Source organism: Euleptes europaea, chromosome 5 (assembly GCF_029931775.1).
Source record: "Euleptes europaea isolate rEulEur1 chromosome 5, rEulEur1.hap1, whole genome shotgun sequence".
NCBI classification, from domain to species: Eukaryota; Metazoa; Chordata; class Lepidosauria; order Squamata; family Sphaerodactylidae; genus Euleptes; species Euleptes europaea.
In genome coordinates, this window is record NC_079316.1 from 88,169,954 (window position 1) to 88,314,132 (window position 144,179).

The following is a 144,179-nucleotide window of genomic DNA, read 5'->3' on the forward strand; positions in this document are numbered from 1 at the left end:
CAACCTTTCAGGTGCTAGCCTGTAATCCCAGCCGACTTCTGGGAACACCTGAGAAGCATGATCAGGGCTTGCTGTAGGTGTTTATAGACCACTGGGCACAAGTTATCACTACGACCTGCCATCACCCCACACCCATTGCAGCTACATTAGAGGGGCTGGAGCTTGAATGGCACTAGCTGACCTTAAAGGAGTGTGACAGAAGTGGGCTCTGTTAGAGCTCGTCCTACCAATTAAGGCAACCTTCTTGGCAACCCTATAAGGACCTCCAGAGGTTTATTTGCATATTATACAACTTGGGCATACAGGCCCTAGCTGCAAGAACTCCAGCAGCCATCTTAACGGCAACACAGCTTCTTCTTCCCAGACACTACCAGGAGGCAAAGGGCCTTTCCTCCAAACAGTAACTCATTCTCAACTGGACCATAACTCTTTACTACACCTCACAGAAACCTAAAGCAGGCAGATCTCCATGATCTGGGCCATGGTCAGTTAGAAGGCAATAGGCTTAATCTTTCAAAATATACTGAGGGCATCCCCACTACTAGGGTTGACAACTCCGGGTTGGGAAATACATACCTGGAGATTTTGGGGGCGGAGCCTGAGGAGGGCAGGGTTTGGGGAGGGGAGGGAGTTCAATGTCATAGAGATCAGTTCACCCGGAGAAAATGGCCACTTGGGCCATTGGACTCTAACAGCTAGAAATCAGTTGTAATAGCAGGAGATCTCCAGCTAGTACCTGGAGGTTGGCAACCCTACCCACTACACTGGACATTTCTGAATACAGCTGTGGCATTCCCATTTTACAGACATTGGTAGTACCCTCTGAGAACTGAAGTGATGTGCCAACAAGATGTGAGAATTCCATGTTTTCATTTTATGTTGCTGCTGTACACAAGAATGTCTTATTTTGTACGTTTTGCCATTGTGACCATGTGTGTTGTTTCCTCAACAGTTTTCCTACCACAGCTGGGTTTTCCTGTTCTGTATAGGTGAATGGAGCAAAGGGGGGATCCTGCAACTGGGAAAACCTGGAGTAGAGGAAAACAAAACCTATCTTTGAGAAAATATAGGTTGAGACCATCTTGTTCGTGGTTCTCCCTATGTGGACTTTGCTCAGACTTGCAGCCTCCAGGCCCTGCTGCTTTGTACAAGTAATTTGCTACACTTCCCTGTGTGGAGTGAGGGAAAGGGGTAGGGTTGCCAACCTCCAGGTGGTGGCTGGAGATCTCCCACTATTACAACTGCTCTCCAAGTGATAGAGTCCAATGGCCAAAGTGGCTATTTTCTCCAGGGGAACTGATCTCTATTACATTGAAGTCCCTCCCCTCTCCCAACCCAGAGCTGGCAACCCTAGAAAGGGGGCTGTAACTGGGGAAATTGTCTGGAGTGGGGATGGAGGGAATTGTATCTGCCTTAGAGCCTGGTTTAGATCAGCCCAGATTCCTTGGCGTTCCGCTGCTCTCAGCACCCACCTGTGGGTTGGGCTGGCCCTGGGAGCAAATAAAATAGTCTTCCAGATTGGGCAACAATCTCAGCTCTTTGAGCTCTGCATGGACCAAAGAGTCTGAACTTTGCGCTTCCTAAGAGAGGTGATCTCATCCTGTTGCCCAAGCAGTGTATAAAGTCCATCAGAGGGGGTGTAAACATGCCCTGCATTCAAAACACCCCTGTCCTTACGGTCCTCTCACTCTCTCTCCACAGGTCTTCTTGCCTTGACATTCTCAAGGCCTGGATTTTGTTTGGGCTATCTCAGGATGAAGTCAGTAGCCAAGACACTGATTCTGTGCTTGGCCTTGACTATAGCTAAGTGCTTTCAAGGGACACCGCAAGACAATACCATTCACCCAGCAGCCCCGCCAGAGGAAGGCTCTTCTGATTGGGGAATAGGGACTATCCGCGATGGCTTTGAAGCAGTGAACAGCTATTTCGACTCCTTCTTGGAGCTGCTAGGAGGGAAAAATGGAGTCTGTCAATTCCGGTGTAGATTTGGTAAGCTCTTCTACTTTTCCTTTGGGTCAGGGCCAGCTGGAATGTTTTGATGGTAAACCAAACTGTTATTCCTTCTCCCTCGTGTCTTACTATGTCAGCATTAACTGAGAATTGATAGTAATGTTTTACTGTACTTTTAATAGCTACTGCACTGTTGTGTAATGTGTTGTGCATTAGTGAATCTGGACTAAGTACACAGGAACACATGAAGCTGCCTTCTACTGAATCAGACCCTTGGTCCATCAAAGTCAGTATTGTCTACTCAGGCTGGCAGCAGCTCTCCAGGGTCTCAGGCAGAGGTCTTTCACATCACCTACTTGCCTCGTCCCTTTAACTGGAGATGCCGGGGATTGAACTTGGGACCTTCTGCATGCCATGCATATGCTCTACCACTGAGCCACAGCCCCAAGTACTATCCAAGTACTACTACTAACATGTCTTAAATACTCCTTTTGATACGCACAGTGACTAAATCTACTTTTTCATTGCACTGTGCCAGTTCCAAATTCAGTTTGCCAAATTTAGTTGAGCACCAACATGGAAAAAGTCACCTTGACCCTTTGAATAAATAGATATGGATGGGGAGATACAAGGATGCCAGCAATGCAGGAGCATCATCCAGCCAATGAGCTGCCAAACTGTTCCTCCTCCCAAATTGCAAGCAAAAGCCCTTATCTCACTCTGTCAGTGGTAGAGCATCTGCTTGATATGCAGAAGGTCCCAGGTTCAATCCCCGGCATCTCCAGTTAAAGGAACCAGGCAAGTAGGTGATGTGAAAGACCTCTGCCTGAGACCCTGAAGAGCCGCTGCTGGCTTGAGTAGACAATACTGACTTTGATGGACCGAGGGCCTGATTCAGTATAAGGCAGCTTCATGTGTTCATGTGAATAAGGGAGGTCAGAACCCCTCAAATTTTGGCAGTCCAGGAGGTTGACCGGGTTGTCTCTGCAGTTAGGCCATCTGTGCTTCCAGTACACTCTATTTCAGGAGGCCTAGCCTTAACAAAACAAAAGGCAGCAGTTACTTCAAATATATTCTCATGGGAATCAAGGTTCCTGGTGAGCATCCCCTATTGGACTAGAAATCGTATGTACCAACTAGTTGCTCAGCCCCTGACTCTGGAGATTCACATGTGGTTTTATCAAACAGGAGTCCAATGGAGATTGACAGATTTTATCCTAGCATAAACTTTAATGAGTCAGAACTAGGATTGTCAGCTCTGTGTTGGGAAATACCTGGAGATTTTTTTTGGGGGGGGGTGCCTCTGCATGGTATAATGCCATCGATTCCACCCTCCAGTGCAGCCATTTTCTCCAGAAGAACTGCTCTGGATCACCTGGAGATCAGTTGTAATAGCAGGAGATCTCCAGGTGCCACCTGGAAGTTGGCAACCTTAGTCAGAGCTCACTTCATCCAATGTATGATGTGCGCATCCATTAGATCAATCCATGTCTATACACCACAGAAGGGGTGGGGCAAACGTTACAAAGAAAGGTAGGCCTTGTCTCTGGATAGGAGCCCAACAACGCAGTTTTCAATCAAGAAAGTTGGTGCTGTGCACTCTGCTTATTTATTTAGGGACTGATTCCCGGAATTCCCTTCTGAAACCTTCCACTGGTATAACCTGGCAGAGCTGATCTTCTTAATCAGTGGGCAGAGACATTCAGCAGCTCCCTGGGTGCGTGGCTGGTTTGAAGCCATTATCCCTTTTTTCCATGCTTGCTGTCTGACAGTGACAAGATGGAAATGCCACACATTTAGATCTTAAATCTTCTCTGTGTTTTTTTTTAAACTTATGACTATGCATTTTGCTTTTGTAATGCAACAGATGCTCGATTAACTCCTAAATTGGTACTAATGGAGTCCCAAGGAACTGTTCATCAGCTTTCTGCTCATATTGACAGATGGGTTTCTTGTTATTTGCCCTGACTCTCTTTTGCAAATTCAAACAGCTTTGCAGCTTTCAAAAACACATAGGCCTTTTATGCAGGGACGTTTCCCCCGTGGTCATTCCCAACTGCTTCGGGGTTTCCTTTTGATTATTTATTGCCTTTTCTGCCCTTCAGAGGTCGCCTCGCTCTCCCCATGTGTTTTGCCGGCTTTTTCCAGATTCGGGCTAAAACAACATCTGGAAAATGTGGGCAAAAAACGCAGGGAGAGCGAGGTGACGGGCGGGAAAGGCATAAATAATCAAAGGGAAGCCCCGAAGCAGTTGGCAGGGTGACCGCGGGGAAACGTCCCTGCATAAAAGACCATACAAAAACATGGTATTTTATTACCACAAATACAAAGTATTACATATACCGTAGTTTAGAGCTAATTCACATGTTGACTTTTATAGCACATAACTAAAAAATTAACTAAGCAAATGGAAGTTTGGAAACACCTGTATTATACATCCAGAGAAGCTGCAGAGGTGTCTGTTGCAGCAAAATCAAACAGAAGTCCAGTGGATCCTTAAAGACTAATGAAATGTATTCAAGCATGAGCTTTTGTGAGTCAGAACACTTCATCAGACGCAAGGAGAGAACAGTAATAGGAAACGTATTTATATTTAAAGTTACAAATTACAGAAAGATGGGTGTGGGGAGATGGCACAAAGAGAGCGCTGACTCACAAAAGTTTATGCTGGAATAAATGTTGCTAGCATCTAAAGTACCACTGGATTCCTGTTTGATTTTGTTAAACTACACAGGCACGTTTATCAGACTGCCAGGATTATCTACAGCTGTTTGTGCAATTGCCCACAGACCTGGGGAGGGGATATCCTGTCCCTTTATTAGAGACTTAGGGCGCATTCACACATGCTGAATAATGCATTTCCTATGCACTTTGCAGCTGGATCTTAATGTCTGAAATGGCAAAACCCTCTTGCAAACTATCACCAAAGTACATTGAAAGTGCATTATTCAGCATGTGTGAAAGGGCCCTTAATTTGTGGGAGCAGGCCAATGAAGCTTTTCATGGCATGGAGGTAAATACAATCACCTGGTAACTAACATCCCATAAACGACAGTATATTTTTCTCCAGGCAGTTGGCAACCCTAGCTATTGTCACGTGTACTGGGTTTATTGCCATGTAGTGTGGTGGATAGCCAGTAGCTTCTTAGAATAAAGAGCAAAATGAAGGTGGGAGGACATTTGCCAGCCAATGTTGAACCTGCCATGACATGGTCCTTGGCACTGCAACAAGGACGAGGCCACCTTGTTCTTCCCAATGCTAACAGCGAGCAGGGCAAGCACTGGAGCTTCTGACTCGACTACAAGGGCTGCAGCAGTCTACTAAGTTTAGGGTTGCCAGCTTTCAGGTGGGGTCTGGAGCTCTCCCAGAATTGTAACTGATCTCCAGATTACAGAGATCTCTTCCCGCAGAGAAAGTGGCAGTTTCAGAGGGCGAATTATGGAATTGCATCCCCCCCCCCCCACTGGGCATTCTCCTCTATCCAAAGTCTGCCCTCCCCAGGCTCCACCCCAAATGTCCAGGAATTTCCCAACCCAGGGCTGGCGACCCTAATTAAAGCTACTGCAGGTTGGGACAGCCCCTCCAACCTTCATTCCACCCCTAGATCTTCACACACCATAGAATGGGGCGGGAGAATGTTGAGGTGGGGCAACAGGTAGCAGCTGGCAAGTATTATTTTTAGATGCTACCAATGCTTAAGAAATAGACTTCCTGCATATAGAAAACTAGCACCCTTATCTCTGCTCTGCTTACCTCATACAGCCTCAGGATCCATTTTGGGGTATAAATATTGGTCCTTTGGCTGTTCATAGTGCGTGTGTCTCTTGGATCCATGTACCCACCCCCATTTGCATGGGGGCCTTTCTCCTTTGCTTCTGGAAACACTGGGGGTTTTCCTCCTTAGCGCTGCTCTCCTGGATGTCCCTTCAGGACTGGTAACTATCACCCTTCCCTGAAACCCTAGTCCACCTCCTCCCTTTTTCTCTTCGTCAGCTCTTGTATGCCTTGTGTGTGTGCGTTCATTGCTTTGAATATATTTCTTTTTTTAATTGTTTTTATTTTTTAATAAAACCCATTTCAATTAGAACAACCGCATGCTCATTTGAGAGTTCTAACAGGGGACAATCCTGGTATATATAGGTTATTGATCCCAGTTGCCCTCTCTCACTCTCTGTCTCTAGCTAATTACCCCAACTTATGCTTTTAATCGCGATGTAGAACCTCTTCAAGCCAATTTTTTAAGACAAATTCTGGGTTTCCCTCGCTGTGTGTCCTATTACGCAATCGTCTCTGAACTAGGCCAAAATTTGTGCGAAACCAAGGCCTGGTTATTAACTGTTCGTTACTGGCTTAAATTATATTTTAGAGCGGAGCACGGTTCTCTTTTATCTGTATTATTAAAAGAACTTCATAATGCCTCCTGGGACAACTTGATTTTGACTAAAATAAGATCAATTGGAGTCTCTCTTGACGACTTGGTTCCATTTACAGAGGCGCACATTTTTAAAATAAGCAAACATCGTCTTTTAGATATGGAGTTTCAATGGTTGCATCCTACTCAACCTTCTGTTTGCTCCTCAGCAATGTTGTGCCTTTTGAATAAAACAGACAGTATTCCCCATTATTTTTATAATTTGGATATCCCTACTCTCCGTAGAGCTTTTTCTCTTGCCAGGGTCAATGCCTTCCCATCTAGGATACTGTATGGAAGGTTCCATCAAATCCCAATCCAAGAACGGACTTGCCCCTGTAATTCAAATTCCTTGGATACAATCGAACATATTCTATGTGATTGCTGTCTATACGAAACACCTCGTAGAAAATGGTTATTAGACAGGTAAAACTTGGGATGTAACCAGTTTTTTAAAGTTAAATGTCAATCTCTAATGAATGATTCAGCTCCAGAGGTTACTGTGGATGTCGCCAGTTTTTTAGTAGAAGTGATAAATGTCCAAAAACGTATGGCCTCTCATATCTGATGTTACTGGCTATGATTTTATTTTATCGGTTTTAAGATTTATTACCATTGTTTGTATCAATTGTAACAATTTATATGCCATTACAGGTTTATTATGATTATGATTATTATGATATGCTTCATTGATGCAAGATACATAAGGAAATGAATGGTCTCTTAAGATGAAGTGTTTTTGTTTCTTAATAAACCCTTTGCTAGGGTCATGCAAAAGAAAATTGGTAAATTTTGGGTTTGAGTTCATTGGGCCTGATTTTGTTCGGTAAACCTGGAATAAGCCAAATACCCATACCGGTAAAGGGGTATTTGGCTTTATTTCTGGATTTACAGAAAGAATTCAGGCCCATTATAATCTATGGGGATTTTTTCGACGCTCCTGTGGGGGCATTTTTGAAGGTAGAGTCACCAAATTTGCAGCGTGGCTGCAAGGGACTCTCTTTAGGCTGTCACCGAACTTTGGTGAACTTTGGGACAGGGGATCCAATTTCATGGGCCCGCGAAGGGATTACCCCCATTCTCCAGGCATTTGCAAGCTGAGCTGTCCATCAGTTTTCAGGTTCAGAAGTTCAGCATTTCTGTGGACTGGTGGAAAGAGCCGATTGGCAGGCTGATGCCAAAGAGTCTGGGGGCTCCCTTCATATCTGGGGCGCATAGATGATGTCCATGCAAATTAGTTTCCAAACTGAGGAAAAAAGCTTAAATGCAAGAAAAATAAGGCCCAAAAATATTTCTTTTGGTGGCAAATGACAACCTGTGAACAGTCCTTTATTATAGTAATCAAAAATCTGATTTCAAGAGATGGTCATGGGGAAACAAAGCCAGTACTCGGGGAGACCTTGTTTTTGAAAGCAGGTTTTCATGGAGGGAGGGTTGTAATATCGGAGCCAGCCCAACTCTCGACCACAAGGGCTGTTCTGAAGGAGATTGCCTGGTGGTGTGAGCAGTTGTCGAAGCCGGTTCTTTTTAGTTGGAGGGTATATCCCTCCGGGCGGGACTGGGTGAGCCCCATCATTTAAATAACCCTTATGCTTGATGCAGATCAACCCACTGAATGGTTGTCATACCAAGTTGGCTCCAATTGCACAACCCCTACCTCAAAAGGGCCCCAGTCAAAAAATAGAAAAATGCATCTTAGGCGATTCCTGAAAAAACCGAATAGATATTTGGTATTTGGCTTTGGGCAGACTCCCAGGTTTGGGTATTCGGTCTACCCGAAATCCGAATATTGCTGAAATGGCTAATTTCGTGTTTATTTTTGGTTTGGGTATATTGATATGCACAACCCTACCCTTTGCCCATGCTTGCTAGTCTACCCCTGACAGGCTTTTGATGCTGCCAACTAGAAAAGGCTATCCAGAGCCCATGATCAAGAGATTTCATTTTAAAAATAATGAGCAAAAGCTTAGCATCTAATTTTTGACAGGGTTGTCAGTAGGTTAAGTTCCAGGGTGTATCATGCCAGCTATACAATTCCATTTTAACATGTCTCTGCCAAATAAATATGGATAAAAGCTAGTTTCATTGACATGAGGCAATTAGCAAAAGTTCTGGCTGAAATAAAAAGCAAGGAGAGGGGAAATTCTCATGACAGGTGGAAAGGGACTATTATTTGGGTTAAATGGCTGAGTCCTCAAAAGCTGCAGAGGCCAAACAAAAAATAAAATGTACTTTCGTTCCCACTAGCGAGTGTAGAATATTATTTTCCTTTCTGCAAATGTGTTTTACGGCTTGGATCCTAAGCCATATGAGTGGTATTCTCTCGCCCCCCGCCTTGTAGCCTTCGGTGTCTCATGCCTTTATATATGTGGCAACTGGTGGAAAATGGGGGAGGTGGGGACTTATGGTGTGTGTATGTGGGGGGGGGGCATTATTGGCATCATTGACTTGATGACCAACTTCTAGTGTGACCTGGAAATGACATCATTACAATCTAGCATTCACCCAAAATTCCATAGTTTAACCCTAGAGTTTTGGGCAAATGCGAGAACATTACCTGATGTGATGACGTCACTTCCAGATTGCGTTGGACGTTGCATCCTCATGCTGGGGACCCTGATCATGCCTCACCTTGCACCAGCCATTTTCCTCCCTCCACACAGCTGAGTGGTGGCTGGCAGTGTAGGGTTGTCAGGTCCCTCTTCGCCACAAGGTGGCGCCTAAGGAAGGTGGGGTTTGGGGAGGGGAGGGACTTCAATGCCATAGAGTCCAATTGCCAAAGTGGCCATTTTCTCCAGGTGAACCGATCTTTATCAGCTGGAGATCAGTTGCAATAGCAAGAGATCTCCAGCTAGTACCTGGAAGTTGGCAATCCTAGGGCAGCGGTAGGGGGCTGGGAGATATCCCTCTACTAGTGGGAATGTGGTAACCCTAGTTAAGAAAGGGCAAAAACGAATGGTTGCTTTATCCTCCTTTAACCCGTTTCAGCCAGGATTCAGCCAGGATCGAACGCATGCGTTCCGCCTAATGTGCGTTCGATCCTGGCTAAAACAGGGATTAAAGGAGGATAAAGCAGCCATGCATTTTCTCCCTAAGAGTGAATGTTTGGAGAGTCCATCAATCACCTGGCAGGGTCTGGCAAGAGGAAGCTGTGATGGCCATTGTTAAAATGGCTGCTGGGTTTTTTGCAGCTGGGGCGTCTAGGTCCAAGTTGTTTATATGCAAATCAAACCTGCTGAGTTCCTTCACAAGCAGCTGGGATCAGTTCTTTGGGGAAAGTGGAAGCTCTTCCTCAGTTTCCATTATAACTAGATATTTGATATTTGACAGGTGACCCCCACTGGCCCACTTCATTGTTCTCCGGCAGCTAGAGATATTTACATGATTAAACATTAAGTACCGGCCACCTGAAAGCAAATGACTAGGAGGGTGAACAATTAACTCCTCTCCATTGGTCTGCCATTTGTTGACAGGAAAATATTTTAAAACCAGTCTGCAGCCCAAACTGTCCAAATATAGGGGTGAACCACTGAGTGGAGGGCATTTTTCTACATTTTTTCCGCAGAGACAATATGATGATTCTCACGCATGGGTGCGCCGAACCCCTCTTCTAGTGGAATAGCAATATCGCCCATGCGCAACAAAACAAAAAAAGGGTGGTTGTCGCTGTGCGGCGATTGATGACGATACTACCCTCACTCAAAAATCCTAATTTTTAAGGCACATCCGTAAGGAAATAAACCAACGTGGCAACTGGGGAAATGCTGAAGGAGGGAAGACGTGTGAAACCTCAGTGCTCAAAGTGATTCCGACCCTAGCAGATCAACGGCTAAGAAAAGCAGGAATAAGTTGTGCTTTGGGGAAATCCCTAGAACAGAAAAGAAGGGTGCATTCTTTTGTGCATGGCTTTATATTGCTGACGATGCCCAACCAAACTGATCTCCCTTGCTTTTTCGGAAACCACAGTCCAAGCAAAGCAGTGCCTTTACTTGTTGTTCAGCACCCTCCTGAAGGGCTTTGTATAAAACTATTCATACTAATTTTCTCTCTCTCCTTTGGCTTATGTTCCAGGAAAGGCACCGTTGCCCAGACCAGATTACAAGGCTTCGGAGCCCAATGGTTGCAGTTCCTATTTTCTGGGTCTCAAGGTACCCGAAAGTGTATGTACTGCTAACATCCACTTTTCCATTGAAATAATTTACTAACCCAAACAGCCAGTGAGAGAGATGCCCTTTATTAGTAATTGCCAGGCCCCTTTTTGGAAGGGGATAGTGGAGTAGGCGAATTCTGCCTTGACAGCCGCTCATGCCATGCTATTAAGGGCCAGCTGCCAGAGGTGATGGCTGGCCAGTAATGGCAAGTCAAAGGACATTGTATCATCAGACGGCTGCCCATTTCATGTGCGATTGGATTGGCAAATCACCAGAGCATTCAGCTCCCAACTGTTGGTGGCAACTGCAAGCAAACAAATAAATCCTCAGGATGCGAACTGCATATGAAAAAGGCAGGATACAAATGGCCAGTTAGCTCAGCTGAAAGAGAGAAGTTCTTGTAGGGTTAGCAGTGATGGTTGATTCCATCCCTGCTGTGAAAGTATTGCCACTGTGAATGCAGAGGTTTCCCAAAGAGTGCCTACATCGTTTCCCCTTTTAGGGTTGCCAGGTCTCTCTTTACCACGGCCAGGAGGTTTTTGGGGTGGAGCCTGAGGAGGGCAGGGTTTGGGGAGGGGAGGGACTTCAATGCCGTAGAGTCCAATTGCCAAAGTAGCCATTTTCTCCAGGGGAACCAATCTCTATCGCCTGGAGATCAGCTGTAATAACAGGAGATCTCCAGCTAGTACCTGTAGGTAGGCAGCCCTACTGATTTTCCACCCACCCCTGCACCACTAGAGGAGTAGCTATATCACTATAGTGGTTAGAGTGTTGGACCAGGATCTCGGAGACCCGGGTTCAAATCTCCACCCTGCCCTGGAAGCTTGCTGGGTGACCTTGGGCCAGTCACACACTTTCAACCTAACCTATCTCACAGGGTTGTTGTGAGCATAAATTGGAGGAGAGGTGAACCATGCAAGCCTCTTTAGGTCCCTACTGGGGAGAAAGGCATGGTATAAATGAAGTTAAGTGTGGTGTAGTGGTTAAGAGTGGTGGTTTGGAGCGGTGGACTCTGATCTGGAGAACCAGGTTTGATTCCCCACTCCTCTACATGAGTGGTGGAGGCTAATCTGGTGAACTAAATTTGTTTCCTCGCCCTCTTAGAGCTCTCTCAGACCCACCTACCTCACAGGGTATCTGTTGTGGGGAGGGGAAGGGAAGGAGATTGTAAGCCAGTTTGATTCTGCCTTAAGTGCTACAGAAAATTTGCATATAAAAACCAACTCTTCTTCTTCTTCTACTCTGTGATGATGACTTTTTGTCATTTTCTCAGCTGAGGTCTAGATATGGCTAGTCAACTTCTGTTGAATGGCAATATTTACAATTGCAACATCTGTTGGTATCTAAACATGGCCCCCCACATTAAGTGCCTCAGAGTCCCCTTTGCTCCTGGAAACTCTAATTGAGCTGATGCAGAAAATAAGACCTACAATATTTGTCTGTAAATATATGATGTCAGTTAATAAACATGATATGCAGAGTCTCAGGAATGAATGGAATAAGGAGCTAGGTCGTCCTATTTTGCCAAAGCAATGGGATATAGCCATAAAATCTATACTTCCTCTCTCCGTGGATCTTATATTGCGACTCATTCAGCAAACAATTATGTTTAGCATATACTGGACACCACGATGACTCTTTAGCAAAGGACTGTCAAGTCAAGTGAAATATCTAGCTGTTGGCATTGTAATTCACAGGATGTGTCCCTTAAACATATGCTTTGGCCATGTCCAATCATTCAGGTTTTCTGAGCGGTTATTAGATCAGTTTTGTATTAGAATGTTCACTGATTTCTGAGGACTCTTCTGTACTTTTAAGCTATCTGCCCATCTCTTGGAGGCTAACCAATGGTCAACAAAAATGGACACTGTGTCTTTACTACAGTTAAAAGACTCATGTTGCAACATTGGGGAAGGCCCACTTCTGGTAAATCAATGGACTGAGGACCTTAGAGCTCTTCCAACATTTGAGCATGTATAAATGATATTTTCATATGGACTTGGAAACCTTTCATAGAAATTTACATGTATATCTGCCATCACTGTTATATTTTCATCTCTACTTTATGCATAGCTTTTTCTTGATTTCTTTTTTTAGCTGGATTTAGCTGCAGCTTTTGAGTTTTTCTCCTTGTTTTCTGAGATTTTTTTTGAAAGAAAGAAAGAAAGAAAGAAAGAAAGAAAGAAAGAAAGAAAGAAAGAAAGATTGTACCAAAGCAGGTTTCAGAAAGAATGGAGCAAAACAGGGGAAAGAGTGGAAGTGAATGATTGAAGCATGACATCATGTGGATGCTCTGAAAAACAAAACACTGTAAGCTGAGACGCAAAATGAAGCAGAATACCCAAGTAACAGGAATTCTGGAGGAGCCGTAGGTTGCTATAGAGAGGCAATCCAAAGAAGCTACATCAGCATTTAGATATTATCCAGTTTAGAACTCATTAATAGACACCTGGCCTGATGCCAAAGGGTGTTCTTGCCGAAGAACAGCGGCAGCATCTGGCCGTTCAAAGCTTACAAAGAATATATACATAGCAATGTCCCCAAGTTCCTGCCAACATCTTTCCAAGTGTGAATTGCTGCTTGCCAGCAGAAGCCACTCTCTACACCGTCTTGTTTCCTGGGTGCTGCTTCATCCTTCTTTTATATTGGGCAGTGAATTAAGTATATCATTGTTGTTTGGGCATTGCTCCTTAGTTCTGGACTCTTCAAATGATTTGCTAAAGGAAAGTTGTCCAAGGATGTTTCCTGAAGTAGAGTGTTGGGTTGCCTGCTTCTTTGAAATATTCAGGTCAGCGGTAACTGGGAAGGTGCAGATGGGTAATGGGCAATAGATTCTTCTCGTTTAGTTACTGGAGCAGTTAAAAGCCAGAGGCACTCAAGAGATATTGATCTTGGTTCATTCCCAGGACTGAAATGAGAATAGGCTTACCAAGTGATTCACACTCAGTGCAATATACTGTCATCTCATAGTTTATGTGTTCTAGAGAAATACAAAGTGTTTGCTTATCCTGGCATTGAGCCTGAGTATTGTAACTTCCTATAGAGCTCTGGGTGCTTAATTCTGAAATAAAAAGGGTTTAAGCCTGGCTGGAAGATATAAATGCTTACCTGGATAACTTAGATGAGCAAGTCAAGCATGTGCTTAAATATGAAAACGTGAAGCTGCCAACTGGGTCAGACAACTGATCTGTGAAGGCCAATATTGTTTGTCGGACAGAAGCTCTCCAGGGTCTCAAGCAAGTGTCTTTCACATCAACTAGTGCCTGATCTTTTTAAATGGAGATGCTGGGGATTGAAACTGGAACATTACAATTGCAGAGCAGAGGTGAAAAGAAGATCGTTTACTCTTCTTGTATAATGCACAGTATGTTGCAGCATAGTCTAGTGGTTAGAGTGTAAGGATAGGATCTGGGGGACCCAGATTCACATCCCCACTCAACCATGGAAGCTTGAGTCAGTCACACACTCTCAGCCTAACCTACCTCACAGGATTGTTGTGTTGATGAAATGGAGGTGAGAATGTTGTAAGCCACTTTGGATCCCCGTTGGGGGAAAAAGTAGGCAATACAATAAGTAAATTAATAAAATAAATAAATTTGCCCTGGAAAACTGAGCTTTCTGACCTCTCTTTGTAATGACAATACCTTCCTTATGCTGCTTGCACTTTTTTTTGTGCATGTGTGTACGTATCTGCATCTTAATGTACCTCATTATGCATCTGATGAAGTGGGCTGCGGCTTACAAAAACGTAACACCACCCTACGTTTCCCTACCTTCGAAGTGACTCAAGGCTCTTTAGCTGACATGGCGACCCCTGCAGAATCTATCCAGTTAAAGTATCTTGGAAAGACACTTGCCTGCATCCTTGGAGACCTGCTGCCAGTCCAAGGAACGGCAGTGGGCTAGACAGCCCAACAGTCTGATTCAGTATAAGGCAACGTCATATGCTGCAACTAATACTTTCAGAAGGGAATTTTGTGTGCCGCATTTTGGACCCAGAAATGAAACATGCAAGAATGTTCTGCGTCTGAATTCTCTCTTCCCTTTCCGCCCTCTGTGCAGCTGGACCTGGGCATCCCAGCCATGACCAAGTGCTGCAACCAGCTGGATGTCTGTTATGACACCTGCGGTGCCAATAAATACCGCTGCGACGCCAAGTTCCGCTGGTGCTTGCATGCCATCTGCTCCGACCTCAAGCGTAGCCTTGGCTTCGTCTCCAAAGTGGAAGGTGAGTTTTCCATTCAAGCCGACAATATGTAGGCAAATATGTAGAGCAAGGAGGGCCAACTTTCTAAGCGGTGGCGGCAGGGATATTCACCAGTGCCAACTACTTATGGTTCAGTTCAGATGTCGTGTTAGGATAGGCTATCCATGGCTACTAGTCAAAAATAGATACTAGTCATGATGCATGCCTATTCTCCAGTGTTTCAGAAGAGCATGCCCATTATATTAGGTGCTGTGAAACACAGGCAGGATGCTGCTGCAGTCATCTTGTTTGTGGGCTTCCTAGAGGCACCTGGTTGGCCACTGTGTGAACAGACTGCTGGATTTGATGGGCCTTGGTCTGATCCAGCATGGCCTTTCTTATGTTCTAATGACAAAACGTATAAAATAAGACATGCTTTGTGTGCAGCAGCAACACAAAATGTAAACAGGGAATTCTCATATGTTGTTGGCACATAACTCCAGTTCTGAGAGGGTACTACCAATGTTGGTAAGATGGGAATACCAAAGTTGAATTCAGAAATATCCAGTGCAGTGGGGATACCATGAGTATATTTCGAAAGATTAAGCCTATTGCCCTCTAACTGACCATGGCCCAGGTCATGGAGATCTGCTTGCTTTAGGTTTCTTATGCTCCTATGTTCTTATGTGTTTTGAGAGCGGCCAGATTAATCTTTTCCCCACCCATCGGCTGTTTTTGTGTGTTTGTGTGCAGATGATTCCCACCTCCCATCACAAACCTCTAGACCCTCTTTACTTCGAGGGCTTCCTGCTCTCCATGAAAGGAAAAATCCTGGTGTGGAAATAGACCAACCTGAAACTTTTAAGTACAGAAAAACTACCAGAAACTGTGGCTCATTGGTCTTATGGGGGGTATTCATTTCCCAACAAGATCTGTATGGATTGGTTAAGAGCTGCAGCTAAGTTGGACAAAAAAAGTATCTTGCAGGCTACCAGTTGGCTTTCTCCAGCATTGATCTTCATGAGGACTCTATGGCCATTTATTCATGGTAATTAGCAGCGAGTTCCAGGCTGAATTGCCCCGCATATTTTTTTGAATTTTACATGCTGAACCGTTATTCCGGAAGTGACTGCGAAGCCGGCGCATACCTGCTTCGCATTACTAAAGAGCTCACTTAACATGATCTTTGGCGTTTGCCTCAAAGAATCCTCCTCAAAGAACCATGCAAAACAACAGCGGCGCCTTAGCTATGCACATGCCAATGACTCTGAAATCAGGAACAAAGGAGCAGGCGAGTGGCGGGGGTGGAATTTCTCCTTTGGGGGCCGTGAATAGGCATTTTTTAAGTCACATTTTTAAAAAGAGCTTTGAGTGAGCATCAAAATTGACCATGAATAAATGGCCTATATATCTCAATACCCTTGTTTCCAATAGGAAATGAACCCTAGAAAGACTGCACTGAACTTCCCTCCATTTGGGAAGTGATGCCCACCTACTCCTTTTAAAGAAAGCCAACCTTTCCTTGAATAGTAAGATAAAGGAGCTTTTTAAATGTAATTTTTGAAAGGCTTGTTACTTAAGATGACAACAGACTTTAACAGGGCATCTCATGACCAGTATGTTCCTTGGACAAATGTTGTGAGATTCAGCTTCTTTCTCCTAAGTACCACTTAGGTTCAGCTTAGGGCAATTAGATGGCTAAGAGGTCGCTAATTTACTTTCCAAGGGTAACAATTAAGACAAATGGAGAAGTTCATGCTTGAGTGCTACAGTCGCAGACTCATTGTAGAGTCCTTCAAATGGTGTCTCCCGTCATTGGCTTTCTGTCTCATTAGGATGATTAAACATGTGTAGATTGTAGTCGTTATAGTTGTACTGGAAAGAGAAAAGACAGACAGCAGCAGCAGGCTTGGATGGTTTATGCTGTAAAAGCATCTGAACCAAGTTGCTCATCCATTTCCCCAAAACCCTTTATAATGACTTTGTTTCAGTCTCCGCTGCTCATAACAGGGGACAAAAGGCTAGTTTCCGCCAAGATTTGTGCTAAGACGGTGTCATTAGGGTCCAGTTAATTTGCACCAAGTGCTACCGTCTCGATGCTCCATCTCCCATTTAGCTGCAACAGCTGTTGTGGCTGCAATCCAGAAGGGCAATGAAAAATTTGATACTCTGTAATATCAGGGAAGGGTTGTTTCAGGTGAGTTTGTTCACTATTGTGTCAGCAGCAGAGGCTCAAGGGCATTTCCCCCCTCACCGTCTTACTGCTTCACTTACTGCTTCGCTCTGTAAGAACAACGTGGCTTCCTGAACTCTTGCGAGATTACTTATCCTTGCTAGAGTTTGGCCACCATTTTGGTCGCCCTGGTGGCCGAACGCTGGCGAGGAGAAGGAATATTAGGATCTGGCATGTATGGCTTGCCATGCTGTTCTTGGAGAGCCAGGAAAACCGGGAAGTAAGGAGAAGGGGATGTGGGCAGCAACTGGGCTGGCTGGCAGGTAATGCCGGTGGCAGATGAGATGGGAGATTGATTTGCTGGGGGCAGGTGAGATGGGAGATTGCTACCCCCCAAAATCTGCTCCCAGGTTGATTGCATCAAGTTGCCTATTATACTAGGCTTTTACCTTTAACATTATACATGGCTATCATACATGGCTAACATATGATGGACATGTGTAGGGCTATTGAAAAAAAAATTCGGTAAAGTTCTGATTCGGCAAAATTCGGTTTGTTTTAATTCAGGAAATACCGAAGTCCGAACTCCTCCGATTCGGATCCATGGAATTCGGTGCCAAGTTCCGAGTTCGGGAAAAAATTCGGCCGAATAAAGCCATTTATTCGGCTCCGGGGGGTATTTTGGGGGGTAGAGGTTCCAAACTTTCAGGGTAGCTTCTTCTTGCAAGAACCCTCAAGGTTTGTAACGATTGGGTCGGGGGGGGGGCGAAATATGGGCCCCGAAAGGGTTCCCCCAATGTGCATTTTTATTCCAGTTACAGCACACATTCCAGTTACAGCACACAGTTACAGCTCCTCTGAAGCTACGCTGAAAGTTTGGGGGCTGTACCCCCAAAAATGCACCCCCTGCAGCTACGGAAAGGAGCGAATGTGCACATGCACCCCCCCACACAGGGATTTCTCTCTCACACAAACAGATACTCTCTCTTTCCCCCCCTGGCCCCGCAGCAGCTGGGCTCACATGCTCAATTGTGACTGATTGGCCAGAAGAAGACCCTGCTTGGCCACCGATTGGCCGCTGGAGAATGCTGCTTACTAACTGACAGTTATGCTACTGTGCCGAACCCTGAATTTGCCGAATTTATTCGCCGAACACCCCGAACTTGCCAAATTCAGCTCCCCGTTTTCCCGCCTTTTTTGAGTTTGGTTCCATCCAAACTAAAAACCGCAGAATCAAGGGAATTCGGCTGTTTTTCGGTTCGGGATGAACCGAATTGACAGCCCGAGACATGTGAGAAAGAGGCCCACGGTTAAATGCATATCCCCTCATATCCATCCTATGCAAGCTAAGCTGACCGCAAGGGCCAGCTGTATCATAAGGCAAAGAAACACTCATTTTCTCCTTATGCTCAGTAGGGCTTTGGATTAATATTTCTTTAAATAGCAATGGGGGGGCCTCAACTCTCTCCTCACCAACAGATACACAGTGCACAATGTACTGCACATATACACACTGTTGTATGTCATGCAAGACTGTTGTTCAAAGAAAAAAAGAATCCAGTCTCATTGGACACACATTGTGGTGTAGCGGTTAGAGCGTCGGACCAGAATCTGGGAGACCCAGGTTGAAATCCCCATTCTGCCATGAATCCCACTGAATGATCTTGGGCAAGTCAAGCACTCCTGGCCTCACGGGGAGCTGGTTGTGAGGATAATATAGAAGAGGGGAGAATGATAACAAAGAAAAACTGGGTATAAATGTCCAAATAAACAAAGAACAGCTTTTGGTATGTATAAAGTAACACTCAAGAGCAGGGGCGTCAAACTCATTTGTTAGGAGGGTTGGATATGACATAAATGTCATTTGGCTGGGCATGGCCATGTGTACCAAATAAATAAATACATACATACATACATACATACATAACATACATACATACGTACATACATACATACATACATACATACTATAATATGTAATGCCAGATACTGGAGATACAGACTTTATTAAAGGCACAGGCAAAGTCAATTAATCATATTGTTTTTTACTTAAAACACAAACAAGCTTACAACAACATTCTTACAGTATTGTCTTTTATTTAACAGTCTTATTATTATTGTTTTAAGTATGTTAAGTGTGGTGTAGGGGTTAAGAGCAGTGGTTTGGAGCGGTGGAGTCTGATCTGGAGAACCGGGTTTGATTCCCCACTCCTCCACATGAGCGGTGGAGACTAATCTGGTGAACTGGATTCGTTTCCCCACTCCTACACACAAAGCCAGTTGGGTGACCTTGGGCAAGTCACATTCTCTCAGTTTCACCTACCTCACAGGGTGTCTGTTGTGGGTAGGGGAAGGGAAGGTAATTGTAAGCCAGTTTGAGTCTCCCTTAAGTGGTAGAGAAAGTCGGCATATAAAAACCAACTCTTCTTCTTCTTTTAAGTAAAAAATAAAGTAAAAAATAATATCATTAATTGACTTCACATGTGTCTTCTATAAAGTTTGTATCCCTAGTCCCTGGCATAATTATTTATTTATTTTTTTAATTCTGAACTGGGAGAAAGGCTGGCTGCTTTGGCTGGCAAGCTTGCAGCGGGCTCACCAACCCAGATCTGGACTGGGGTGGGGTGGATGCCTTGGCTGGTGAGCCCGTAGCCCTCCCCCAGTCCAGAAAGGCAAGAAGAAAGAGAGAGAGAGAGAAGAGAAAGAAAGGGGGAGTAAAAGAGGGACAGAAAGAGTGAAACAGATAGGAGAGAAAGAGGGAGAATGAAAAATAGGTAGAAAGAGAGAGGGAGAGGATGAGAGAGAGAAATAGGGAGGAGAGAGAGAGGAAGAAAGAGGAAGAAAGAAAAAGAGAGAGGGAGAGGATGAGAGAGAGAAATAGGGAGGAGAGAGAGAGAAAGAAAGAGGAAGAAAAAGAGAGAGGGAGAGGATGAGAGAGAGAGAGGGATAGAGAGAAAGAAAGAGGGAGTGAGAGAGAGAGGGAGAAAGAGAAAGTGAGGGGAGAGAAAGAAAAAGAGAATGAAGGAGAGGGAGAGAGAGGGAGAGAAAGACAAAGAGGGAGGGAGAAGGCTGCTGGCTGGGCTGGCTGGGCTGGAGAGGCCCCAGGAAGCCCGGAAAGGGGCGGGGGAGCAGGGGCTGGCTGCCTCGGCTCTGTGGACTGGAGAAAAGCCCTCCGTGGGCCGCATCTGGCCTGCGGGCCACATGTTTGACACCCCTGCTCTAGAGCCCATATGTGATGGGGTATAATTTTAAAATAAACGGATTTATAGTGATAAACAGAACTGGCACAAGATTAGCAGGAACATCAAGTGAATACTGATGAGAACGTTGCTATTACTTCTCTCACACCCACACGTGTTTTTAGAATGAGACCAAACAAGACCTTCAGTGGGACGTTTCGAAAGTGTTTGCGAGGTGGTTGACATCATCTCTCACATGCTTTTTATCATGCTGCTCACAAATAAATCTTCTGTCCCCAAAACTGCCAAGGTGGGTGGCGTGACAAGCCCTCCCCTTCACCAGCTGAATTTTCCCTCCAGTCACTATGAACAAAGGTCATGCTAATGTTAACTCACACTGGTTAAATAGCAAATCAGACTCTGAAACGAATGTAATTAACTTCAAAAAGTATGAGATTTGAAAATATCTATTCTGCGATTTTTGAAATGTTGTCATCTAGTTTTTAAATCTCTAAGATACACTGTTTCCATTTCCCCTCAGATCCCCCACCTCAGTGATGTGGGCTATAGACTTATATTTATTTTAAACTGGGAAAAAAATGAAGCCCATTTTTTAGTTAAGAACCATTTACCTCTAGTTGCCCTATAACATTCCATTGTCTAGTAGATCCCGTCTTAAAAAAGAAACCCATAATTGGCATTTCTCAGGATACACATGTACATAACAATAAACCATGTTTTGGTTAAACTGTGGTTTGCACAACAAACTGTGGATACCTATGAGATGCAAGTATCAAATCCCAGTTTGTGTGTAACCCCACTTTGGTCATTTATGCATGGGAGTTTTACCTGAGGTTCATTGTTCCCTGGACCCACCCTTTCCTGTTGGGGATCTATGCACCAGCAGTCTCCAAGCTCAAATAAAGTCCCCGCCCCTTGAAATAATGCTTTGTAATTGGCTTACTTTGAGAGAAGATTCCCCCCAACCCAATTGCTGCATAAAAAAGCATTTTATGAACAAAAAAACGGAGCAATCTGAAAAAAAGGAGAGGTGGGGGGGGAAATCCAAGCCCCAGTTTTAAAAAGCCTTTCTTCTGCTCAGAAAGAGCTCCAAGGAAGCAGGAAGCATTTGAATCCCTGACTCTTTACACGCTGCTTTGTAATTGGCTGTGAGAGAAACCAAGCTTGCGTGTCCTGCGCTTTGCCTTATGCATATGGGGACTTCACCTGGGCTGAGCTTAGGGGAGAGGGAAGAATCAGGTTAACAGAGGAATGTGAAGTCCCCGGATTTGTGAGGCCTGGCAGCAAGGTCATCTCTAATGGACGGAAAACTCATGCATAACTCCAAGGAACAACCGAGACAGACCAGGGGCAAACGTGAGTGAAAGTACGCATGCATAAATGACCTTTGCCTGTTTTTTGCCTCCCTCCTGCCTTCTAGCTGGGAGGACTTTCTCCGTATCCCAGTGATTCTGTGGCTCTAAAGGGCAGTGGTTTAAGAATTCAGACATCACAACAAACTGTAGATAATAAATTAGCTATAAACCCTAGTTTAAAATCCTGGTTTTGTGCAATTGACAGAGTGTATATATTGGTTTTTGTAGGTTATCCGGGCTGTGTAACCGTGGTCTTGGTTTTTTCTTTCCTGACGTTTCGCCAGCAGCCGTGGCAGGCATCTTCAGAGGAGTAACTTCAGAGAGAGACACTGTCCTTCAGTGTTACTCCTCTGAAGCTGCCTGCCACAGCTGTTGGTGAAACGTCAGGAAAGAAAATACCAAGACCACGGTTACACAGCCCAGATAACCTACAAAAACCAATGAACTCTGACCATGAAAGCCTTCTACAATAGAGTGTATATAATTTCCTGCCTCAGGGAGTTCACTTCGCCCTTCACTTCAGACCTTCTGTAAGTAGATGGAATCTAGAAGACAGTCAATATGCTTCCCTTGATTCTGCGCCCTTGGGTCAGAATATTGTTTTATCTGGTGCTCAGAATCTTAATTAGTTGCTGTTATATGCATTTTTTCAGGCGCCTGTTGGACTGTCTGCATTTGGATGTCACAACTAACTCAAGTTTGATCCAATTTGGCTGATTACTGTGTTCCCTGAACACATTCTCCTACTTGCTTCCCTTCTCTTGAATTACTCTCTTCTCGATTGTCTTCCTTTAAGTGTGCTCAGGTAGTGAATGGCCTCGTTCCTCTAAGTGCCATGCAAATTTATGGCACTATTTAGTTTATCATCATCATACCCCTTAATCCCTTTTCCAGACACCTTCTAATACTTAATAAACGTCATGATGGTTATAAATATTGACTAGGAAATCCAGAAGGGAGGAACAGGGACAAAGGGGTAGTGTGTTCTTCATGGATCAATGCAGGCAGGGCTAAAGCAGTGAAGAAAATTCCCCCTCTTCACCGAGGGTTTAAGGAGATTAGTCACAAGCCCATCATCACTCAGTAGGATAGGGGAAATTGGGCCATGCTGTTCCTGGGATAAGGCCAATGAGCTGCCATGAAATATTGTATAAATGTCCCATGACAACTGAGTCGCAGCACATTTTGCTCACGCCCGGCTTCCTCCTGCAATCGAAACAGCAGGTTAACCCCCAATGCAGCGTCCGTCTTGCCTCTTTCCAAATTCTTCAGTCAGACGGTAACCTTTTTATTTGCAAAGTGCCTCAGATATGTTTATTGAATTAAATATGCATATAACCCTTTAAAAAATAACCCATTGTTTCCAAGCAGGGAAGCAGTTACTGGGGGTGAAGAGTCACCGTTTCCAGCCAATAAGTGGCTTCAAAGACACAGAACCAGCTTCTCCAAAGTTTGATCCTAGACAGACGACTGTAGATCTGAACAAGCACCCCTCTGCAGTAGTCAAATTTTCAAATTTCAATACCTTTATTGGCATACCATCAAGCAACAGTAGTCCCAGCACTCATCTACACATATCCTTTCCTTTCTTTTTATTTCCATAGAAGCTCATTGATTTACTGATCTTGAGCAGCAGAAAAATTTCATCTTCTTCATTTCTTTTTGGACAGAAGGGATAAAAGGACTGAGACAAATTTTGCTACTCCAAAGTAATCTTGCGATCACTATCTCTAAGCAAATAAAACAGAGATTCCAAAGTGAGGGTGGTTTCTGATCCATAATAGTAGGCTTAACATGTGTGTGTTAAGTGCCGTCAAGTCGCTTCCGACTCATGGCGACCCTATGAATGAAAGTCCTCCAAAATGTCCTATCTTTGACAGCCTTGCTCAGATCTTGCAAATTGAAGGCTGTGGCTTCCTTTATTGAGTCAATCCATCTCTTGTTGGGTCTTCCTCTTTTCCTGCTGCCCTCTACTTTTCCTAACATGACGGTCTTTTCCAGTGACTCTTGTCGTCTCATGACGTGACCAAAATACGACAGCCTCAGTTTAGTCATTTTAGCTTCTAGGGTCAGTTCAGGCTTGATTTGATCTATAACCCACTGATTTGTTTTTTTGGCAGTCCACGGAATCCGTAACACTCTCCTCCAACACCACATTTCAAAGGAATCTATTTTCTTCCTATCAGCTTTCTTCACTGTCCAGCTTTCACACCCATACATAGTAATAGGGAATATGATGGCATGAATTAATCTAGTCTTGGTGGCCAGAGTCACATCCTTACACTTCAAAATATTTTCTAGCTCCTTCATGGCTGCCCTTCCCCCTTCTGGATGCACACCTTAACGTGGTGAGGGGGTTTGTGAGTGTCAGGGAAGCTGAGAGCAATACCGTAAGGGGTTTAGACTCTATCAAGAGACTAAACTCCTAGCAGAGTCACTCAAGACGGAATGGTCACAGCTGAGACACCAGACGAAGATGCATCCACCCCCTTAAGGGATCAATGGCCACATCCGCAGAAGAGAACAGGCAGTTCCAATGGGGATGGGGGTAGAGGAATCCCTGAAGGTTAGCTACTGGGCAGCAGCAGTAGTGGAAGGTGACACTGGCGGAAGATCTTTCGTAGACAACGGCAGTGCCACTACGGCTAACTCTGGTTAGTACTGCACAGAAGAAGGCACTGGTAAACCACTTCTGACCAACCTTTACCTTGAAAACCCTATGATGAGACAAACCAAAATGAAAAAAGGCTTAACATAGTAATTCCTAATATGCTAAAAGAAAATGTCATTCAAGCAGAACATGGAGTGATGTGTCAATCTTATTAAGGCCACAAGGGCAAATTCTATCAGAATAAGGCCTGTTCAAAAATCTTTCTTGTAAGACCATAGGGGATAAGATATTTAATCTTGCAAACAAAAAAGCTCTACAGTTGGGTGGAGTTGTTAAATAATACATACAGGAGTGGGGAGATCTCAGGAGAGAAAGGACAAGTGTGAACAAACTCAATGATCTCTGAATAGACGACTTCCATAACCAATTCTTAAAACTCGCCTTGTAATCAGAGGGAAAGTTTTGGTTTACCCATGGCAGTAATAAGAGTAGTTGTCATGCCAACTAATGGCAGTTTCTCATCGATGGCTTGCATCCAACCCGATGTGAAAGTGTCCCGTTTCAGGGCAGCTAATAAGCCATTCTCAACAACAACAGCTTAAAGGCATAAAGCCATGCTCTTGATTCCAAAGGTATTTGACCAAATTCCACCCATAGTACAGCATTTGAGACACAACATGGTACATTCAACAGTTTTCTTAACAAGCGAGTGAGGGATGATACTTAACATAAGAGAGCAACCATGATGAATGATACTTAACATAAGAGAGCAGCCCCTTTAACATAAGAGAGCAGCCCCTATAACTTCTTTATAATCAGAGCATTGTGGGGGGTGTTGGCAGAAAGGGAAATCCTCGACCGGTGTTTCAGACCATGTGTGACAATGCCTCAGCTGATGCCTCTCTGTCCAGCTTCCTGGCTCCACACCCTGAGTAGTGATTAAAATAAATGCCTCTACGCTAGTGATTTAAAGGCAGAGCTCCCTTTGCTTCAGAAACGGGTGCATCTTTGCCCTGTAGCAGTCACATTGCTATAGTTGTTATAAGGTACCCAAAACTCTTTTTAAGATATAGACTTTTTATTTTTTACGATTTATCTTTGGCTGTATCCTGGGAAGGCTTCGAAGAGGAGATGCAAGAAATGCTGTCGTTTTTGGGATGTCAGGGTTATGTCTGTTGTGTGCAGAAGGAAAGAATAACCCTACCCAGCTAGCAGACAGCTGAGCTCGCTCTCTGTCATGATCTGTGGATATATGCTTGTCTATTGATATATCTTTACAAATTCTATGCCACCTCTCCAGATATATGCTTGAGGTGGATCACAAAGTAAAAACACTGAAATAATAAAAGCGACAGTATAACGTAACAGTAATAAAAACAAGCCCTCAGCATAAAAACAGCACAATACAACAGCAGGAGACTGAGTGGGGTGGGAACATGGGGGGCATCAGCGATGGCGTGATGTCACTTCCAGGAAAACCCAGAAGTGATGCCAGTCCTCTCTAGGAATTACCAAGAACTCTATGGTTTTACTGGGAAACCCGGAAGTGATGTCACACCATCACTGATGGCTGCACCCCATGTCCCCCATGGGTTGCCAGGCTGGGCTCCGCAACCCTATGTGGCAGCCATTTATTGGTTGGCTGCACCGCCATGGGTCATAATTCCAAAGGTACCTGCAGGGTCAAAAGGTTTAGGGACCCCCTGCTCAGTGAAAAATTGTGCTAATACTCCTTTTCCTTTTGCTGCAGCATGTGAATCGGTAGCTGATACAGTATTCAACACTGTTTGGACTCTGGGCTGCCGCCCCTTCATGAACAGCCAGAGAAGTGCCTGCATTTGTAACGAGGACGAACGAGATGAATTGTGAGATGAGTCCCTGAAGTTGCCTGGCCCAGAGGATGCTGCCTTCACGTGTCTCTTGCTCCAAAGAAGCTTGGCCTTCCAGTCCCTGAACACGGGCATAGCTGATAACAGCATGGTTAGGGAAGCAGATCATTGCAACCAGCAGATGCATTAATTGCAGCTTGTAGGGCAGGACTGACTGAGAGGGGAAGGCAGAGCTGGACGCTGCTGTGGCCCAACAGGCATTTCAGGGCCTCCTGATAACTTCCATCTCTTTCCCAGCATATCTAGACTTCATAACAGCCCTCTATAAAAAGGGGTGCGCATGAACATTTCATGACCGCGGATAAAGAGACTGCAGTGCGACTACAGTCAGATCCTATAGTAAACGAGTACAGCAGATCTCTTGCCATCGCAAGACAAGTGTGCCACCACAACTTTTCAAGTGGTGCCAGGCCACTCACATTTCCCTCACTTTCCTCTGCTAACTTGTGGGAGGGGCTGTGGCTCAGTGGTAGAGCAGCTTCTTGGCATACAGAAGGTCCCAGGTTCAATCCCTGGTGCCTCCAGTTAAAGGTATCAGGTAATAGGTGATGTCAAAAACATCTGCCTGAGACCCTGGAGAGCTGCTGCCAGTCTGAGTCGAGAACACCGGCTTTGATGGGCCAAGGGTCTGATTCTGTATAAGGCAGCCTTGTGTGTCCAAACTCTGAATTACAGAGGGGGAAAGGAGTTATCACTCCTGGATCACAGATGCTCAGCAGGCCATTGGTTGAGGGAGCTGCTGCCCTTGGCACAAAGAGGGAAGGAACAACAGTACAACAATCCATCTTGGTTTTTGGAATTGCCATTAATTTTATTCCCAAGAAGTCCTTACTCCACTGTAAAAGAGACAACAGATATATCACCTAAGAAAGGAGGAGAGAAAGAAACAAATGGAGAATGGAGGGGAAGAAAAGTTTATAATGCAGGTGGTTGTAAACTCCACTTTTATTAAATAACATACGTAATTCAAAACTACAGAGGTTGCCGAAGAAACATTTTCAATTCTCTGTTCTAGCTATGAAGAGTTACTGTTATTTTACAGTTTGAGGAGTTACACAGGTATATAGTTTTTTTTACAATCCTTCTTCCAAGGTATAATAGTCTCCAGATCTTTGTTTCAAAAAGTTGCTCATCCAAAGCTCAAGTTCTGCAGACTTTTTTCCTATAGTCCTCTTATGGAAAAAAAAAAGGGGGAGGTTCCATTACTAAACAGAACCTGCAGCAAATCTCTGTTATCTGACTCTCAGTTATCTGAAAACCTGCTTTTTGCACTGCGGTAACATTTTGTGTTTCCCGACGATTTACATTATATGTGCCTGATAGTGTTGGATTTGATTCTTCTCTGTGTTCCCATAAAATAAGAATGTCTCCCTTTTTTCACACGGTACATTATCCTCAGGAGCAGAGTTTGCTGGGTCCTGCAATTGCCCTCTGATGCTAATGTATTTTAAATTTCTCACAATTATTGCTTATGATCCCCTGGCAAGACCACAGCTAAGCCAACTAACCAGCAAACCAGTCATGGGATGAGAGGGCAAAATGGGGACCACAAGATCAGCACTCATCTCCAGCAACTTCATAGTTCATAAGACTTGATACTGAATGGGTATAATACACATTTGTATTGAGAGCCAGTGTGGTGTAGTGGTTAAGAGCGGCGGACTCTAATCTGGAGATCTGGGTTCGACTCTCCACTCCTCCACATGAAGCCTGCTGGGTGACCTTGGGCCAGTCACAGTTCTCTCCAAATGCTCAGCCAATACGGACGCAGGCAATAGGAAACCCCCTCCAAAGCCTCTTGCCTAGAAAACCCTATGGAGTAACCATAAGTCAGCTGTGACTTTATGGCACGGTCCACCACCATTGATATAATACACATTTAGCAAGGTGAAACAGGTACCTTTTTTTTTTAGCCCTGCAGCTATTGTATCAATGCCTGTTTCCAGAGGGTTTTTTTTTGTCATGCAGGTGATAGCAGATTGATGCACGTGACAGATTCCTCAAATCTGCATTGTCTGATGCCAAGAATGCTCAGAAGCAAAGCTTCAGACGGCAATCCATTTAAATGCTGAATAATCTCAGCAAATACAAGAGTAAGAAACAATGCTAGGGAATGGAATGGGAATCAGTATATAAACAGTTCTGGCACAAGTTCTTTGTGGATTGTAGATTTAGGTCATTTATGCATGGTCGCTTAAACCTCCTTTATTCCCCGTTTCAGCCAGGATCAAAGTTGGGGGAAACTATGCATTGGCTGGAATGATCAGGGACGAAACTGTGTGCTAATGGAGGCATGAATACAGAAAAGCAGTCTCCCAAGTTCAAATCAAGTCCCACCCCTTTAAATGCTGCTCTGTAATTGGCTGACTTCGCAGTACTCACCCTGAGAGAAGATTTCCTTCCCCACCCAGACCCAACTGCCACATAAAAAAAAACATTTTAAGAACAAAAAACAAAAACAAAATGGAGCTACCTGTAAGGGGGGGAGGGAGAGAAATCCAAGCCTCATTTTTAAAAAGCCTCTTTTTTTGCTCAGAAAGAGCTCCCAGGAAGCACTTGAATCCCTGCCTCTTTACACACTGCTTCGTGATTGGCTGTGAGAGAAGCCAATCTTCTGTGCTTCCCCTGTTTGGCTATCTGCATGCTGCCTTGAAGAGGGGTTTGGAAAAGGGTGGGGCGAAGCTCAACCCGAGAACAGAGTATGCATGCTCTGTGACTCCGGAATGAGCCAGGATGAATGGTTTAATTCGGGAAAGAAGAGGAATGGGAAAAGCTGGGTTCGTTTTGCGTTGAAACAGCGTTGAGCTTCCAAGGAATGAGGTAATGTGCATACTGAAAAATTTGATCCTGGCTGAAACAGGGAATAAAGGAGGGTAAAGCGACCATGCATAAATGACCTAAGTTCTCAGGATTCCACGCTAGTGAAATCCATACAGTTTCTCAAGAGGAAAGAGTGGCCTTTAAACTTGAGTTAGCTCTTTCAGCTTCAGTGGTATGGAGAGTCAAATCACACAACCATCTTTTGCAGGATGAAGTTAGCACAAGATGACATTTGGGTTTGTGTGGGTTCAATGCATGTCAGATGGCATGTTACCGTGCCACTGATTCACATCCAAATTTGGGAGATTTTCCAGGGCATGATGATGTATGACCTGAGTATTAACAAGTCTGGCTCAATATGCTTTCATCCTCTGCGTGGGAAAAGAAGGAACTTTATGTTGATTACATTGCTGTCAGGCTGCTATCTCGGTTTCGTTATTGCCTCTGTCTCTGTGCTGTATTGTCTGCCCCCCAAGGTCGCATACCTAGGCCTGGGAACTCAGCTCCTGGGAAACTGTATTCATGCGTGTAATCTCCCGCCTTTCCTGCCTTATAATATCTCCCAGCTAGTGAGCCTCTCATAGCTGTCATTTTATTCGTTTGCACTGTATGCCTATTTGATCAGTAAAAGCCATCTGTTTGGACTCTATATGACTTTGTGGTGATTTCTGGTTCTGTGGGCCAAGGGCTGACATTATGACAGCTATCTCTCATCTTCACCGTTCTCCTAGCCAGGCTGGAGCCCAGGGGGGTTCGCCTGCCACTTGGATGGGAGCTGTGCAGCTCTCCAGGTGATCTACTACCCTGGAGCCCTTCTCAGAGGACCCTACTCTGTTACAAGACTTAATCGCTGAACTTTTCCGGACGACCCGAGAGGTTTGCCGCTTGAGGGGACTGGTACAGGCGCAGTGGCAATCTCTTACAGGACGTCTCTGGATGTTAATATCGGAGGATACTGATGCTCGTTTAGATCTTCAGGACTTGGATCAATTACTGGACGATGCCCGATTGGCGACTGAGGATTTACAAATATTAACTGGACTTTTGGATAATCTTATTTCTCGACAAACTCTTTCTACCATGGCGGGAGCCCCGCCGGAGGGTTTTTCCCTGATCCCGGATGCGGCCAGCTGCCAGGCTGAGGCCAAGCGAGTCGCTATTAGCACCGCTCTTCTCCTTGTGGAATGTACAAAGGACACCCCGGTAGCCACCTTGGCTCAAGTTTTGACCCCGACGTTTGGAGCCGAGGCATCCGCACTGGCGGTTCGAGTACAACCTCTGCTGGGCGGGGAACCTGACCCCATACTCTTGCTCCTCGAGACAGAACTTTTGCCGCGCATTACGGCAGAGACTGCCCTAAGACTTGAGAACGCCAAAGTTCTTGCGGATCAGCAAGCCGCCGAAGCGGCTAGGGTCGCAAGAGAGAGAGAGGCGGCGGAAGCAGCCAGGGCGGCTGCAGCAAGGATTAGGAATCAGGCGAACGTGGACACGCGCCCCAAGGACTATGTACTGGGACTATCAGGTCTAACTTTTTCCCCGGCGTTTGTCCCGTCGCGTGCGACCCAACGCGCACGCCGTTTGGCTGACCGACGTCGAGACTCAGATGAGTCTGAAGACGAGGATTTATATGGGGATAGCTCTCAATGGGCCACGAGCTTCCGAACCAGTAAGCCTCATCTTACTGGTGGCCCAAGTGAGGAGGTTCATCGTTTACGAGCCCAGAATCGGGAGCTCTCCGACCGTGTTGATCAACTCCAGGAAGTAATGGAACTTATGCTTCAAGAGAACAGGCAATTACAACAAACCCTGATAGCTCAGAGACAGCCCGTTCCGATACCGGGTCAGGGGGTACCCGTACAACCACCCGCTAATGTGCCTGCTCCACCCTTACCTCCTGGAGCTCCTGTTGCTCCTCCGCCCGGACCACCCGTGCAACCACCTGCTAATGTGCCTGCTCCACCCTTGCCTCCTGGAGCTCCTGTTGCTCCTCCGCCCGGACCACCCGTGCAACCGGGTCAACCCGCGCCCGGCCCTTGGAAGCAACTCAAATTGAGGACTACGTATGACGGATCTCTTGAGACTTTGCCTTGTTTCTTGCATCAAGTGGACAGTTATATGCGAGAACAAGGTCAACTTTTCCCCACGGAAGATAGCCGGGTGCGGTACGTAGCTTCCCTCCTGACAGGCAAAGCGGCTGACTGGATGGTCCTCCAGTTTGACACCCGCTCTCGTGCGATTCGTTCCCTCAACAACTTCATGACTGCCCTGAGAAGGAGGTTTGAGGACCCCTTCCTGGGGGAAAGAGCCAAAACGGAACTCTTACAATTAAAACAAGGCTCTGCTACAGTTCGGGAATTTGCCGATGAATTTCAGCGACTGGCAAGTAAAATTGTAGGTTGGCCCGAGACCACCCTAATCCATCATTTCAGGGAAGCCTTGCATCCTGACATTCTGAACTGGTCTTACATGCGGGGCGATCCCGATACCCTCGAAGGCTGGATCCTATTAGCCGAGGAAGTGGAAAGCCGCCGCCGCTTTATTTCTCTCGTCCGTCAAAAGCACAAGGAGAAGGGCACCCAAAAGCCTCAACCCAAGGCACCACTGCTCGTCCCACGAAATCCCCCACGTCCGCTCCAGGAACGTGAAGCCCGATTTCAGAGGGGTGCCTGTCTTACATGCGGGAAATGGGCCACTTTGCAGCCGTTTGCCCACGCCGCCAGGAATTATTTCGTCCCAGCACGACAACCCGCGCCCGAGGTCGTCCACCACGCAGAGGCACCGCGGCCACCCGCAGCGCAGCTCCGGGAAGGCCCACACCCTCTGCACTCCATGCCGGGGACCCAGCCTCCCTGCCTGCTTCCAACGACCCCGCCGGGTCTCGGATTACAAGTGCCCCATTGGGGGACAGCTTTCCCTCTTCGGATGAGGAAAACCCTTGGATTTCTCCAGCCTTAAACCTGGAATCTCCCCTCGACTTGTCAAAAAACGGCTCCGGTCTGTGGTGAATGGAGCATCTCCACAGACCTCTCAGGATCTTCCTATCAAACCGAATGCTCCTACCAAAATCAAAGAAGTGGACTCCACCGTCTACGTGGATGCAGTTTTACAACAACTTAACGGAGGTCCACAAATCCCCGTCAAAGCACTAATTGACTCCGGTTGCTGTCGCACTCTCATAAGCGAAGCCACGTTTGCTGCACTCAGAGCCGACTCAGAGGCTTTACCCGCCCCCGTCCAATTTGCTCAAATGGACGGGAGCCAATTCCAGGGGGGTCCAGTTGATCACCGCACCATAGGGGTGGCAATGGGAATTGGTTCCCACTGGGAACAAATAGACTTCACTATAGCCCCTATCCGATTTGAAGTGGTCTTGGGAATTAACTGGATTAAAGGACATAGTCCCAGTATTGATTGGGAAACAAACACTATCTCTTTCGCTAGTCCCACCTGCGACCAGCATCGGCAAAACTTTGCTCTGCCATTTCCGCCCGTTCCAGCATTAACCTCTACTGCCCCAGTACCACCGGCTCTACCCGCTGTATACCGGGACTTTGAAGATGTCTTCGACCTTAGGGAATGTGATGCCTTACCCCCCCACCGGGCCTCAGACTGTGCGATTGAAGTAGTAAAGGACTGCACATTAACCAAAAGTAAGATTTACCCTATGAGCGCTTCCGAGCGCACTGTCCTCCGGGACTTTTTGGACAAAAACCTCGCCAGAGGGTTCATTCGCCCTTCGAATGCCCCAAACTCGGCCCCCGCGTTTTTCGTCCGGAACAAAGAGGGCGACCTTCGCCTGTGCATTGACTTCAGAAAGCTCAATGCGGTTACCCAGACCAACGCCTATCCTATCCCATTAATATCGGATATTTTGGGACAATTACAGGAAGGCCGTGTGTTCTCTAACTTAGACTTGGTGGAAGCCTACTACCGAGTCCGTATCCGCGAAGGAGATGAACACCTCACTGCCTTCTCTAGCTGTTTCGGAATGTATGAATTCCTTGTAATGCCATTCGGATTAAAAGGGGCCCCGAGGGTCTTCATGCAACTCATCAATGAAATCCTACATGACCTTCTATATCGTGGGGTGGTGGTCTACTTAGATGACATTCTCATTTATTCGAAAACTGTGGACGAGCATGTGACTCTGGTCAGGGAAGTTCTACAACGCCTGCGTAACCATCAACTGTTCGCTAAACTAGCTAAGTGTGAATTTCACCAAAGCAAACTCACGTTTTTGGGATACATCATCTCCCACCAAGGTCTTCGCATGGACCCCGGCAAAGTCCAAGCCGTCCTCGATTGGACTCCCCCCACCAACCGTAAGCAAGTACAGCAATTTCTAGGATTTGCAAACTTCTATCGGGGATTCATCCCTAACTTCGCCCAAGTGGCTCTACCCATTACGGACCTGCTGAAAACTAAGGGAAAAGTAAGCTCGGCTGCCTTGCCCTCCGCAAAAATCCTATGGACTGAGCAATGCCAAGCCGCCTTTCTGGCCCTCAAACGCCTCTTCACTTCGGAGCCGGTGCTACGGCACCCAGACCCAAATCAAATGTTCATTGTGCAAGTCGATGCTTCCGATGTAGCCATGGGAGGGGCTCTCCTCCAGCAAGGACCGGACGGTCTTCTTCACCCTTGCGCTTACTTTTCAAAAAAATTTGCGCACGCTCAATTAAACTGGCCCATCTGGGAGAAAGAGGCCTCTGCAGTTCATCATGCACTGACTTTATGGCGGCAATTCTTGGAAGGGTCTAAAGTACCCTTTGAAGTTTGGACCGATCACAAAAATCTAGCTGCCCTCACGGGGTCCCATAAGCTATCGGCGAAACAACAACGGTGGGCGGAGTTCTTTGCTCAGTTCCGTTTCACCCTGAAGCACGTCCCTGGGAAGCAGAACGTTCTCGCGGATGCCCTCTCCCGTTTACCACAATATCCGGTAAAACTCGAAAGACCCACCAACTCTCTGTTCACCCCTATGCAACGTGGGGCCCTACCTATGCTGGCTGTGCAAACCCGATCCCAGCATCAGCACACCTTCCCTAACTCGCAAGCTCCGCCAGCCCAACCGGCTGCCCAGCCGCCACCGCAACAGACCGGAGTTCCCGCCCCTCCTACCCCTCCGACCGCTCAGCCGCCTGCAGTCTGCGCGCCGCCGCACGTAAGCACTAGCCCTATAACTGTTTCTCAGATCTCCATGACCGATGGGGGGGCTCCCTCCAAAATCCCCATCTCCGAATCCTTTTTAACTGTCCTTCGGGACCAGTGCCTTTTAGAACGTTCCGCTCATACCCTACCTCCTGGTGTTTTGGAACAAGGGGGGTCCTGGTACAAAGACTCAAAATTGTATGTACCCAAAGCTCTCCGGAAGGACGTTTTACATTTAGCTCATGGAGCCAAAACAGCTGGGCACTTTGGGTTTCTGAAGACCCTTCACTTATTGCGCAGACAGTTCTGGTGGGGGGGAATGCGTTCCGACATTGACTCCTTCATCCGCAGCTGTCCCGTTTGTGCCGCTGCGAAACGATCGCAGGGCAAACCCCCGGGACTGCTACAACCTCTTGAAACGCCCAGCAGACCTTGGGAAGTGATTGCTATGGACTTCATGACTGATCTCCCTCTCAGTGGGGGTAAAACTGTGTTGTGGGTTGTTACTGATTTGTTTTCTAAGCAAATACATTTGATTCCATGCGCAGGGATCCCCTCTGCTCAGAAACTGGCCCGCCTCTTCGTGACGCATATCTTTCGTTTACATTCGTTTCCGCGTAAAATAATTTGTGACCGCGGAAGTGGTTTCGTTTCTAAGTTTTGTCATAATGTCAGCCCTTGGCCCACAGAACCAGAAATCACCACAAAGTCATATAGAGTCCAAACAGATGGCTTTTACTGATCAAATAGGCATACAGTGCAAACGAATAAAATGACAGCTATGAGAGGCTCACTAGCTGGGAGATATTATAAGGCAGGAAAGGCGGGAGATTACACGCATGAATACAGTTTCCCAGGAGCTGAGTTCCCAGGCCTAGGTATGCGACCTTGGGGGGCAGACAATACAGCACAGAGACAGAGGCAATAACGAAACCGAGATAGCAGCCTGACAATTGCTTGTAAAATGATCAAATGTGCCACTTTAAAATGATTGGGAAGGGGCAGCAGGCATCCCCTCCCCACTTTTATCCCATGTCATTATAGCCTTTTCAGGATAGAACTTGACTGGATTATCTAGATGTTTTGGATATCATTTGTGTAAACAATTTCTAGCGCATCAACGCCATTTTGGTCCTGTGCATCCGCCATATCTATTAAGGGTGCTATGAGGATTCATTTGCTGTTAAGCAAGAAGCATTTTAGATGCACACTGTAGATCTTTTCACATGGAGGTTTTCCCACAGTTCGGGTCCAACCTTCAGCGTTTTTTCTCTGAGCTTCCTCACATCCTCATTTTCCATTTGTTGTCTGGCCATGCTTTCCTCATCATTTCCCCCATACTTTCTCAAAACACCTTTCGTCCAATTCGAGACAGCACAGAGTAACGACAAAGAACCACAGAAGAACACAAAAAGGAAAACAAGGACATGAGCAAGTTTGGGAGGAAAAACCACTGCGTGTCGCATCCAAACCACAGGAAACTTTGATGTGAAAAGACCTGCATCTAATTTGGCCTCAATAAAGAAAGTCATACATTGTCAATTAAAAAACACACACAATGTTTTGACAGAATACCTACTACTACTTGCTATCAATGGTACATAGGAGAGAGTGACAGTGAGACAGCACATTTATAAGACAGATCTACTCCTCCATGTCAATCCTAATGGGACCCCCCGTCAGGATATGGTGAGCCACTTGACTGGCTTCCTCTTCCTCCGCCTCAGCCCATCTGCGCATCCGTCGGTGGCAGCCCTGAGCACAACGAGACCTCTCATCCGTCACTCCACACACAAGGACACGGCAGTGCAGGAACACTTCCTGAATACAAAGACAGGTGCATATGTAAATCTTGCAGTGATGAGGCTAAACCTCTCATGCGTATGATCGGGAGAATGTTTCCTGTCCAGAGCTCTAAGCATGGATGTCGGGGCTTGCTGGCTGAAGTTGATTAAGGGAATGAGGAGCACAGCACTAGGGGTAGGAAGCAGCAGCTCAGCGGTACAGAATCTGCTCGGCATACAGAAGGTCCCAGGTTCAATCCCCAACACCTCCACTGAAAAAGTTCAGATAGTAGGTGATGTGAAAGACCTCTGCCTGAGAGTCACTGGCAGTCTTGGATCGACCAATGGTCTGACTCAGTGTAATGCAGCTTCATTTGTGGCATTTGCAGTGAAATCAAAAGCTATTATGTCCTGCTCAGCCAATTCCCTGGAAGTAACATTTGGGGGTGCTGATGGCAGCTGAGGGGAAAGTAGGTTCTTTGCTCCGTTGCAAATGCCTCTGCATCCGCAGTGGCAATGAGAGGTATACTTCATGACTGAAACGTTAGGCGGTAACATGCACATAAGCGGATCAGACGTCACAGAGCTTGGATTTCACCACACATAAATTCACATATAATATCTGTCAATGTACAAACAGAACCTGTTCACATCTTCATCTATGAAAGTTGCTGAGTGTTAGCAATGTAGGGGAGTACATAGAGATGCAACCAGCCTTCAAATGGCCTGTCTTGCTGCCTGAAGGTCAGCTCAGGGTCAAAAGAATGTGATGGGGCAGGGAATCAGAGGAGGAAACCTGGTCACAGGATACAGTGGCTGGGTGGCAATAAAGGTGGCAATAGATGAGTGAGTACAGATGGGAAGGCTGAGCAAGAGAATGAAGGAGAAAATAAGGGGAAAGACAATACAAAGAATATAGCAGAATCCCAACCAATAGAATATGGTACCATACATAGGCATACGGTCGGAGCCAATTTCGCAAGCAGAAGGCATTTCAGCTTGTACCAGGGGAGCCCCCCAAATATCTACATTGTCCTCTCTTGAGTTGCAGCCCCCATTCCACAGCCAACATAATTCCTACACAGCTCCAGCCCCATAGAAGTCTCTGGAGGAGCATGGGGGATGCACCCGGTAGGGGAAGGTGAAAAAGACCCGAAATTTTGCTCATGAGTCTTCCAAATCCAGCTGTGTACATAATAATGAATGTCCATCACTGTATCCTTTTGTCACTCAAGCAATGTAATGTTAAATTGTGACATGACAAAGAACTGGATTCAAGAAGGAAGTCCCCAATGCATGTTTTCTTTGCCTACTGTTCCCAGGGCCACTTGACAAGCTGGCTATGGGGAAAGAGGAGAAAGAAAGCATCGGAGCTCTGATTTACTTTCACCTCCCTCCTTGGGTACCTCTCCAATACCCAAGGCCTGCACCACAACAGCTGCTGCCCATAAACATGACGGGCGTTTTGCTTGTAAAGGGCCAGCTGCTTTTTAATTTTATTTTTGCTCACCTTGTTGACTTTACCCACAAACTTGAAGACCGGGACCTGGAAGTGCTTGGCAAGATGATCCTTGGATGTGTACTGCTTCACCGAATCATCAGAAACACATCTGAAGAAGCAGAGGGGGGGGGGAGTTAATGGTTTTCACAGGTATGGGGGGCCCAAGTTCCAACACATCCCTGCCAGAAGATGGCAGGGAGTCTGGCTTCTCTTGCTTAATAACCGTACTGGTATTTCTGGCCATCACCCAGCATCCTAGAAGGAAGGGAGGGGAAAACAGCAGCGGGGACTGAAGGCATTGCCATAAACACCAGGCAGCCCAGAGAATGCACACTGCTAATCTCTCTTTACACACAGTCCTACGACCGTGGGGGTTTGCTGACAAAGCACGGTCAGGTTTATCCTCAGGTCACCTTTTAGAGCAACAGTAACTGCAACAGACGTAGGCAGTGCTGACTTAAGCATATACTATCATCATTCATTCAAAATACTCTGGGGTTTCAGAACTAAAGATACCACTTAGAATATCACAGGAAAATCTCCTCCTCCTGTCTCTGGCTACTCAAATATACAGGATTAGTGTGAAATGAAAACCATTTTGGTTCTTTTTTCATATTTCTTCAGCTTGAAAGATGAAACCTGGGTTGTTTTTCCCGAGTGTTAAAGAGGCTTTGAAAGAAGTATTGCTGCTTGTGTTGTTTACATATCCCATTTTTTTTGGGTCTCTGATAAAGAGGTTTAGTAGGTTTCTGTATTCGTTCACAAACCTGCACAGTCTGACCAGAGGCAACAACCAGGCAAAAGAAAAACACGTTGTGCATACCACATGAACCAAAACCTCTCTCACACCACCTTCAGCTCTTCTGCAAATAATTAAACTCTGAGTTTTCATATACCTCTGAGGTTTCTGGGCTTGGAATACCAAGAAAAGAATTATTCATATCACCATTTCGCAGAGTTTTCATTTGAATATCAACTCAAGCAGGGCCTGTGAAATGCAAACCACTTAGTGAAATAATATTGAAGCTATTGGAATTAATCTGAAGGAAGCAGACAGAAGGGGCAAGGATTTTTCCTCTGAAAAGTTCGAGATAATTCTAAAGACGCGAACAGGGCCGCAACTGAGGATTTTGTTGGTAGACGCTCATTGTTTCAGCAATCTATCCTTTCAAAGAGAGAGAAAAAACTCCGGGTTTTGTGGTGACTTATAAAACAACACAGCATATTTCTGTCCAACTCTCTACTGTCAGGAATGTGGACTTTGGATGCTCTAAAAGTAGACGGTGGGGAGGGTAAAAGTCAAAGAACACAGTGATCTCACATTGGATATGAGCAGGGTTACCAACTCTGGGTTGGGAAATTCCTGGAGATTTGGGAGTGGAGCCTCACGAAGGTGGGATTTGGGAAGGGGTGGGACTTCTGTGGGGTATGATGCCAGAGCCCACCTTCCCAAATCATGCATTTACTCCAGTCTGGAGATCAGCTGTAATTCCAGGAGGTCTCCAGGTCCCACCTGGAGGCTGGCAATCCTAGATATGAGTATCTTGAATGTATGGACACGACAAAAATGGCAAATTAGGGGGTGAGCGTAGCTGAGTTCATTGGACAGAGTGAGAGAGAAAGGAGTACGGCCAGCAGATGTGAACTCATCCCCCCATGAATCCACTTTCCTCCTTAAAGTAGTTTAGTGAACTGTCCATAGAAGCTCATCTGAAAAGAGGGAATTGCTTTACAAGATGGCTAAAAACGAATGAGGCAGAGTTCCCTTACATAGTTCCAAAATGATATGTGAACTATTTATCATGAATTTTCATTTTTTGAATAAAATGTTCTGGAAAACAGAGCTTCCTAAAGGCAAAACGCAGCTTGGTACAGCTAATACAGCATAAATTCTGTGTGCTCATCCACAACATATTTGTAGAAATGTCCTACTTAGGGTCTGTTATATCAAATCCAGTGACGAAATCCATATTAAAGAGTTATAAGCCATAGACTGTGTTTCTGGCGAGTTTCTAATTTATCAAAGAGCTCTTAAAGATAGCTACTTCTAGAGCTGACCGAGAGGCAGCCAGATACAAAGAAAGATCTTTAGGGGGAAATTTATAATTTTATGAGTGATACAATACCACCTGTCTTAATAGACAAGTGCCAGATGTTACTGAGGTGTTCATCATCAGGGTCCCCTTGAAGGCATGCCTCTCAATGGATTGCAAAGGATGCAATTTAAAGACATTGTCATTAACGGTTTGCAATTAAATTATCTTGTGTTTTAGGCTGATTAAACGCCTCTGGTTTAACTGGTAGTTTTGAGTATGAACCACTTTCTTTTTTCTTTCACCACCACTGTGTCTTTTTCAAAAAGTTCTCTTGGTATAGTTCTTTAGCAATACCATGTCCACTTGAGGGAAAAACACATAACCGGTAGCTTCAGATGTTGTTTCTGGTCTATGCCAGACTGCTGATGGGGATGTTTCTATGCTGAATGTTTCTATGCTAGTAGAAAGGGTCCATGAATCCAGAAAACAAACATAGAAGGGAAAGGCTGGGCTAGAATGGCAGAAGAGTGCAGTGGGTAGGATCAATGGAGAAGATTTTCATCTCTCACCCAGAAAGTTTTTTTCTTTAGGTAGTGCGTATAAGTGGCACTGCTCATATACTAGGATGGATCCTGGCTCCCTACATCAGAGCAAATGAATAATGAAGTTCTGCCTTGTGATGTTGCTTTCTTCTCATTTTAAGCTCAGTACTTAGTTCTAAAGGGCATTGCTCTTAACGACATTTCTTATGCATCATGCATTTCTGTGCCACAGCTAAATGCAGTTTCCTATACCTCCAACACCCTGACCGAAATGGCCTAGGCTAGACTAATCTGATCAGAAGCTAAGCAGAGTTGGCTCTGGTTAGTACTTGGATAGGAGACCACCAAGGAAGTACAGCGTCTCTAGGAAGAGGCAAGCAATGGCAAACCACCTCTGTTTGTCTCTTGTCTAGAAAACCCTGCAGGCTGTGGCTCATTGGAAGAGCATCTGCTTGGCATGCAGAAGGTGGGTACCCAAGGATAGGTGGGATGAAAAAATATATATAAATAATGAAAATATATAATTTATTAGAAGTGCTATGTCAAGATTAAAATTATTTTAAAATGTAACTGCAGGCAGGTGAAGGAAAAGAAGACATGGGGGGGGGGCAATGGAGGGAGAGGAGTCCATCAAACTCCAGAACAATGAATATGGGTGCCAGCTCTGGATTGGGAAATACCTGGAGATTTGGGGATGGAGCCTGAGGAGGGCAGGATTTGGGGAGGGGAGAGACTTCATTGGGGTAGAATGCCATAGACTTGACCTTCCAAAGCAGGTGAACTGATCTCTGTTGCCTGGAGATCAGATGTAATAGCAGGAGATCTCTAGCCACAACCTGGAGGTTGGCAACCCTAACAATGAAAGAACAAATGACGCCCATTCATTTGTTGTTTTTCACATTCATCTCCATTGTCCAAGCAGACAGGCTTTTCCAGCTGGTTTTTTCTTTTCTTTTAATTTGTTCCGTAGGCGGTAGTTAGGATCTAGGCCTCTTTTTTTTCCTTTTTGCAGTTCCCTTGAGCAGAGCCAGTCCATCCATTAGGCAGACCTTGGTGATTTCCTCAGGTACTGGCATGGGCTAGGGTGGTATAGGGTTGCCAACCTTCAGGTGATGGCTGGAGATCTCCTGCTATCTCAACTGATCTCCAGCCAATAGAGACCAGTTCTCCCTGAAGAAAATGGCTGCTTTGGCAATTGGACTCTATGGCATTGAAGCCTCTCCCCTCTCCAAACCCTGCCCTCCTCATGCTCTGCTCCCAAAATCTCTAGGTATTTCCCAAAGTGGAGCTGGCAACCCCAGGATGGTACCACCAACCCCAGTGCCACCAGCCTATTGCACTGCATGATCACCGGTGGTGCTGGAGGAGACTACAGCAGACCCACTGATGCAGGGGTGGCAGCTCCTTGCCTACTCAGCTCCGCACATGCCCAGGGTCATGATGGGGTGATGCTGGGTGTCTACCCATGTTCCTGGGTTGCAGCAGAGGAGAGTGCCAAAGTCATGGGCCGCCTAGGGCGCCCCAAACCCTTAGGCCAACCCTATCCACGAGGCAGCAAAAATTAGCTGGTTTATCAAGGTAATGGTGGTTGGCCACATCGTATGTAGGTCTGGAAGGATTTGAACAGGAGTCTGGAGCCCCTTAATCAACCCCTTAATCAACACAGCTTTCCTTCGGTCCTCCTGCACTATCGTAACGTTGTTCATGAGATGATCCTTAATTCTCTGTTTGACCCTTCTCCATCCAGCCCGTGAACCTCCTATGTTGGTACTCCATTGGAGATTTGATTGGCTTGGGGGTTGTGGCTCTCAAATTCCAAGTTTTTGACCTGGTGTTGCTGACACTGGGAATTGGGTGGTCTTGCTCCAAACTGTCCCAATTGAATATGGAGTGCCAATTATACTTCACCATAGTTTATGAAAACCTGATCCACAACATGGCCAATCCTGATTCTTGTAAAAGAAACAACTCTTTCATATTGTCAATGAAATCAATCTGAAGTGGAGGAAAAAATTAAACTGGCCATAGGGCATAAGGTTGCAGTTTTGAAATAACTTACTTCTGTATTATTAAATGGAAAATTGTGTTTTATTTCCCGAAGTAGTGGCTTTTTAAAAACATATGAACATATGAAACTGCCTCATACTGAATCAGACCCTTAGAATCATAGAATCATAGAGTTGGAAGGGACCACCAGGGTCATCTAGTCCAACCTCCTGCACAGTGCAGGAAATTCACAACTACCACCCCCCTCCACACCCCTAGTGACCAGAAGATGGCCAAGATGCCCTCCCTCTCATCATCTGCCTAAGGTCACAGAATCAGCATTGCTGACAGATGGCCATCTAACCTCTTCTTAAAAACCTCCAGGGAAGGAGAGCTTACCACCTCCCGAAGAAGCCTGTTCCACTGAGGAACTGCTCTAACTGTTAGAAAATTCTTCCAAATGTCTAGACGGAAACCCTTTTGATTTAATTTCAACCTGCTGGTTCTGGTCTGACCTTCTTGGGCAACAGAAAACAACTTGGCGCCATCCTCTATATGACAGCCTCTCAAGTACTTGAAGATGGTGATCATATCCCCTCTCAGTCTTCTTCTCTTCAGGCTAAACATACCCAGCTCCTTCCACCTTTCCTCATAGGACTTGGTCTCCAGACCCCTCACCATCTTTGTTGCCCTCCTCTGTTGCTTTGGTCTATCAAGGTCAGTACTGTCTACTCTGTCCGGCAGCGGCTCTCCAGGCTCTCGGGCAGAGGTCTTTCACATCACCTACTTGCCTAGTCCCTTTAACTGGAGATGCCAGGGATTGAACCTGGGCCCTTCTGCATGCCAAGCAAATGCTCTACCACTGAGCCACAGCCCTTCCCCTAAACCAAGACAGATTTAAATTGTTCTATAGAAGTCAGCCACACTCAGTTTCCTAAATGGGATCTTGCTTCAAGCTGTTAACCACTTGGGAACTTCTGAAATTTTATTTATGATAGTTTGGACAGGCTTTGTCACTAGGGCTAACCATATTCATCTTGGCAACAAAATGTACATTAAAGTCACCATGGTGTCTGTCTCATCGTATCTAAAGTAGCCTCCATATTGAAGTGTTTAGATGCCCCCTAGAGGACAAAAGCTGCAGAGGGGCTGCTGTGTGGTCGTCCTCGGAAGATGTAAGAACTGTGGAACTGCTTGAGGGCGTTCTTGTCTAGGTGCAGCACCAAAGGTCCCAGAGCATCTCCTTCACATCTGTCATTCCCGATGTTATTTGTAATGCCCACAGTCATCCCGGATATTCACAGCTGCAGATGACAGGAGACCAAAAACATCCTAGATCTGATTGCCCAAAGATGCCCTAGGCTTGAGTGACCAGTGATATTTAAAAGACAAACATGTTTCGCAGTCCTTGGGCCAAGCTGCCATCAGCTGTGATTTAGTAATGTTGGCAGATCACTAACTGGTTCAGGAAGAGTTTGATCAGAAGCCATTAAACTCATTGTCGCAAATGTACTCTCTGCTTATTCAAAAGAGCATCCACGCCCTCTAGGTCTGTAGTACATCTTAGCACTGGATGGTGAACAAAAGAGTCAAAGGCCTTCAATGCCATTGTACCCTGCTTGTTTTGATGGGGGATTGAAAGACAGAGGTCCTGTATTCTTCAGAATAAGATCAGAAGAAGAAAAAGAATCCGAGATTACCACTTGCTGGAAAAGGTAGCTAAAGAGGTTTCTGGGTCTCATAAATAAAGGGGTTGAATACTGGGGAGTTGGATTTCTTGGGTGGCTGTACTTAGGGATGGTAACAGCCTGCAGAGGGGTCTGCCTTCCATCTGTTCAATGGTACTTTTGTAAACAAAAAGCACTGTAACTTTCCAGTATGTTCTCACAAGAAAATTAGCTCTAAAAAGACTGCCCTGGAACTTCTTACTAGGGAAGTGGGGAGTGGGAAACTTATATGTAACTCTTTCTGCTGTCCTAATCAGCTCTGCAGAGACTTGTGTTTTGGCAACCATTGGGGTAATGATTATGAAGCATGGAATGGCCCCAAGTAATAATGAGAACAAAGGTTTGAAAGAAGCTGCCTGCCAAAGAGGATCGAGAGAATAAAGTAAAGACTTTGTCTAGACTAACAAGGTTGGCTGAGTGTCAAACTGCATGACAGGTGAGTGGGAACCCATTTCACAAGTACACAGGCTGCAGTTTGGATCAGGACCATTGTATGTGGGGGGAGAAGGGGCTTCAGACTCCCCCATAGCATTTTCTTACGACAAAAAGTACTCCAAGGTGTTATTTGCTCCGCTGGAGGGGGATGCCTGTGTACTGATGGGCTACAACACAATGAGGCAAATAGCACTCTCCCATGGCTGTTTGGAGTTGGGGAAATGGTGTGGTGGGGAGGCTGATGTCCCTTCTCCCCACCATGCTGTAGTCCAGGTCCAAATCCCCTGATGTAGTACTTTGAAAATGAGTTCTCTTACACCTGACGTCTGATTGTGTCTCATCCAAGGTCAGGTTGGGGGAGCATGCTACAACCTGTAAAATGCAGTTTGACCCTGAGTATCAAAGTTGGTTTTTATATGCTGACTTTCTCTACCACTTAAGGAAGAATCAAATTTCCCTTCCCCTCCCCACAGCAGACACCCAGTGAGGTAGGTGGGGCCGAGAGAGATGACTAGCCCAAGGTCACCCAGCTGGCTTCATGTGTAGGAGTGGGGAAACCAACCCAGTTTACCAGATTAGAATCCACTGCTCATGTGTAGGAGTGGGGGATCAAACCTGGTTCTCTGGATTAGAGTCCACTGCTCCTAACCACCACTCTTAACCACTACACCATGCTGGCGGTAAAGATAAAGAGATGTGGGGAAGATTGTGTTTGGAAACCTCTGACTACCATGATTACTATTGTAATTAAAATATAATTATTCAGGTGTACTGGACTCAAGAAGCCAGCTTGCCTAGTTACTCGTAGATTTATATATTTGGTCCAAGCACATTGGTCCTTTTCTATGAGGAATCTGTTTTAACAGTACGTTAATACAAGTATATGCTTTTAAAGGGGTCTGAAAGAAGGTCAGGTTATTTTTGTAGCCCTAGTCATATTGCTTGACCTATAAGAAAAATGCTGTGCATGGGCAAAAGTTCTATGCTTCATGAATTCCTACCAGGGTAATGCCACCACTGAAGAACACAATTGTGCTAATTGGTTAAATGCATTTCAATAGTGGGTCACCAGCTGGCCAACACAGAAGACCACATGGCTTTTAGTATGGAAGCCAAATTAATTATCAACCATCATAATCAGAGGGTGAGCTACCCTCCTGAAAATGCTGGTGTTTAAGGCACTCATTTGCTCACCCAATGGCCCCCTCTAGATCGTTTAAAATGAAGTGGGTAGTTTTGCCTGGGTAGCTCTGACAGTTGGTGGTGGTTGTGACTGGCATCCTATCCTTTCTCTGCCTGCCAAAAGCCATTTGGCCCTGGGAAAGAGCTGGCACTTCGTGAATCCTCTGTATTTTGGATGATCCAAACAGCAACAAAAACTGGCTTTCAAATATCAGATAAATGAAGGGGAACAGCCGTGACACTTACCCGTCTCGAATTAAGTAGTACTTCAAGATTTCGTCAATCTTGGATGTCGGGGTTGCAAAGCAGCTTTCCACCAGCGTCTCGAGACCATTCACATGCACCATGGGCTCAATCCCAAAATACAAAGACTCCCGAAGTTTAAGAGTGGGGAGGGTATCCCTGTAGGGCTCTTCAAACTCTTTGTCTTTGAATATTTCAAGGATGAAGGGGAAGACACCTCGATTGCGGCCCAAGATTTCCAGTGGTGAGTTCTTAACATTGGGGACGTAGCCTTCTGAGATGGTGTACCAACGAGGGTACTCGCAAGTGACAGGGATCAACAGTTTGCCGGTGCGGACGATAATGTCGCCATTACTGCCTGGAGTTTGTTTTGGCAAGCCAGTTACCATATTGGTAGCAACAATTTTGTCATTTACTACCTGTATCATACAATGAGGAGGAGGAAGAAAACATTGTGACAACAAAGGGACAGAGAAAGCAAAAATATATGTCACACCATTCTTTTCTCCTCTGTGTTATCCTCAAAATAACCCTGTGAAATAGGATAGGCTCTCTCTCTGTGTGTGTGACTGGCCCAAAGGCACCCAGCAAGTTTTCCAAGCAGAGTGCTGATTCAAACCCAGGACTCCCAGATATCAGACCCCACAGAATGATAGGAGTAAGAGCAGGGAAACACAGGTTTGAATTCCCCACTCTGCCATGAAACTCATGACCTTGGGCCATTCACACTCTCTTCGTCTAACTTTTCTCACTGGGATGTCGTGAGAGCAAGGTGGTGGAGGGGAGACCAGAATTCATCACCCTGAACTCAATCTCTCAATAAAAAAGAGTTACAACAGATAGACAATTACAGAATAAATTATGCAAGATAAGGCAAATTATACACATTAGCTCGGTTTGCATAATTTATGTGTAGGTCACAGAATCTAGTTCTTTCTGTAGCAAAATCTGGCTTGTTTGAGTAAAGAATTTTAATATTTTGAAGCACAGATCACAGTCTGTGCTACAACCCAATCCTGTGTGTGTGTATTTGTGTGTGTTTATGTGGGAAAGTGAAAAAGACAAGAGATCACAACTACCATGACGGAAACTGGAGTGTAGAACATAACACCAGAACAATTACCATTATAACATTATCATTTCTAAAGCCTGGATGTATGGAAGGACACGTTCTCACTTTGTATGTACCAGTTGTTAATTGTGAAGAACCATTCCTGTGTACCATGGATTTTGTGTCCTTTTACACATATTATGGAATACAGACTTCCAGCCACTTGACACAGCAGCTTTCCGATGCTCATCATTTGGAAAATGCAGCATTCTAGCAGGACTGTAGCCACACTCATTTCCTGAACACATCACTTTCCTCTCCAATTTCATTGTCCCCCTATGCAGAAGGAAGGCTAGCTATGGTGTTGTAAATCCAGCTTAAATTGGCTGTTGCTTCACCTGGCTTTACAATACAGATTTAAAGCCTTCTTTGTTCAGTCACATCAACAATGGTATTACTTCACCCTCTCTTTTGTATGAACAACACACTAATCACAGGCAATTCAAGTATGAAAACAGTCTTGGAAACATGGGTTGGGATTAACACCTGGCTACTGTGAAAGGAGGCACTAAAACCAAGCAGAAACAAGGACAGTGTGGGGACTTTGCTGAGCTAACTCAAAGCAGGCTTGCCTTAGAGGCAGGACCGGCATGGCCTGCCCAGCTACAGCATCCTTGCAGATCCCTACTAGGGTTGCCAGATCTCTCTTGGCAACCAGCAGGAGGTTTCTGGGGCGGCGCCTGAGGAAGGCAGGGCTTGGGGAGGGGAGGGACTTCAATGCCATAGAGTCCAATTGCCAAAGCAGCCATTTTCTCCAGGTGAACTGATCTCTATCGGCTGGAGATCAGCTGTAATAGCAGGAGATCTCCAGCTAGTACCTGGAGGTTGGCAACCCTACATCCCACCCCCTGCTGGATGCCTGTAACTGCATCCCGAAATGGTCATGATTAAACAAACCTGTTGCCTCCCAAGGAGAGGGGTATAAAGCCAGTTCTTGGAGCTGCCAGAAACCCTTATTAGGAATATGTATATGAATATGTATATGCTCTTGCCCAAGACAGTGGCTACTCAACACCTTGGCGTCATGTGATATCCTAGTCCTGCTCATATCTTTCCTTCTCCAGGATTCATCCTCAATAATGGGAGGAGTTCTAACACTCACTGGGAATACAGTTATGTAGTGGCTTATGCTAGGAGAAACACTGTGTATCAACATCAGAGACTTAAACCGGTTCATTAGTAATTTCCTTATCTGGGGAAGCCTGGGAATTGTAGCTTGGAAGATAGGGGCACAATAGGGATCTCCAAGAGATAATGCACAGTATTGTCAACACCAAACCCCATTTTCTAGGATGCTTCAGATAAAGCCATGAGAGTTAAACTGACATATACCCACTTTAATTTTATAATATAGATATGCTCTTAAGTATATTTTTATAGTGCCATCATCAGCTGAATTATGTCCTTCTAAGTCCACGGAAATCAATGAGTTTAGAAGGGTATAACTCTGCTTAGGATGGCAGTGTTAGTTACATAAGGAGAGGTGCACACATGAGACAAGAGGATGGATGGTGTCCAACTGAGAGAGCCAAGAGAGAGAGATGTTTGCAGCAGAGAAGAAACCCTAATAATAGTACATACATCTAAGGTGGTACCACAGGTCTTCAGGGAGAACTTGATGTTGACATGAGTACCATTGGATACTCCTTTGCAGGAACCGTTGATGAGTGAGAGATCCATCCCTCCAACAAGATCTTTAGGGATGTTCACTTCTATGGAGGTAGATTTGCAGATGACCGGAACTGCAAGAAAAAATAAATCTACCAAGTGAGCTGGTCATGTAAATGCATAGTCTTACGAGGAACTTCATAGCAGCAAGATGAGTCCTCCTTTTTTGTCTGTACTTTCCTTGCATTGTGGACACACAATTGCCAAAGCGGCCATTTTCTTCAGAGGAACTGATCTCTGTCGGCTGGAGATCAGTTGTAATAGTGGGAGATCTCCAGCTAGTACCCGGAGGTTGGCAATCCTACCCCTAGCTAGAAGTTATTAACTAATTAGGATGTTTCTTGCTGTCTCCAGTGAAAAGTCCCTTCTAATCAAGAGGTGACATTGGCTAGAACTTGGGTCAGGGCCTTTTGAGCTGTGGCCCAACAGAATCTGCTACCCTCTTACCTCTGACCTTGTACATCATGTACAGCCAACATGAACCTTTCACTTAAATTTGCTTTTAAAATGTAGCCGATGTAGTTCTGACTGCATTGCTTTGGAGACATTAACAGATAGAGGCCAGTGATGCTTGCCATACACTGTGAAAACGTTTAAATCAAAATAGGGTCTCTGGGGTACTAATGTGTGAGAACTGGTGACCTGGGAGAGGGGATTTCCCAATTCAAACAGGCATTACAGAGACATCAGTAGAAAAATTCACCACATAATCCTGTCATATTTACCCATTTGAATTCATTTAACGAGATTCTTTGCCCCCATGACTATTCAGCGGAGACATATTTTGGTGAAAACGACCAGCATTAAAAGTCATATTTAGGGAATTATCTGGAACACAGCTTTGACTGTGTCGCACACAATTTTCAAGCATTACCATTTTTTAATGGATAAAGGTATAAATTTATGATTTCTGTTATCAAGGAAACATTTAGCAGAAGTTCATTTCCTTAGGTTATTCACAACTATTAAAACAGGTGCTGCCTGTGTCTGAATGGACTCAGGAGACTGGGGGAAATATGCCGTTTGGTCATAATTCTCTTTGCTCCTCAATGTAATATGTTACTGTTCGAGTTTAAATCATTTAAAAAACCCACCCGTCTACTCTCAGTAACAGTTCTGGAAAGAAAACAACACGGAGGTATAAAATACACTCTCAACCTTAATATCCTAGGAAAGCCTTTCCTCACTCACTTCGCCAAGGGTGCTGTTTTATCAGACGCAGAAAATGAAAGGCAAATGTTATTTCTTAGCTCCTGCTCTGGTAGATACACGAGAGAGAAGGAATCAATGTATATCAAATAATAAAGAACAAACCCAGAAAGGAGACAACAACAGTTTCTAGGGGCAATTTGGAAACTATTTCCACCGATGCCGAGCAGACAGATACCATTGCATAGCTGAACTGATCCGCTCACAGCCCTTATTTAGGACATTTATTACATTGCTCCAGCAACTCTTTGATGAGCGAGGATGCCTGATGCTTCTCTGCTGTTTGGATCGGATGTTATGGGCCTGTCTTTCATTAATCAAGTAAAGCAGGCATGGGAAATATGTAATTCCTCTTAATTCAGAAGCAAATTTCAAAAGAAGAAAATAACGTAATTTCTCCATTGGCTTCTTCTCCCAGGCATCCTCACACAACTGAGGGCCAACCGAGACATCACAACAGCAGAGCTGTGTATGAGAAGTAAAGGAGGTGACAGGCAAATGAGGGGCACTGAATCCTTTCCCCCTCTAGGGCTTATTTCCCCATGGAAAGGTCTCATGATCTCCATCACGGTCGTTTATGCATGGATACTTTCACTCACGTTCGCCCCTGGTCTGTCTCGGTTTTTCTTTGGATTTATGCATGAGTTTTCCATCCATTAGTGATGACCTCGCTGCCAGCCCTCGCAATGTCGTCTTTCCATTCCTCTGTTAACCCGATTCTTCCTTCTCCCCTGAGCAAAGCTCAGGTGAAATCCCCATGCATAAGGCAAAGTGCGGGGCACACAAGCTAGGTTTCTCCCACAGCCAATTACAAAGCAGAATGTCCAGAGGTGGGGATTGAAATACTTCCTGCTTCCTCGGAGCTCTTTCTGAGCAGAAGAAAATCTTTTTAAAACCAAAGCTTGGATCCCCCCCCCCCTTTTCAGATTGATTGATTTAGTTGAATACGGTCCAAGACCAACAACAAGAACTTTTAAAACTTTTCAGATTGCTCCGGGGATTTTTTTGTTTTTGTTTTTTTGGCTGTTGTTCTTAAAATGCTTTTTTATGTGGCAATTGGGTTTTGGAGGGGGGAATTTTCTCTCACAGTAAGCACTACAAATAAGCCAATTAAAAAGTAGCATTTAAAGGGCTGGGGACTTGATTTGAGCTTGGAGACTACTGGTGCATAGATTCCCAACAGGAAAATGTGGGTCCAGCCAGCAACGAACTTCAGGTAAAACTCCCATGCATAAATGACCTTTGTCTCCTTAGCCAGGCTCTGATACCAGAAATGAGCCTGGCTCGGAGTAATGTGCCCAGAAGGAAAGGGGGGAGCAGGATTTAGCAGCACCCACAAACAGTATTTCAACAGGACAATCCTAAACCCTGTCCTTAAAATGTTTAGAATGGCGACTAAGCCCTGTCAGCATATCCTGAAGATATGCCAGCAACAAGTGGGAAATATACTAGGGCTAAGCCCTGCCCGCACTGTGTCACTGTAACTCCGGCATCATTGCAGAATTGGGCAGCATCAGGAGTATGTTATGGGCAGAGCCAGGCTCAGTCAACTTCCTATACTTTCCCCACACATCCTCAGCATTAGGGCAATATCACACCATTGAAAAGTTCACAACAACCCAAGTGAAAGACTCAAGCTCCCCCCATGTATCTGTGCAGTTTAGGATACTGACACACAGGCCCCTTTCAAACTGTTCTTATAATCCGGCTGAACAGTGGGTTGCTAACGGGTTTTCTGTGTCAATGCAGACACAACTGGTTTGGCTCCCAGCTGCTAACAGATTTTTTAAATCTGTTCAGACAAAGCCCCTTGTGTCCCATTGGCATCACAGCGCTCTGCTGCTTTTTATGAAAATTGTTAGATATTGAGGGCCCATGGATCGTGATTGTGATTAGAAAGAGTCAATTCAGAGCACACAATAAAACAGAGTCAAAGACTTTTTCTTAATCAAACAAATATCCTTTACTTTCCTAAACAGGGTAGGTTACATGGGATGAAAACAAACAAACACATTATTTCACATAAGTCCTCTTTGTTAGTTGTCTTTTACTGAATTAATCTTGAGTTGAAGATTTCTTCCTTGTCTTGCTTGGTTTGCATTCTTGCAATTTCATAAACTTGAGAAATTCCAGTATTTTGTCTCTTTGACTACTTGTACATCCATCGCTCTGGTCTCTTTCTGTTTCCATGCCAAAACAGTTCTTTATCTTTCAGTTCTTTATTCTCTCGGCCAAAACAAGACCAGGAGCCGACTGTGGTACAGATCATGAATTGTTAATATCGAAAATCAAGATAAAGCTTAAGAAAAACACCAAAACATTCATAGCACCAAAATACAATCTAAGCAATATTACAGAAGAGTTTAAAGACCATGTAAGGAACAGATTTGCATTACTGAGTTCAAGTGAATGTAAACCTGAAAAACTGTGGGTGGAAACTAGAGATATTATCAAGGAAGAATGTGCAAAGACTATTCCTGTAGCCAAAAGAAAAGAAAAACCTTGATGGATGTCTGAGGAAACTCTTAAAATTGCCAGAGATAGATGAGAAGCAAAAGTAGAAGGTGACAGAAATAGAATCAAAAGTCTAAGTGCAACGTTCCAGTGACTCGCATGTAGAGACAAAGAGATCTATTATAATAACTGGTGTAAAGAAATAGAAGAGAACAACAAAAAAGGAAGAACAAGAGATCTGTTCCACAAGATACAAGAAATCAAAGGGAAATTTAAAGCAAGGTTAGGCATGCTGAAAGGTCAGCATGGAAATACATTAACTGAACAGGACAAAATAAAGAAAAGGTGGGAACAATACACTGAAGAACTATACAGAAGAGTTGAAAGGATAAAAGATTATTTCCAAGAATAATCTTTTGAAGAAGAACCTACAGTTTTAGAAAGTGAAGTGAAAGCTGCATTGAGAGCAATCGGGAGAAACAAATCACCAGGAGCAGATGGGATATCAATAGAGCTATTCCAAGCCACAGAAACGGAGTCCATCAAAATCTTGACAAGAATATGCCAACAGATACAGAAAACAAAACAATGGCCCACAGACTGGAAATGATCCATTTACATTCCAATTCCCAAGAAAGGAGACATCAAAGATTGCAGCAACTATTGGACCATCGCATTAATTTCTCATGCAAGTAAAGTGGTACTCAAAACCTTACAGCAACGGCTGTTACCATATATGGAATGAGAAATGCCTGATGTTCAAGCTGGTTTCAGAAAAGGAAGAGGCACTAGAGATCATATTGCAAATATATGCTGGTTACTGGAACATACGAGAGAATTTCAGAAGAAAATCAGCTTGTGTTTCATAGATTACAGCAAAGCTTTTGACTGTGGATCATGAAAAGCTATGGCTGGTTTTAAAGGAAATGGGTGTGCCACTACATCTGATCGTTTTGATGCGCAACCTGTACTCTGGACAAGAGGCCACAGTTAGAACATAATATGGAGAAACGGAATGGTTTCCAATTGGCAAAGGTGTCAGACAAAGATGTATTTTATCTCCCTATCTCTTCAATCTATATGCAGAACATATAATTAGGAAAGCTGGATTAGATTTAGATGAAGGTGGATTGAAAATTGGAGGGAGGAACATTTATAATTTGAGATATACTGATGACACTACATTATTGGCAGAAAATAGTGAAGATTTGAAACGACTACTGCTGAAAGTTAAAAGAGAAAGTGCCAAAGCAGGACTACAGCTGAACATCAAGAAAACAAAAGTAATGACTACAGGAGAATTACACAACTTTAAGGTTGACAATGAGGAAATTGAAATTGTTCAAGACTTTCTATTCCTTTGCTCAACCAAGGAAAGCTGGACAGTGTGAAAGCTGGACAGTGAAGAAAGCTGATAGGAAGAAAATAGATTCCTTTGAAATGTGGTGTTGGAGAAGAGTGTTATGGATTCCATGGACTGCCAAAAAAAGAAACCAGTGGGTTATAGATCAAATCAAGCCTGAACTGACCATAGAAGCTAAAATGACTAAACTGAGGCTATCGTATTTTGGTCACTTCGTGGGACGACAAGAGTCACTGGAAAAGACAGTCATGCTAGGAAAAGTTGAGGGCAGTAGGAAAAGAGGAAGACCCAACAGGAGATGGATTGACTCAATAAAGGAAGCCACAGCCTTCAGTTTGCAAGATCTGAGCAAGGCTATCAAGGATAGGACATTTTGGAGGACTTTCATTCATAGGGTCGCCATGAGTCGGAGGCGACTTGACGGCACTTAACACACACACATCTTTCCAAACAGTTTGGATCCTGCTGACTTGTTCAGTTGTTCAGCAGTTTTCCTTGCAGTTGACTCAGTGTCGCAACAAATTAAAACATTGTCCAATAATATTAAAATGTATTGCCATAGTCCATTTTCCTTTCTGCTAAATAGACACCTCTTTATTTCCCCTTTTGAAGCCTTGCTTCTCTAGTAGCGAGGTAAGCTCATGATTGTCACAGCAGGCATCATCACTGGTATTTTCCTTGAAGTTGCAATATTCAATAGTATGCGTATAGCTGTATATTGTTGCAGTGATTCTTTCTCCCCACTGGTAAAATCTTCGTTCTCCCAGCTTGAGAATTCACTGTCGCTTTTGATCATCATTTCAGAATGGCATAAGGTAGTTGAGACATCTACATCTCCATCAGCCTTAGGACTGCCCCAATCTGGTGCTGTGCCTGTAGACACTCTGTTGCACCAGGCGGCCTACGCTCCCACGCTGAGGATGTACCCAGCTTGGTTTCGCCTCTGCCAACCTTCGCATCATCCATTCTCTTCGGCTCTGCGGCGTTCATCCCATTCACAGTGGGGTTTTCCTTCCCCCTTTTGTTTCTCGGAATATTAACATTTCCTTCACCAGTAGATGACGCCAGAGGTTCTGTTAAATCACTCTGCACACACATCAGATTTTCAGCTTTTATTTCACTAGCTCTCTGCACACGCTTTGGAGCTTCAACACAAATCTCACACTGCTCATGACTCTTTACACAGTCTTTTATTGGCAAGCCAAACTCATGTAGTTGCTGCCTTACAGATTCCAGATTCCTGTGTGCAAATTTCACATGCCAGAAATACACACAATCTTTATGCTCACAATTCTTAATATTTAAACTTCTGATCTCCTCATTGTAGCCAACAAAGCATTCTTTCTCATCATCAACAACTTCATCTCCTTCTGCACAAAGTCCATTGTCGTTCTCACACTCAAACAGTTCATCAGCAATATTAATCAGATAAAAGTTAGTGTCATCAATCTCAACAGCATATTCCATGTCTTCTGGGTCAAATAAGGAACGATATCCATTCATTATTTTGAGTTTATAACCTGCTTTGATCATCTTTCCCACCGAAAGGAGACATTCTTTTGCTTTTGGAAGGTACATAACATTTTGCAAGGTAATCTCCATGCTTGTGTCATTTAAACTGTGTATATAAATGGTTGCAGTTCCCATTTCACTGCACACAAACGATTCTCCATTTGCATTAACCAAAGTCTTTTCACATTTCTTAAGCGATGTAAAGCATTTTCTTTCATTTATCACATGACAGTTAGACCCCGAGTCTAGAAGTAAAGCCTTTATATCTTTAGATTTGTAATTATTCATCTCAAAAACATCATCTTCACATTTCAGCATACACATGGTCACATCCCTTACGATTCTTTTGTTCTGCTGACGACCCCTCGTAGCTGAATCTGGTCTTTGCTGCTCCCTCTCTATCCTTTGTTTAAAAGTGGTGCCTTTTCTAGCAGCACATTTCTTTGACCCAGACTGGCTGCCTTGAAAATGCAATCTCTCTCGGTATCTAGCACGGTCATCATCAATTCCTTTTCCACAATCATAAGATTTGTGTCCATACTTGTCACATTTGAAACATCTTACAGATTTCTTGTCATGTAAACGCATTGCTAAGACACCATTAGTCACTTACTCTCCAATTTCTCGTCTGCTTCATATTCCCATAATGTGGTTATCACATCTTGCAAAGATAGATTGTCTCTGCCTAGCAAGGTCCTCTTTTCAGCTTTATATCGAGGATGGAGACTGGCCAAAAATATTGTAATTAACTCCTCATCTAGGATTTCTCCTCCAGCCAAATTAATTTCAGTGCGAATGTCTTGCATATCCCATAAATGCTGTGTTAAAGAAGTATTTGGATCCATTCTTTTAGAATATAAAGGGGCCTTCATAGTCCATATTTGCCCCTTTGTTTTCTTTCCATAACGCTGTATAAGCGTGTCCCAAATCTCCTTAACAGATTTGTGGGATAGAATGATGCTATTTTCAGAAGAACTGATTGCACTTATAAGTATAGACATAGCTTGAGATTCATCCTTTAAAAACTTTGCATATGCAGGGCTTGTAGCATCAGCCGGCCTGCTATCTGTTAAGACATATTTAATGTCCAGCACATTAAAAGCATTCTCAACTGCTGACTGCCATAGAGAGAAAGGAACTCGGTCAATTGCTGGAACAGGCACATACTCATTTTTGAACTCACGTGACTAGTACTCATGCTGGTTCCATTACTCGAACTTGCAGCAGCTGTTTCAGGCATCTTTGCAGATTAATCCTCTGTTTCCTTCTTTGCAGAAAGCTTGGCCTTGTGATCCTCTAACAATCTGTTTAGAGACAGTGGCTACTAAAAGCGCTGAGAGACTGCGGGCTGCTTTCTTTGATCCTTTATAATCCTCAGTTCCCCCATGGGACAAGATGCAAAAATCAAAAATTGTGCTTTTTGACTCAGTCTTAACCATCAATCATACAGATCACCAACCATCCTCTGCTACCACTTGTTAGATATTGAGGGCCCATGGATCGTGATTGTGGTTAGAAAGAGTCAATTCAGAGCACACAACAAAACAGAGTCAAAGACTTTTTCTTAATCAAACAAATATCCTTTACTTTCCTAAATAGGGTAGGTTACATGGGATGAAAACAAATAACAATCTTTCTATCTAGTTCCCTATAAAAGTTGCTAGAGATTCTAGCAGGTACTATGGCTTAAATCCCTTTGTCTGTGTTCTAGCTCAAGAGACCTGAAACAAGCATCTTGCATCTGTGAGATTCAAAAAGCAACTGAACATCCTGCCCTAAAGTTTTACAACCTTAACAAAGGAACAGGGCAATAAAGACAATTCTAACTCCGTGACTCTTGGCACGTTTGCAATGGCAATTTGCTAGCCAATAGACTACTGACATCTGTTATTTCATCATCATCTTGAGACTATCTAAACTGTTTACATAAACAAGTTAACCCTTTAACTGCCTTGGCAGAAATGGAACTCGCATTGAATCCCCAACAAAAATGACTTTCACCCGGTTTCAGTTCTTCCTTGCACTTCTGAATCACCCCACTGTGCTGTTTGAACTGTCTGGAGCACTTCCGAAAGGACCAATATTTTCCCCCTGCCTTTTTGTGGGCGGTGTTCTTTTTCAGGTTTTTTAAAAATGTTCTAAGATTTGCACTATAGTGCTATAGCAGCACCATTGGCATGTCTGTTGTTGTAGCTGGAAAAGAACGTGCTGCCAAAAAAGGCAGGAAAACAATATTCTAGGAAAGTCTTTCCCTACTCACTTTGCAAAGGGTACTGTTTTAACAGATGCAGAAAATGAAAGGCAAATACTGTTTTTTAGCTCCTGCTTTGGTAGATATGAGGAGCTCCGTGGCACAGAGTGTTAAGCAGCAGTACTGCAGTCAAAAGCTCTGCTCACGACCTGAGTTCAATCCCGTCGGAAGTCGGTTTCAGGTAGCCAGCTCAAGGTTGACTCAGCTTTCCATCCTTCCGAGGTCGGTCAAATGAGTACCCAGCTTGCTGGGGGTAAAGGGAAGATGACTGGGGAAGGCACTGGCAAACCACCCCGCAAACAAAGTCTGCCTTGGAAACGTTGGGATGTGACGTCACCCCATGGGTCAGGAATGACCCGGTGCTTGCACAGGGGACCTTTACCTTTACCTTTTTTTGGTAGATACACAAGAGAGAAGGAATCAACGTATATCAAATAATAAAGAACAAACCCAGAAAGGAGACAACAGTTTCTAGGGGCAATTTGGAAATAATTTCCACCGATGCCTAGCGGCACTGTTTGAACTGGCCAAAGAGCTTGGCTTTCTATGGCTCATAGAAAGGTTGAAATGAGCTATATGAATGCCCATCTCTGTATCACTTTACTCAGAAACAGGCCAACGATGGATGACATCTGGTTTAGAACAGTAATCTGAAAGGGGCCTAAGTCTGCAGCCAATCACAGCTCTCCCAAATACTATATACCCTGGCCGGGACACCCCTAGCTCAAATGACTGGGTACATGGATGGACCTATATCTCCCTGGTCTCATATCAGTCACACTGATAACACACATGTGAGTGGGGGGAGTTTGGTGATGGGGACCCCACAGAAATGGCACTTTATACAACCAGGGGGGACTAAGGACAAAAAGCCAATCTGGAGAACAAGTACCCTTGTTACATTTGCTTCTCTGCTCAGAATTTTGGGTTGTAGTTTGGGCACTCGGTCTCTAAAAGGTTCGCCATCACTGCTATAAGGGGTGGATAAACGTGGCTCAGCAGTCACATTACATCCCCCAGCAGGGCCAGCCTATCAGGTGGGATGCTTGGCCACTCTGACTCATGTCTACTTTGGATTCGCCCTCTCTTTCTCTCTCTCCCCTCTCTCATCATTTTAAGTTTCAAAATGTCCTTTAATATACTCTTACCCGCCCCCGCCCCCGACAGACTCGTTCCCTGCCACCAGCTGGGTTTCCTTTCACCACCGCCTCCCTTTATCATCTTTGCTTTTCAGGAAATTAACAACTAATAGGAATGCATGTGTGCCTGTTTTGGCCTCTATGATGTGATAATTTGTGCGATGGCGGATATCAGAGTGTCTTCTAAAACATAAACCATTCCTGAGAGGAAGCTGATCCCTCAGGGTGATAGCTGGAATACTGGAGAGGAGAGAGAATATTTACTACTGATGTACAGCAAGCGTTTAGAGCAGAAGCATTAATATGATGCATGCAATCTGCCAGCACTGTTAACGTGCATGTAATTAGAATTTTAAAAGTTGTGTTTATTCAGTGGGAGGCAGGGAGCCACTTTTATTTGTGTTAATAAAAAGGAATGGCTGCTTCTTTCAGATATTCTCCCACAGAATATCTCTTCATTCCTCTATATGCTATTGAAACACTCTTGACCACAGAGCTAATCCACCCGAATGGGAAATTGCCTCACAGAACACCCTTGCAAAGGGAACTGCTTAGAATGAACTCACTAAGGTGCTATTCACACAGCCCAAATAATGCACTTTCAATCCACTTTCACTGCACCTTAATGATAGTTTGCAAGTGGATTTTGCCAGTTCACACAGTAAAATCCACCTTCAAAGTGCATTGAAAGTGGATTGAAAGTGCATTATTTGGTCTGTGTGAATACCACCTTATTCTTTCTAACAGATTTGGGGCAACCTTCTTCACAAGTGGCCATTTTGAAGGGGTAGGGGAGTGTGGGATAGTATGGTTGTCTATCAAAATGGTAGCTCGGACATTAACGAAATGTCTTTCCCAGGGATATAATGACAAAGAAGGAGAAGAGTTGGATGAGGGAAGGGAACTATGGCATGAGAGTGCAGCTAAGAAAACAGATAAAAGATATGTAGACAAAACCCAGCCTATGGTCTTCTATGCATGGCTGTTTCACTCGCCGCCTCCCCACTGATGACTTCAGGTCTTTGTGTTGATTATGCATGCTGTTGCCGACTTTCAGAGGTCGCCTCGCTCTCCCCTTGCATTTCCCTGCATTTTGCCCGTGTTTTCAAATTCAAAATAAAACAGGTCTCTGAAAATGCAGGCAAAATGTGGGGAAACACAGAGGGAGAGAGAGGTGACTTCTGACGGTCGGAAAAGGAATGCATAATCAGCACAAAGACCGAAAGTCATCAGAGGGGTGACTGTGAGTGAAACAGCCATGTATAAAAGACCAATGTTTTCCCCAATTTCCTGGGCTGAAATGGATTAGTCAGCAAATAAAAGTCAGACCTAGAATCATAGACTAGAATGATAGAGTTGGAAGGTACCACCAGGATCATCTAGTCCAACCCCCTGTACAATGCAGGAAATTAACAACTACCTCCCCCCACATCCCCAGTGACCCCAACCCTCCCCCTGCCATGCAGGATCCCACAATCAAAGCACTCCCGACAGATGGCAATCTAGCCTCTGCTTAAAGACCTCCAAAGACGGGGACTCCACCACCCTCCTAGGCAGCACATTCCACTGTCGAACAGCCCTCACTGTCAGAAAGTTCTTCCTAATGTTTAGGCGGAATCACTTTTCTCTTAGTTTAAATCCATTACTCCGTGTCGTAGTCTTTGGAGCAACAGAGAACAAGCTAGTCCTCTCATCAACATGACATCCCTTCAAACATTTAAACATGGCTATCATGTCACCCCTTAACCTTCTCTTCTAAAGACTAAACAAACCCAACTCCCTAAGTCTCTCCTCATAGGGCGACCTTGGCAACCTCACCTTTCAGATGGGTCTTCTTTAGAACATATACCAGTGATGGCGAACCTTTTAGAGACCGAGTGCCCAAACTGCAACCCAAAACCCACTTATTTATCGCAAAGTGCCAACACGGGAATTTAACCTGAATACTGAGGTTAATTACATGCTGGGTAAGTGGGTGTTCCTCTTTTAGTAGGAGATTTCACTGAAAGGTGGGAGGCGCCGCAAAGCCCGCGCTGTGGCCCAAGCGTTCTGCTCCCCTCCAGCTATGCCACGCTGTGAGCTATGCTCCCCTCCAACCTAGCTCCTCTCCAACCCCACCACGGGAATCACCTTTGCCATAGACTCAACAGGCTGCCGTCCGCACCGCACCCTCACGCCGGATGTGACGGGAGGGAGGAAGAGCTCCCATTGGGCTGCTGGGCAGAGGGGCGGGTGATGTGAGAAATGCCCTCAGGCGTTGGAGAGGGTGAGGGAAGCAGCCCAGCCCCGCATACCTCTGGCTTTCTAGTAACAAACTCAGGCGAACTCTGTGCTGGGGCGACTGCGTGCGTGCCCACAGAGAGGGCTCTGAGTGCTTCCTCTGGCACGTGTGCCATAGGTTCGCCACCACTGACATATACTAATTCTTATGAGGTGAGAAAACAAAAGGTTCATTTGCTCCACAGCTGTATTAGCCTAGACCCACTGTAAAGTACTACTTGCTCTTACAGATCCTGATCATCTTACCTTGGCAAGTGTGGTTGTCGTCGGACAAAACAAGCCCCCGTGGGCACTCACATTGATAGATGTTCCCCACAGTGATACAAATATGGCTGCAGCCTCCATTATTGTTGTGACACCCATCAATTTCTAGGACAGAAAGAACGATCAGACACACACACCAAGAGCGACCTTTCTAGAGAATGGACCAACTGGGAATGAATCTGAGAAAATCTCTAACCGCCCCAGCAGCATCATACTGAAGAAGTGTTCATCGAGACAGCCAGAAGGGGCTAGTAACTGTATAGCAATTGCTATGTAGTCCAATTTACATTATAGGAATATGCAAGTACAAACCTGTGTAAATTTTACATTATTTCAAAACTATCATGGACGAAATTCTGTTCAAGGAAATGAGTGCAAGAGCATGGTAGTGAATGGGTAAGCGCTCTTGTGCTACTCCCATTATTTCAGAGTGGTTTGTACCTGACATCTTCCCATGATAACAGTGAGGAAGAACAAGCACAATGTGATATATCGAAGTAATTTTTAAAGAAGCTTTTAATTGTAAAATATTGGAAATGTAGAGATGCTTAACCAGTTATGTTTTCAGGCGTCCAGTTAAGATAGCATATGAGTGCACCAAGAAATGTCTGGCGTGGATATGACATACCTGTTCCTAAATACAGAGCAGTTCATCACTCAGACAACCATTGTCGAGCTATTCAGGGCCAATTCACATGTTATGAAGTCCACACGCCAAAAATGTGGACTGACATGTGTGGGAGTTCTGTACTCAGAACTAATTCCCAGTGTGGGGTGATGGCCCAATTCAGATCAGTACTGAGGCATTTGAGGGGAAGTTTAAGCCTTTTCCCCCACATTGGTTTCCTAACATGAAATGCCCCATAAGAGCGGCTGTTTGCTCTGTTGGAGAAACTGTTGTGTGCAGTTGGGCATGTAAGTTGGGCATGTAAGTTTTGCCAACATGGCAAACAGTGGAGCCCAGTGTTAGGAAAAATGGCATGGGGGCAGGGGTGCACTGTGGTAGTGATCTGAATTGGGTCTGTGTACATCTGAGAGTTAAGTTCCAAGCAAGGAACTCCCAGGACACATTTAGTCAACAATCGGCATGTTTGCCATGTGGACTTCATAAGGTAGGATTTGGCCCTCCTTTAAAATGTCACTGTAAGTTTCAGTAGCAGCCCTGATAGCCCAGATGAGCCGGATCTCATCAGATCCCAGAAGCTAAGCAGGATCTGTACTTGAATGGATGACCATCAAGGAAGGCTGGGGCTGCCTATTCAGAGGAAGGCAATGGCAAACCACCTCCGCTCATCACTTGCCTTGAAAACCTCATTAGGTGGAACTGCATGGGATCACCATGAGCTGAATGCGCCTCAATGGCACACTTTACCTTTCAAGTTATAGCATTTATATATGCACAAAAATTAGGTCAAGGAGAACCTAGTAGATGTGATACATCCCTCATGCTAATGCCTCTTCTTTACAGCCAGTAAAACTGAATGACAGTTTGAGGAGGTCTCTGAAAAATTATCTGGACATTTATCATGCTTTTCAGTATATACAAAGTATCCCAGTATTTTTGATGGATTATCTCTCATTGACTCAAATGTGCTTTAAACTAGTGATCATGTGCTATGCTTGAACATTTCACTTTTCTGAGCATATAATGATTCAATCCCATTACCACCCTTAAGATTTTGCGGTTATGCATTGGGTATTGGGTAGGCCACAAAGAGAATTCCTTCCTGAAGTGCCTCATAAACTCCATGAAATATCAATAAATATGAAACCAACCAAACTGATTATATATTGCTTAATAAATTCCCTAGAAAGCATTACACTCATGAAAAATATCACCTATTACCTCAGGTCTTAAAAACATCTAAACAGCACATATAGCCTTTCCATTTGACGAAAAAGGAACAATTCCTCTTCCTAATAAAACAAACGATCAGAATGTATTATCAGCCCTTTCCCAAAAAGAGCAGAAAATTGGGAATAAGAAGTGCCAAGTCAATACTAGATTAGAAATAAAAAGAAATAAAAGATGTAGATGGGATAGGCATGTATATCTTTTTGTTTATGGAGGACTACCTTCCTGGGTCATGGCAGTCCATTGACAGATGTGTGTGTGTGTGTGTTAAGTGCCATCAAGTCGCTTCCGACTCATGGCAACCCTATGAATGAAAGTCCTCCAAAATGTCCTATCTTTGACAGCCTTGCTCAGATCTTGCAAATTGAAGGCTGTGGCTTCCTTTATTGAGTCAATCCATCTCTTGTTGGGTCTTCCTCTTTTCCTGCTGCCCTCTACTTTTCCTAACATGACGGTCTTTTCCAGTGACTCTTGTCGTCTCATGACGTGACCAAAATACGACAGCCTCAGTTTAGTCATTTTAGCTTCTAGGGTCAGTTCAGGCTTGATTTGATCTATAACCCACTGATTTGGTTTTTTTGGCCGTCCACGGAATCCGTAACACTCTCCTCCAACACCACATTTCAAAGGAATCTATTTTCTTCCTATCAGCTTTCTTCACTGTCCAGCTTTCACGCCCATACGTAGTAATCGGAAATACGATGGAATGAATTAATCTAGTCATGGTGGCCAGTGACATATCCTTACGCTTGACATGTAGGTTCACCATAAATGGAGGAAACACAAGTTAAAGCATTCACACTTCTCCACCAATACAGTGTCAGGAAAAAGTCACACAACTGAACTTCTCTAAATTGGGAGGGAGCTTCTCCGTCAAGACCTTGTTGAGGGAGAAAATGCAGAGGCTTGCTTTGACTTATTTGCTAAGCCTTTTGCTGATAAAATCGATTGTCTCCTTGCAACCTGACTGAAATTCTCTGACTCATTGTTCTCAGACTAGTTGATGTCACTTAGATGAGTTTTAGTTGTCACATTCCAAAGATGCAGAAAGTCGTTTGGAAGCGTGCAACCTAGTACATCTAAGCTTGATCCAGGACCATCCTGACTTGTTATAGCCTGCCAAACAGCATTACTCAGGTGTACCCAGAAATAAGTGAATGCTTTATTAAAGGAGGGGGCAATGTCAACCATCTTGAAGGAGCCAGCTGCAAAACTCTTCTTGAATGTTGCTGTCCAAGGACTGAATGATTTCAGCAGGGCTATGGCTGGGGGTGGGGGAGCGAAGAGGAGTGGGCCAGGTAGGAGAGGCAGTTCTGCTACCCTCCCTGCATGCCACAGGGGCGGCAGCTGCCCTCCTCACACACGCACGCACACACACATATCCCGCCTGAGCCCTGGATTTCAGTAACTGTCTTCTGGAGGCATGCAGCCTCTTTTTGGACAAGACAGATGAGACTGAGTCACTGTGATGGATGACCTTCATTGGGAAAGAGACAGGGGAAGTAAAACCTTGTTGATTTCCCTGGACTTCTTAGAATCTTTCAGTACTTCTGAGCATTAAATCTCTCTGGGATGGTTGGCTGAAATGGTTGCCAGGGACACTGCCTTCTACTCCTATCTAGGTGAACACGGCCAAAAGGTAGTGCTGGGGGGGAAGAGGACTGCTTGATTCCTCATATCTTGTGCTTGGAGAATCCCACTGGGATTCATCTTGTCTCTCTCCCTTATTATTTAATATCTACATGGAACATGCTACTTGTTCTGGCTTAAAAAAACATCTGGTCATTTATTGGTGTATGTGTGTGTATATTTTCTGAGACCACCAAGGAAGGCCTTAGGGCCAAAATGCGTCTGGTCACAGTGGTTTATGTATGTTACCAAATTGCGTTTTAACATTCGGTGGTTTCAATACTTCTATGAGGCTTTACTTTTAAATCTTTTTATGAATTTGTGCACATAATAACGAAACTTCTACTTTGTTATTTTATGTTAGCTCAACCTTTTTTGTTCCTAACATGTTTTTTTGGGTTGGGTTTAGTTCCCTTCTTGCTTGTTTGACTCTAACCACTGCACGATCCTGGCTTTTCTCCTTATCATGAGAATCAGGTGAGATGGAAGATGTCCTGAATTTAAGTCTGGAAGCAGTAATAAACTGGATCAGGGACAGTAAACTAAAGCTTGATCTAGACAACACTGCACTGCTGTTGTCTGACAATTTAGCCAAGAGCCTTGGTTGTTTTGGATCAATCTGCAACCTCTGTGAGACAGAATAGGAAGAGAACATGACTGGTCCAAGGTCACCCAATATAATTTGTGCTGAACCTGAACCTGGGTCTTCCCATCTAATGCTCTCATCACTGCACCATACTGGATCTCTGCTGGTTAGCATCAACACATGCATCAGATGTGTCCTTTTATGCAGGCATCCTAAATCAATCGCTTCCTTACTCACCCTCGCAGGTCTTTCCGTCGTTCCCCAGAACACGCCCAACTCCGCATTCACAACGATAGGAATTTTTCAGGTTTATGCAGAACTCACTGCAGCCTCCATTATTCTGTTCACATTCATCTTCATCTGCAGAGGATGAATGCAACAATTTATTTATAGACAGCTATTAAGTAGGACCTGGTACCTGTAAGCCAACAGTCAACAAATATGTGATCTGAATCAAGGACTCAAGGGGTCATTTTCTCTTGTGGGGGGGCATAGCTAACCGCTAGCCGTGACTACTGTGATTTATAGAAGAATATCCAGGAGTTTGGCTCCAGTGACGCAGGCCTGCTGTCATGGTATAAATCTCACGTGCACACACACATGCACATGACAAAAATGAAGACTTGCCCTGACCTGGATGGCCCAGGCTAGCCTGATCTCATCAGATCTCAGAAGCTAAGCAGGGTCAGCCCTGGTTAGTATTTGGATGGGAGACCACCAAGGAATACCAGGGTTGCTGTGCAGAGGAAGGCACTGGCAAACCACCTCTGTTAGTCTCTTGCCATGAAAACCCCAAAAAAGGGGTCGCCATAAGTCGGCTGCGACTTGAAGGCACTTTACACACACACAAAATGAAGACTTATAGGCACCAGATTCCTGTGCCATCTGCAGGTGTGTACTGAGATGAAAGGTTTTTGGCACAGCAGCATCTGGGTCATATTGAGCTCCTCTGAGCTCCAGCCCTGCTGTTAGCGAAAATCGAATGTTCCATTTGGTTTGGCTGCCTGGACAACAATTTCTGTAGTGTAATCACATCAGCAATATCTGTTTATTTCACAAAACACAAGACAACCCTAAACAACGGACTATCATAACCTCCCAATTGATCCAGGGCCGAAATGGGAATGCAGGGAAGAACAGAGCAAACCAGAAAATAGCTATGAAGAGCAAACTGTAATTTTAAAAAATGAAAAGAAAAAAAAGAAGAACCATAAAGAAAAAGCTGAACATGAGAGACGCTTTTATGAGTTCTGGAGGTAGGAAGGTGCAGGAAATTCCATTTGATACTGTCTGTTCTGTTAGTCTCACACTGCAGACCCCCAATTTCCTCCCCACGGTTCCCAGGGATCTAGGACAACTCCTTACATGTTTGGCAACCTCCTTGCGAGCTAACTATAGAAAAGGGGATGGTGCCGAGTTGTTTTCTGTTGCCCAAGAAGGTTGGACCAGAACCAACGGGTTGAAATTAAATCAAAAGAATTTCCATCTAGACATCAGGAAGAATTTTCTAACAGAGCGGTTCCTCCGTGGAACAGGCTTCCTCGGGAGGCGGTAAGCTCTCCTTCCCTGGAGGTTTTTAAGAAGAGGTTAGATGGCCATCTGTCAGCAATGCTGATTCTGTGACCTTAGGCAGATGATGAGAGGGAAGGCATCTTTGCCATCTTCTGGTCACTCGGGGTGTGGGGGGGATGTAGTTGTGAATTTCCTGCATTGTGCAAGGGGTTGGACTTGATGACCCTGGTGGTCCCTTCCAACTCTATGATTCTATGATTCTGAACTAGATATTGTCATGCTCACCTCACTTCTCCGTACAGTGATAAGTTCCAGGGGAAGGAGAGAGTAGTGGCATTTCATAGTGTCTTTCTAGTATTTTTGATTGGCTTATAAATATACAGGTAGCACACACCTGTATATTATATGTTAGGGCATGCACAATCAATTGTGATGGGTGTTTTTTTTTTTTTTACTTTTTACTACTTTTTGTAGGTGCATTCCAGTAATGCAACTCCAGAAAAATTTCAGATTCTGACATTATGAGCTTTGTAGAGAAGACATTATGAGCTTTGTAGAGAAGACACAGAGTTACTTCTACAAGTCGACCCCACATCAAATCCCCCGAAAGGCAGAGAGAGACTAAATCCACCAGATGCTCAGATTCCCAAGCTCATTACTTTTACTTTAATGATTTTGCTCAAATGACCAATAAGTCTTAAGCAGGACCATACTAAAGTACAATGGCCAAAATATTTAATATTTAATATATTCCCCTTATCCTTTAAAATAGGCAGCCAATATTTATTTATAAATTTTGCCCTAGTGGGAGATGGGGCTGTAGGGTTGCCTGATCCAGGTTGTGAAACTCCTGGAGATTTTGGGATGGAGTCTGGGGAGGACAGGGACCTCAGTGGGGCACAATGCCATAGAGTTCACCCTCCAGTGCATCCATTTTCTCCTGGGGAACAACCCTACAGCCCCATCTCCCACTAGGGCTGCCAACCTCCAGGTACTAGCTGGAGATCGCCTGCTATTACAAGTGATCTCCAGCTGATAAGAGATCAGTTCACCTGGACAAAAATGGCCACTTTGGCAATTGGACTCTATGGCATTGAAGTCCTGCCCCTCTCCAAACCCTGCCCTCCTCAGGCTCCACCCAAAAAACCTCTCGCCGGTGGTGAAGAGGGACCTGGCAACCCTAGTCCTAACTGATTTGGGGGGCAGAAAAACAGGAATATTTTTAATGATTCCTCCATCCCACTGCAGACCCCCCCACACTTCATTCCCAGATTTCCAGCAATGACTGGCATGATCTTGGAAGGAACAGCAGGCTGAGTGGGTGGGGGAGGGTAGAAAGTTCACTTCCACAAGTGCTGCTCCACTCATACTTAAGAGGATCCATGCTGTTGCATTTACTAGATCTGTATTTCCAGCTGTTCTATTTTGCTACATTTTTATTTCACCAAGGATCTCCGACTGGGGTAAACCATTTTATTCTCCATTTTGGCCTCACAAAAGTCCTGTGAGGTAGTCAGAGCCGAGAGAGGGAGAGAGTGATTGACCCCGGGTTTCCAAGTAAACTTCATGGCTGACCTGAGGATTTTAACACTGATCTCCTGGTTAGGGTTGCCAGGTCCCTCTTCACCACCAATGGGAGGTGTTGGGGAGGAGCCTGAGGAGGGCGGGGTTTGGGAAGGGGAGGGACTTCAATGCCATAGAGTCCAATTGCCAAAGCAGCCATTTTCTCCAGGTGAACTGATCTCTATCAGCTGGAGATCAGTTGTAATAGCAGGAGATCTCCAGCTAGTACCTGGAGGTTGGCAACCCTACTCCTGGTCGTAGGCTGACATTCTAACCATTACAACTCACTGGCTCTCCAGAGACTGCCTGTCCATTGATACTTAATTAAGGAATGAAGCCAGATCTCCAAGAGGTTAAAAAGAAATAAGACATGCTAAGCATCAGCGGAAGCTATTCTAGTAAGTAAGGTGGCATAACTCCTAATCATAAAAACCATCATTAAGTTTAAGATTGCTACAGTAACTCAAGACACTCAAAGGAGTTTCAGAATCAGCAGTTAAAAATTAGGATTCATAACATAGCCCGAAAAGGATATGTTGAAGAAAAAGTTAACCCAGTGTCATGACTGGTGACCAAACTCCCCAGTGATGGGCCCCACCTTACCTAGGTTGACAAGTACCCTCGATTAGAAAACCGGGCACGATCACAGGAAAACTATATTTTCTTTGAAAAGGCCCAAATGATTGCGCTTGAAAGAAATCTGAAATCTGAATTATGTTCTTATGTTAGGACTGTGTTTGAAATAAATTAACATGTTTCAGTTGTTAATTTCAGATATCTCTGCGTCCACCTGGACTAGTAGGTTAGACAAAATATTTCCCCATCCAATAGAGCGACTGGAAGCTGCAAGGAATAGTACTTGGAAAACAAACTGTAAACAATTACCAAATAAGATCTTAAATGAGGATTGGTCTTTAAGGACGCAAATGATACCCTTGTGAGGTCATCTAGGTAGAGGAAACAGCACAGAGTGAAAGGCTGAAACCACCCTCTTCCTGTGCTGCACTGAGTCTGAACTGAGGTCCCTGACACCAGCTAATTAATTATAAAAGACAAAATGCTGGGCGCGCCATGCAGAGAACGCCCAGGGTTTTCAACCTCCGGTCTTAAAAATAAATGACCCTTAGAGCTTCGAGATGGCAGAATGAGAAATATTTGTCCTCCAAGGCAATGGTGGTATCTAGCTATGGTGCAATGAGAGCGTGCAAGAGCATGTGGCTACAAGATCTAAACCCCCAACCAGACCTTCAAGAGGGCCAAAGATAATTGTAGCGCAGTGGGTTTCGGACTGCATTGCATGGAACGGTGGGATTCTCAGAAGCTTGTTAGTGATTAGACTTGAAATTTACTGTCAGTCAAGAGGTCAAAGAAAACTGGTACAAATTTTTTTTATAGATGGTATCTCACTCCAAATAAATTTCAAAAGATGAACAACCCTAAAGGAAAACAAGGAGCATGCTGGAAGTGTCAAGAGACAGATGGCTCCTATTTCCATGTATGGTGGACTTGTTCGAAGCTGCAATCATACTGGCATAAGATCCATGGTGAATTACAAAACATGTTTCAGAAAAAATTCAACTTGGATTGTAAAAGTTTTCTACTTGGCATAATGCCACCGGAACTGTCTCTGCAATTAAAAGGCTTATTTAAATATGCCACAACAACGGCAAGAGTAGTTCTTGCGAAGAGATGGAGACAATCAAATATGCCAGACGTAGATGATCGGAAAGATAAAATGCTAGAATATGCCATAATGGCTAAAATGACCCATATGGTGAACATGACTGATGAAGAAACTCTTGAACTGTTCAATGAAAAATGGAGTTTGTTTTACAAGTATATAGAAACCAGTAGCTGAAACTTTATAAAGTGGTAAAAATATTGATCGAAGTAAAGTGAAGTAATTTTTTAGTAGAACAATAACAAAGGTACAACTACTGATTATAGCAAAATGAATATCTTTTAGTGGAACAAGTTGTTTCATCTAATCAATTAGAGAAACAATTGTGGTAATCATGATGTATTTCCTTTTTATGTTAAAACATTATCATTATTTTCTGTGTGTGTGTGTGTGTGTGTTAAGCGCTGTCAAGTCGCTTCTGACTCATGGCGACCCTATGAATGAAAGTCCTCCAAAATGTCCTATCTTTGACAGCCTTGCTCAGATCTTGCAAATTGAAGGCTATGGCTTCCTTTATTGAGTCAATCCATCTCTTGTTGGGTCTTCCTCTTTTCCTGCTGCCCTCAACTTTTCCTAGCATGACTGTCTTTTCCAGTGACTCTTGTAGTCTCATGACGTGACCAAAATTTTAATAGCAGATGGTTCCCTATCCTTTATATATTTAAAAAAAACATTGGGTTGAAGCAGAATTCTGGGCAAAAGAAGAAGATGATCATGCATGGTGCACAGCTACTATGGCCAGCCTTCACTTCCACAATGCAACCAAGGAGTAGTGCTGCTGGGTATGTATCCTGCGTCACGCTCACTTCACCAAGAGTGATGAGATGGTATAACAGGCCTTTTCACGTCCCAGCCCAAATCCCCACCATAGAATATCCTCCAGAATCCTTTGTAATGCACATGGCGTTCCGTGCATGTGCATTCCACGGTTGGTTGGCAGAGCTGTTAGACAAGCTGGTGTGGAGAAGTTTCCATAGCAAGAATTAAAAACTATTTTTCAGCAGGTTATAAGAAGCTGGGTGCGTGTTTTACAGACACTCTGATCAATTTTTTTTAAAATAAAATATAGCCGAAGCGAGGGGAGAGAACTACAAAGAAACAATGGAAAAGAAAGCCACATATACTCCTGCCAAGGGGTCTCTGTGGCCATTTATTCATGGTCAATTTTGATGCTAGCTCAAAGCTCTTTTTAAAAATGTGACTTAAAAAATGCCTATTCACGTTGCCGACGCAAAAGGAGAAATTCCACCCCCACCACTCGCCTGCTCCTTTGTTCCTGTTTGCATAGTCATTAGAATATGTACAGCTAACGCGCCGCTGTTGTTTTGCATGGTTCCTTGAGGGGGATTCTTCACGGCAAACGCCAAAGATCGCGTTACGTGGGCTCTTTAGTAATGCGAAGCAGGTATGCGCCGGCTTCGCAGTCACTTCTGGAATGAATGACGGTTCAGGTGTAAAATTCAAAAAAATATGTAGGGCAATTCAGCCTGGAACGTGCTGCTAACTACCATGCATAAATGGCCTGTGTGTTCTGATAAGGAAACAGAGACAGCAGGAGATGATTTAGGCAGGTGTTAAGAAATGGGCTGTTTCATCTTTTTCATTTTTCATAGGAAAACAAAGAAACCAGCACTGATACTTCCTGAACTTATCTTAAAACCAGCGAGGGATCTTTACTTAGAAGAACTATAAAGATTGCTCCCAAAATCGGGGGGGGGGGAGTTTTATCCTTTCAAGTGGCACTGTATGAAACAGGATCCTGGACTAGATGGACCAATGTTGTGAACCAGCAGGGCTCTTCTTATGCTGTTATAGGGTCCGAAATTCAGAAAAAAAAATAGTTAATTTTTTAAAGGTAGCTTCAGGGGTGGATTAGGAGGTCAAAATGGCCTGGGAAAAGGCCCACGCAAAAATAAAGGGGGGGGGGACAAAGAAAAACGTGTGTGCCTTCGGTTTAAGAGGTTTTTGTATTTCCTTTTGATGACAATAGGTGGCGTGGGAATAGCCCTATTGTAAATCCTTTCTATTTTCATAACCAATTAATTAAAGTGGAGTTATTGGATTAAAGCCTATTGGATTAAAGCCTGTTGAGCTGCTTAGTGGATTTTTGCCTGAGTAATTAAGGTGAGAGGGAGAAAAGGTCGCTGAAACCATACGTTTCTGGCTTGCTTTCATTTTCACTAGGAGCAATGTACAGTTCAATGGTAGGCAGTGGCAAGGATTAACAGTGGGATGCATGTGAACTTTCAGCGTTCATCCCAAGGCACAAGGGATAAAAGCCAGCATTCACGCTATATCACGACATTAGAATGTGAGTTTCCTTTTCTTCTGGATAAAAGAGGTACGGGTGTAGCACCCTCCCATTTATGCGCTGGTGAGTTGCACATGTAGTTCTTAATGAAATGAGAAATACCCTTGAAAACATTCTCTGGCATCCAGTGCTATGAATTTAGGGATTAGAGATTTCCATAAGGCATCGCTGTGTCCCAAACCACCATCTGGGACTCACTCTGTCCTTATCAGTTGGAATCCAAGACAGCTGTTAAACACAGAGTTGCGCACACATTATCTACCAGCCTCTTCAAATGTGGTATATTAAGACACCCACTGGTTCAGCTCTAGGGTTGCCAACCTCCAGGTGGTGGCTGGAGATCTCCCACTATTACAACTGATCTCCAGGTGACAGAGATTAGTTCCCTTGGAGAAAATGGCAGCTTTGGCAAATTGGACTCTATGGCATTGAAGTCCCTCCCCTCTCCAAACCCCACCCTCCTCAGGCTCCACCCCTCCCCAAATCTCCAGGTATTCCCCAACCCGGAGCTGGCAACCCTATCCAGTTCATGTCCTGGTCGTAGCAGGGAGATTATTTTTAGTTGAACAGTTTGCCTGTTCCAAGGAGCTGGAGCCAAATTGGTGAGTTGCTTTCCACAGATTCAGGCAGTGCAGTACAGCACAGTCAGAAGTATGTTTAGAATTGCCATCCCCCATGTGCGGCCTGGAGATCTCCCGGAAATACAACAGATCTCCAGATTACAGAGATCAGTTCCCCTGGAGAAAGTGGCTGCTTTGGAGAGTGGACTCTATAGCATAATACTCCAATAAGGTTCCTCCCCTTCCCCAAATCCCACCTTCCACAGGCTCTGCCCCTAGACCTCCAGGAATTTCCCATGCCTGAGTTGGCAACCCTAAGTATTTTATGTATTCATCTTAGGGTTGCCAACCTCCAGGTACTAGCTGGAGATCTCCTGCTATTACAACTGATCTCCAGCTGATAGAGATCCGTTCCCCTGGAGAAAATGGCCACTTTGGCAATTGGACTCAATGGCATTGAAGTCCCTCCCCTCCCAAACCCCGCCCTCCTCAAGAATTTTTGAGAATTTTTGTTGGAAACCTATTTTTGGCACCCGTGGAAGGATCTTCTTACACTAACCTTGATTTTTGAGAATTTTTGTTGGAAACCTATTTTTTGGCACCCGTGGAAGGATCTTCTTACACTAACCTTGATTTTTGAGAATTTTCGAGCCAATCCGGCACTTTTGAGCCAATCTGGCACAATTTGCTGTTGTCACACTGTACTCAGAAAGGGGTATAATTGCTGTTGCCACAAGCTGTACTTAGAAAGGGCTATATTCAGACGTTACATGTTTGTTGCAGCCTGATAACACATGTTTAAGTAATGGATAACTAAAAATTGATTATGTATCAGCACATGCCATAAGTGCTGTTTATTTCCATAACCAGTACCTGGAGCTTGGCAGCCCTAGGGGGGAAACAAGAGGTAAAAATCCCTGTGTGGAAGCGGCCAGAGAATTCTTTATTTAGACCAGTGGTTCTCAACCTGGGGGTCGGGACCACCAAGGGGGTCGCAAAGTGTTTTCTGGGGGGTCATCCCGGGCTGTCCAGGACTAACCCAGACACCCTGTAACCCTGACCCGTCCGCGAGGGCAGGGAAGACCTCAAGCAGAGAGGTGAGGAACTGGCCGACCGACAGCCAGAAGGAGCTGGGCTGCAGAGACGCGGCGGCATGCCGCCGCACACCAGCTGTAGCCCCGCTGCCCAGCTGAGAGGCGGGCGGGCCAGCCCTGGGCTCGGTCGCACCTGCGCCGGGCGGATGATGCGGCAGGATGTGTGGGAGGCCGAGGAAGCTCCCCTGGCTCGGCCAGTTCAGGTCTCAGAGGAGAAGAGGGCGGTCCCCCTTGAGGCCGCTACAGCCACATTGTTTTTACTTTTAGCCGTGCTCGGGTGGGGCAGGAGCTTCAGCCTGGAATCCAAGTGCGCGTGTCTGTAGTGTGGCTTTGCTTTTCTGCCCTGAGTCATCAGTTCCGCTCTGGCAAGGCCAAGGGGGAGAGAGTCGAGGTGCATGTGCAGTTCGGGATTTCCCCCTCGAGCGCGCAGGTTCGGTGAGGCGCAGAAGGAGCGGTGACTGGTGGAGGGGAGAAAAAAGGACGAAAAGTCCGAGTGGGATAAGCGGCCCTCGGCTCTTTCCTGGCCCCTTCGCTCTCGTGAGGTGATTAAACGGAGCTCCGCTTTGAGGGATAACTGCAGTTCTGTGCACAAACAGTGTCCCGGTCACAAGAGAGGGGGTTTCCTCGCGAGAGCCCCGGCCTACTTGGAAGAGTTTTTGGGGAGAGAGGGGAGGACAAGGAACGCAGTGCATGCTCAGAGGCACTCTTTCCTCTGTGGCAGGAAAGGTTGCCGCGCCACACAGCCGCTGCTCAACAGGTGGTAGTACCGTTTGCTTGTTTGTTTTAAACTTTAAAATTTAAAGTAATTATATATATGGATACCCTGGACTGCCCAAAAAAATGTGTTTTCTTTATCCTATTGAAAATGTCATTTATGCAAATTTATGCAAATTTATACAAATGTGACGAGGGTCACAGGTTACTTGGCAATTGTAAAAGGGGGTCGTGACTCGAAAAAGGTTGAGAACCACTGATTTAGACACTGACAATGGAATTTTTTCTTTAACTACCATAAAATGTCTGTGATGCACAATTATGATCACAAATCAATTTACACGGGGCTGATGGGGCCTATGGAAACATGAAAGGGTGTTTTGAAATAGCTTCTCCGCGTCCTCTGATAACCATGTTCTTTTTATCATTTCTGTTTTTCGACAGTCCTCGCCTTCCAAACCCTTCCACCTTCTTTTTCATACCCTTATTATCGGTTTCACCTTTTATCTCCACTCGCAAAGGGCAGGAACTTTTGTGGAAAGGCCTGCCTAACACTGGAAGAACGGATAATGAGCAAGCAAAGACCCGAAAGTTGAAATAGCTGGGGGGAAAGGGGAGGAAGTGTGCCTCAATAAATTGCTTGGTTTTTCCCCCCTCCCCCTTTGTACTTCCCCTTCTTCTCCTGCTCCCTCTTCAAGGTCCTTACCAAGGCAGGTCTGCCCATCTGGCCCCAGCGTTGTCCCCAAAGAGCAGACACAGCCTCCAGGCTCCAAACACGAAATGCCACAATCACCCCTGTCACAGATGTCATAGAAATCTGCAGAATGACAACATTGGTTTGTTAAAACATAGCCCATCCATGGCTTCCATATTCTCAAGTCAGGGATCCAGGGATCTTTTTGATCCCGTGAGCACTTTTGCAGTTCTGGCACAGCATGGTGGGCCCAGCCACAAAATGGCTGCTTCCTTTTTTATATATACATAATTTTTTAATTAAATTTTATAAAGTAAAAAAAAAAACAAATTATAAATCACATAAACAAATAATTAAAAAGTAAAAAAATACAAAGAATACAAAAAAATACAAAACGAGCACTTGTACTAGTTTTTCACCTTTTTTTTGTAAAATTATTATATAAACAGTGCCCAAATACCCACCACCCACCTTAAGTGAATATCCCACCACCACTAGGCTTCCGGAGAAGTATTCTGACAGTATTTAAAAATATCTTAAACTATCATTATATATAATACAATTATCTATAATTCATTAACTATGCTTGTAAAATTCATTTTTGCCAGTTTATCCCCAAATGCGATGGCCTTTGACCAAGTTTTTTTAAACTCTTCCATATTTTTACCATGTAAAGACTCTGTAAGTTTGGCCATCCACATATACAACCACAATTTTTCTCTCCAGTCCTTAATTGAAGGTTTATTTACTAGTTTTGCAAAATGGCTGCTCCTGAAGGCGGAGCCAGACACAAAATGGCTGCCACAGATTACCTTCAGTCACAAAGTGAAGATCCTTGTGCTGTGATGGCTAGGGTTGTCAGCTCCCTCTTCGCCATCGGCGGGAGATTTTGGGGGTGGAGCCTGAGGAGGGTGGGGTTTGGGGAGGGACTTCAATGCCATAGAGTCCAATTGCCAAAGCGGCCATTTTCTCCAGGTGAACTGATCTTTATCGGCTGGAGATCAGCTGTAATAGCAGGAGATCTTCTGCTATTACCTGGAGGTTAGGAATTCAGTACAGAGGCAACATTATATGCAAAAGTGAAAATAGTATTTATGTAGTGATAACTTATACAATTGAAATACAAAGTGACTATACAAAGAAGATGGTATTCCAATAATTACAAAGTTCGTAAAGTAGTTCAAAATCTCATGAGAGTAAAGCCAGTCTTCAATTGCAACAAGTCCAAGAAACAAAGAGGGATTAGCAGCGAGGAGACGATCGTTTCGAGCTCCAATAAAGACCCTTCCTCAGTCCTACAAGGACCTCTTCTATCTTGCCATATTCAAATATTTCCACAACGGTTACAATTTCAAAAATATCGGATATATTGAATCTCCCACGAAGGGTAGACACACACAGCTTCCCACTTGGGGTAAGAGATAAGGTGTGGCAAGTCCTGGAGGTTGGCAACCCTACTGCCAGAAAACAAGTGGCTGGGGAGAAGTGGGTGGGGCAAATTCAAAAACCCCCCTTCACTTGAGTTTCACCTTCTCCTATGCAGGAATTTGGCAGCCATAATATTCATCACATTATTGTTAGTAAATTACCCTGAGATTAACAGGATTAGAAGTGGAGCATTAAGACTCTCCTTATCTAAAAGGACAGTCACCAGATCATTTAATGCGAGGGCTGTCAAGTAATTAAATAATTTGGAGGTGAGTAATCATATGTCCTTTAACTGATGGATTACATTTGCATTTAAGCCTCAATGTGTATGTTTTTACTCAGACTAAATGAAGGGCGAGGCAATTAATTTAATAAACCAACAATGCCATTCATTGGCTTGGATCCCTCCTAGACTTCTAGGGTGGGAGGTGGATGGGTAATTTTTGCCTAGTCCCCTCATCCCATGGGAGACCTTTGATTCCCACCCCCGCCAATCTATTATTGATGGTCTCCCATCCCTCCAGGAGCAGCATTTGGGGGGGGGTGTTTGGACTGCTGTGGAAAGGATGAAAACTGCCCCCCACCCCCTAGGCAGGAACCTACTAAATGTTACAAGAAATGTCTTTAGTATCTTCTTTGGTACCCCTTATTACAAGTTAAAATAAAAACACAAAACCCTAACCCAAATAAGCCTAAACAAAAGACTGCAAAGACTGCATCCATTCAATTAATAGTGAGGAATAAAAGACTCTGGGCGAAAACTCACGGTCACTTTAGCCTCCTTTATTCCCTGTTTCAGCCAGGATTTAGCCAGGATCGAACGCACGTTCGGCGAAAACACATGCGTTCGATCCTCGCTGAATTCTGGCTGAAACAGGGAATAAAGGAGGCTAAAGCGACCATGTGTTTTCGCCCTCCGATTAACAGGGTTTTAAGGTGTCTCTTATAAGCAAAGGTTCCAGACTCACCTGGAGCCAGCTTTGGTGTCTGGGGCGGGGGCGGAGAGCGGCAGAGTTGCTTCCCCCCCCCTTCACGGGGGCGCATCTGATTGGGCCAGGGAGCCGATTGCTCCCGACCAATCGGGCGGGGCCGGGAGGCTGTTGCGAGGCAGGGGGGGCTTGGCTCGGCCCTGCCCCCACTGCGCATGTCCGGCAGTTACCGACCGTTGCTTCAGTCTGTCTCCGGCTTTGGAGACAGATAAGCGGGCCGAGGGCAGCGGAGGCGCGGCGGCGCAGCGAGCTGGCCTACCAGTGAGGCGGCGGTGAAGAGCTGGTGGTGACGGGCAGGAGGCTGCGGCGCAATTCATCTGGTGGCCCCGAGGAAGGGAGGCAGCCGGCCGAGACCAGAGTTTTGCCGCAGAGCCGCCCACGCGTCACAGGAGGGAGCTGCGCCACAGGGCCCACACGTGAGGAGACCGTTGCCGCTGCTTTTAGGCAGTTGTGCCTCCAGGCGTTTGGGCTGTGCCGTTGTGAGCGGCCAACAGCCCCTAATTAATAAACAAACAAGCAAGCAAGCAAGCAAAAAAAAAATTAAATCACATCTGGGCATTGCTGGTCGGTAGGGAAAAAAGATGCCACCCAAGCCCAAGCCGGCAGCAAAATCATCGCACCCTTCCCCCCCACGCACGAGGGGCCAGGCAGGAGCGAAGAGGAGATCTTGGGCCCCTTCTACTGCCAGGGCTGTGAGGAGGGGCAATGGGCCGGGCGCACGAGGCACATCCCAGCAGGCAACCAGCCAGGCCTCTGCAACTTGCAAGCCTAGGCAGGCCCCAACACCAGTGGTCTCTAGGGGGCAGCCCCCTTTACCTGTTGCCCCTAGGGGGCGAGCTACCACTAGGGGGCGAGCTATCACTGGACGATCTAACACTAGTTGTATGTACCCTCCAACTGTAGCCTCTAGGGGGCATTCTAACTCTAGGAGGCTGTCCTTTGGGGCAGGAGCTCAGTCCCCTCATGACTGCACGAGTGGGCAGGCGACTCTTGAGGAGCTGTCAGTGGTGATACAGCGGCTGTCAGATGAAGTTGGGCAGCTTCGCTCTCACCAGGCCATAGCTAGCGAAGAGCGGATGGACACCTCCGCTGAGGAGCCCAGCACCAGCGGCACGCAATCTACAACTAGGCGGCGCCACCGGGGGGAATCCTCAACTTCTGATTCTTCTGATTCAAGTAGGCATTCATCACACCACAGACAGAGGCCATCCGGGAGAGGTCGCAAAGGGAAGAAGTACAGACGGCGGCCAGATACATCTGAAAGCACCAGCTCGTCGGGTGAGAGTTCTTCGGAGTCCGAGTCCGTGAGAGAGATTGGAGATTACTGGTTGGCAGCTGCCAATGTACCAGGCTTGCCCTCCTGGGCGTTGCGTAGAAGAAGGAGGTCCAGGGAGGTTGGGATCAGGTCATCCAGAAAGCATGTGTGGGAGGGGGGCAGGGGTGAGGAGTTCCTCACATTGCCACCAACCTTCAATGATGAGGAGGACCCTCCAGGTATCCACCTCCCTCGGAGAATCAGGGAGGATGCTTTGGACGGTTATTACATCGACGTCTTCTCCTTTGCTAAACCCGAGGTTGATGAGGGCCGCAGGTCCAAATCTTCCAGGAGGGAGAAGCGGAAAGAAAAAGGGGCAGGCAATGACAGGTCCTTTGACAAATGGTTGGTTGGCTATAATATTTACATGGGGGTCATTGCATCAGCTTACCCAGAAAGAGGGTGGCATTTGGGTAATCATTTGGGGAATGTTTTAAAAGCCCGCTCTCTTGCCGGGGACCAGGCAGCGATTGAGTACGATGAGGCCTTCCGGAAGCGTGCATCGCAGAGTGAGCGTGCAAGATGGGACCTCATCAACGATAAACTGTGGTTGGTTACAGTGGCTCCCCACGTTAAGGTTAAGCAAGATGGGGGGCGCTTAGGTCAAAGTAAACCTATCCGGAGGGATAGCTCTAGGCGCATCTGCTGGGATTACGGGCAAGGTCGATGCCAACGGCAAAAATGCAGGTATGAGCATTGCTGTGATTCGTGCTATGGCCCTCATCCAAGATCTAATTGCCCACGAGCCAGTACCAGCTCCCAGCCCTTTCGAGGGAGCCGCCCCTCGACAAAAAAGGAGGGGGGATCAACCAATATCAATGCAGGGGGAAAGTGAAAGGGTCAGTGGGCTAGGCCTGCCTTCAACGCCCATAATTTTGGAGCCTTTGGCCAGGCTTCTTGCCCTGTATCCTGCCAGGAATGAAGCCTTGTACTTATGGGAAGGTTTTGTTCATGGCGTTCACATCCCATTTAATGGTCCTCGGGTCCCCATGCACTCAGGTAACCTTAAGTCAGCACAAGACATGCCTGAGATAGTGGCTGAAAAAATAGCAAAAGAATGTGCGGCTGGACGTGTCGCTGGCCCATTCCATGCCCCTCCATTTCCGAATTTACGAGTATCTCCCCTTGGGGTGGTACCCAAGAAGGCACCAGGTTAATATCGCCTTATCCACCACCTGTCGCACCCAAAAGGAGCATCAGTGAATGAAGCAATTCCGGCTGAGTTATGCTCAGTTAGGTACGCTTCTTTTGATGACGCCGTAAAAATTGTAAGATCTTGCGGCAGAGGTGCGCTTATGGCTAAGTGCGATATTCAATCGGCCTTCCGGCTTCTCCCAGTCCACCCGCAGGATTTCTGTTTACTAGGGTTTTATTTTAACGGCTGCTGGTATGTCGATAAAGCAATGCCTATGGGCTGCTCCGTTGCCTGTGCAGCGTTTGAAACGTTTAGCACGTTTTTAGAATGGGCGGTGGTTCAGCGTTCTGGACTGGCAAGCGTAACACACTATTTGGATGATTTTTTGTTTGTGGGGCCAGCTGCTACTAACTCCTGCATCCAGCTCTTGGCTGCATTCACTTCCTTGGCTGCTGAGCTGGGTGTCCCACTTGCAGAAGAGAAAACTGAGGGCCCAGCAGTAAAATTAGTTTACCTGGGGATAGAAATAGACTCCACTGCGGGCACTTCCAGGCTTCCTGGTGTGAAGTTGACAGCATTAAGGGAACTCTTGACAGCGTTGTTGGCCAAGAAAAAATGCACCCTACGGGAGATGAAGTCGGTAGTTGGGCATTTAAATTTCGCCTGTAGGGTCATTTCACCTGGACGGGCTTTCTGTGCTCGGCTGTCGCGAGCCACAGCCGGAGTCAGGGCCCCTCACCACAAAATTCGGCTTACCCGGGGGATAAAAGACGACATCACCACTTGGCTTAGCTTTCTCTCCAACTTCAATGGTGTAGCCATTTGGCAAGACCCGCTTGAAATCAGGGCCGACTTGCAGGTTCAGTCCGATGCGTCGGGCAGCATCGGTTTCGGGGTATTCTTTGCAGGCAAGTGGTGCGCACAACCTTGGCCTAGCCATTGGTCGGCATCCAACTTAGTCAGGGATCTGACTTTCTTGGAGTTTTTTCCACTGGTGGTGGCTGTAACGATTTGGGCTGACCAGTTCCAAAATAAAAAAGTTATATTTTGGTGTGATAACCAGGCAGTGGTGAGAATAGTGAATAGACAAACGTCCAAATCGCCAAGAGTCATGCGGCTTGTCAGGCACTTCGTACTGACTTGCCTTTATAATAACATTGGGTTCACGGCCAGACATGTCCCGGGAGTGGACAATTCAGTGGCTGATGCGTTGTCTCGATCACAGTGGGACAGATTCCGGAGTTTGGCCCCGGGGGCAGACATCCTCCCCCAGAGGTTTCCTCAGGAGCTATGGGCCCTTGGCAGCGTGTGATACTGCAAGCAGTTTTCGATTCCATCTCGCAATCTACGTTCCAGTCCTACTCAGCGGCAGTCAAAAAATTTCTGGCTTTCACTGCAGCGGTAGGAGGCTCAAGTGGCTGGCCTGTCTCTGAAGTCATGGCCCTTCGCTACCTAGCCCATATGAAGGAGGGTGGTTTTGTGGCAAGGACCATTGGGGTCCATATGGCTGCCATAACTTTTTTCAGCCGGGCCTATGGGTTTCCTGACCCATATGGGTCATTCGTGGCTCGCCGGGCAGCCGCCGGATGGCGGAGGGCAGTACCCAGTAAACCTGACCGGCGCAGGCCAGTTACCATAGGCATTTTAAAACGGCTGTTTAGGGCCACCGAGTCAGTATGCCGGTCCAGTTTTGAGGCGGTGTTATTTAAAGCCGTTTTTGCTATTGCATTTTTCGGAGCTCTTAGGGCCAGTGAGCTGGTCGCAGCATCATCCCATGATAGAAGCGAAAGGGCTTTGGGAATTCAGGATGTTACCACCTCTGGGAGCAAATTGAGCTTAAGGGTCAGACGGTCAAAAACGGACCAAAGAGCAAAAGGGGAGATTATACGCTTGTATAAGGGGTTTGGGCATGGGCCATGCCCGGTCAGGGCACTAAAGCGCTTCCTGCATGTTCGCCCTCCCAGGCCTGGTTGGCTATTCATGCATAGGGATGGTTCACCTGTGACAAGGTTCCAGTTTGTGCATGTGTTCAAGTTATGTTTGTGTTCCTCTGGTTTACCGGCGGACGAATTTGGTTCACATTCATTTAGGATCGGGGCCGCCACAACGGCAGCCGGCTTGGGGTTGCCTGTCACGCACATCCAGGCGCTTGGCAGGTGGAAATCAGCTGCTTATAGGGCTTATATTCGCCCACACCTCGAACTGAACTAATACAAGCTTTGTTTCTTCCATTCTTTGAGTTCCAGTGTGCCGATCAACAAAAGTTTGGATTTTGGGACACAGCATGGTATACTGGGCCAGACGGTATGCTGAGACATCCGGATGGGGACGCCACCTGGGGATTGGACAGATATCGATCCAGTGGCTGGGCCAACGCGGAATGAGATGGTCTTCTTTCCTTCCTGCAATACAACGCTATTCCCAACGGCTTGGAATCCCGGACGTTTTAATTATTCAGCTTGGGGAGAATGACCTGGGTTTCCGCAAAGGGAAGAATCTGTCAGAAACAGCACAACTAAACCTACGGGCGCTGGCAAAGCACTGGCCCAAGACGACCATCGGGTGGTCCGATTTACTGGAGAGGCGGAGTTGGTGTTGGGGGGCACCTGCCCGGCCTTTGGATGTTGCCAGGCGTAAGGTCACAAACACGGTGGGGAGGACTGTGGTCTCCCTCGGGGGATTTATAATACGGCATTGGGATATCTCCCACCGGATGGCGGCATTATTCAGACCAGATGGGGTCCACTTATCAGAGTGGGGGTCTGATATATGGCTACATGGCATTCGAGATGCCCTAAAAAACTGGCTGCAGTGCTAAGGTGCGTTGGCGGTAGCTGGGCGGGGTAATGCCCAGCTAGTTGGCGGTTTACGCATGGGGCTGGATGGGTTTTGATGGGGGGAAGCGGCCTGTGTGCCCCTTCCTCCAACTGGGGGACCCCAATAAGGGGTTTTGGGGGAGGCCAAGGAGTTGAGTTGCCGCATGGGGGCGGCAGGTTTGGCCTCTACCTGAGTGATGGGGGAACACCAAGTGGCGCAAGCCCATGTGTATCCCACATACCGTCATCCTCTACTACTCCCAGCGGGACCGCTGGGAGTTCAGGCCTGCATCAGTTCGCAACGGGACGGCTGATGCCCCCATCCAGCCTTCCCATGCTTCGCCAATGCGTCAATAACACTGTTGCCATTAATTTTAGTTGTGGCCATAATTTTTCCAATATTAAAATGTTTCCAATAAAAAATACTGTTCTTTGTTAATAAAATTGTTATATGTTTATTAAAGATGAGTAGTAGTATGTTATATAGTCAGTTCTCAGCTCAATAGCCCTTGGACAGCAAGTATTTACTGAAAGTCAGTATGCTTCCAGCGGCATCCGGTTGCCAGCCACTTCCCAAATTGTGGCTGATTTAGTACTTCCCGGATAGGTCCTCTAAACATCAGAAAAAGTAGTCCTTGTAGCCTCTGCCCACATGGGGAGTGCCAGTCAAAGGTGCTAAAGCAGTTGTTGTAGGGAAGAATCAACTCTGCCTGAAAGATTGGAGATTTTGTCCCAATCAGAATAGACACTAAAGGGTTACACAGGCACCAAATACTATCTGAATTTAGTAGCTACTTACGCATGCTGTATTAGGTAGAGTTTGCCTCAACGGTAGAGCCCCCGCTTGGCATACAGAAGGTCCCAGGTTCAATCCTTGATATCCAGTTAACAGGATCAGGTAACAGGGAATATGAAAGACCGCAATCTGAGAGCCTGAAGAACTGCTGTCAGTCAGAGTAGACAATACTAACTTTGATGGACCAATGGTGTAACTCAGAATAATGTGTATATATAAGCCACATCACGGTTAAGGTTAGAGGGGAAATAGAGTCATGGGAAGGGGAGAGTACCCTTCCCCTAGAGTGGAATTATGCTAGGGAACAGCTCTGGGTCTAGGTTAGTAGGTTTCAGTTTGTCTACTATTGCTGTTCCTAGCACCGATAGACACAGGATCATCAAGTTTGCTGTTATAAAGAAAAATGTTTTAAAAAAAACCCAAGGAAGTTAAATCCTCATCAAAGAATTTTTTCCTGTATTCATTGGTACTGGAGGAGAGTTTTACAGATACCATGGGCTGCCAAACAGACAAACCAGTGGTTTCTAGATCAAATCAAGCCTGAACTGTCCCTAGAAGCTAAAATGGCTAAACTGAGGCTATTGTAGTTTGGTCACATTATGAGAAGACAGGAGTCACTGGAAAAGACAATAATGCTAGGAAAAGTAGAAGGAGCAGGAAAAGAGGAACACCCAACATGAGATGGATTGACTTACTCAAGGAAGCCACAGCCCTGTTTGCAAGACCTGAGCAAGGCTAATTATGTTAAAACTATGCTGCCTAAATCGTATGGTTCTGTAATATGATATGGCTATGCAATGTTTAGTAATGTATTCTATAACAAGACATGTCGTAACAAATCTTACTAATTCATTGTGATTAATTTATCTCCTTTTTCTATCTGGGGTGATTTCTCAATTATCTGGAACAGAAAACCTCCACCTGCAAAATTCTCTCCCCTCTGTAGCTATTAGATACTGGCTCCTAAGATTGTGCGGCTGGCCACCTCGTTGCTACTTAAACTCTATTGATTTGGTGCGCCAGCAGAGGCAAGCCCCTAATCTGTGCAATTTATAGTTTGATAAGACTTTTTTTTAGCAAGCAAGGAAAGAAATCAATAAATTTATCTTGCAAGGACGGGAAAAGCATTTTCAAGGTTAGACATTTATAAAGGTGATATACAGTTGGTGTCTATTTTGGGTTTGATAGAATCCTGCATAGTTCCTGCTACTAACTCAATATGCATTTATTTGTGTTAAAATAATTCAGTTCTCAGAGACTGAGATTGTTAACAAGGTACAGGAATGTTTGACTTTTTTTGGTACTGTATTATTATTATGACATTTTTATCCTGCCTTTCCTGAAAATACATCAGGGCGCTGCACATGGTCTCTCTGCTCCACCTAATTTTAACTGCACAACAACCCTATGAAGTAGGTTAGGCTGAGAGAACTATTGGGATGAGGACAGGGCTGCCAACCTCCACATAATAGCTGGAGATCTCCTACTATTACAGGTGATCTCCAGCTGAGAGAGATCGGTTCACCTGGAGAAAATGGCCACTTTGGCAATTAGACCCTATGGCATTGAAGCCCCTCCCCTCCCAAACCCCACCCTCCTCAGGCTCCACCCCAAAAGCCTTCCACCAGTGGTGAAGAGGGACCTGGCAACCCTAGATGAGGATCCCCAGACTGAGCAGGGATTTGAATTTGGTTCTTCCTGTCATGTACTATCATCTCTACATTCTCAAAGTCTTCTAAATGACCCTCGCTTTTTAAAGAGGTTTGCCATGCAGCTATGATTACCAACCTCAAGGGGGGCGGGCTGGAGTTCTCCGAGAATCACAAGTGATATCCAGACTACATAGATCAGTTCTGCTGGAGGAAATGGCAGCTTTGGAAAGCAGACTCAATGGTACATTATAGAGTCTAGGCCAGGGGTGTTAAAGATGTGGCCTGCCGGCCAGATCTAAACCTTTAAGCCCTGTTATCCGGCCCATGGGCCAGCAGCCTCTACTCCCCTCTCCCCCACTCCAGGCATGTACACTTGGGAGCCTGCAGGCAGCCCCGAGCTGCGTTCACGGGCAATGGAGACAAAAAAACCGGGTGGGGTGGGCTAAAAATAGGAGGGAGAAGAGACAGGGTTGCCAACCTCCAGGTTCTAGCTGGAGATCTCCTGCTATTACAACTGATCTCCAGCCGATAGAGATCAGTTCACCTGGAAAAAATGGCTGCTTTGGCAATTGGACTCTATGGCATTGAAGTCCCTCCCCAAACCCTGCCTTCCTCAGGCTCCACCCCAAAAACCTCCCACCAGTGGCAAAGAGGGACCTGGCAACCCTAAGAAATCACAGGAAAGCTGCACCAGGTTCATTTGTGAATGTTCTCAGCACAAAATGGTAGGGCTGTGCATTTGGTAAAACCCGAACTGGAAAATAGCCGGGAAAGTGCCATTTTGGCTTTTTCCGGTTCGGCTTTTACTGAATGCAAAAAAGGCAGGGAAAAGCCAAGCCGAAATAGCCGATTCTTGAAAGCCAAAATAGCCGATTCTTGAATAAGCTGAAAATATTCGGCTTATTCGGGATTCGGCCATTCCCTGCCTGGGAGGGGAGAGCTTCCTTAAAATCCATGCTGCCAAAGCTGGCAACATGGATCTTAATGAAGCCTGCCCCCCTCACCTGCCTTCCCGGGACTCCTGGGAAGGCAGGTGCGGAGCGCTTCACTGAGATCCACGCTGCCAGGCTTGGTAGTATGGATCTCAAGGAAGCCCCCCCCCCTCCCTGGGACTCCCAAGAAGGTGACTGTGGGGTGCTTCACTGAGATCCACGCTGCCTGGCTTGGCAGCGTGGATCTGTGCCAGATTTTTTCAGTATTGTTCAGGTTTATTGACCTGAAAATTTTCAGGAAATCTGGGTTTTCTAGATTTTCTGAAAATTTTCAGGTTCAATAAACTCTTTTTTGGGGGGCTATACTGAGGATGGAACTGGCAACAGAACAGACTGAGTGAATACCATAATTGCCCTGTGCTGATAAAGGATGTTTATGTCCATGGTTATAAAGGGGAAAGGGATGGTTGTATGTTTTATCTATCTTTGTATTCTATAGTTCTTTTCTTTTCAATTGCTTTAAGAGATTAAAATATTTTTTAAAAATAACAGTCAGCAACGAGCCTAGGCAATGCAAAAGGCTTCCTAAAAAAGAACACCTTGGCTGCCCTCCAACCACATCTTGAGGGATTCCACAGCAAGGTTGCTACCCCCCTGCCAGAAGACCTGCCACCTCCCTCTTCACCTGAGCAAAGAGAAGAGATCTTCAGGCTTAAGGAATCCTCAGCTGAAAGGAAGGCACCGTTTCACAAAAGAAGATAAATTGCATTTCTCGTTTGTAAAGTATAAATACCAATTAGTAGCACAACGGGAAGCTATTAATTAGATTGCCTGGGGATGCAGAGCTGAGTGGGAGAATGGCTTAAAATCAGTCGAAGGAGTCAGAGTAAGGGTTTTCTTTTTTCTTCTCCTAAGCGTATCAGAAAACCCACCAAGTTCCCCGCAGGCTTTCCTGTGAACTCAGTAATGGACTGCAGGCATTTTTCACTCATGGTGCCTGAAGCATCTTTGAACGTCTCACGCCCAACATGTATGTGCGAACCTTAATACGGGAAAGAAAATGGAATAGAGCTGTATAAAACCTGCACATATATTCCGTTCTCTGGTCACTTAACACACAATGTTTTCTTTGGCTTGTATTCGCTCGGCAAGGTGTTTTCCTTCCCACTTCCCCATAGCTTTGTGGCATTTCTGTGAACCTCCTGGGGTTTCCCTGACTTTTCTTCCATCTTGCCCACACCGGCTTTGTTGAGATGTTTTGGGAAAGACCACAGCAAAGCCAGAGTGGCTGGCACCCATGAGGATGGTAAAGTCCAGATCTTTTCAGTTCTGCCCACATTGTCCCAGCCCCAGTCTCCCATAGCAGCTATTTCCCCCTAGCCACCAGGGGACTTTAAAAAAATTGGTAATTAATATATAGTTATAGCAGTATAAAACAACAAGTGGGAGACCTGCAAGGACTTGCAGGGAGCATCTCATCCCCTGCTATTTCCTCTTTCCCTTCCCTGGCAGCTCCCATAGCCTCTCCCCTTTGCCTTCCTTCTCTCCTTCCCACCCACCAGCCAACCTATCCAGGACCGGATCTACAATTTTTGAAGGAGGGCAAAAGTACAAATTGACGCCCCCAATATAGGGTTGCCAATCTCCAGGTAATTAGCAAAAACAAAACAAAGGCACCTCCGTGCCTATACCTTGGCGGTTTGGAAATTAGCATGGGTAAAAGGTACACAAATGCACAGAGCCAGTTAGCAAAATGCAAATATTAATAGGTGCTAGAAAAGAGAGACAAACAGTGTGAAGCAAATATTCCTAACAACTGTGACTAAACAATTTACAATATATACATGGAATTAGTAATTTTACAGGCAAAAAAGTCCTCTTCTTAAATATTTCAAAGATGAATTACCATTGTATGGATGTAAGTATATATTTATATTTTTATATAATGAGTACCAATGGAAATATGGATATGAAACCATTTTAATGCTAATATTTATATGTAGGAGATAATGTGGGGCTGAAGAAACCAAGATGAAACGGCCGTCCCCCATCTTTTGATCTATACATTTTCGATCTATACCTGTTGGATTTATACCTGAGAATAACTTATGCCATTGGAACGGATCATCTTTGAAATATTTAAGGACTTTTTTGCCTGTAAAATTACTAATTCCATGTATATATTATAAATTGTTTAGTCACAGTTGTTAGGAATATTTGCTTCACACTGTTTGTCTCTCTTTTCTAGCACCTATTAATATTTGCATTTTGCTAACTGGCTCTGTGCATTTGTGTACCTTTTACCCGTGCTAATTTCCAAACCTCCAGGTACTAGCTGGAGATCTCCTGCTATTACAACTGATTTCCAGCCAATAAAGATCAGTTCATCTGGAGAAAATGGCTGCTTTAGCAATTGGACTCTATGGCATTGAAGTCCCTCCCCTCCTCAAACCCTGCCCTCCTCAGGTTCCCCCCCCAAAAAACCTCCCACTGGTGGCAAAGAGGGACCTGGCAACCCTACCCCAATATATTATATGCACATTTCTTCTTTACATTATCTGTTGCTGCCGCTGCCCCCTCTGTGTTCTGCCCAGGGCAGGAGCTCCCCTTGCCCCCCCTCTAGATCCAGCCCTGAACCTACCTATCTCTGCCCCTTGTCTCCGGCTTTTCTTCCTTCTCTCCCCCTGGCAGTGTCTCCTGACCCTGGCCAAGTCTGGCCAAGTTGTTTGGTGGCTGCTATCACCTGTGCTGAGTTAGGCCCAGTTGTGTGTTGGCCACCACCAGTGCTGGACTGGGCCCAGCTGCATGGTGGTTGCCACCAGTGGTCATTTGGGTCCAGTTGTGCGGTGGATAGAGTTGTCAGGTCCCTCTTCACAACCGGCGGGAGGCTTTGGCGCGGAGCCTGAGGAGGGTGGGGTTTGGGGAGGGGAGGGACTTCAATGCCATAGAGTTCAATTGCCAAAGCAGCCATTTTCTCCAGGTGAACTAATCTCTGTCGGCTGGAGATCAGTTGTAATAGCAGGAGATCTCCAGCTAGTACCTGGAGGTTGGCAACCCTAGTGGTGGATGGTGTCTTAACTGCCAGGCTAGGGCTGGCCCCGCTGTACAGTGGTTGCTAGTATGGCAGGCCCAGTTGCTTGGTGGCCACTATCAGCACTGGACTGGACCCAGTTGCACAGTGGCCACCACTAGGCCCAGTTGTATGATTAGGGTTGCCAAGCTCCAGATGGTGGATGGAGATTTCCCAGAATTACAACTGATCTCCAGGTGGTAGAGATCAGTTCACCTGGAGAAAATAACCACTTTGGAAGGTGGACTGTATAACATTATGCCCCATTGAAGTCCCTTCCCCAAACTCTGCCCTCCTCAGGCTCCACCCCTAAAATCTCCAGGTATTTCCCAAACCAGAACTGGCAATCCTAATGACTGCCACCACCAGGTGGACCCAGCTGCTCAGTGGCCACCAATGCTGGGCCGACCAAGTGATGTGGGCAGCAAGTCCCTGATGGTTCTGCTGGGTCTGTGCCTGGTGAATCCTCTCCATCAAAGGACATGACAGGGGAGGGGGCAGGGGTCCTTTCCAGGGCTAGGGCAGCCAACTCTGCCTTGGGAAATTCCTGGAGATTTGGGGGCAATGCCTAGGGAGAACAGAGTCTGGGGAGGAAAGGAACAAAACAGGTATGTGTTTCCATACACTTCACCCTCTGAAGCTGTTGTTTCCTTCAGGGAAACTGATGTCTGCAACCTGGAGATCAACTGCAATTCCAGGAGAACTTCACATATAGGTTGGCAACTATATCCAGTGCTGTTTTGCCCTTTAAGTCCACCCCTGCTTGCCCCATGGCTTAGAAGGCTCATCAATATCGTGTGGTTGCTAGCAACTTCCAAAAAGGCGACAGAGCTCAACAGGCATTCTTGTCTTAAAACTACTAGCGTTGTTTCTGTTATTGTTTTAATTTCCTGATGCATTTTTTTTAATTTCAGATTTTTCTGCAAACTTGGGACTTCTTTCAGGTTTGTAGAAATATCTCCCCTATCTGTCCCTAGCTCCATTTTTGCAGATCTATTAATCCAAACTCTATTGCCTGGTTTGTCATTAGATGTATGATATGAATACATGTCTCAGGTTCTCCGAAATCCCAGCATTGATTTTTTTTTTTTAAATAGCCCCTTTCATTGCAGCGATATGCAATTCCCCTTATATGTGAACTGCACCATGTGGTTCTACTGGGTGTGCATTTTCATTCTGAAAGAATAAGCGCAACAGAAAGAGAACACTTCCCCTCCTTGGTATGTACTTTGCCCAAAGAAGTGACTGTAGAAGAACACAAGTTTAGCTGATGGCTACTTACGCCCACAGTAGACATGGTAGCAGACACTGGGCTTCAGGAGGCGATAGATGTAATAACCCTCTGGGCATGCTTTGACATCAATCGTGGTGTTCCAGAAGCAGCAGTTCCCATCGAAAGTGACACACCCTTGTCTCTGAACAATGCCATCTGATTCTTGAGGGTGGCTACCATTCAGCCAGATTGGGGCATGGGTACCGCAGTGGTTCTCTGGGATGCAGAAGGTGGGCATAGCATCCCCAGCCATCCCAGTAAAGCGGTACCATTCCCCATCGACAGCACTGTCGCATTCTGGTTGGTCATAAGAACTATTGAATTGGTGCTCCGTGTTCCTCCAGGGTTCATTCAGAGTGAGGTAGGCAGAGCAAGGGTCAAGAGCTGAAACATATAAAGGAGACAGAACGTTGTGGTAACCCTTGAAACAGAAGAGAAAAATGAGAGGAATGGAAACCAACAGCGAAAGACAATTATCCAGTGGCTTAAAATAAGGATGGCCACATTCTCTATTGTTCTGGTTCGCTCACCGCCCAGTTTAAGGCTGGAGCTGTATTTTGCATAAGTTAGCCTCTCCTCTGGGGTCAGGCTCAGTAGTAGAATTGTTAGTCATCTAGAACCGGTTTTGAGGCACATGCACTCAACCGTCAATCTTACTTTTATACTGTACATAAAATCCATAAGAAATATAACATATAAATGCATTTTCCCTTTCCATAGGATCAAAACTACAGATATTCATTTCCCTATACCTGGATTCAAATTTAGTCAGGACCCTAGGGCAGAAGTCCCCAGCATGGTGCCCTGTGGGCACTCGCCAAAACCTTTCCTGGTGCCCACCAAGTGTTTTTAGGAAGTGGGTGGGCTTTTTTCCAGCAGAGCTTCTGATTGACTATTGGAGGTTTGATTGGCTGTGCAGATTCTTGAAAATGTTGCTTTGGCAGCAGCTGCCGCCACAACACAAAGATCTACACTGTGTTACTGAAGTTAAGAAGAAGAGAAGAGCTGGTTTTTATACGCCAGCTTTCTCTACCACTTAAGGAAGAATCAAACCTGGCTGACAATCACCTTCCCTTCCCCTCCCCACAATAGACACCCTGTGAGGTAGGTGGGGCTGAGAGAGCTCTAAAAGAGTTGTGACTAGCCCAAGGTGACCCAGCTGGTGTTGTGCGTAGGAGTGGGGAAACCAGCCCGGTTCACCAGATTAGCATCTGCGGCTCATGTAGAGGAGTGGGGAATCAAACCTGGTTCTCCAGATTAGAGTTCAGCGCTCCAAACCACTGCTCTTAACCACTACACCACACTGGTAGTCCAGAGTGGTAGTCATTTTGTTGTGGCAATCATTTTGTTGCTGGCTTCACTTCCTGCGAAAGCCATTTTGTTGCCGCACCCACCATGGTGTGTCAGAACTCCAGTGTGCCCACAGGCTCAAAGAGGTTGGGGACCCTTGCTCTAGGGCTAAATAAAATTACCTTGGGAATGGGATCTGATGCAAAGCTGTCCATTTGTGGCTTAAGGAATGAAAATTACCAGTAAGTATTCAGAAATAATGTGTGAAGTAAGAATAACGGGGTGTGTTGATTCAAACAGTAGTGAAATTAGATTATCAAGGGATGAATGCAAAATAGAGTCTGTGGTTCCAGAAATGTTTGTTGATAGCATGATGGGTACAGAGTTTGAAATGGACTCCAAAATCCATGGAGATCCCATTTTATAATGATAGCAGCAGTCATTATGCAGTATTTAACATTGTCATCTGAACTGCAGGCAATGACAGGTCAGTGGGCACTATTGTTATTAACATACGAATTTTGAAGTTTATCATTAATCAATGCTTCCAGTTATTTTTTGGGACCCACAATAATACAGTTCCCTCTCAGATTTGCCACAGATCTGCTTCTTCATTTATATATGTATGTATCCAAGCATGAATTAGTGTTTAAAATCTGTGCAGGGTTGATCCAACTCCACTTCGGGGTCCAGACCAAAGCCAAGACTCCTCCCCCTTTTTAGTTTAAACCTTTCTTTCTGGTTTGGAAATGTATAATTCTACTTTGCCTCTCATCTAGTAAAAGTTGCCAGTTCCTGAGATATGCTTAAATGTTGAACATTAAGGTCTGCTGAAACATTCCCTTTCCTACCAGACCACTACTACCACAGAGTCATTGTCTGTCAACTGGTCCCAAGGAAGTATAACGTGTAGTTAGGCCCTTAGAGCTCTCTCAGCCCCACCTACCTCACAAGGTGTCTGTTGTGGGGAGGGGAAGGGAAGGTGATTGTAAGCCGGTTTGATTCTTCATTAAGTGGTAGAGAAAGTCAGCATATAAAAACCAACTCTTCTTCTTCTTCTAGTCTATAACAACAAAATGAAACAGGAGTTCCAAGCCCTTAAAGACTAACTGAATGTATTTTGTCATGAGCTTTCATGCTCACTTCATCTGATGCATGACCCCACATTGGGTGCCACATGCAACATCACCAGGCAGTGTCTTCCCCGCAGCATGCATGACTCAGCTGGGCTGGGCAGCACCCTCCTCACCATCAGCCCACCTGGAAAAGTCCTGGTTGCCATAATGTCCAATGATCTATCCCTGAATAAATAGGTCATAAAGTCCCACAACTGGGATAGCCCAGGCTAGCCCGATCTCATCAGATCTTGGAAGCTAAGCAGGGTTAGCATTTGGATGGGAGGCTACCAAGGAAGCCCAGGGTCAATATACAGAAGCAGGCAACAGAAAACCATCTCTGAATGTCTCTTGCCTTGAAAACCCCACAGGGTTGCTCTAAGTCAGCTGCGAGGTGACAGCAAAACAAGGGTCCCACAATGATTGAACCTTAAGAGATGGGTCTTCGAAAACAGCTCCTTCCCTTCTCTCTTTCTTTTATCACCTCTCCTCTTGGAACCCAGTAAAAGGATGTGATGCAACACCTCCTTTGTGCAATGACCATGTCTTGATCTCCTGTCTCCTGCCGTGGGAATTGTGCCAAGGGCATCTTGTGTGTGTGTTAAGTGCTGTCAAGTCGCTTCCGACTCATGGCGACCCTATGAATGAAAGTCCTCCAAAATGTCCTGTCTTTGACAGCCTTGCTCAGATCTTGCAAATTGAAGGCTGTGGCTTCCTTTATTGAGTCAATCCATCTCTTGTTGGGTCTTCCTCTTTTCCTGCTGCCCTCAACTTTTCCTAGCATGACTGTCTTTTCCAGTGACTCTTGTAGTCTCATGACGTGACCAAAATGCGATAACCTCAGTTTAGTCATTTTAGCTTCAAGTTGAGGCTTGATTTGATCTATAACCCACTGATTTGTTTTTTTGGCAGTCCACGGTATCCGTAAGGGCATCTTAGGGGACCCTATTCCTAACAGAGTTCAATAACATTCCGAAAGGCTTTTTAAATGGAAACCACCAGAGAAACTAATGTAATAGAAATATTTATTTCACCTAACATCTGTACTGCATTTCGTCTTCTCTCAGCAGCTTCTACAGTGCAAGTCTGCAGCTTAAATCTTTGCATACATTTACCGGTAACACCCGATTAAGCACCAGTTAGCTGGCTGGCTGTGCCCACCATTAAAATAGGATTTATGCTAATATTTTTTCTGACGAAGGCAAATCCATTACTTTTCACTGTCATTACAGTAAAGTAGCCAATTGTTCTGATTAAGCACATAAAACCGAGCCCCCCCCCCAAAAAAAATCTTCTCTTCCCTTTTAAGATTTGATTTCCCTCTAGGTTACTTCTGCCACGGGGCCTTGTTATTATTTAACTTAAATTTTAGGCAGTATGTGATGCCGCTACTATTTGAACGAAAATGCATTGTAGTCTGATGAGAAAATAACTGGCTACGGCTGCTGACGGCTGATTTGTTGCTTCATTCATCTGTGATTATTGAGGCTGTGGCTGCAAACCATATACCTCCTGCAGGCCAAATCTATATGTTGTATGCTGATCTGTGACTGATCTCCTGAACTGGTTTTGTTTCTCCTGAAAAGCACCTATGGGGAGCTCCTAATTTGTTTGGAGCAGCAGTGAGGAGAGTGGGCATTGAACCCTCTCCTCCCCTGCAGAATTTATGTTCTGTCTTTTGGCCCAATCAGTTCCACCAAAGCAACTAACAATTTAAAGCAAAACATTATAAAACTTCCATCAAACCCATTTAAAACAAAACCAACAACCACCACCTCAGATCCAGCAATTAAAACACAGGGCAGAAAGGAAGGGTTGTTGAGGCAATGCCACACAAAAGTCTTCACACACACACACACACCCTGACACAAGACACTGATAAAAGGGGGACAGACAAATATCCCTGGAGAGGGAGTTCCAAATTCTGGTGCCATGACCAGAAGGCCTCTCTTGGGTTGCCACCTGTCTAACCTCAAAAGGCAGGAGTACTCGACATAGAGCCTCAGAAGATCACTTCAGTGGTTGGATAGGTTTGTATTGGAGTAGGCAGTCCTTAAGGTATGCAGGTCAAAATCGTATGACTTTAAAGGTCAATATCAGCACTTTGAGTTGGGTCAGGAGACAAAATTGCCGGTGTACATGGACCAAACTGGAGCAATAGTTTTAACCCTCCTCTCCATTTTTTTTAAGGTTTCAGGTTTTTCCTGCAGACCTGAGGCTTTTCTCAGGTTTGTAGAAAGATGTGTCTTGTCTGGTCATGGCTCCAGTCTCTGGATTTAAGTATCCGAAGATGAGTCATGTTGAGACTTGTATATATTGATCAAATAACCAAAAGAATCCCCCAATGTTCTGTTGAGGAATGAAAAGGATCTAGAGGAGATGGAAAGTTGAGGGCATCTGACTGCCATTTCAAGGGGGGAAAGCAGGATGGGTTTGGGATGGAGAAACCAGCCTGCTCTAGCCCGAGTTAGGGTTGCCAGCTCCAGGTTGCGAAATACCTGGAGTTTTTTGGGGCAGAGCCTGAGGAGGGCGGGGTTTGGCAAGGGGAGGGACTTCAATGCCATAGAGTCCCATTGCCAACGCGGCCATTTTCTCCAGGTGAACTGATCTCTATTGGCTGGAGATCAGTTGTAATAGCGGGAGATCTCTAGCTGTTACCTGGAGGTTGGCAACCCTACCCTGAGTGCTTAGAGAATCCTGGAGGGAAAGATTTGACAGTAGAGTTTCTCAATTTCCCCCTCCACAATTCCCTCTCATGTTCATAAATGGTCATAAAATTATGGAACACTAAGGGTAGTGGTTAGCGTTGCTGGCATATGTCACTTTAAAGGTCCCAATGGAAGCTTCTGTGCTGGGATGGCAGTGTGTGTGTGTGTGTGTGTGTGTGTGTGTGTGTCTGTAAGAGAGGAGGATGTTATTTAGCCCATAAGTATTAACAAGTCACTGAATGGCAAGAACACATCACCAGTAGACTTACAGACAATATCTAGTAACTGCCTGTGACATTTGCACAATTTTAGGCGTCTTGGAAACTGCCATAATAATAGGAATATTATCTGGGGAAAGAAAGACACTCTTTCAATACAGTGTATTGAATGCTGGGAAAAACCAATTCCTTGAGTCTCTGGGCTACATGGAACAACATAGGTAACAACATTTAACAGCATTTACTGTGCTACAATTGGGATTTGACTGCAAAGTCCCGAAGGGGTGGACTAATTCACTTTCCATTCCATCTTCCCCCACCCAAAAAAGGCTTTTGCATCTACTTACCCACAGTATTCTCTTGTATGGGCTGTGCTTTGCTGTAGAGGATGACAGGCCAGACCAGAAACGGGAGTATTCCTATTGGGTTTTGCCCCAAGTATCTCAAAGCATCAAAATAAACCCTCTCCACGCACACCATGGTTTCAACGGGAGGCTCTCCCAAAGGCTCAGTTGCCCTATTGAATGTTGGGAGTTTTGAAGCAAGCTCATATGACGAGTGACTCTGTTCACTGGAGGTTTTATCAGAGGAAGAGGGGATACCAAACTCAGCTTTAGCCTTGACCTGCCCACGGCAGTTCTGCCTTGTAGAGACCGGAGTTATTTTTTTTCCACGCATTTATGCTGTTTTTGAACCTATCTTCCCATTGTTTTGTTTCACACTTGCCCTACAGTGACACCGCAGCTATCTTATCTGGAAAGGACCTCCAAGCAAAGGAATACATGGACATCCTGTGGAGATGGGGGCAGAAGGAAAAATGGCTCCGAGCTATTATCTTTGTGTTTTCCTTCTGTTTGTCCATAATGAAGAAAGGACAACTAGAGAATCTTAATCAGAGGAAATGGCGGGGTGAAGGATGACAAACCTTCGTTCCTCAGTGCCCAAAATAGGGGAAATATTCAAATAGTGGGTATCTTTGTAGAGAATTTTTTTAAGCTAAAGGAACTTCCATTATTGGGCAGTTCGTTTCTACTTAAATGTTCTCACTGCAAGCTTTTTAAAGCTTATGAGCCAGTGAGTCACATGCAGATTCAACAACTACAAGCACATAAGTGGTTTCAATGAGTTTGAGGGCGCTGTTTTTGGTTGTTGGTTTTTTGCTGCACACGCCATCGCTGCCCTTCAACTTTTACAGATATTGGCTATGATCACAACCAGCTGTTTTTCACATCACTGCAAATTGTCTGTGTGGGTTTCTGTCAGGAACTGTGTCTCCAGTGGGGTTCCCTATACCACCAAGATTATTAGGCAGAGGAGGAAAATACTGGTCGTTCCAGCTGGCCCATTCACACACCATCCTATAATCCTCCTGGCCTAGGAAGTCATGTGACACTTGGAGGACAGTCCAGTGCCGCTGGCTGATACAAAGGTTTCCAATTTGTTGTCTTCTCTTAGTCTGGCCAATGTGAGAAATGCCGCCAAGTCCTCCCTCTTGACCGTGCTGCTGTAGAAGGATGTAGTAGAAAACCCAACAAACTCCACCTTGTCTTTTAAAGCAAAACCTTGTGCCCAAACAAACATACGTTGTGGAAAATCCATGAGTGGATGTCCTGATACTGCAGATAAGTGTCTTTTATTCTCTGCTGAAGATTTAATAGCAAATTCCAAGGGGTGGAGATTTAGATCAGGGCAAAACATCCAGCATCGTTGCCCTGATAAAAGAAAATGTTGAAAATTTGATCCGGGTTGTCCCACATCAAATGGACACACATGCAAACACACGAAGCCACCTTATACTGAATCAGACCCTTGGTCCATCAAGGTCAGTGTTGACTACTCAGACCAGCAGCGGCTCTCCAGAGTCTCAAGCAGAGGTCTTTCACATCACCTACTGCCTGATTCTTATAACTGGAGATGCCAGGGCTTGAACCTGGGACCTTCTGCATGCCAAGCAGATGCTCTGCCACTGAGCTACGCCTCCCCCCCCCAATCACATCTGCTTCACTGCTAAGGAAGGAAGTCTGAAACAAGACCTGAAGGAGATGGGGTGTGTGGGAAGCAGTCAATCAAGAGACCGGGGATTGAAAGCCTAGCTGATATACTAAAAATCAGTTAAAAAAATTAAAAGAGATGTTTGGATGTCATAAGGGACGTTGTTTAAAAAACAAGTGCAAGGAACTCTACGCATAGCTATTATATTGGGTACACTAAGGGGCAATTAAAATGTTATTTACAGAGAGTCCTAAAACATTATGGTTGTGGCTCTTAAGTTCAGGTTCTTCTCCATCCTGTGGAATAGAAAGCAAACATCATAAAAGCTGAGATATGGCAGATGGGAGATTTTAAAAAATCAACAAAATACAATTTTCACTGCTTAGCCATTAGAGACCATCAACCCCCCAGAAGATAAACTACAGCCTGGGGGGTGGGGGTAGCAACAGTACAGCAAGTCAACAGAAGTTATGTGTTTTTCATACCCACTCAAAGGCTGATGTATTCTTTGATGTAGGAGCAAATAAAAAAAGCGACAAGCTTCGGCTGAATTTCCGATTTGAAGTACAAGCACACGTCATTTTTTTGCCCATTTCCAGTTTCACTGCCTGCTCCAGTTCATGCTTGCTTGCTGGCATTATTCACTTTGACTCTAGTTGTGTTATTGTAGTTGAGCAATGGGAAAACATTCTCTCCTTTGGCCCAGAAACTTGGTGCAACAAATGCCAGACAAGAACCCTCTAAACGGATCCAGTTTATTCTCCAGCAGATCCTGTTTCCTTTTAAGACCACACCAACAAACTTTGGGCTTTGCGACTGTGTCGTGAAACAACTTCTTCCGCTACCCTTTCATTTGGTTGTATAGAACATCCAGCCTGGTGCAAAGAGGGAAGATCTGTGGCTCACTGGTACAGCATCTGCTCGGCCTATAGAAGGTCACAGGTTCTAATCCCCAACATTTCCAGTTAAAAGGATTAGGTAGCTGGTGATGTGAAAGACCTCTGCCTGAGATCCTGAAGAGCTTGCTCCTGCCAGTATACTGACACTGATGGTCTCATTCAGGATAAGGTACCTGAAAGCTTGCACAGTTTGTGATTGCATTTTTGCTGGTCCTAATAATCGGCATTATACAACTTTTTTGGGGGGCCGTGGGTTTACAGCCGTAGTTGCCTACAACAGGGGTGTCAAACTCAATTGTTTCGAGGGCCGGATACAACATAAATGTCACTTGGTTAGGCCAGGCCAGGCCTCTCCAGCCCATATTGAGAGTGGGAGGGGGTGGTTGCCTTGCTGGCTCGCGGGCCGGATTAGAGCTCTTAAGGGGCCAGATCCGTCCTGCGAGCCTTATGTTTGACACTCCTAGCCTCGAACAAGAGATCAGTGGTTTCTGACCTACTCCTTCCCATTTTAAAGAATGAAAATGGACTAAAGATATTGTTCCCCATCGGGACTCAAGGGTATCATGTTGAAAGCTGCTGCTATGGAGCATTTGAACCCACCACATTTTTAGTTCCTGGGGTATATTGTCAGATAATCTTCTGTGTGCTCTGTAATATGAATAAGTTCTTGTGTCCAGTGAATCATAGAGTTGGAAGGGACCACCAGGGTCATCTAGTCCAACCCCCTTGACAATGCAGGAAACTCACAACTACCTCCCCCACACACCCCCAGTGACCCCTAGAAGATGGCCAAGATGCCCTCCCTCCCATGAACTGCCCAGTTTATTGTTTTTAGAGAAACTGTAGCTACAAGTACTGAGCCTGCAGAGGTTTTTCTAAACATGTTAGGCAAAAATAATTAATTTTAAAAAGCACCTGCTTTCATTTATTCTTAACAAACCGGATCTTCTCAAGCTATGTACAAATAGAGGTAATATTCATGTGCAGTCTGGCATGGTTGTATGTTGTTCCATCTAGAAGGGGAGAGGTAATGGTAGCCTGGATCTAGAGGCAGTGACCCCCACCACATACAGTTGTATGATAATATTGGGCCCTCGTCACAATATAAGGCAACCATATTTTAGGAATGCAGCACATTCTGGTGCAATCCTTTCAACTGACCCTCGGAGTCCTGTTTCTGCTTATGGGTACAATAAACAAATGGAGATTTTGCTTATTGTAACTTTGTTTCTAAAAGGACTCAGTTTTTCTCTGGCTCTTTGCCTTCGAAGAAGCTTGTGTAAATCCTTTTGCACAGGAGAGAGATTTGACAGACTGTCTTTCCTACTCACAAATGCAGAATACCACCTTTTTCTCCTTTGCCTCAGGCAACTTATTTTTTGCACCCATCAAACTCTAAGCCAGCGTTTCCCACATGTTCTGGTATGGTAAACACCAAGTCCAAATTTACATAGTATGGGGGACCCACTTGAAAAACCAGAGCATTCAGAAATCATGAAAATGGCAAAAGCGGGGGACTCGCTTTCACGGGTTTTGCAACCCACTTTTGGGTCAGTACCCACAGGTTGGGGCACGCTGCTCCAAACTAATCCAATTTAAGTCTGCAGCACTTCCAGTTTCCCATTTTACGTCTACAGCTTCAGATCTGGGGCATGCCTCAAAGAAACTTATTTTCTACTCCCTTCCACATTTTTGTACTGAACATTCAGTGAGACAAACAGTTCCTGAGACATTGAAGTCCTGAATGTTTTGTGATGCACACCGGGTTTTTTTTTTTTTTTTTGAGGGGGGACGTTATAAAGTTATTGTGCAATTTCTGTTTTATTTTTCAAAAGAAAAGGTTGCATAGGCAATAATTCCCATAATTATATTTTCATACCTATTCATCCATATGAATGCAAATTCGGCCAAATCTCCATTCCCGACTGGGGGTGTGGAGTGTGAAATGCTCCGATGGAGGGACTGCAGTGCTGTCTTACCTTTCCACAGAGCACTGCATTTTAAGGGCAATGCAGGAAGAAGAAAAAAGTCATGCTTATTCACAACTTTGCATTTTATTTCAGGGACTGAATGCCATGGAGGATTAGACTCATGCATAATGCTGCACATAGCTACACCCAGTAAAGCAGATTATGGTACAGGAGTTAAGATATGCTGCATCCATATACAGCAAATAATCGCAACTCTAATACCTTGTAATGATCTCTCTGCTTGAATGCAAATCCATCGCAGATGCCTTAAAATCAATGAACTATAACAAAATCTCCTGGCACCAGATATCTTCAGATTACAGCTAAGAAACTAAATATCCTCCTGAGTCTTATCTCAAGAAAGCAGCTATGGAGAGAAAAAAAATATCAGAGGGAGAATACAGCTATAAACACCTCAGCATTGATAACCCAGCTGTAGATAATCTTATGAAGGGTACCATCCAATTTCACTTGGATGGTAAAATAGTTTCTGGACTGTACCACTGCAATTGGCATTTGGAGGTTCACATGAATTCTCTTTTATGCAATATCTTTTTAAAATCCTTCAAAGAAAACCAAACTTCTCCCCTAATCTGATTTTCTAGAAAAAAACGTATGTGAACCCCCATTTATAAGACTGAAGTGGTTATTCAGACAAAAGGCATACTTCTTTGACTGAGGACCAGGCTTGGAGTTAGAACCAGCCAGCTTTTTCAGTCATTTCTAACCAATCCCCTTTCTTGTTATAACTCTTGTCCTCCATGACTGTTGTCCACTCAGGTCCTGTGATCCCCCAGTATCCTTTTTCACCAGCTGAAAAGCTGATCAGATCCAACCCTTGATATGCACTTAAGTGTTTCCAGCTCTCGGCATAACCAGAAGCGACCTCACAGAGTGCCCCACAACATAATTTCCCCAAAACATCTATGGTAAAAACCATAGAGTTCGTGGGAATCCCAGAACATCCTGTGACACAGTGATGTTCCTTCCAGATATGCAGGATGCCGTTCCAGCCCCAGGATTTCCCACCACCACTTGCTACAGCAACAGTGTGCAATGGGGGACAGGAACTCCCCCACCCCCAACAGGTAAGTAGCAACCCATCCAAACCAATGACTCAGGCTACTATTCATTTAAGTTCCTAGCTAGCAACTCATTTTGCTCAAGAAACTTTTAAAGAAAGGGATGTGGTATTGTGGTTCAACATCCCCATCACAGCCCCTTCTTAAAGAAGCCTGCCAGCAAGTTCCACAGTCAGAGGCCCCACTTAACCCAGTCACTTAGCTGGTAAACTATAAGGCAAGATATGTCCCAGGTGGGAGAGGGGAATGACTCTATTTGGCATAGGAACATCTGAATTTTCAACCTTCCATTCAGGTGCTACATATTAGAAGAAGAGTTGGTTTTTATATGCCGACTTTCTCTACCACTTAAGAAAGATTCAGACGGGCTTACAGTCACCTTCCCTTCCCCTCCCCACAACAGACACTCTGTGAGTTAGGTGGGGCTGAGAGAGCTCTAAGAGACCTGTGACTAGCCCAATGTCACCTACCTGGCTTCATGTGTAGGAGTGGGGAAACCAATCCAGTTCACCAGATTAGCGTCCGCCGCTCATGTGGAAGAGTGAGGAATCAAACCCAGTTCTCCAGATAAGAGTCCACTGCTCCAAACGACCGCTCTTAACCACTGCACCACGCTGGCTCTTGAGAACGATGTTACACACACCTACAGGTCTTAGGAACAAGATTAAATGAACAGGATAGGTGAGGGAAAGGTCCAGGACTGACAGATGGGTAGAGAAGAGGAAGGCGTCAGATTGTAATAAAAGCAAGAGGTAGCTTTTGACAAAATTGGGCTAGAGAAAAATATATTTGGGGGAGAGCAGAGTATGATTGAAGGGGCCAGTTCCACCTTATATGTACAAGCTGTTAGGAAAGCAAATCTCTCCAGTGGGGGGAGTGAAATACTTTTCTCAGAGAAGCATTTGCCTGTCCATCAGACCCATGAACTACCCCCTAAGGCCGTGTTGGTGAACCTATGGCACGCGTGCTGACTCCGGCACGCGTAGCCCTCTCTGCCGGCATGCGCGGCTCAGCTGGGCGGCGGGGCCCCCACCCCCTTCCCTGGACTCCCCGCCGCCCTGCCTTTCCCCTCTCCCCCCCTCCCTGGCCAAAAACCCCTTTGCGGGGCGCACGAGGCGGCTGCCGCCCTCCAGCCCCCTTCTCCCTCTCCCCGGCCAAAAACCCCTTTGTGGGGCGCACTAGGCGGCTGCCGCATCGCAGGCCAGCCCTCCAGCCCCCTTCCCTTTCTCCCTCCGTGCCTTCTGTGGGCAAAAACCCTTTTCCTGCGTGCTCGAGGCGGCTGCCCTGCAGCCCCCTTTCCCCTCTCCCTCCAAAACCCCTTTCCTGGGCGAGTGAGGTGGCAGCGCGCCGGCCCAGAAGCCCCATTCTCTCCCCCCCGCCGCCAGAAGCCCCTTTCCTCAGCTTGCGAGGCTGCAGCTGCCTCTCATGCTGGCCCAGAAGCCCCCTTCCCCACCAAAAACCCCTTTCCTTGGCGTGCGAGGTGGCTGCCGCCTCGCTCACTAGCCCAGAAGCCCCCTTCCTTCCCTGGCCAGAAAGCTCTTCCTTCCTTTCCTTTCCTTCCCTCCCTGAAAACCTTCCTGATTCCAGCAAATGCCTGCTAGGTCTCTCCAGGACTTCCTCAAGAATGGAGAATACAGCCCTCCCACAGCTGGTAGACTGCCTCTGAATGTGAAGGTACCACTATGGATGTCTGGTTCCCAGCTATATTAGTTCTAATGCAGTTTTTGTTCTAATGCAGTTTTTGCAGGCAGCCCGGAGCAGTTCAAAGGCCCCGCCCCCTTCCCTGGACTCCCCGCCGCCCAGCTGGGAGTCCAGGGAAGTTGTTTTTTCTAAACTAAAACCTGGGGAAGTTCGGACATGTTTACTTCTTGATTGTATGTGTGGACAGTTGCCATGGTGAAGTCTGAGAGCACACCGACCTTACATCTACTCCCGTTCATTAGGCACAGAGCTATTTCAAAAACTCAATAGTTATTTATTGTTCCAGAAGTACATTGCTCTTTTATACATATTTAATAAATGATACAGGATTTTACACATGTTCAGTATTTTATTTTTAAGGACTTTTCTCCATGCCCCCTCCCTCACCCCAAACATACACAAACGATTCTGCTAACAAGACTGTTCATTTTCTTTCTTTTAAAATGCTGCATACAACAAGGATCAAATGGATCATTAAAAAAAAGAAAAGAATCAAAAGAAAAAGAAAATCCAAAACATAACTGAAAACAGGGGGGGTAAGAGAGAGGAAGAAAGGTGGGGAGAGAAAAACACCTCGGAACATGCATCCATTCAGTCCAACATGCCATCGAGGGAGAGGCGGCGGCAACAATCCCGTCTTGTGTTTCCACAGCTGCAAGGCACCTGGCGTCTGGTTTATATTTATTCTGTACACTTTAAAACATGGTTCTCCAGAAAGTGGGAGCCTCTTGCCTTGACACAGTGAGAAGTAGCAAACTGAAAAGGAAACACCCTCGGACCCCCTTCTCCAGCCTCCATCCTGTCCTCGAGGGCTTTTATCAAACAGGATGGTCAGAGGCCGATTCCACTCAGTGCAGGATGCGAGACCCGCATGGGGGGAAATAAGCTGCTTTGCAAGTGGTGGAGGACGAGGTGAGGCATTTCCTTAACTGTTTAAATAAGAAAGGGGTTTGCTATCTCTGTCACCCCGTTGAAACCCTGACCCTTAAAGCATCAGAGCATTCATTTAAAGCTACTTAAAGAGGGCTTGAGAAGCAACATGGAATCCATTTGTCTTCTGCTTCAGGCTTTCAACAAAGCCTCCAGGCCAGGCAATCTCATTGAGACACATAATTCATTCTGCTATGCAAACATCAAATTTAACTATCCCTGTTCTATACTGCTGGGTTAGAAAGCCATGATTTTGAGCTAAGTACCCATTAAAAAATATTGCATCCACCACCACCCCTCTTTTAAAAAAACCACCCTTTTAATTTGGTAATCCAGGCGGCTACCAGATTTGGGATGGAATGGGTGGCCGGGGGGGGGGCAGGGGGGGACTTTGCTCCCTTAAGACTGAATAAGAAATTGTTTCATGCAACATCACCATTTATATCTAGAAGTAGATCCAGGGCAGTGTGATCTACTGAAGTTATTCAAGAATAACGCAAAGTTTCAATTATCAAACGCTCAGAATAAGTTATTTCGTTTGTGGTCTGATCAAACTGATCAATGTTGTAATCATCTAGCAAAAGGAGGAAATCTGGCTGCCAATAAGTGAACAGGGAAAGGGAAGCACCTGATCCTAAGAAGCAGTTTCTCATTGATTTTTATAAAAGCCATGGTAGATCCAATCTAGAGTGCATGTTGATGAAGCCAAAGAGGACCAATCTGGAGTGTATGGTAAATGAAGGCAGCACTCTAGTTCTGGTCACCAGCCACAGCTTCTTAAGATGGCCTGATTTTTCTCTTCACTTTTTTTGGTGCACTATTATTATTGGTGTTTTGAAATAGGGTTGTTCTTCTCCCCCCACCCCCACCCAAAACAAAAGCTGAGCAGGCTGCTGCTGCATCATCAAGAGGCAGACACTGCAAAGCTGGAAAGATATGCCCCTCCTAACATTCCGTTCATGAAATGCCCAACTTCAAAATATATACTTTTTCCATCTAGAAACAAAGAACGTTTGAATGTGTCAATATTCGCCAAGCCCTTTGAAAAAACTTAACGTCCCACAGTGCCTGATCTTCTGATTGAATTCAATGGCCCCCTCCCCAGGCAAGATCCTTGTTCTGTTTTCACTGGTAAAAAAAAAAGTCCTCTGCCCCCAGGAGACCTCCCAGCTTCCACCTGCAATGCGTTAGTTGAAGAGGCGAGAGATATGAACAGGTTTGCCATTTCTGCGAGGGATCCGAGGTCCTCAGCTAATCAGTCTTTAGCGCTGATTTGTCGGACAGGCAAATGTACCTGCAAAGGGTCTCGAAGCCTCTTGAGATCCAATTCTGCCTGGAAATTAAGAAAAAACAGAGTCATGAGAACCATCTTACCCTGTCAACGTTCCGTAATTGCTTTGCCACTGAAGCCCTCATCAATGAGAAATTTAAAACCAATTCTGAGCACAACACATTAGAACTAATGATATTAAGAAGATACAAACTCAGGTGTTCTTTGAGAAGAAGAAGAGAAAGAGTTGGTTTTTATATACCGACTTTCTCTCCCACTTAAGGAAGAATCAGACCGGCTTACAATCACCTTCCCTTCCCCTCCCCACAACAGACACCCTGTTAGGTAGGTGGGGCTGAGAGACCTCTAAGAGAGCTGTGACTAGCCCAAGGTCACCCAGCTGGCTTCATGTGTAGGAGTGGGGAGGCAAATCCAGTTCACCAATTAGCATCCGCCACTCATGTGGAGGAGTGGGGGAATCAAACCTGGTTCTCCAGAGTCTACCGCCCCAATGAAAGAGTGTCGTTAGGTACAATCATCCCTTTCCCAACAAACTTTAGTGCCTTTAGTGCAGCAAGCGTGCAGAAACCTCCCAAGCTGGTGGAACAAACTGCTTTCCTCTGTCTTACAAACAGTAGGCTCATTCCATTGAATATTGTCTATCCTTTGACAGCACACAGTTTAAAGGCCAGCATTTCGTGAGAACGGCATTGGCAGTAAAACAGAAATTCATCCAGAGGGTTCTAACCTTGATTTTAAAATTGACTTCTAGGGGAATCGATGGCCAAGTTCTGAGGGGTCCAAGGATTTGGGGTGGTGGGGGTCAAAGGCAAGAACCCTTTACTGAGTCATTATGAACCAAACTGCCTTTTCAGAGCACAAAACTAGTTACAAGAAAGAATGTGGCTGTAGTAGTTGGGCAGTACGTGGTAACTCTAAAAAAATAAGGTCTCATGCCCCGAACCCTACATAATTGATTGGGAGTTCTATAGATCAGTGGCTTGCGTATTTTTGGAAAGGGATGAAACTTCAGAATTCTGTTTGTTTGCCAACTAAGTGTCAGCCCCAATCCCATTTCCTTTATTGTTCTCTTCTATGCTCTGAAATGAATTTGCTGAGCCATTCCCAGGATTTCCAAAACTTGTTATGTGGGAAGCAATGCTAGCAAATTTAGAGAACCCCTAACCTGAACTGAAGGCCTAAAACCACATTATGTGGGTTCTGGTGATCAGATGTGTGCTGAGATTTCCATGCTCGCAACTCAGTTTCCAGGTTGAGGGGGACCAATTTAGATGGGGACCATGGGGAGAAAGAGGTTATGCTTCTCCCCTACACTGTTTTGCCAACCTGAAATGGCCCCAGGAGGCACTATTTGCCCCACTGAAGAGGCTGATTAGTACGTCTAGTTTCCCCAGCAGGGAAAACAGGATCCCTGTGGCCATCTCAAGCTGGGAAAACAGCATGGAGGGGAAGCATAAGCCCCTTCCCCTCAGGGCTCAATGCAAAATGGCCACTGTGCACCTAGGAATTGTTCTGATGATGGCACCTGCAGCACATGCTTGATGGCCAGGAACTGTAATGTGGTATTAAGCCCTGAGAATGAAAGGAAAGAGGAGGATTAAGCCACATTTCACAGGCAATTCACAAAAGCTCTAGTCATACAGTTATTGTGTGAAATTCCAGTGTATACCAAATCCCTGTCTGTGATGTGCTAGTCATGAAAAGCTTCTGCCGTACATACTAGTTAACAGTCATATAAAGTTTAGAGTGTCGCAACCATCAGGTCAGGAGAAGGGCTCTAGTACGTGCAGATATTTCAAGTGGCTAGCATGAAGCCAGACACATTTTTGCGCGTAAAAGAATTCACTGCTTCAGGTGTCCCCAAGGCACAACTAGGGCAGTGTCTTCCCATACTAAACCCTTATGGGTTTAAACACCATTCCAACTTGTTTCTGGTGATAAAAGTTAATGTGCAATGCCTTCAATAAAATTTTACCCAGTGGGAAAACACATTCATACTTTCTTTTTCTTGCTTTAAGTGCAACAACCAGTTTCGAACAGGGGAGCAATATCTCCTCACACACACCCCACCCTAGCCGAGGAACAGCCTTCTTTACCTGAGCAATAGCATCCTTGAGTTGATTGTATTTTTCTAGGTCAAAACGTGTCTTTTTGGCTCCTTTATGGAAAAATAATAAGTACTGCCTGTCTCTGGCATCTGGGTATACATACTCCTGTGGAATGTAAGAACGACTGAACATAAATGATCAGGAAAAGAATTAACATTTATTAAGTAATGCAAGAGGCTTGAGAGGGGAAAGGGACCATTAGTTCCTGCAGTGACTAAGCATAAGATGGATTACTGCCCCCATCATAGAACATCAGACCTGATCTATAGGGCAGACTTAAGTACCAGGCTCTGGTTGTTAATCTAACAGAGCTTCTTTTAGTATGTCTCCAGTGAAGAAGAAGAGTTGGTTTTTATATGCCGACTTCCTCTACCACTTAAGGAAGACTTGACCCGGCTTACAATCACCTTCCCTTCCCCTCCCCACAACAGATACCTTGTGAGGTAGGTGGGGCTGAGAGAGTGTGACTAGCCCAAGGTCACCCAGCTGGAGTGGGGAAACAAATCCAGTTCACCAGATTAGCCTCCGCTGCTCACATGGAGGAGTGGGGAATCAAACCACCCCTCTTAACTACTACACCATACTGGCTTCAGGAATCACCAGATCATAATCTTACACATATTTGGAATCAAATTGAAGGGTTGAATTATGGCAGTTTATCCACATCGCACATGACTACTGTGCATCCTCTAAGATGCAGTGGACAGCACGTTTTGACAGCTTAGCCATCTGGACCAGGGCAATTATATTAGAGCCACAATAGTCAGGCCATGAAACCCTTCAGTTATGAAAAGAATCTGCTCAGCTCAATTAGTGCCCAGTAAGCCTTTGCGGGGGCGGGAGAGATGAAAGAGTTAAGGACTGTTTAAGTCCATACCATTTCCTACCAGAATGATTGCTTAACAACACCTGTACCAACCGTGGGAATCATAACCTAATCCAAACTGCTCCAGTCAGTATGGTAGCTATCAAGAAAATGCAAGTTCACTCTGCCAACAAGGTACTGCAATACACTTTAACCAGGATGACATACAAAAGATGTCATGGCATGCTGTATCGTCACAAGCAATACGATAATACAGAATGCAAGTTCATCTCACTACAGCATTCAAAACTGTACAGCTGCAATCTGCAGCCACCACAGAGGCTAGCAATCCCCCTGCAGTGCTGTTACGTTAAGTCTCCAATTGGGAAGGGAGTACACACCCACCTTCTCTTTGCCTCTTCAGGCCAGGATCCTTTAGCTACTAAGTAAAATACCTAAGAGATGGCACACCTCTGACTTAACAGGAAATTTGGTGAATTAACAAAGTAAACAGAAACCATATGTGATACCATAGGATGGATCAAGAAATAACACTGGCCAACACGGGAAAATATAATACTGAGTAGTATCTGGGGGGGGGGGGGAAACGAAGAAGATAATGGTGCAGCCAGGTGAATCTTCAAGAGACACTCACAATATTCATCAAGAAGGGCTTTCATATAGAGAATGGTGCCGAGTTGTTTTCTGTTGCCCCAGAAGATCGAACCAGAACCAACGGGTTGAAATTAAATCAAAAGAGTTTCCGTCTAGACATTAGGAAGAATTTTCTAACAGTTAGAGTGGTTCCTCAGTGGAACAGGCTTCCTAGGGAGGTGGTAAGCTCTCCTTCCCTGGAGGTTTTTAAGCAGAGGCTAGATGGCAATCTGTCAGGAATGCTGGTTCTATGACCTTAGGCAGATCATGAGAGGGAGGGCACCTTGGCCATCTTCTGGGCATGGAGTAGGGGTCACTGAGTGTGTGTGTGGGGGAGGTAGTTGTGAATTTCCTGCATTGTGCAAGGGGTTGGCCTAGATGACCCTGGTGGTCCCTTCCAACTCTATGATTCTATGCCTGGAATGACCACTCCACTAGAAACGGTGGGGTCCAGAATGTTCTCCTCTATCTCAAGAGAAAGGAACCTTCACAGTAAGCCCAATGTTCTGTTTTCACTTACGAGGAGGACGACATTCTGGAACATTTGGGGTGTACGAACAGTACACCCATCCAGAAAGGGACTACTGGCTGCCTAAGAGAAACAGGTTCAGACAACTCATTGCAGAAGTCACTGTCCAAAACTGCATCAGCTGAAGCAATAGTCTATGATGTGGGCATGGGTATCCCAATTTTTTCAATACCATATTGCGCCCTTGCAGATGTCTGAAATGGGAGAATTAGTGCTAAATGCTGTTGAGGAGCCTGGGCTCCAAACCCAGAGGGACTTAATGCCTTCAGGTGCTATTACCCTTTATGAAGGACAGGCCAAGGGTATGCTTTCTTGATCCTTTTGAATAGTTTCACCTTGGAGACTCTTTTCTGCTTGAGGATTGCCCCAAAGAAGGGATCTGACTGCCTAAAGGATCTCATGCTGCCAAGGTAAAGGCAAATGCCCTTCTAAGGTCTAGCATGTGCCACTTCCTTTCCCTTAAGTGATAAGGTTTCAAGCAAAAGAAGGCAGGATGGTGTCCAGCAGTGGACGGAAAACGGAATGAACCTTATGCCTAAAGGAAGGGTAAGGTCAGAGCACCACCTTATCTTTGTTAAAAATGCAGAGACCTTTAACAATAGCAGTAGTTTCCAGCTCTGACACTTGCCTGTCAAAGGCCACTGCCACTATGAACAAGACTTTTAGCAAGAGGAACTTGAGCGGTTGTGTCTTCAGAGATTCCAAAGGAGCTTGCACAAGGGCCTGTAGTCAGTCCTCCTGAAAACCCACTGCTCTCGAGTTGGCACCACTTTCTTCCCCCATTACACCAGACTTGCCACTTCTCTCTGTAGTATGCTAGACCTCATGTCCCCCAACAACTGATTATGTGCCTTCACTGTCATGGTTTGTGTGAATGCAAATGCTGAATGAAGAGATTTTATTCTAGGAAGTGAACCAGTTTACAATCCCTTCCCCTCCCCATAACAGACACCCTGTGAGGTAGGCGGGGCTGAGTGAGCATGACTAGCCCAATATGGTATTGAAAAAATTGGGATACCCATGCCCACATCATAGAATCATAGAGTTGGAAGGGACCTCCAGGGTCATCTAGTCCAACCCCCTGCACAGTGCAGGAAATTCACAACTACCTCCCCCCCACATCCCCAGAAGATGGCAAAAAAAAATAAAAAAAATCCTCAAGGATCCCTGGCTAATCTGGCCTGGAGGAAAATTGCTTCCTGACCCCAAAGTAGCAATCAGCATTTCCCTGGGCAAGTAAGAAAGGGCCACGAGAGCCAAACACTGGCACAACCCTTCCTGCCTTCCCTCTCATGATCTGCCTAAGTTCAGCATTGCTGACAGATGACCACCTCACCTCTGCTTTAAAATCTCCAAAGAAGGAGAGCCCACCACCTCCCGAGGAAGCCTGTTCCACTGAGGAACCACTCTGTCAGAAAGTTCTTCCTAATGTTTTGTCGGAAACTTTTTTGAGTTAATTTCAACCCATTGGTTCTGGTTCGACCTTTTGGGGCAACAGAAAACAATCTTGCACCATCCTCTATATGACATCCCCTCAGGTACCTGAAGATGGTTATCATATCACCTCTCAGTCGTCTCCTCTCCAGACTGGTTTCTATCTGAGGAGAAAGTCCTTCACTGTCCACCACTTTAGGTCTGGTTGAAATGGCCAGTTCACAGACACTCGGAGGTGATGTCTGAGACCAATACATTTCAGGGAAAATCAGCCAGGTTCCCTGGAGTTGTTGAATGTGAGTCATTACTCAGGGAACATTGTCTCCAACTGGAGGCCGACAGACCAGCCTACTTCCTGCCATCTGGGATTGTGGGTAGGAGAGTCCTCAAACATTCCAGAATGTCCTCCTCTTCTCCCATGAAAAGAAATGGCTCCCACATCACTTGATTCCTCTACACGTGGTGGCTGGCATCTGAACGCATGAAGTAAAAACTAAGTGCACCGCATCTGAGGTGAAATTAAAGCTCTATCTATGAAGGTCCGTGCAAATCATTGTTTGATATTGCCTTCACCAAACAAATGAACACACACTTGTGAACCAGGCCAAAGGTTGTACACTATGTGGTTTACAAGGACAAATACTATTTAAGATAATGGTTTTGAAGAAGGGTAGGAAAAACAACAAAGAAGTCTTACCTGGCGCGTTACTACGAAGTATGCGTACATTGCCATGGCACTACCGTACGTGATGAAGTAGGTAACAGGCTCCATAATGTCCCAAGAGTACTCCCACCAGGTGAGTCGGGCCAGAATCCCAAACTGAGTGGCCATGTAAGCCAGCCCACCCCACAGCACCCAGGTGGTCCTCTTTTCCGATTTTCTGCAGATTTCCATTCTAACCTGCACAATGAAAAAAAAAAAAAGGTCAGTGCCAGCATGGCGTACCTTTCACCACATGGTATTGAAAGGTTTTGGTTTTTTTAAAAAATCAAAAGGTGCATCATAAAAAGGAAACAGGCACATCAAGACAGATGTTTTCAATACTGACCCGATGAAACTGTGTTTATAATTTACTCAATGACTGACATTTGAAATTTATATGCAACTTCAATTTTCTCTGTGCAACAATCATTTCTGTTGAATATCGAAGCAGTTACTTATGAGTAAGCTCCTGAGCTTGCCATGTGAAAGAGAAGGCTGGAGTGCTTACCCATGAGTAGTTCTTCAGCTGGGAACGGCTCTAGTCTGCTCTGCCAAATGAAAGGCTAGACAGATTCTCCCCAACCAAATTATCTGTCTGAAGGGCAATCTATCGCGCCCCTTCTTCCTCAAGCACAGAACTGCTGGCTGGGAAGGTTTTCAGCCTGTTATTTCAAGCACCAGCCTGGACCATTTTGCAAACAGGGGATCTGCCCTCAAAGCAGTAGCAACGTTCTTCAAACACTGCAAAGTCAGTGGGACCCTCTTATAAGGGGGACTCAACTTTCCAGCAACAATGCCTAGAAATACAGCACTAACCTGCAATTCCACTTAGAATGTGAAAGAAGAAGAGTTGGTTTTTATATGCTGACTTTCTCTCCCACTTAAGGAAGAATCAAACTGGCTTACAATCATCTTCCCTTCCTCTCCCCACAACAGCCACCCTGTGAGGTGGGTGGGGCTGAGTGTGACTAGCCCAAGGTCACCCAGCTGGCTTCGTGAGTAGGAGTGGGGAAACAAGTCCAGTTCACCAGATTAGCGCCCACCGCTCACGTGGAGGAGTGGGGAATCAAACCCGGTTCTCCAGATCAGAGTCCACTGCTCCAAACCACCGCTCTTAACCACTACACCATGCTGGCTGTATTTTGAATGCATTCTCTTGACAGATTGATCTATTGTGTTTATGAAAATGCAAGGATGATGGACAAGCGGAACTGGATGGCAACTCAATTGGACATGTACACTCCACTGCTGATATTTGATCGAAGAAGCTTGGACAACAGGGAACTCCTCAGGCAATGTACTAGAGATCATTCCCAAATGCAACCATTCTGCATTGGCTCAACCTCCAAGGAAGCTCGTGCATGTGAACATTACCAGGGGAGGAGGGGTGTTGAAGTTATATCACACATTTATCTAGGAAATAACTGACATTAGCCTGGGAAATGCATTTCACACATGACTGTGTATTTCCTCTCTTAACACAGCACCAACATTTTGAATGCATTGAAATTGAATTTTCACTGACAGAGTGACATATTCCCTTTGGCTCCAAATCCTACTATTAACAAGGCATTACGCTCTATTTTTCGTCAACTGTATTCACTGTTAGCTTACAATCCAATTTATGTCCTTGCGTCTATTTACTCACTTGTCGGAGCAAATCTGAATGTAACGCAATGAAATAGAGGTCCCAACCTTCTCCAGGGGAGCTAGTTGCTGCCTGAGGTCTTCTAGCCGCCCAATGAGCTCCTTCTCCTTATTCAGCTGGTGTTCCTCAATACATAGTGTAGTGTACAGCTGCTGAACCAGTGTCTTTACATCGTTCAGCGTGGTTGCGTCTTCGTGGCTTAAAAGGTCTAAAGAAGCAGAAGGACCTTTCAGAGTTCCGTTCCCTGAAGGAGTTCTCCTTCCAACAGCTTATCTGAACTCGTGACAAACCTGTTCTGCGCCACGCTGAAATAATACTGTGCCAAGTGAGCAGGAGAACTGCACCCCACCCCCACCCCGTTTCCAAACTAAGGTGTTCCAAACAGGTTCATGGAAGGAATTTTACCGTGTCACCTATCATGGAGAACCTTGCTCTCTCAAGTTGCACAAAATCAAACACAGGGTTTAGTAATCTGCTTGTACTTGCATCCTCTGTGATTAAAATGCATTAGTTAGGGAGACAGGAAGTCCAAGGGCCATCATTCAGTCTTCCAATGCCCACCATTGGGCCAAGCTTGGATATGACGTTGTTATTTGCTCCACAGGCTCACAGAAATCCTGCAGCTATCACCAACACAAAATATTTTGGAGCACAGCTCAGGAAGAGGGAGAAATGTAATAGAAGAAGTTGGTTTTCATATGCCAACTTTCTCTACCACTTAAGGAGGAATCAAACAGGCTTACAATCACCTTCCCTTCCCTTCCCCAATACAGATACCCTGTGAGGTGGGGCTGAGAGAGCTATGACTAGCCCAAGGTCACCCAGCTGGCTTCATGTGTAGGAGCGGGGAAACAAATCCGGTTCACCAGATTAGCGTCCGCTGCTCATGTGGAGGAGTGGGGAATCAAACCCGGTTCTCCAGATCAGAGTCCACCAAACCACTGCTCTTAACCACTACACCACACTGGCTGGTTAATGGGCCAACACAGGAAGCATTTGAGCTGCCAGTGCCTAGTACTTGCCATTTGTGATTTAAGATCAACTGCTGTTTGGCCTAAATCAACTTAGAGTAGCAGTACCTGCACTAATGCATTATGCACAAATACGTTAGCATAACCAAACAGAATAACATATCCCAGTACAAACATGAGGATGCACTTACAAGTCCAGCAAGCCAGTGAATAATACAAGTGAACATGCAACCTTATCGCGACTCTACTGCCTCAATATTACAATGTACACACTTTTTAGCATTAGAAAGGAACAAAAGAAATGTTATGGTGGCTAAGATTAATGTAAATTCTTTGTTGCGCTACCACCTTAAAACGAGACATTACACACATTTTGTCAAGACAATGCAAACTAAAATATATAGAACCTTGCATGCAGTAATTTTCAGCACACAATCTTCAGGCTTAGCTTGCCTTTGTAAGTTTCAGTGCAATCTACAAAACAAGCCAAGTTTGACAGACATCAGTTTAGCAGTTACACAACACTGGGCAATGCTCAGAGATGGAAAACAGAACGACATTTGAGCCACACCAATGGCCTTCAAGAGCTCAAGCTCTATTTCACAATTTTGAAATAAACAGCAGTGCTTTGTGTAGTTCATACGAAAAACGCTTCACAACACTTGAGAGTCATCTGACAATATTTAAAAACATTTAATGATCTCTGACCTGGATGGCCCAGGCTAGCCTGATCTCGTCAGATCTCAGAAGATAAGCAGGGTCAGCCCTGGTTAGTATTTGGATGGGAGACCACCGAGGAATAATAGCAGGGTTGCTGTGCAGAGGAAGGCACTGGCAAACCACCTCTGTTAGTCTCTTGCCATGAAGACCCCCAAAAGGGGTCGCCATAAGTTGGCTGCGACTTGACGGCACTTTACACACACACAATGATTAAATGGCTACATGTTAACCCTTCCTTACCAGAATCAGGTATTTGAGAGACATCCTATAAAATAGTGTGATGATGAGATTTCTACTCCTGCTACTCAATATGGCTGCTGTTCAAACAGGTGTTAGAGTGCACCCCTATGAAATGATACTCCAGTCTAAGCCCACAGAAATCAACAGGTGTAGATTGAAGGATCTCTGCATAGTACTGCAGTGCTACATCCTTGGAAGAAAGCTAAAAATACTTCTTTTGCTCTTCTACAGGGTTGCCTACCTTCTTAAATATAGCTGAGATACAAACCACATTAAATTAATGGCTTTCGTTGGTTCCAAGATAGTTTTCATGTAAGCTTTAGAATGCATCTGCATTAGATTATTTATAGATTTACAGGCTACTGTGCCAACGATGTATGTTTAATATACATCAGTTCTTCTGTGTGCATCTCATTCCTCGTGCACGTCTCAAAATTTCATATAGGAAAATAATTAAACTTTTGGAGTTGTACAAGGGTCTCAAAGTACTATTTTATCATATACAGCATGGTGTCAATGCTTTTTCTTACTGGGAACTTCCCCTCCTTTTTACTCAACTCTACTAAAGCATTCCTTTATTCCAGAAGATGAGGAACTCATTAAGATTCGATTGTCAATGGACAATTAAAGTAACAGTATAATGAGAAAAAACACCAGTAATCTATTTGTTTCCACTTGCATCTCCAAGGTTTGAAATCCAGAGCCTCTTCAATATTTATATTTTGGCTTTCTTGCAAAGACATTTGAGAAACAAACTCAGAACTTACTATAGCTATAAAGAGTCCATATTTTCAGTCATGCTACACTTGATCCTATTCTGTACCTCTCATAGTTTTCCTACCCTTGATACAATTACTCTTTTGGAAGATGAGATCCCCCACCCATAACATCACAAGTGTGGAGACTTGGGTAAATGGTTTACATCACTGTGGAATAGTAATCAGAATGTATATGAACTGTTAATAGTCTCTACCTAAACCACTGGCCCACTTACATATCTAATAAAGCCAAGCCTACCAGAGCATATATGAAATTGCAAAACACAATAGTCTCCCCTTCAGGATGAAATGAACGTGCAACAGTGAACTGCTATGAAGTGTACTATACATATTGGTATTTTGCAGAATGAGTTTCCTGATTAAAGTGATGTGGAAGACTACTTATGAATGCTGTCTTAAACTCAATGTAGACAGGATGAAGGAGCAAAGACTGAGGATCTTTCCTGTGCTCCCCTGCCCCAACAGTCCTTTCTGACCTCAGGAAAGCAGATTCCCAGTGGTCAACTTTCCCAGGGTTACACTGGACCGCTGGTGGGGGGAAGGGGAATATGGGAAAGATCTGCAACCATCAGCACCTTCAGCTAACAGACCATGATCCAACCCAGTGACAATAGTTCAGGTTAGTCTGAGAGTATAAAGGAACATGTACTCACTAAAATAAATTTCAACACCCACAACTCCCATCATTTGCTTGCACAAGCTTTTAGTTAACACAAGCGTTTGACCATCACTGTCAAAAGCACATCTCTAGCCAAGTCGGTGTGTGTGTGTCTGTGCTGTCAAGTCACAGCCGACATACGGTGACCCCGTAGGGTTTACAAGACAAGAGACGTTTGGAGGTGGTTTGCCATTGCCTGCCTCTGCGTGGGCTGAGAGAGTTCTGAGAGAACTGTGACTGGCCCAAGGTCACCCAGCAGGCTTCACGTGGAGGATTCGAGGAACTGAACCTGGTTCTCCAGATTAACCGCTACACCAAGTCTAGCAGTTATTAAAAGTAGCGTTAACCACTATAGAACTGGTTCCCAACCGGGGGTCCGTGGACCCCCAGGGGTCCGCGAGAACTAAATTAAGGTCCGCGAAACAAAGTTATAAACCCATAATAAATTAATATTTTCAACTAAAAGTTCTCTATTATAAAATATATATATTAAAATATTATTCTAAGTTTAATGTTTAACTAACAATTATGATTAAAGTTTATTTTCAAATTCTCTGAATTTTTATTTTGAACCTTGGGGTCCCTGCACTGAACAAAAAAGTCCTAGTGGTCCCTGGTCAAAAAAAGGTTGGGAACCACTGCACTATAGGGATAGGATACTTTTCCACGCCCGAAATGGGCTCACAAACTGTATCAACTTTATTCCTAGTTGAAATATATTCCCATAGAATGCTGGAACTTGGAAGGAAGAGTCTGAAGCAGAAGCAGCTTCAGCGGCACAACTCAAACCTTATGAGTGAGGGTGAAATGAACAGAAGACTGGACGGCTAGTAAAAGTGATCAACTGAGCCTTGATCTGGTCCAGATCATCTTAACAGTTTTTTCTTAAATCCTCATATTAGAAGAAGAAGAGTTGGTTTTTATATGCTGGCTTTCTCTACTGCTTAAGGAAGAATCAAACCTCCCCTTCCCCTCCCCACAACAGACACCCTGTGAGGTAGGTGGGGCTGAGAAGAGTTTGGAGTGAACTGTGACTAGCCCAAAGTCACCCAGCTGGCTTCATGTGTAGGAATGGGGAAACCAACCCGGTTCACCAGATTAGAGTCCGTTGCTCATGTGGAGGAGTGGGGAATCAAACCCGTTTCTCCCGATTAGAGTCCACTCCTCTTAACCACTACACCACGCTGGCAAGATTTACCAGGCCCCCTCTAAGTGAGAGTCAAAACATTATTTTTTTTAGTTTGAAGTCAGGACCTGGTGTGACCTCTGCCTTGAAACAGTTTCTTTCCCCAAAAGTTACTATTTACTTTTGGCTGATCTAATGATCCCCTACATCACTACAAGGACCTATATGGACCCATTCCAAATAGCTCAACAGAACATTAGAAGTGCCCCCATTATAATAAGTTAGTTTGACTGATGCTAGGTGAAATTGTCCATCAATATATTCCCTCTTCTGTTGCTCTCGTTCAGCTTACAGGTCAGTCAATAGCACGATCATGTGGCCAACAACACATATTTAATGGTACACTGTGTTTTTGCTCTGGTGATCCAATGTGTGACTAGTTAAAAAAAAAAATCTAAACTTACCCTCATTTTCCACAGCTACCAGCAGGCAGTCTAGCTGCCTGATGGTGTCAACAACCTTTGTGACAGTCAGTTCATCATGACACCAATAAATCTGGCATATACCCAATGATCTTTTTTCACCGCTCTTACTGAGTGGGTATCCCCATAAGGCATTCTTCTACCAATATATCATATGTCTTAGGCTAGCAATTTATCACCAGGACTTCTAACAGACTGCTTACTAATGCTTCAGTATGAAACCCTTCTTACAGAATTTTTAAAAGATGAAGAATGAGAAGCAGAAGTGAAATAGGGGGCAGCGAGGGTGCGCATATGAAAGCAGAAGCCATGATTGAAGACCTCGAGTGGGGAAATGGGGTTATATATCTTTGCATGGAACGGCTCCTTTGCTCTCTGGAGACTCAGACATGCTGCTCGAACACTTTCATATTCATTTCCTCATCGCAAGGGTCAAACATAGCATGAATCTGTGCAGAAATCTGTACACCTGGGTTTGCAGGAGATGTATCATCAACTTTCTTTGCCATCACAGATGAAATAATCTTTTTTTTAAAAAAAACTGCTAGATGGAGGGTCTTCCCGAATATGACTTCTGGAAATACATCCCAAGTGGTTACCTCTCTTTGGTGGACGAACATGGTAAGTCAAGTCATTAATTACTAGTTTGAAATCATCAAGGAGTAGAAGATCTATGCCTGTTGAAGAGGCTACTCGTGTGCCATCTGTAAAAAAAAGTAAGAATAGGTTGTATTGAGAACTAGGAGTCTCTTACAGCAATTAATAGTAATGCAGCATCTCCTATAAAACTCAGTTTCACAGGGGAGCCATGTTGGTCTGCAAAGCTCCCTTAGCCAGATGGTATCTGAAGGGAATTTAAAGCGCTACTGGACTTGAATCTAGCTATTCCAATGAAACTTGGTGTATGGTAGACATTTTTTAACACAGCTTACTTGGCTATATATTACGCCTTAATATAATTAAAAGCTTGGGGTACTGGGTTTCCATTCCAACTAATGCTCTGACATACTCCCGCTAAACATTTCATCTCCATCTTGGACTTGGCTAACATAACATCCATTTCTAGCAAAGTATTTAATAGCCTCAGTAGCTTAAAATAAAATATTTCCAGAACAAGGTGATATGGTTCAAAGTAGAGATCTGAACCACTCCTCCAGTTTTTCACCTGTGGATGGCAAGGAAACAGAAGTAAACTCTGCCTGAAGAAAGAGCTAAGGGGGAGGTGTAGGGATAACTAGTAATTTAAAATTTTTGCCGTTTATGGTTCAGTTTGAATATTTCTTATCCAAAATGCTTGGGACCAGAAGCGTTTCAGATTTCAGATTTATTTGGATTATGGAATATTTGATTACATAATGAGTATCTTGGGGATGGGACATGAAATTCGTTTATGTTTTATATACACCTTATACACAAAACCTGAAGATAATTTCATATAATATTTTTAATAATTTTATGCATGTGGGGCATTGTGGGGAACCTGCCACTGGCGCAACCAGCACGCTTGCCATTTTATTACCCTTTGTGGGTGTTTTGGATTTTGGAATATTTGCATATACATAATGAGATAACTTGAAGATGGGACCCAAATCTAAACACGAAATTTATTTATGCTTTATATACACCTTATGCACATAGCCTGAAGGTAATTTTATACAATATTTTCAGTAATTTATGCATGTGGGGCATCTTGGGGAACCTGCTGTTAGCGCAACTGGCCTGCACATTTGCCATTTTATTATCCTTTGTGGGTGATCAAAACGTTTTGGATTATTGATAATTTTGGATAATGGATTTTCGGATAAGTGATACTCAACCTGTAATTTTAAGTTTGCTCCAAACTCCATTTTGAGACTAGGCCAAAAAAGTTTATCTTCTTTGTATACATAAAACCTTGTCTACTGATGTGAAATGTCTGATGTATGACAATTTAAAAAGCTCTTCCTAGCAAGGTATTAAATATGCTGGAGGGATTGTTAACCTCTGCCAATATCCTTTAACCAAACTAGCCATTAACATCTGCTCATCAAATTGATTCACAGACACTTATTGAAATTACCTCTGTGTGCCTTATTCCTTGTGATGGGCTGTCTTAACTCTATCACTGGCTCTCCAACCAGTCAGTTCAAACTAAGGTTTCCATTGACCTGAATTCATAAATTTTGTTCTGTAGCTCATAGGAGTGAACTAGTTGTGTGTAGAAAGAGGGGCTATTGTTGTGTCCTGAATGGATGTGGCTGGAGCTCCCTAGGGAGCCCCTTGTCCGCTGTGGCTGAACGTCTTGCTTCTTATTCAGGTTGGCGAAAATCACATGGCTGAGACCATTTTGGAAATTATCTAACTACCAATTAACCTTCTTAGAGCCCTGACTGGATTGATCTTGCCACACTCAACGTAGAAATGTTTGTATTTTGAAGAAGAAGAAGAGTTGGTTTTTATATGCTGACTTTCTCTACCACTTAAGGAAGAATAAAATTGGCTCACAATCACCTTCCCTTCCCCACAACCGACACTCTGGGGTGAGAGGGTTCTAAGAACTGTGACTAGCCCAAGGTCACACAGCTGGCTTCATGTACAGGAGTGTGGAAACCAACCCAGTTCACCAGATTAGCCTCCGCTGCTCATGTGAAGGAGTGGGGGATCAAGCCTGGTTCCCCAGATCAGAGTCCGCCGCTCCAAACCACCATTTTTAACCACTACACCATGCTGGCTCTCTCTGTATTTAAAACTCTGTTATTTTTATGCTTACTACTTTCAAAATGCCATGTACATTTCTGATCTTCCTTTTATAACACTTTTATTTTTTGAATATAACATGTGCCTTCATTCTCTGCCAACCATGTCCAGGCTTCAGCTATGAATGGGAGTTTTTCTGATGCTAAAATAATACAAATTAATTTGCTGGAACGGGTAATCAGATCCCCTGCTGGGGTAAGGAGGCAGAGTACCCCTTTTAGTATAATGGATAACTTGGGAAAGCCTAGAACAGGCAAAGAAATATCTGCTAACCTGTCACTTTTCCTCTGATGGAAAATCAGGCTTTCCCACATGCAAGGCACCAAATAAGCAAATCTGCCCCATCACCAAATTGGATACTTAACTGGGAATATTACTGTTGAACTGTGATATAGAAGGAAATAGAGAGCGACCCCCCTCAGTTGTCATTAGCCCAAATGAAGAAGCACCCCCATGCAATTCCAGAAACAGAGGTGCACAGCCATGCAACACATTGTCTGTTTTTTAGTCTTTATCCAGTCCTGAAACCTCCGAGAGGAATAAGCTTCACTAAACTCATTCAGAGGGGCCAGAGACTGATCCATCCCTCAACCACCTAGCTCAGGTGGATCTGGGACTATCTCTTCTAGTATTATACTGGGAAAATGCCCTCTTACTGGGATTTCTTGGGTGGTAATGGCACTACCACGGCTCTAATCCAGTTTGCACTGATGAAGAATAAAATGGATAATTCCCCCCTTCCCAATCTCATCTCCTAAGTGCCTTAAGTTCAATCACCAAGGCCATCAGTATCAGGCTAAAGAAAGAGAGAGCTGCATGCATATTCTATAAGAATATTGAAATAAATTAGGCGTCTTCAGTCCACTATTTGAGAAGCTCAAGTTCTCGCATTCTCCACAAAGCAAAGTAGCTTATTGCTCTGAATTAACTTCTGTAGGTCTAGTTGTAAGCAAACATTTCAAATGCATGGAACTCTTCACTGGTAGAAACTTTAACCGATATTTCAGCTGTAGTGAGACGAAAATGACTTCCTAATGCTTAAAATTATAATCAATTCAGGTAAAAAGCAGTCCAAGATCAGAAAGAACACATTTACTAATCCCCCCCCCCAAATTAACCAGCAACAAGTTGTAGTGACTAAAGCACCACGATCTCTAGGCTTGCCCCAATCCGAAGCATGCCTATTTAGAAGTACCTGAAAAGGTCACAGCTTTCCAAAACTGAATTTTATCCTCTTCTTCCATCTCAACATCTGCTCTCATTCACAAGATGAGCACAATACTTTTAACTTGAAATGGCATAGATGCCATGATGAGGAATGACTTGGCTTTACTTTTATTAACATAACGAATGGTGTCATAATGATAGTTAACGGGCGGAATTTCACTTTGTATTGAAGGCATTTCATTGTGTTAGTAATACTAAACAGCACCTGGTGAGTAGATGGCAACTCGGTCGATTCCCCGGTCCTCTGCCTGTAGCTGTCGTAAGAACACTCCAACGGAGTCTGAGATAGGCTTAAGTGTAAACTGGCAACGCTCACGGCGGGATGGAAGATTCACAGATATCACAGGTAACCCGTTTTGATAAACCACTGTTACATCTAGGCAGAAAGAAAGCAGTCAGCCAAGACAGACTTTGTTCCATATATGATGGCTTTTAAAACAGAAGAACATGGAGCATGATTTTCTGAATGTATGAAACAGGAGGGATCCTAGTCTGCTTAGAGGGTAGATTCCACCACATCCTCAACAAGGCTAAAGCTGAACTATAAAACACTGGCTTGGTCTGGGGAGTACACCAGAGTAGGCTTCTTTTGAAACCATGTTGATAGGGTCACCATTTTCAACAAAGTCTTGGGTAGCAAGTGAAAGCCTCTCCTCTCCCTGGAACTTCAAGACTGTCTTGCCTGACCACGGTCTCAAAGAGAGACTTATTAGGCTGAATACCTGCTTATCTCCAGAGAAAAGGAAAAGATTTTTACTCTCCCTCACGACCCTCCCTAATTATCAACTACCACAAAAACCACTCATGCACTTTAAACAGAAAATGCTTCAAACAGTTGATGAAATTTTCATTAGTACAGCAAACACTAGTTTCCAGCATGGAAAATAGTTTTTTGTGCACACCACTAGATATGTTTTAGCTCCCTAGTAATTGGTTCTGGGGCTCATTAGGGGAACTAAAAGATTGGGACTGATGAAGTTAAAGCGAGAAAGCAAAGGCTGCCTTAATACACAAAATCACTAATCTATAAAGCACAGAAAATTAGCATTAAAACTCTGATCTTTCCTTATCAAGAGATGTTTTGTTTGCATTTGATGTTTTTAAATGATGCTACTTAAAATTCTTACCTACTAGGGAAGGTGACTTCAACCTTTTGTCTTTGGTAGGAAATCTCTTCCTTTTAGTGCCAAAACACACAGTGACTCCTCAGACCAAAAGCCAACAACTTCCAACCATCTGGCTGAACAGCTGCAGTTTTTAAAAAGAAATCTTCTCACTGATCAAAGTATTCAGCTTCTAGAGTTGTTTATGGTGTCTTTATACTACAAACCTAGTGTGAAAGGACAGCTTGAGCCTCCAGTCCATCTAAGCATTTTAGGGAGGATGATGGGCATACTGAAAAATGCATGAGCGAGCAGCGAAAAGAGATTTCAGGTGTCTGTTCAGTAAGCCAAGACAACAAGAACACATTTACCTTTATTGAACTTATACTCTGCCCTTCAATATCAGTGTTCTAAGGCAGAATGTTACCCTCACATCTACATTTTATTTAAAATATTAACATCCTGCTTCCCCATGAAGGGCCAAGAGCAGCTTACAGCAAATATGATAAGCGTTAATAGCCACACCATTATATCCAGCTGTGTGAATAACAAAAGCCACTCCCTGGATAAAACAGCTAAAGACACTTTCTGAGAGGCGGATACTGCGTTATCTGCTATCAAACAGATCGGTCAATTGCGTTGAGAGATGTAGCAACTTTTCTCTTTATAGCGTCAAGGAAAAATTAAATTTCATTTCCCCTTTTTAAAGTGTGAAGTGGTTGATGGATAGCCAGTGGCTGTTAAATCTAGGGGAAAGTAAAAGGAATAACAAAAGCAGGAATAGCAAACGCAGGACTTCCGGCCAACATACAGGAAAGGGAGGGATCTCTACTTACTTGGGGGACACTCCAGATATGCAGAAAAACAAGACTTTGTAGATTAACAAAAAGACCTCCTCCAATAATACACCCAAATAAGAACTAACTAGGCACTGAAATGTGGGCAGCAGCTGAATGTTTGCTAAACAAAAAAGGGGCGGGGTGGAGAAATTGGTGGGCTCAGGCCCTAACAGTTTACAGCATCCTGAGGAGACAGATTTTAAAGGATTTCTCTGCTCATAACAGTGCAATGCAGAAGTTACTAAAGTATGAATGATAGTTCCTGTAGTGGCTACAGTTAGCTAAAGGAGACATCACCAAAGAAGTGAACCTGATTCTTTAGGAGGGGTGCAAATTCCTGACACCCATTTCATCTAGAATGCCAATATGCTTCTGGAGATACCCATCCTACAGTGAGTCCTCTTGACCTAAGCCATCCTTGGCTGGCGGCAGCTAGTCATGAGAGACTATCCAGTGCAATCATTTTAGTTCATCACTGTCTGGAAAGCACGCACCCAGTACCTTCAAGGAGATGGCGTACAGACTTCTAAATGAAAAATCTATAGCTTGACTCCACTGACCATGGGAATTACAGGCTAATCATCAATTGTTCTTTTTTGGGAGGGAAGTCTTTGAGGTGGTACTAGCTGAACAACTCCAGGGGTTCCTGGATAAAGATGGTTATCTAGACCCATTTCCATTTGGCTTCAGGCCTGGATTTGGGCCAGAAACTGCTTTGGTTGTCGTGGTAGAGTGTAGTCAGGAGCATTTTTAATCTTTGCCAGGGGAGGGGTGTTGGTGGAGTGTAACCCACGGGATTTCTCAGTGGCTTTTAACTCCACCAGCCATGTAGCCTTCAGGAACATCTCTCAGAACTACCATTCGCCACTCTGTAGAAATCCCATCTTTCCCATGAGACTACATCCAGAAAGTGGCGCTGTGAAAAAATTGTTTTCCTTCGGGGTTATTCAGGTTTCTGTTTGTTTCCCATGACAACATCTATATTGCTGCAAGAGGCATTCCAGAGATACAGAAAGAGGGCCTCTCAGTGTGCTGAATATACTCACTACCTTTTCTCCTTTTCATCCGATCCAAGAGAAGCAGAGAGACCCCTGAAAGGATTCCGGGAACTATTAAAGACTTGATGAGGATGAACAAACTGTAAGCCAATCCACTAAGATGGAGAAGATGGTAATGTGGAACTCAGTAGTCCATTTCACTCCGTATAATCCATACACACAACCCATACACACTAAGCCGGGCAGATGGCCCTATCTTTTAATGGCTCAAATAACGAAGCAGCATTTCAGACACTGGAGTACAGCCACATTATGACTACGTGATGCAGGGATTGTGTTGTTCTTTTGAGCCTGTGATATATTTTTTTTTTAATTCTGGCGGCTTGAATTTTTCAGTTGCACCTTCTATTCACTGGCTTTTAATAATACACAATGTTTGAATACAATTTTGCTGAAACCTCAGGAGCGGAATCTGTAATCTCATTTCTACTTTTGGTTGGATAACCAAAAAATACAGAGGGAAAAGAAGTTAAGTTACTCTGAGAAAGTACAATCACTGCTAAGGTCAAACTACTGGCAAATGGATGTTGATGAAATTAAGGAAATTTTGGCAAACAATGTCAAAGAAGACTCTTAGGATTACATACACAGCAAATAAATGGCAGAGAAGGCCAAACAGTGCCTTTTTAAGATCACATGAGCCAGTTACATTTAAGATCAGATGCAGACGATACAAAAACAGTTCTATGCATCAGTTGAAAATTTGACAGGCAAGTTTCACACTTGCAAATGTAAAGAAAGTGTAAGGGTGAAATTATACATTTCTTTTTAAAAAAATGTAAATACAGGATTGCTTTGGGATATTGAGTTTCTGCAAGAAATAATCTGACTGCCCTTCAAATAAAGGAGTGGCCTTGAAAAGCTAGTCCTAAACTAGGTTGTTAAAATGAAATTTTGTATGCAGAAAGACCAAAGGAAGCAAAAAGGAATTTCCCCCCAGCTTTTTGAATCAAGCTTTGTTTGTTTTTTCTGCCGATGCTTTTATTCATAAGTCATGGCATGTGAGACCAACAACTGAGTTTTCTCACAGATTAAAAAGCAAAACGAACACTCTTCTGATGGAAATCTTATTAACAAATTTATTTTGGTACTTACCATCAGAGGGCACTACAGTACTGCAATAGACCACTCTCATGCTTTGCCATGGAAGAAGCCTTTGGTGCACCTGGGGGAACACAGCCAAGCAAGATTTATTAATAAAACAGCAAATGCTGGGATATTTCACATGACCCATGCCGGGATGCCAATCTAGCCACATCCTACTACCCACTGCAGGGGGGGACAGCAAATCAGGAGAACCTTTCAAGAACAGCATCTCTTGTGGCCATCTGTCATTCAGTATGGATATTCTTCACGAGCCAAATGTCACACCTTACAAATTCCTCCTCACCAAATTTAGAAGCAAAAAGGAAATCATTTAAAAGTCATAAAAATCTTTAAGCAGCACTTTAGTCAAGCAGTAGTTTGGCCTGGGATGGAAACTTATCCACAAAGAGGGAGGGGGGAGGGTGTCCATTAACCGGCTGAAAAAAGATTTGGACAGAAAACATACTTAAGCAGCACTTTAAGAAAATGGGTTACCAGCACACAGAAGCGCTGCACTTCTTTAGAATATCGGCCAGCACCACTAACCACACTGCTTAATGTGGTATAAGAAGTGCCAATGGGTTGAAAGATTAACAACATTAGGGAAAGCATAAAAGGCGGGCTAGTTGGAAGTATTGATTTCTTCAGCTTCCAACTAGTCTCATCCATCAATCACACAAATTCATTTCTGTCTTAAATGGTTTATACTTGCAACTCACTTATCTCCCAAAAAGAGCTAAAATCATTTGATCAGAGTCACACGTGGCAAACGAGTTTACAAGAAATTAAACAGCGCTTTCAATTATCTGGTAATAAATTTTAGTTTCGCCCATGGAAGATAAGAACAATTACCTAATTGCATCCTTAGATTCCTAGGGAGGGAGTCAAGACATTCAAGTGTTTATCTCCCATCTCGCAGTTAACACATTCAGATGAAATCCCCTTTACGGTGCGTGTTGCCCATTTTACTGTCGCAGAATGCAAATTCAGCCATTGCTAAACCTTCCTGCCAGCAACAAGATCCTAAATCTCCAGAAAATTTAAAAAGCTAACAAAATTGTTCAGAGCTTACAACTGCAAAGTGATCTTGAACTCGTTTATGAGGCAATTAGGACTGCGGATTTAAAAAAATGGTCATCTGCGAGCACTTCTCACATTTCTGATGTGTAAAGCAAAAAAAAAAGATGGAGCTCTATTGGTTTTTCACTACCTGCTTAAAAAGATGTCTGCACTGACATGTTAAACCCATATCTACATCTAACTTTTTCCAAAGGCAAAGATGTTACAGTGGCTGAAAGAGGGTGCCACTGAATCCAGTAGTTGATATTTACTCAGAGCCAGTATTTTGAAAGATTTTTCTCTTCTTCTTTTTTTGCACATAAATTTAACCCCTGAAATATGGACTCATAGTGGCTACTCCTGCAATTAGAAAAGAAATCTAAGTTTTCTCATCATGCAAATAGCCACAGGAGCCTTCCAAACGGCTCTATTTCAAATGGTAATAAATAGGGACCTGAAAAGGGCACTATACCCCCCCTCCATTTTGGTTTACTTGCAGTCGAGGGTGCTTCTTACTGACACGGCATCCCTCACTGTGTTATAATCAACTCAAAAGTGTGCCTTTCAAGTAGCGCACTTAGGGTCGTGGTGTGGGGGAGAAATACCAAATATAGAAACCCACAATCTATTAAGTTAAATAGTATTCAAAACCTCTCTACTGTCAAAACGTTCTCAATCATGGTTTCGGCAAGGCAGGTAGAACCTCTTGCCCATGCCAAAGTTGTCTACAGAGTTGGTAGAGGCAGACGGGCACTGCAGAGGTGGGTTCTTGAAGGTGCCTTTTTCTGTGGCTGCCCGTTGTTGCAAGAGGAAGCTCTCACTCCCTAAGAGCCTGCCTCTGCAGTGCCTCTGTCCTAGACCCAGGTCCAAAAAGAGCTTGGGCCTGGGCAAGCCTGGATGGAATAGAGGCCCAGGTTATTCCAGTCTAGCCTTGCCCATTTAAGAACACAAGACAAGACATGCTGGATCAGACCAAGGCCCATCGAGTCCAGCAGTCTGTTCACACAGTGGCCAAGCAGGTGCTTCTAGGAAGCCCACAAACAAAATGACTGCAGCAGCATCCTGCCTGTGTTCCATAGCACCTAATACAATGGGCATGCTCCTCTGATAACTGTAAAGAATAAGCATGCATTGTGACTAGTATTCATTTTGACTAATAGCCATGGATAGCCCTATCCACCATGAACATGTCCACTCCCCTCTTAAAGCATTCCGAGTTGGCAGCCATCACCACATCCTGGGGCAGCGAGTCCCACAATTTAACTATGTGTTGTGTGTAGAAATACTTCCTTTTATCAGTTTTAAATCTCTTACCCCCCAGCTTCAGCAGATGGCCCCGCATTCTTGTATTATGAGAGGGAGAAAAGCTTCTCCCTGTCCACTCTCTCCAAACCATGCATAATTTTATAGACCTCTGCCATGTCTCCCCTTAGCCGCCTTCTTTCTAAGCTGAACAGCCCTAAGTGTTTCAACTGCTCCTCACAGGACAGTTGCTCTAGACCCCTGATCATTTTGGTTGCTCTTTTCTGCACCTTCTTAAGTTCTGCAATATCCTTTTTTAGGTGTGGTGACCAGAACTAAACACAGTATTCCAAGTGTGGTCTCACCACAGATTTGCACAAGGGCAGTATGATAGCAATTTCCCTCCAACTCAGCAGAGCCTCTTTCCAGTTGTCTAGATCTCAGCAAGCATGAAACGTTGCCTTAGTGATTTCTTTACACTACTACCATGAGCCCTCTCCATCCTGGGATTATTTTTATCCACTGGAAAAAGAAGTGTTTTTACTAAGCGATAGGGACCCCAAGGCTACATTGTCAGTGGCAAGATTTGTTTCAGTCATTATATCCCTCCAACACTAGATATATGCTGCTCAAGATCAATTGATCAAGGAGCTTCTAAGGGATAAAAGGAAAGGAAAGGAAAAAGAAGTGGGATGTTTCTGGGCCCACCCAAAGAAATGGAATGGTACCCTAAGCCCCCAGCCCTAAGGACCAGAAATGGCACAGATCCCCCTTTTCAACTGCTTTGAACAGGTTTCAATTTTTGAGCAGCACTAGATGGTAGGTTAACACACTCTTCTCTGCAAACGAATAGATTCCATTCAACCCTCTGAAACAATTAAAAAATTCTACTTCATCTGATTAACACTTATGCTAAGACACCCCCATTCTACCCAATTATTTGATGTTCCCATTAACTGTCATTGCCACACTCACAGATTAAGGAAAAAACCCTTCCTTGTCTGTCTGAAACTACCTAACTGGACTCTACAGCTCTGCAGCTGTTATCCTGACTAACTGGCCTAGAGCTTCCCCTCAGTTGCATATGTTTGCCTATAGAAGCAGGGAGACAGGATCATTAATTCACACTCTGCCTAGCTTCATATAGTCTTAAGCTAGACTGAGGCTGTGACGCCTGCTTTGCATAAAACGCCGGTACGGACAGAAAGGCTATACTTTATCATGTGGCCAGCACACAGCTGCTTGGCCACTAACTGAAAAGCATTTGAAAAGTTCTGGTGTAACCGAGAAGCTGTGACTGGTCATTTATGCATGGGTACTTTCACTCACATTCGCCCCCTGTCCATCTCAGCTGTTCCTTGGAGTTATGCATGAGTTTTCCGTCCACTGGTGATGATCTTGCTTCCGGCCCTCACGATGTCTGGGTCTTCCCATTCCCCTGTTGACCCAATTCTTCTATGTTCCCTGAGCAAAGCCTGGGTGAAATCCCCATGCAGAAGGCAAAGTGCGGGACACGCAAGCGTCGTTTTGCTCACAGCCAATTACAACGCAGCATGTCCAGAGGCGGGGATTCAAATACTTCCTGCTTCCTCGGAGCTCTTTCTGAGCACAATAAATGCTTTTTAAAACCGAGGCTTGGATTCCCCCCCCTTTTCAGATTGCTTTTTGCTGTTGTTGTTATTCTTAAAATGCTTTTTTATGTGGCAATTAGGTTTCGGGGGGGGTGTTCTCTCACAGTGAGCACTACAAGTAAGCCAATTAAACAGCAGCATTTAAAGGGGCAGGGACTTGATTTGAGCTTGGAGACTGCTGGTGCATAGATTCCCAACAGGAAAGTGTGGGTCCAGCGAGCAGCAAACCTCAGGTAAAACTCCCATGCATGAATGACCACTGTCACATGTCTTTATCATCAAGTCAGTTCTGGAATTATGATTTTCTGAATGGATCTGATTTATACTTTTCTTTCCTGGAACAAATGCTACGTACCGTCAGTAAGGCCTGTTACTGGAGTTAGGAAAGGGTTTTCCCCACTTTTTCACACATTTTTTTTGGTTGGGCAAGTATTAACATTCAAGGCACATTATACAGTTCTACTGTTGTGACTAAGCAAGTAAGATATTCTAAGCAAGTAAGATATTCTAAGACCAAAATCACATCAACATTGTACAAAGCAGGAGAGTATAAATCAACTGTTTTGCATGGTAAATTCATTCAGAAATCCAGTATTAAGTACTTTTAGAATTCCCTGATCTTCACACTTGCATACCAGTAGCAGAAAGGCTGAAAAATATGCATGTGTAAATTCAGCCTAAGGCACCTACATGGGAGATTGCCTGGAAACAAGCCACGCTGACCTGGAAACTTATTATTATTATTATAGCCGGCATGGTGCAGTGGTTAAGTGTGGTGGACTCTAACCTGGAGAAGGGTTTGATTCCCCCACGTGAATGGTGGACTCTAATCTGGTGAACCGAGTTGGTTTCCCCACTCCTACACATGAAACCAGCTGGATGACCTTGGGCAAGTCACCGTTCTCTTAGAGCTCTCTCAGCCTCACCTACCTAACAAGGTGTCTGTTGTGGGGAGAGGAAGAGAAGGAGATTGTAAGCTGGTTTGATTCTCCTTAAAGATAGAGAAAATCAGCCTATAAAAACCAACTCTTCTTCTTCTCCACCTCAAAGGTTCTAAGAAACTTACAGATCTAATTTTCTTCACTAATCGACAACATAAAAAGGGTACTTCTTCCACCCTAGGTGTGGCAATGCTAAATGTGTGTAGGAACTGCTGTGCCAGATCAGATCCAATGGTCCATGCAATTAGTATGACAACCCCCCCTTTCTTTATCCCCAGCATCTTATCAATCATGCTGCATCTTATCAATCATGCTAAGGAAATTCCATTATGCTTGAGTTGCATAATGGAATGAAAGTAAAACGAACCTTGGATTACTTACCATGAAGGTTCCTTCTGCTCTGAGGTAAGGAGGGCATCTTGCAACATTGGGTGATTCCCACGGGTTGCCCGGAATTTCGTTTCCTGTCTCCCTGAGCGGCCAGTGGGAATCACTCAGAGTTGCAAGATGTCCTCCTCCTCAGAGCAAGAACACACATACACTCACAAAACCAGGGCCACTACATACTAACTTGGATACTCTCCAAACTGATTCTTTGGCTCTGACTTAAGAAAGGACTAGGATAAACATCACTGGAACCAACAGATTATCACAGAAACATACTGAAGGACTCAAAGCACAGCAAGGACACTTTGTCTGAATCTTCTGGGCTTCTCTAACTCAGTGTACTCTTTGGCCTCAAAACCATTCTCTGATACAGTGCAGAATCTGATTTGGCCAGCATATGTGATTAAGAAGAAGAGGGAGAAAAGTTGTTTTTTATATGCCAACTTTCTCTACCTTTTTAAGGAGACTCAAACCGGCCTACAATCTCCTTCCCTTCCTCTCCCCACAACAGACACCTTGTGAGGTAGGTGGGGCTGAGAGAGTTCAGAGAGAACTAGTCCAAGGTCGCCCAGCAGGCTTCATGTGTAGGAGTGGGAAAACCAACCCGGTTCACCAGATTAGAGTCCACCGCTGTTAACCACTATACCACGCTGTGTACTTCAACCCTGAGGGTTGTAAACTAGATGACCTTCAGGTAAATTCTAGTCCTACAGGTTTGTGACTATGTAAGGCTTACAATACGGCTCCAATTATTATGTTAAATGAGTGAAATCAAGCACAGTATCATATCTGTTAATGGATATCAGATAAACAAACTTAATAGCGCAGTGACTAAAAACAGTAAAGATAAATGAATTCACAACCCTTCAGTACTTCTCCTTGTTCTCTTCTCACCCTTCAATGCCAGACAAAAGCAGACTCCAGCTTATGAAAGCATCAATCCTCTTCAGCCTGAAGGGTGTAGAGTGATTTTACATTCTGATCTTAAAAGGTAGAGAACATAACACATGCTGTCCAAGACTGCAGAAGAATAATGAAGTTTTGAACCCAATAAGCCTCAATGCTCATTCCAGACTCCATTGATTATATTACACAACCAATCATTCGATGACGTCTGGCTAATAACCAGAACCTTCCAGCATTAGTCCAGGAAGCAATACAGAATAATTACATCCAGGTTTGAATCGAAGACACCTGATGACAGAGAACTGAAAGGAAACACAGGGCGAAAACGCATGGTCGCTTTATCCTCCTTTAAACCCTGTTTCAGCCAGGATTCAGCCAGGATCGAACGCATGCATTTCACCTAATGTGCGTTTGATCCTGGCTAAAACAGGGATTAAAGGAGGATAAAGCGACCATGCGTTTTTGCCCAAAGACTTATGAGCATTATCATGAAGCTGGAATTGGAGGTCAAGGAATGAACATTCTGAAACATACACCTGTTCTGGAGGAGGGGGGGTAATTCATCCTTTCATTTCTCTGTCATCTGGACTAAAACATGTGCAGATAATCAGGCAAATATTGGCACTCTGGAGAGGCTTGGCACCTAATGTTTTAATGGGAACATTTAAATGGGAACATTTAAATGTTTCAACGAAAAATTAAAAATATTTTGCTGCGAAGTGCCTGAAGTCCCTACGAATTCTGTCACATCTGAGCTGACGTAGAACCAATTAGCTGTCGATCGCTGAAAAGACAAATCTTGCTTCTAGCTCTGCACTTGTGAAGCAAAAAATCCATTTTTGGCTCAGACGCACAAGTACCTCAAAACCTGTTGGCCACAATCCCAGGAACACTACAGGATTTGCTGCAAGCTTTCCTAAAGCAGTCTCCATACCTCCGAGTGTGGTGCAGTGGGCTACACTGCATGCCTCCTCTCGGTTTAGGTTTCTTCTTTTGTGCTTTCCACCCGTCTTTAGAAATCAGATCCCAGGGTGTGTCTTTTAACAAATAACGTAGAGGTTTTCAGGAATGCAAATGTGATGAGCAATTATTAAGCCACATTGACATAAAGCAGCTAAAAAATATGAAGGACTACGCAGGCTAAAGGTCCTTTGCTTTTTCAACTTTATTCAAGGTAGTTTTCTGTAGAGCTATTCCCATTAAGAACTAGCATGTGACAATGCGCTGGTATTAAGAATTTAAACAGTTCTCGCACCTTTTGAGCACTGGTTAGGGAGGAAAACATGCTCACTGCAATGGCTGCAGCAGTTTTTCCTTTCTCTTACGAAAGAAAGGGGTTGAAAATTCACGCAAGCAGAGAATGCTGAGCTGTACATATACATGTCCTCTTATTCCTAGGATAGAATTGTCTACAAACCAAATGACAGAATTTTTTTTTTAATCATGGAACAACCTGAGTAAGTCCTTAAGCACATACCCCTGAGTTCATACCCCAGCCACTTGGGCATAGAGTGACTTGTTTTTGATATCTGGCTCTATGATGATTCCATTTGATCCTCAAACTGTAACTCTATGCATGCATACATTTCATTAAGATGCTTCTGATAAATCACAGTATTCCTAAAACAACACTTCTTATTTAAAATATAGCATACTTTCAACATCTCTTATCACCTTTAATTGCCTGGGACTCACTCTTGGATGACTGAGCTGTCCAGTTATCCATTTTACCCCTAGTTGAGTTGAATTCAACTGAGTGGAACAAACGAGCAGTTGTTGACTTGAGGGGTCGAAGGTCCTGCTAAATAAAAAAGTGTGCAAGGGGTGGGTGCTTGGTAGGGTTGTCAACCTCCAGGTAGTAGCAGAAGATCTTCTGCTATTACAACTGATCTCCAGCCGATAGAAATTTCTCCACCTGGAGAAAATGGCCGCTTTGGCCATTGGACTCTGGCATTAAAGTCCCTCCCCTCCCCAGGCTCTGCCCCCAAAACCTCCTGCTGGTGGCTACGAGGGACCTGGCAACCCTAGTGCCTGGTATTCCCTTATATCCACTATTGCGGGGGGGGGGAGAGGGAGAGGGAGAGAGGGGGAGGGAGAGAGGGAGAGAGAGAGGGGGAGGGAGAGAGAGAGGGAGAGGGAGAGGGAGAGAGGGAGAGAGGGAGGGAGAGAGAGAGAGAGAGAGAGACAGACAGACAGACAGACAGACTCATCCTGTGAAGTGCCCTAAAAAGTTTTCCTCTAGGGTTCTTAGTTCCATGGAGAATTAAGTTACCCATTTTTCATAACAGATTCCAGACGTCTAGCATTATTAGCCTACTATAGCAAAGGTAGTGCATCCCCAGTGATGCTAATATGTCAGCAGTGACACTAACCTAAGAATTGGACCTTGTAACAGCACCATCTTTGCCACCTTATCTGCTCACTTAACAGAATTCCAGTACCTGTGCATCATTACCCATCAGGAGCTCACTCAGTGTAATATCACCTGTGCTAATGTCCTTCTGGTTGTACGAACAGGAAAAAACAAATCTCCATGAAGAATTATCACACATAAGTCCGACGCCTAAAATGGCACTCAGCGGCTAGCTAGCAGAACATAAACATCTCCTGCTGCTGACCTGAAAGTCACCACTCTATAACAAAAAAGAAAATAGAATCATAGAGTTGGAAGTGACCACCAGGGTCATCTAGTCCAACCCCCCCGCACAGTGCAGGAAATTCACAACTACCTCCCCTCCACACCCCTAGTGATCCCAACTCCATGCCCAGACGTTGGCCAAGATGCCCTCTTACGATCTACCTAAGGTCATAGAATCAGCATTGCTGACAGATGGCCATCTAGCCTCTGCTTAAAAACCTCCAGGGAAGGAGAGCTTACCACCTCCAGAGAAAGACTCGGCACCATCCTCTATGTCAAAGAACAAATTCAGGGTGAAATTGTTGAACTGGGATTTTTTATCTGGCTGTATTCTATTCCTGCAGATGTCAATGGGACTATGCATTTCTCTTCTGCTGCACGTATTAAATTAGCAAAGTCAAGAAGATTATGTTATTGTGATAACTTAGTATCTGCCACGGTAGAGAAATACATGGTCACTATGCACAGAAGTATCACAGGCCAACTGAAATGCCCCCAGAGAAAACAGCAGGCTAAACTGCAACTTGAGAGGGCATTCCCGAGGCAAAAGAGGTTAGGATGCTGCCTAAAGGCAGCTCTCCCCCCGCCCACCCCGAATGCCTCCCAGGATGCTGGTGCTGGGAATTGCGCCACTGGAACGCTCCCAGCACTAGGTTAGATAGAACCTTGGTCTGACTCATTATAAGCCAGTGGTTCCCAACCTTTTTTTGACCAGGGACCACTAGGACTTTTTTGTTCAGTGCAGGGACCCCAAGGTCCAAAATAAAAATTCTGAGAATTTGAAAATAAACTTTAATCATAACTGTTAGTTAAACATTAAGCTTAGAATAATATTTGAATATATATTTTTTATAATAGAGAACTTTTAATTGAAAATATGAATTTATTATGGGTTTATAACTTTGTTTCACGGACCTTAATTTAGTTCTCATGGACCCCTGGGGGTCCACGGACCCCTGGTTGGGAACCAGTGTTATAAGCCAACTTCATAGAACCTCCAAGTGGAGAAGCCATCCGGTCATGATTTTGGGAGCAACAGCTGCTATAACACTGGGCACGCAGTACCTTTTCAGTAACCTCCAGAACAGAGCGTGGCTCTGAGAATTTTCAGCTGTAGCACACTCATAAATTCTATCCAGTTAACTTGAGCAATGAAAAATAGTGGATCGTCTTATGTGCCATGACATCACATTTTAACAGAATTACAGTTTGGGAAGATTTATTGGGCTTGTCTTTTATATCACTTGTTTTCCTGAAATGGGGGAGACACTAATTTCTCTCTATCAAAGGCAAATTCACTTATTCAGTGGTATAACAAGGGAAGACAATTCTCATTTCAGATGAGTCAGAGAGCACAGAAAATTCCAGCGAGGGATGCCATAATCATAAGATACATGACCTAAATATTAGGGTGCTCCAATTTTTCCTAGTTAGGGAATAGGAGGCCCCAGACAGCTATTGTCCACTGGATTCTAAAATGTTTATCCTTATTTTAATTTGGTGCCATTACTATATTTTAAATGTGGTTGTTCTGCAATAAAATAGAATATAAAATAGTCATACTACAAAGTAACTGCATAGTATTTTAAACACCTTAAACTTTAATATTAATTAAAGTTAATGAGACAAATTCATTGTGCTAATCCACAAATAGTTCAGATACGAATTTAAGGGACATATGTTTCTATGGATTGACTCAATAAAGGAAGCCACAGCCTTCAATTTGCAAGATCTGAGCAAGGCTATGAATGACAGGACATTTTGGAGGACTTCCATTCATAGGGTCGCCATGAGTCGGAAGCGACTTGACGGCACTTAACACACACACACACACACACACACATGTTTCTATGGCCCATACCATACTGAAACGAATTCTAAAGGCATCGGTATTGAAAGTTCAGCAACATTTCAAGGTACATCTCCTCTGGCTATTAAAAAAACCTTTAAATTTTTAAACACTATGTAATCGCTAAAGCATAATGAACAGGATTTTAGTAACTTCTTAATCAAGAGGAAAAAAGAAACAACAAACCCAAAAGAAAGATGGCATGTGGGATCTTATTAAAAATGTAATATCAGTGTCTCTGTTATTCACTATCTGTAATATCAGTGTCTCTGTTATTCACTATCTGCAATCTGTTGGCCACCAGAAATAAAGAAATGTCTTACTTGGATGAAAGTTGACCGCATCTATATGGATGCATTATGGAACTCTGGTTAGGGAAAACCCTTCAACTATCCTGGCCAAGATCGGCCTGATGTAAAAACAATCCTTTCAAAATACACCAGTGCTCAGAAATAAGCAGCTGCTTTGACAGAATGGAGCATCACCAGAACTATATTGATTTCAAGGTTGATTAGGTATAATTACTTAAAGGGCATCTTTCAAGGGTCAAGGAGATCATCCTAATGCATCCTATTAGAATGCACACACAATTCTTAAGGACCATATTATCTTGGAAAAGTTGAAATTACTGGATCTTCCTTTGGCAAATTATAGATATAGGAAAAAACTCAATTCCTGGATCTATCAGACTTTAACAAATCCCAGGTGCCTGTTTTCAATTATTTTATTGCAGTTTGTTTGGGCAATTTTTAATGGAAGTACAAAGCTGATTTATCATTTCACATCAGGATAAGGTAAAGTGTATGACAAAAATAAGCATACATAACATTCTTATCACTGATTGTTGATACTTCAACATTTACATAATTAAATAGTGGCAGATGAACTAATTTCTTAACCAGTTGCTTTCTATACTGGCTCCAATATTCAGCTAAACTGAACTTTTTTAAAGCAACAGGACTAGAAGAAATTGGGGAGATGTCAGGTTAAAGTTAGAAGTTCGCTTTTTTGTTCGGGTATGACAACCTGACCTAGATAGCACAGGATAGCCTGATCTCACCAGATCTTGGAAGCTAAACAGGGTCAGCCCTGGTTAGTACTTGGATGGGAGACCACTAAGGAATATCACGGTCACTACGCAGAGCCAGGCAATGGCAAACCATCTCTGAATGCAGCCATAAGTGGGCTGCAGTTTGATGGCAAAAACAAACAAGCCTAGGTTCCCGTGTTATTTGTATACCACAAAATGTATGCTACAGAATTAATAAAGTTATGAGAACCTGTAAAGACACGAGGATTAGGTTTTGTGTAATTAGAAAATGTGATAATTAAAATTAAAAAAACTAAAGTCTTAGGAGTGACTCTAGCTCCTAGATAAAGAAAATCTGTCAAGGCCTGGGAAAGACTATTATTCATTCGTAGTTCTCTGGCAACCAATGAGGTTTAACAATTACATCCCCCCCCTGCCGTTTTCCAATTCATCTCAAAGCCTGCGATCATTGGGTGTTCTACAAGAATTAACTTTATTTAGGAAGTATGCATGCTGCCTCTCCAGACATGCTTGATATTTAAGCATATTTCCTTTGAAAGGTATTTGTTAGGGCATATGACCCATTAACATTGTTGGCTTCTTTCTTCCTCCGCTCTGTAGTCAGTTACCAGAGCTTCTGGCCAGAGCTCAGAATGCTACTGGCAGCAGCAGAAATGTAAAAGGAAGACCAGTGAACACTGTAGATAGTCAAGTCATATATTCAAAGCTCAAGTCCCTGCGCTGGCATCCCGGGAGGCATTCTCAGGGCGTTATGGGGCAGAGCTGCCGTTAGGTGGCTTCCTAACCCCCTTTGGCCTGGGAACGCCCCCTAACGCAATGGCATTGCTGCACCACCTTTTTTGGTGACGCAGAATCGCTGTTTGCTATGGGGACTTTCCCCCCATTTTGGGTTTTTTAAAATAAAAAACCCTTTTTTCCCTGCGTAGATGCTGTGAATCCTCATTGGAGACGCAGCGGCAGCGCCTAGCTATGCCATCTCCAGCCATCGCAGCTTTCAGGAATGGGCTGATATATTTACATCTTCCACAGAAACACACAGCTGGGTTCTTCTTCTGCCTAAATTAGATTTGGGTAGAATGAGAACCCAGTTGCGTGTTTCTGTGGAAATGAGATTTGGGGGTCACCATTGACCTAATACATTACAGAAGGATTGGGAGACTATTTGATTTATACAGCTATATTTACCTCCCAGAAGAAATAGTTGCACAATGAAATTACAATAAAAGTACTATCTTAGAAAAAAATGAAATTTCCTCTTTGAAGAATGCATTTCAGTTTTGTTGCTGCAGAAAGATGCTACGGTGCCTTCCAGAAGAGCTTATAACTAACTACAAAGTCAAAGTGATGGTTCTAAAAAACCATTGTGCCATTTTTATTATTGTGAAATGATAAACAGAAGGAACAAGTAGTCAACGGCTTGAGATTCAATGAATTGGAGAATAAGGTACCGTCATTACAAGGTAGTCTTTGTAATAAAGTTTAAGCTATTAATCTTGATATGTTGAAACAAAAAATCAAAGCAATTGAATTCTTCTATTAGAGTCTGCACAATGTAATCATGCAATTGATGACTGATTGCTACTATAGTGCATGCACACTCACTTGACTACTTCAACTATCAGTCTTCACAGCAACCCTGTTCCTGCCTTAGAGAGCAGAATTACTGGGCAAAAACCAAAACAAAACACAAAACTCTGGAATATGTTTTTCCCTGGAGTGCCATTTACTCTGATTAAATCCACATGAAATCCAGAGATCTTCGTAGAATAATCAAAGAGATCAGATGACCAGACATCAAAGAAGAGAGAGGATCCAGGCTAGGGCTGGCAGGTCCCTCTTCACCACCAGCGGGAGGTTTTTGGGGTGGAAGTTGAGGAGGGAGGGGTTTGGGGAGGGGAGGGACTTCAAGGCAATAGAGTCCAATGGCCAAAGTGGCCATTTTCTCCAGGGGAACTGATCTCTGTCAGCTGGAGATCAGTTGTAATAGTGTGAGATCTCCGGCCACAACCTGGAGGTTGGCAACCCTAATCCAGGCACACTTTAATCCTCTTGGTCCTGGCTCCCACTGGCCTGAATTGATCAGTTAGGGAGATACAGGTGCAGATATAGCGGAAACATTAGTTCATTTTCTTCTACATCCCTACACTTGTAGATAGCACTAGTTAGAATCATAGAGTTGGAGGGGACCACCAGGGTCATCTAGTCCAACCCTCTGCACAATGCAGGAAACTCACAACTACTTCCCCCCACACCCCCAGTGACCAGAAGTTGGCCAAGATGCCTTCCCTCTCATCATCTGCCTAAGGTCACAGAATCAGCATTTCTGACAGACGCCCATCTAATCTCCTCTTAAAAACCTCCAGGGAAGGAGAGCTCACTACCTCCCGAGGGAGCCTGTTCCACTGAGGAACTGCTCTAACTGTTAGAAAATTCTTCTTAATGTCTAGACGGAAACTCTTTTGATTTAATTTCAACCTGCTGGTTCTGGTCTGACCCTCTGAGTCAACAGAAAACAACTTGGCACCATCCTCTGTATGACAGCCCTTCAAATACTTGAAGATGGTTATCATATCCCCTCTCAGTCTTCTCCTCTTCAGGCTAAACATACCCAGCTCCTTCAACCTTTTCTCATAGGACTTGGTCTCCAGACCCCTTGGTCTCCAACTTTTCTTGGCAAAACAAACTCACATCTGCCTTGAATAGAGGCTATTCCTGTCTGTGGGAGGGGGCGGATCACCAGTCTTAGATCATTCTGATCTGGAGATCTGCCAGGACCCACGAAGGGCCAGACCAAATGATTTCGCGGGCCTTAGAGGGGCCCCGGGTCTGATGTTCCCCACCCGATTTAAAGTAATACCAGTTATCTCAATAAAAGCTTCAGTAGTACCATGTATTTATTTAGAAAACGCATCTGTTGCCTGCCCCAGGGATTTGCTTGAGGCAGCTCACAAAGACAACACAATCAATGTATCTAATTCTTAACATGGCCCCGTCTATGGATTCGTAAAGCCAAAGACTCAAGCCATGGATAGAGATGACAGATCTTTCTACACTTGAGAGAGAAGCCCTAAATTTACTGAAAAATCTGAAATAAAATATTTTGGTGGGATTAAAATCCAGCAAAATAAAGCAGTGGCTGTGCATTGTGGGGGCCGCAAGGCAACCACAAAATATTATTAGCCTACAAACCTTGGTTGATATCTGTAAAAGGAAGGGGGAAGGGGGCAAACCTGAGGTTACCAGCTCCAGGTTGGGAAATGCCTGGAGATTTTAAGGGTGGAGCCTGAGGAGGGCAAGGCTGGGAGAGGGAAAGGGCTTCAATGGGGTATAATGCCATAGAGTCCACCTTCCAAAGCAGCCATTTTCCTCCAGGTGAATTGATCTCTGTCTTCCGGAGATCACTTGTAATAGCTGGAGATCTCCAGCCACCAACTGGAGGATGGCAACCCTAGGCAAGGACTTTCCAGGGTTATTTTGAATTCTCAGTCTAGCCCTGCTCCCCTCTCTCCTGCCCTGGAGGGAAGACCTGCCAGGGCCAGGAACAACCACAAGCAGCCTGCAACCATGCCATTTGCACGATCCACTCTGATGCGGCAATGGCTACAACTTGATGCCATGTAACTCAGCTGGGCCTGGTGGCAGTGCCTGCACAACTTGGCCTGACCAGGCCCAGCAGGGGCCACCACACAACTCACCTGGCCAACTTGCTACCACGCAACGTTTGCCACTTGGCCAGGCTTTTACCAAGTAGAGGCTGGAAGGAGGAGGAAAGGAGGGAAAACTGAAAGCCAGTGTGTGTGTGGTGGTTAGGCTGGGATCTGGGAAACCCGGGTTTGAAACCCCACTCTGTCATGGAAGCTTGCTGGGTGACTTTGGGCCAGTCACCCTCTCTCAACCTAATCTAACTCACAGGGTCGTAGTGAGGATAAAATGGAGGGGAGGAGAATAATCTAAGTTACTTTGGGTCCCCACTGGAGAGAAAAGTGGGATATATATAAAGTAAATAATAAATAATGCTGAAGGGGGGGGGAAGCAAAAGGTTGATTAGTGAGTGGAAAGAAGAGAAGAAAGGAGGGAAAAGGGAGGGGATAAGGGGATTGCCAGGAGGAGAGAAGGATGAATTAGTGTGGGAAAGGGATACAGTGTAAAATGAAGTAATCTCCATAAAGTTCTTGTGGGTTCCCACTTGAACAATCATAAAAAACAACAACGTAAGACTGATCTATATTATAGGAAGCCATAAGCATTCATCACAACTCAAGCACTGAAAGCAGAATATTACATTTTACAAGAATTTAGCCTATTTGCTACTATAAAACTTTGCACCATTAGAAAATGTGTATCTCTGATTTTCACATAGGTGGCAATTCTGCTATCACCGCCAGAGGAATAATTAAGTGCTGTTCCCATAGACACCGCACACACACACACCAGTCCTTTCCTGGTATGTCACCCTAATTCCTTTTGTTTTCATACTATTCCCCTGAAGTTGAAGAGAAAATACCTCATTACTGCAGTAAAGCTACAAAGGTCAGACAGAAGTGCTGCAAGAACAGCCACATAAAACTGAAATGGAAACTGACTCATGTGACGGGTCATAATTTTACAACCCTCAACAGGCTGTAATGTCATCCCAGCAGTCCCCCTCTTTCATAAGCTCCCAAATACATGGCAGCCTGATGCGAAGAAAGAAAGCCTTCTGACTGTTTCGATGCAAGACCAGGTATAGTTTGAAAACAGGAGTACCAGAATAGCAGGAACAGGAGTCCTTACAAATCCTTACAACAGCTTTCGACAAGAAAGCCATTTTCGGGGCGCTCAAAAGCATCCACCCCTTCTCCTGAAAGGCAGATTACGCTTTCTCTTCCATCTACAGAAGGGGAACTGTGGTTAACAGAGACTTGTCCAAAGCCACACACATACACACACACACACTCACACACAGAGAGAGAAGGGTAAGCAGACCATGCAAGGTGACGAGTAGGAGATTTAAGAGAATCCAGAGCCAATGTAAATCCTCGATGTTTTTATGGAATTTGCACGAATCACTATCACCTCCTCCGCACTATCCTTTATTTATTTAAACTATTATCCAAGGTACATATGAAAAAGAAAAAAGTGCATGTTCTTTATGGAGAAGAAATAGCTGCCCATTCCTGACCTTTCAGCTGCCACGGACAGGGCGGCTGCGGCACCTCCAAAGCTGTTTCCCAGCCACCGAAAGGCTTTAAAAAGCCTTTTGGCGGCTTTTTATTTTTAAAATGGGGCATTTAAGCCCCACTGAAAACAGCGAGGCTGTGCCTACAAAAAAGCAGGCGCAGCAACGCGGTTCTCCCCACTGGCGTGCCCAGCCAAAAGGGGACCGGAAGCTGCCTGCTGACAGCTCTGCCCCTGGCATGCCCTGGGAATGCTCCCCGGCGCAGGGCTTTGTGCCAGTGAGATGCTGGCAGAAGGCCCAGCAGGTGTCCCTGGGCAACGCTGCCATGGCAGTGCCAGGACACCAGCGTCCAGGCCTCCCACCAGCGTTGGGGCACTCTGCATGGCACAAGCGGCACAGGCACCAGTGCAGGGGTCCCAACGCCAGCGCAGCTCCTTTTTGGCCTCCAAAGGACTTTCGTCCTCGGAGGTCAGGAATGGGCTGTAAATTAAGATGGGGCACAGACTGAAGACTCCTTACTTCTTTTTTCTAATAATTCATCATCAAGCTAATCTACTCATTCGCACACAGTTATATCCATGCGATTTTCTCTGTACTTTTCAATGATTTTGTTCATTCTTTCACTCCTTCCCAACATGGCATAGCCCACTGTTAGTTAACAGGCAGTGAATTCCTAAGGCGAGTTACTCCAGTCTAAGCCCATTCATTTCAATGGGCTTAGACTGGAGTAACTCTCCTTAGGAATGCACTGTAACTGATGCAGCCACTCTCACACATTGACAAACATGGTACAAAAGCAAATTAAGGCAGAACTAAATGTATGTCATTCAATTATTTATATTTATCACAATTATTCATGCACTTATTTTGTGACTTAGGCCCTCCTCCCCCCTCAATCTAGGACATACACTGCTCAAAATCAACGGTGTATAGTTTGCCCATTAAACCTTTAAATATCAAGGTAGAGAAAGGGTTTTTAAAACACCATTATTTACTGCCTTTTACAAAGCCAGTATCCATTTTGCAAA

The 144,179-nt window shown here is 44.7% G+C and overlaps 3 protein-coding genes across 4 annotated transcripts in view; 1 reads left to right on the top strand and 2 right to left on the bottom strand.

The window, feature by feature from the left end:
- Positions 1-1,718: 1,718 nt before the first annotated feature.
- Positions 1,719-25,917, top strand: PLA2G12B (phospholipase A2 group XIIB). 2 transcript variants are annotated; one of them, XM_056850278.1, is made up of 4 exons: positions 1,719-1,989; positions 10,434-10,522; positions 14,576-14,741; positions 25,789-25,917. In XM_056850278.1, the coding sequence occupies exons 1-4, from the start codon at positions 1,755-1,757 to the stop codon at positions 25,905-25,907; spliced, it is 609 nt and encodes a 202-aa protein (XP_056706256.1). In that variant the 5' UTR covers positions 1,719-1,754; the 3' UTR covers positions 25,908-25,917. The 2 variants fall into 2 exon arrangements, with proteins under 2 accessions (XP_056706256.1, XP_056706258.1); XM_056850280.1 differs by having other exon boundaries at positions 10,434-10,510.
- A 9,622-nt stretch (positions 25,918-35,539) lies between these two features.
- On the bottom strand, positions 35,540-95,998 carry OIT3 (oncoprotein induced transcript 3). Its single transcript, XM_056850502.1, has 9 exons — positions 95,866-95,998; positions 90,197-90,571; positions 74,794-74,904; positions 64,890-65,012; positions 60,565-60,687; positions 48,024-48,184; positions 45,335-45,750; positions 37,190-37,289; positions 35,540-35,716 (listed from the first exon to the last, which is right to left on the bottom strand). The coding sequence occupies exons 1-9, from the start codon at positions 95,996-95,998 to the stop codon at positions 35,540-35,542; spliced, it is 1,719 nt and encodes a 572-aa protein (XP_056706480.1).
- Positions 95,999-104,983: 8,985 nt separating this feature from the next.
- The window catches only part of MCU (mitochondrial calcium uniporter), a 41,449-nt gene continuing 2,253 nt past the window's right edge, over positions 104,984-144,179 (bottom strand). The window contains exons 2-8 of the mRNA XM_056850503.1: positions 126,299-126,368; positions 122,409-122,579; positions 118,840-118,944; positions 113,312-113,472; positions 111,611-111,814; positions 107,480-107,596; positions 104,984-105,425 (exon numbers count right to left, since the gene is read on the bottom strand). Of these exons, the coding sequence (XP_056706481.1) occupies positions 105,348-105,425; positions 107,480-107,596; positions 111,611-111,814; positions 113,312-113,472; positions 118,840-118,944; positions 122,409-122,579; positions 126,299-126,368 (906 nt within the window). The 3' untranslated portion in view covers positions 104,984-105,347. The remainder of the gene's footprint in view (positions 105,426-107,479; positions 107,597-111,610; positions 111,815-113,311; positions 113,473-118,839; positions 118,945-122,408; positions 122,580-126,298; positions 126,369-144,179) is intronic.

Bases quoted from the DNA above. Each gene is read 5' to 3' on its own strand.
- PLA2G12B (XM_056850278.1), top strand. From the start codon at position 1,755: ATGAAGTCAGTAGCCAAGACACTGATTCTGTGCTTGGCCTTGACTATA. The intron at 1,990-10,433 runs GTAAGCTCTTCT...CTTATGTTCCAG, and splicing joins TCAATTCCGGTGTAGATTTG to GAAAGGCACCGTTGCCCAGA. The intron at 10,523-14,575 runs GTATGTACTGCT...CCCTCTGTGCAG, and splicing joins GTCTCAAGGTACCCGAAAGT to CTGGACCTGGGCATCCCAGC.
- OIT3 (XM_056850502.1), bottom strand. From the start codon at position 95,998: ATGGTGTGCGTGGAGAGGGTTTATTTTGATGCTTTGAGATACTTGGGG. The intron at 48,185-60,564 runs GTAAGATGATCA...TTTTTCTTGCAG, and splicing joins CGACAACCACACTTGCCAAG to TTCCGGTCATCTGCAAATCT. The intron at 35,717-37,189 runs GTGAGCAAAAAT...CTTTGTATTCAG, and splicing joins TTGTGGGTAAAGTCAACAAG to GAAGTGTTCCTGCACTGCCG.